The following is a 144179-nucleotide window of genomic DNA, read 5'->3' as shown; positions in this document are numbered from 1 at the left end:
AGCGTCACTGGCACAGGGGGGGTGTGACATGTGTAAGCGTCACTGGTTCAGGGGGCATTACATGTGTAAGTGTCTCTACTACAGGGGTCATTATGTGCGCTGTGCGTTTGTAAAGTATGCAAGGGTGCAGATTTATAGTTTGCAGGGGGGGCGGCGAACACTCTAGCACCGGCCCTGACTGCACACCCACTGCACAGCACTGTCACCTTTTACATTGATTCAGCGTCCAGACATTACCCTCTGCGATATCACCCTCTCTATCCGCTACATTAGCCATCTCGGGGCTTCCAGGCCGGCATCCCAGGTGCTGTGTTGCGGAATCAGGGCCTCTGGGAATCTGGGCGCGGCTGTGGTGGGGAGGCACTTCTGTGACATCACACGCAGAGCAGGCTCCGGGGCTCAGAGAGTATGCGACGCAGGGAGGCCTATGAAAGGCTTCTGCTGCGCCGCTTTCATACACATCTATGCCGGTGGCCGCAGCAGCTTTTGTTCTACCTGCGCCGCGGCTAAGGAGTGGGGATTGTTGATGCCGGAGGGGGCAGGTGGACTGGCAGCAAGACATTGGTGGTCATTCTGAGTTGATCGCTCGCTAGCAGTTTTTAGCAGCCGTGCAAACGCTATGCCGCCTCCCACTGGGAGTGTATTTTAGCTTAGCAGAAGTGGAAAAAAAATTGTGCAGTTTCAGAGTAGCTTCAGACCTACTCGGTGCTTGCGATCACTTCAGACCATTCAGTTCCTGATTTGACTTCATGAACACGCCCTGCGTTCGGACGGGTTTTTCCGAACACTCCCTGAAACGGTCAGTTGACACCCAGAAACGCCCTCTTCCTGTCAATCACTCTGCGGCTGCCTGTGCGACTGAAAAGCATCGCTAGACCCTGTGTAAAACTACATCGCTCGTTGTAATAGTACGCCGCACGTGCGCATTGCACTGCATACGCATGTGCTGCATACGTATGCGCAGAAGTGCAGAGTTTTTGTCTGATCGCTGCACAGCGAACGAATGCAGCTAGCGAACAACTTGGAATGACCCCCGTAGAACGCTGTAGTAAAAGGTTTTTTTCCTCCTATCTACAGCGCAGAGACTTGCTGCAGATGCAGTGGTGGCATACCCTCCAGCTGCACCTTTTTGGTAGGTACAGGACCTTATTTTTATGGTCTGTACCGTTTTTTGACTCTCCAAGCTTCCATTGAAAGTATAGGAAAAGGGGCGTGGCCACGGCGATGCACCCGTGGCCACGCCCCCTTTTGGAATTTGTATCAATGTTTATGTGTAAAGTGTTGGAGGGTGTGTTCCTGCAGATGCAGTGGGCCTATTTTGGGGTGTGGACCTGGAGCTGCAGCTCCATCAGTCCCATTGCTAATCCTGCTCTGTGAAAACACAGCAGGCAAAGGGCAGAGCCTCCCATTGGATGTAACCTGTGTGGGAGGGAGTTTCTCGCCCAATCAGCTGTGGACTGGGTGTGATAGACCTGCCACTAACCCAATGAGAGCTCCTAGCCACGCCCAGCGTTAGAGACCCAGGCACAGAATCACAGGGCTATTATATAGGAGATAATGAAAATTTAGTACCGTGCAACTTTAGACTATTGTCCTCCTTTTTAGGTCATAGATTGGGGATTTTTTATAAAGTTCTATGAACCACAGGCCAAATGTGGATGCAGTCATGGTCATGGACCAATGGTGGGGGTCCCAAACATTTGTAATAGTTACCGGTCCTAAGGTAATTGTGAAGGGATGAATCCTGTTAGCGATGATCCTTTTCATACGATGTTTCACTGAAATGGCAATGGATTTCAGCGCATTTGATGGAGTCCCTCTAACCTTTAGTGCTAGGACCGTATATGACCAGAATCGTCCAGTAGATGACCAATAGATGAAAGTCCACAGAGTCCCTTAGACCAAGGAGGAGCAAGGGAAATGGTTCTAAATTGCACACCCTCCAGTAATGAAAGGTGCTATGCTGCTGAGAATAAAGTAGTACACACAGACAAAAGGGGTGCAGATGCACTAAGCGATCATTACAGTATAATATAGTAAATCATAAGAGGTTGTTAGTATATCGTTGGCCAATGATATTGGCCTACCCACCAATCGTCCAGGTCACCTCTTGTCGGGCAGGTTCCTAACACTATGGGGCCAACATCCGGAATGCAGGAAACCCCCAAACATGATCCAGCAAAGGACCCCCCAGGGGAAATGTTGGTCAGTCAGCCAAAGAAGGAACATGGGAAATGTTGGGCAGTCAGCTGCAGAAACGCATACACTGCCAGCTGCAGCTGACCAATTATAGGTTGTGTTTTTAAATGTACTGCTGATTTTATATTTCTTGTATTTTATTGTGTGGAATTAAGAAACTCAAGTTAAAATAAATAAATATATTTTATATATACATATATACAGAGTGTCAGCGCTTTCAAATCTTTCTGTGTTTTATTAGCTGACCAATTATAGGTTCAGTCAGGCATGATGGAAGATATATTTCATGCTCTAATGCCTGATAATCGAAAATTGCTCATGGTCATACATTATGCATTTATCATCCTAATCTGCCAATAATCTGCAGACCAGGATGATCAATTTAACGGTGCAACTCACTCTGAGGGATACATATGCTAATAGTTTGCTGTGACATAATTATCTGACATATACCAATCATACCAGGTTCTGTGATATAGACATTTATGCAATAATTAATTGGAATTGGTGATTGATATTATGGTGGAACACAAGTATAGATAAACAGACCCTATAATAAATACAAGAGATCCAATTGGGAGACAGTATTTATTTTAGTCAATATTTACAAACAAATGTCTTTCTTTATCTTTCCACTCTTCATACTATACTTCAATGGCTTTTAAATTATTTTAATCAGACAAAAATATGTCACGTTTTAATTCTTTTACCCAGACCTCTACTATTCAAAACATATACACACTTACAGATTGAATCGATCCAGTAAGTGCCCTATATAGGAATACTTTGTCTTCTTGTTGATTTTATATACTTGAAGTAATCCAGATGCATATGTCATTGGTGCCGACTTGCACCCATACTGACTGGTGCCGACGTGCATCCATACTGACTGGTGCCGACCTGCATACAGTAGTTCCAAAATTTTAATACAACCGAAATTCCACTGAACACATTTTACACCATTAGATTAGGACAGTGATTGTCAGGTTCCTGTAAAAGTAATGAAGACAGCGGTGTCAGAAACATCTCTACACAATTCAACGTATATACATCCAACAGGTTCCAGCTGTGCTGCTAGCAGATGGTGATGAGTCTAATGGGAGATGGTTCTTCACAAAGGATCCCCACAAGGAATTCATTGGTTTTATTACTAGTCACTCACAGGTCGCATCCCCCAAGCTAACCCCACTAGGCTGCAGCTGCTAGTGCACAAACAGATGACAATAGGTACTGTGGTTGAGAATACGTCAGGGAGGTACGAAGTCACATATGGTAATATGATTGCAAGGGAATCATTACAAAATATGTAATGACGCTAGGACAAAATCAGTGAAGTGTTTATGCAGAGATGTGTTTACATGCAAACAACACATGATCTATCGGCCTACCCACATTCCATGTGTAAACTAATCCTAATGTAATTTCCACATTTAAGAAAGTGACAGTTGCTGAGTACTGCAGGCCGCAGGTCAAACTACTGTATGTGGGTTATTTTTACCTGATTTGGACTAACACTGACTCCCGATTTGGTCTTGTTGCTTCAGTTAAGGAAATTTGAAGACCCAACCTTACGGGTAGAGAGCTGAGTAGGCATAGGGGTCCTTCTATATAAGCTTGCCAAAGGTCAGGGCATGGTTACATGGTTACTGGTTTCTGGTGAGTACGGACTACTACTGTGTGTGTGTGTAGTGTAAGGCTGTAAAGACTTGGAAAGCTAGGCATAGTGAATTAAAGCAAATATACACACACATAATTTTTATAAAACAAAAATTTGGTTTATTTTAACGTGACCATTTTTAAAACAGTTGGCATTATTGATAATGTTGGGAAAATATACTTAATGTATGAATATATTGTAAACATTATTTTGATGTTCAATATTATCTACATATTATAATAGCGCAGCCTAATGTAGACGGATTGAATTTGGAACCCAGAATTTTGATTTGTGTAGAACAGTATATTTTAAGGATTTCACAAAAAATTTTCCACGCCTGAAATTTACCATCATTATTTCTTACATTTTTTTTACTATAGGGAAACCTTCATATTTTTTCATCACTTTGTGTAATAAAAGGTGAGTATTTATTTTCGTCTGTATTTGCTACTACTTTGTTGTGTGACCGTTTTAGACAATGAGAGAGCAGGAAAAGCAATGGCCACATTCTGTGGATTGTATAGCGAAACCTATCTTAGTAGAGGGAAGGGATCTGTGATATGGGAAATGTACAATACAGTGCTAGACAAATCAAAAAGTTACATAGAAACTTTGGTACGTATACCATGCTACATTGCCTTTGGTGCGTCTCCAATGACCAGACCTGATTCCAGTTGGTCACACAAGTGGATGGGCCATATTGGAGAGATTCTACTATTATATGCAATGGCCCCTATTGCCCAGGAATCACACATACATAGCAAGGTGTGTGCCACAGGGCCCATTAAAAAAAAAAAAAAAAAACACTTAAATTCAATTAGAATAGTCCAGTATCTTTTGATACATATGCAGACACTTAGTGATATACAGGTTGAGTATCCCTTATCCAAAATGCTTGGGACCAGAAGTATTTTGGATATCGGATTTTTCCGTATTTTGGAATAATTGCATACCATAATGAGATATCATGGCGATGGGACCCAAGTCTAAGCACAGAATAAATTTCTGTTTCATATACACCTTATACACACAGCCTGAATGTCATTTTAACCAATATTTTTTATAACTTTGAGCATTAAACAAAGTGTGTGTACATTCACACAAATCATTTATGTTTCATATACACCTTATACACACAGCCTGAAGGTCATTTAATACAATATTTTTAATAACTTTGTGTATTTAACAAAGTTTGTGTACATTGAGCCATCAAAAAACAAAGATTTCACTATCTCACTCTCACTAAAAAAAGTCAGTATTTCGGAATATTCCGTATTTCGGAATATTTGGATATGGGATACTCAACCTGTATTTATTATTTACTAAAGCTTCTAAAGCGTAAAAATGGTGATGTTGCTCATAGCAACCAATTAGATTCTGTCTATCATTTTCTAGGCTGCAGTAGAGAAATGGCAGAATCTGATTGGTTGCTATTGGCAACATCACCACTTTTAATTTTTAGAAGCTTTAGTAAAATAATCCCATAATCAGTATATTGAAAAAAAGTTTTCGGGGTCTATAAAAATGCCCGATAAGTAATTTTGCTTTCGAAATTTGCAAAAAAATATTCATATTGATAAATTGTTGCTTAAATTTGGAAGCATTTTATGGTAACTGAACGATCAATAGGATTGACTCAACACCAGAGAACAAACTACTATGGATTTATGTCATTTTCTTGGAGATTTATCAATCCATCTAAAAAGAACAAGTGGAGATTTGGGGGGGATCCAAATACACCCCCCATTTTCCCAAGCAACCAATCAAATTCTAGATATTATTTTATAGAAACTATTACACACATGATAGCTAGAATCTGATGTGATAAGAACGAAATAGCATAGGACCCTATACAGCAAGGATTGCAAATTCCTTTCACTCGCATGCTGGGGACCGCCCATCGCAGGGCAAGGCCATCCAGCATGCTGTCCACCGCCCACCCACTGCGATCATGGTGAAATTGCTGTGCGATCGCAATTTCAGAGTGATCGCAGAAATTATGGAAGCCTCCTGCAGGCGCAGCCTGGCTGTGACAGCAGGAGGATCGGCGCTATTTTTAAGATTTTAGCGGCTGCATGTGACAACACGCAGCCGCCCCAATAACACCACTGACACGCCCCCTGTTTATGCCGACATGCCCCTGTTTCCCTGTTGCCGCTCCTGCAACACTCTGCCTCCACCTTGGAAATGGAGCCTTGCGAACGCCTCTGCCCGTCAATCAGGCAGAGGCATTCGTAATTACTGCAGGTCACCTGCAGTAATTGCAGGTGCATGTGCAGGAAGGCCTTGCGCATGCGCCCAAGGGCGATTGCAAAACTTCCGGTTGGATCGCGGAATGCGATCCAACCTGAATGACCTCCCATAGGTTACTGCACTCATTTATCAAAATATCTGATATATACACAGTTCCATTACAGGTTGAGTCTCCCTTATCCAAAATGCTTGGGACCAGAGGTATTTTGGATATTGGATTTTTCCGTATTTTAGAATAATGGCATACTATAATGAGATATCATGGTGATGGGACCTAAATCTAAGCACAGAATGCATTTATGTTTCATAGACACCTTATTCACACAGCTTGAAGGTCATTTTAGCCAATATTTTTTTCTAACTTTGTGCATTAAACAAAGTGTGTGTACATTCACACAATTCATTTATGTTTCATATACACCTTATACACACAGCCTGCAGGTCATTTAATACAATATTTTTAATAACTTTGTGTATTAAACAAAGTTTGTGTACATTGAGCCATCAAAAACAAAGGTTTCACTATCTCAGTCTCACTCAAAAAATTCCGTATTTCGGAATATTCCGTATTTCGGAATATTTGGATATGGGATACTCAACATGTACCCATAAGGAGAATGTTCCATAAAGGAGAATATTCACACCAGCATTTACTGTATAAGAAATCAGTGTGTGTTGTGTATGTGTTGTGTGTGTTTTTTTATTGTCAAAGCATAAAATCATACCAAATAATCTCTTCCAGAAACCAGCAACCATGGGGGACGGTGAGATGGCAGTTTTTGGGGATGCTGCCCAGTTTCTCCGTAAGGGTGATAAAGAGAGACTGGAGGCCCAAAACAAGCCTTTTGATGCCAAGAACACCTGCTACGTGGATGACCAGAAGGAACTCTACGTGAAAGGTCTCGTCACCGCTCGGGAAGATGGAAAAATTACTGTCAAGACCGACGATGGGAGGGTAAGGGTGATATTATATCTTGCACATCAGATTGCAATATGAAAATTGTTGTTGGAATTATCTAAAACTGCATTGTTATCTTTTCAGTCTGTAACAGTAAAAGAGAGTCAAGTTTACCCCCAAAATCCTCCCAAGTATGACAAAATTGAAGACATGGCCATGATGACTCACCTGAATGAGGCCTCTGTGCTGTATAACCTCAAAGAACGTTATGCAGCCTGGATGATCTACGTAAGTCCTGACTCTTACTCTGGGGTTATGTAGGCATAAATGCCATAGAGATTGTAGCCAAACTTATTATTATAACTCTAGAACCGAAGACTAATGTTAAAATTTGTGTTCTTCCTGCATTAAAACTAAACATTTTGAGGACAATCAAGATGTTCATTATGGAGCCTCCATTGCCCCAGGGGTCCACGTGCCCAGCACACCATGAACTCATTATAGGCCACTAGAATGGCAACAGCTTAACCGCTTGTTATTTGGTTAAATGGAAGCATAGAGCCACCTTAGCTTATAAAATGCTATAGGACAGCTACTCAATCTAATGTACTTTGCAGACCTACTCTGGGCTCTTCTGTGTGACTGTCAACCCCTACAAGTGGTTGCCAGTGTACGACCCTAGGGTTGTTGCTGGCTACAGAGGCAAGAAGCGTATGGAAGCCCCACCACACATCTTCTCCATCTCTGATAACGCCTATCAGGCCATGTCAACAGGTACGAAGATCTTATTTCTCTGAACTGATACTTGTTAGACATTCTGTTCAGGAGATACATATTAATAATGTGACTTCATTTGGCAGATCGTGAAAATCAGTCTGTCCTAATTACGTAAGTAAAACTTCCTATATTTTGGTTAATCTTTGTTCATTATCATTATTTATGTGCTTTATCTCTCCTTTACCTCCAGTGGAGAATCCGGTGCTGGGAAGACTGTAAACACCAAGCGTGTCATCCAGTACTTTGCAACAATTGCAGCCATTGGAGATCCCAAGAAGAAGGAACAACTCAGCAACAGCATGCAGGTAACTTCTCACTTCTAGGCTGACAATAACATCTACATAATCTGTTTAATGACTAATCAAATGAATATATAATACATCTACATGACTCCAACACTATGTGAAAAACAAGATGTCATATTTATCTGCCCAAGATAAGGCATATTTGAGAATAGGGCCAGTAGATAAATGCCCATCAAACCAGGGGTAAGGGAAGGGGAAGATGAGAAGATATTGGGAAGGGTGGCAGCTAAATCCAGGGGTTTAGCGCATGCCCCCTCTGAAAAAATACTACAAATGGGGACATTTGTTGACTGGGCCCATCCAACAACCATAGAACCATGTAATCAGTACCCATCTCTCAGCACACATGAATAAGGGTAACTACAGGCTGAATGTCGAGTTCGGCAGCTGTACTTCTACGTTTTTTTAAAGGGGCAATTACTTACAAGGCAAAACCATGCCTTATAAGTGATTGCCCCTTTAAAAAAAATAACAAAAAAAACAACAACAACTTGGGCGTCATTACATCCTGCCATATATCTTGGATATAGGAACTTTTTCTTCAGTACTCATAGCTATATTTCCGTTAGGTCCATTCTTTTTAGCCTTCCCATTAATGATCTGTAGAGTGCATCTTCATACTACCTTAAAATCTGCAGAACATTGCTTTTGTCCTACTTACAAATGACACCTTACTTGTACCCCATTACTTATATCACTGCATTAAACCTCATATTCCACTACAGTTTCATGATCTCAGTTACAGCAAAAGAAAAAAATATGTCCGAATTAGCATTGTACACTTATTATGTGTAATTGAACAACATCAGCAAATGTATCTTATTTCATTCTGTGGGAATTCAAACATGTAATGGGAGCACTGTACAGTTGTAGAGAATATCTCATCCTTTGCATTCTCCCGGATCCTATTACACAGTGTTAGCACAGTTATAGGCCCTAGACACTGGCCGATTTTCTGAAAGATATGAACGATCTCGTTCATAAATGAACGAGAACTCGTTCATATCTTTCAGTGTGGAGACTCCAGCGATGAACGATGCGCGGCCCCGCGCTCGTTCATCGCTGGTCTCCCGTCGGCTGTGCATGCAGGCCAATATGGACGATCTCGTCCATATTTGCCTGCACTTCAATGCAGCCGCGTGACGGGGGGAGTGAAGAAACTTCACTCCCCCCGTCACTGCCCCCCCCGCCGCCGGGTCGCTCGTCGGCCGTTTCGGCCGTCGGGCACCTCGGCGGCGCATCGTCAAATGAGTAGGGCCCCTTAGGTAATAAGGAAATCTTGAAATTGAAACAATCAATATAATAGGTTAAACATTCTGATAGATTAATGCCAATGGGGAAGGGACTGATATACATGAATATATGTTCTCTATATACATTGCATAATACGATTGGTGTTATATAAGAAATCCAATAGCTGGAATTTAGTGATTAGAAACATCTTCTTTCCACTCAATTCACTAAATGTGTTTTTACATTACAAAATTAAAAAGTCATTGGGAGAACATCTTGCTCTCTTCCTATACATATTCACACTAACAGCTTCCGCCCACTTACATAACTGATTTTACTGCAGAATGAATTATAATTGATTAAACAAACAGATATGAGTATTGCCTTAAATTAACAACCTGCTAAAGAATTTCTTTTATTATTTACAAAAAGTTAAAGTGACCATTTAGACTGATTTTGAATCTTTAGATCCCATATTCACCATTTATGCATTTTATTATATTCTATTAAACCAATATATAAATATATCTTTCATCTTAGGGTACTCTGGAGGATCAAATTATCCAGGCTAACCCTCTGCTGGAAGCCTTCGGTAATGCCAAGACCGTGAGAAATGACAACTCCTCCCGTTTTGTACGTATCCTTTAGAAATGTGTTCTGTTTTTCTGGAATCAGTTTTATAATGTAGTAATGTGACCAGATTTTCTAAATTAATTCTGTTTTGTTTAGGGTAAATTCATTAGAATTCACTTTGGAGCAACTGGAAAACTGTCTTCAGCTGATATTGAAACTTGTAAGTATGAATGTGTCCCTTTTAGTAATTACTAATGTAGACTGTTATATGTGTTTATGTGTACCCTAAATTTTAATTCTAAAGATCTGCTGGAAAAGTCCAGAGTAACCTTCCAGCTCTCAGCTGAGAGAAGCTACCACATCTTCTACCAGATCATGACCAACAAGAAACCAGAGATTGTTGGTAAGTTCGCCGTTGTTTAAACACAGCCCTGCCCCACTCACAAAATATATGGCTGTAACAGGATGTAGTTATGTGATACTCTCTTCATTCTACACTCTTCATAATTCAATAATTCCTGGATCGCTGAGATGTGAAAATGGTGATCCACAGTTCCAGATCCAGTTACTGTAATAATACTGACACCTATACATAAAAATGTCATGTGTCAAGTTGCCTGATAATATTATGTTTTTGTTTAGAGATGCTTCTTATCACCACCAACCCCTACGACTACCCCGCTATCAGTCAGGGTGAGATTGTTGTGAAGAGTATTGATGATGTGGAGGAGTTCATAGCCACCGATGTAAGTAGATGAGGACATTAGAACAATGAGCTGCTACTTTAAGTCATTTATGTCTGCTGGATATGTTGTACACTCATAATTATAATTCAATTATACTGTATTATTATCCCACAGACCGCCATTGATGTCCTGGGATTCAATGCAGATGAGAAGATCGGCATCTACAAAATGACCGGCGCTGTCATGCACCACGGCAACTTGAAGTTCAAGCAGAAGCAGAGGGAGGAGCAGGCCGAGCCAGAGAGCACAGATGGTTTGTTCTTGTTTTCATTGATCACCAAGGACAATTAGAAATATTTTTCATCCATGATTTTGTAAAATAAATTTCATGCTGCATGTTCTGTCTCCAGTTGCTGATAAGATCGCCTACCTCATGGGTCTAAACTCTGCTGATGTACTGAAAGCTTTGTGCTACCCAAGAGTGAAGGTCGGCAATGAGTTTGTCACCAAGGGACAGACTGTGCCACAGGTACATTAAGACCAGAAACAAAACAACTACATATTGGAAAAGTTTACTTCCACCAGTAAGTTCAAAATGTTTTGTTCTTCTCCAGGTCTACAACTCTGTAGGTGCCCTCTGCAAGTCAGTATTTGAGAAACTCTTCTTGTGGATGGTCACCCGTATCAACCAACAGCTGGACACCAAGCAGGCCAGGCAGTTCTACATTGGTGTGCTGGATATTGCTGGTTTTGAAATCTTTGATGTAAGCTATTAACCTGTTCTAGCCTTGTGACTTCTTCAAGCTGGTCGCACTGCAGTTCCTCATCTCCTTTCTGTCACTTACAGTACAACAGCTTGGAACAGCTCTGCATCAACTTCACCAATGAGAAACTGCAGCAGTTCTTCAACCACCACATGTTTGTCCTGGAACAGGAAGAATACAAGAAGGAAGGTATTGACTGGGAGTTCATTGACTTTGGTATGGATCTGGCTGCCTGCATTGAGCTCATTGAGAAGGTAAGTTCACATAGATTAATCCAGTCCTTCAAAAAGCAATGGTATTCTGGAGCTCACTAACTTTATATTTGTATATTCAGCCCATGGGTATCTTCTCCATCCTTGAAGAGGAGTGCATGTTCCCCAAATCCACTGACACATCCTTCAAGAACAAACTGTATGAGCAGCATCTTGGCAAGTGCAAGAACTTTGAGAAGCCCAAGCCTGGCAAAGGAAAGGCTGAAGCTCACTTCTCCCTGGTGCATTATGCTGGTACTGTGGATTACAACATCACTGGCTGGCTTGAAAAGAATAAGGACCCACTGAATGAATCTGTTATCCAGCTCTACCAGAAGTCTTCAGTCAAACTGCTGGCCTACCTCTACTCCGCCCACAATAATCCTGATGGTGAGTTGTTTTCTGTTCATGGTTAGGAGTATTTTCAATTCTGAATAATGAATATTGATGTGATGACTGTTTTTTTTTATTTTTTAACAGAGGGTGCTGCTGCTGGTGGCAAAGGAGGAAAGAAGAAGAAGGGTTCCTCTTTCCAGACTGTGTCTTGTCTGTTCAGGGTCAGTATAAGCTGCTTATAGTGTAAGATGTATATAGCTGGTAAAGCTTCAAGTGATAATAGTATACAGTAGTCTGTAGCAGTGGCAGATTCTACCTATGGGCTGCAGGACTGCAGCCACCCCCAGGTAAAATCCGCCACCCAGCTCAGTGAGCCAGATGTAGTCCGTGAGACTTCAGTGGCTTCACTGGGACTGGAAGTGACTTCCTATTGGAAGTCCTACCTGTCAGTCACCAGTAGGACAGGCAGTCCCATTGGGAGGTATTTCCTCCCTCCGGGACTGCCAAACTGGGCTGCAATTGGCAGAGAGCTGGCTTCCTGTAGGAAGCCACTCCCTGCCTTGCCAGCTTCTAAGTACTGCAGCTGATGCAATCCATAGAAGCCGGGGTTTGCGCATATGGACTGAAGCCACTGCTTGTGCGCATGCGCCGGGTCTGGCGTCTGTCGGCTCTATTGCAAAGGTGCTGGGACCCAGGAGTCAGACTGTCCTCGTGGCAGCCCCTCTACCTTAAAAAGGTAGGAGCAGCCGCTGATCTGTAGTATTTTGTAATTATATGTGTTCATAGTTTAGTGTGTGTGCGTTATCAGATACATCCGGTATAATGTTCAATATATTGTATTTTATTTTCTGTCTGTTGCAGGAAAACTTGAACAAGCTGATGACCAACTTGAGAGGCACTCACCCTCACTTTGTACGTTGTCTGATCCCCAATGAAACCAAGACTCCAGGTATAGTCTTCATTATTTATTTTTCTTTCCTAATGAAAAGAACATTCAGACTGTTGTTCTATGTTATAAAATAATGAATTCCTTGCTGACAGGTATCATGGATAACCACTTGATCATCCACCAGCTGAGATGTAACGGTGTATTGGAAGGCATCAGAATCTGCAGAAAGGGATTCCCAAGCAGAATCCTCTATGCTGACTTTAAGCAACGGTAATTTATTAAATTAATTTTAGAACATTTCATAAAAGTCTTGCATATAATCTTTCATTCATTATCAGAAGTACTGAAAATTTTATGGAGCATCAAACCTCAAATATCATCTTGATGTTTACACCCATGCAAGAAAATTCCAGAAAATAGAAAATTGTCAAAACATGTTTAACTCCTTTATTGAAATATTTAGCAGCCATTACATTTGAAAATGTACTTTTACATTTTTTTAAACCGGTCTTTAATTTTCTCCTGCTTTATTTGGTTACACAGTTACAAGGTACTGAATGCCAGTGCAATTCCAGATGGGCAGTTTATAGACAGCAAGAAGGCATCTGAGAAACTTTTGGGCTCAATTGATGTAGATCACACTCAATACAAATTTGGACATACCAAGGTACACAATGAATAGCTCTCCGGCATGTTGGGGAATCCAGCCTTTGTCTTCTCTGGTCTTTATGTAATATTTTTTTCCATAAGGTGTTCTTTAAAGCTGGTCTCCTGGGTACCCTGGAAGAGTTGAGAGATGAAAAGTTGGCACAACTTATTACTCGTACTCAGGCTCTTTGCAGAGGCTTCTTAATGAGAGTTGAGTTTACAAAAATGATGGAGAGAAGGTAATAATAATTTTGTGTTGAAAAACCACTACAAAAATACTAGTTTTATAAACAAAAACCTTACATTATGTCCATTTCTCAAACAGGGAGGCACTATATGTCATCCAGTACAATGTCAGATCTTTCATGAATGTCAAACACTGGCCATGGATGAAGTTGTATTTCAAGATTAAGCCACTGCTGCAGAGTGCTGAAAATGAGAAGGAGATGGCAAACATCAAAGAGGAGTTTGAGAAGACCAAAGAAGCTCTGGTCAAGGCAGAAGCCAAAAAGAAAGAACTTGAGGAGAAATTAATTTCCCTGGTGCAAGAGAAGAATGAATTGCTTCTCCAATCCCAGTCGGTAGGAACACATTATATACAAGTTTAAATGAAAAAGATCTTTATTGCATTAAGAAAACATAGCTGATGTGCATCTAATATTCTGTAGGAATCTGAAACTCTTGCCGATGCTGAGGAGAGATGTGAAGGTCTTATCAAGAACAAGATCCAACTGGAATCAAAGTTGAAGGAGATAACTGAGAGGCTTGAAGATGAGGAAGAAAGCAATGCTGAGCTTACAGCAAAGAAGAGGAAATTGGAGGATGAATGCTCTGAGCTGAAGAAAGATATTGATGACTTGGAACTTACTCTTGCTAAAGTAGAAAAGGAAAAACATGCCACAGAAAACAAGGTATAGTCAACAATAGGGGCATATATATATTAGCTGTTCTAACCTTTCTTCGCACAGGAGTTTCTGATTTTCACGGTTGTAAATATAAATGAGTGTTGAAAATTTGGTACATCTATAGATATGTAAATTTGAGACGTCTTAATGTAAATATATATTAATCCATGGTTCTTGGCGTTACCCAAGGAGCACCTGTAGCATATATGGTAACAAGTGACAGGACCATTTTTGTAGTTTATTAAATTATATCCACTGGAGGTACAATCCAAATTTTGAGCCAATTGTCTGTTTGGGTGTTATCGTTCATGCAACGCAAGCCATGCATCGGTAATGATGTCATTATGTCAACCCCCTCTACACACTGGAGGTGCAATCCACATTTTTATTTGATTGTTTGTGTGAGTGTTATCATTCATGCAACACAAGCCACGTGTCGGTGATGATGTCATTATGTCAACCCCCTCTTCATTCCCTTAGGGGACGGTTATAAAAATTAGAATTATGTAGTTTTCCTATTTCCCACCTGAAGAATACCTATGTTAAATTTCAGCCTCCTAACATATCGGGAAGTAAGAGAATTAGTAATGAGTCAGTCAGTCAGTCAGTCAGTCAGTGAGAGAGGGCTTTCGCATATATATATATATATATATATATATATATATGTATTAGAGATGAGCGGGTTCGGTTCCTCGGAATCCGAACCCGCCCGAACTTCATGTTTTTTTACACGGGTCCGAGCGACTCGGATCTTCCCGCCTTGCTCGGTTAACCCGAGCGCGCCCGAACGTCATCATCACGCTGTCGGATTCTCGCGAGGCTCGGATTCTATCGCGAGACTCGGATTCTATATAAGGAGCCGCGCGTCGCCGCCATTTTTCACACGTGCATTGAGATTCATAGGGAGAGGACGTGGCTGGCGTCCTCTCCGTTTATAGAGATTCGAGAAGAGAGTGAGACAGAGAGAGACACAGTAGTAATTTGGGGAGCATTAGGAGGAGTACTACTACTACTAGTACTTGCTGAAGTGATAGAGAGAGATAGTGTGACTGTATTATCTGACTTGTGGGGGAGACACTGACAGTGGGGAGCAGTTAGAGTCTGAGAGCAGGACTCAGGACTCAGGAGTACATAATATAACGTACAGTGCACACTTTTGCTGCCAGAGTGCCAGCCACACTGCCATTGTTTGTGACCACACTGACCACCAGTATAATATATATTGTGATTGTCTGCTTAGGACTCAGGAGTACTACTTGCAAGTTGCTGATAGTGTGACCAGTGACCTGACCACCAGTTTAATAATCACCACCAGTTTATGAGTTTAATATATATTATATATATATATATAATTGTATATAATATATATATAATATTGTATACCACCTAGCACCTACCCGTGTTTTTTTTTTTTTTTCTTTCTTCTTTATACATAATACTATAGTAGCTTACTGTAGCAGTCTGCGGTGCTGCTGAGCTGACAGTGTCCAGCAGGTCCGTCATCAGTCATTACATAATAAATATATAATATATATACCTGTCCGGCTGCAGTACTAGTGATATTATATATACATATATATTGATTTCATCTCATTATCATCCAGTCTATATTATCAGCAGACACAGTACGTTAGTCCACGGCTGTAGCTACCTCTGTGTCGGCACTCGGCAGTCCATCCATAATTGTATACCACCTACCCGTGGTTGTTTTTTTTTTCTTTCTTCTTTATACATACTACTATAGTAGCTTACTGTAGCAGTCTGCGGTGCTGCTGAGCTGACAGTGTCCAGCAGGTCCGTCATCAGTCATTACATAATAAATATATAATATATATACCTGTCCGGCTGCAGTACTAGTGATATTATATATACATATATATTGATTTCATCTCATTATCATCCAGTCTATATTATCAGCAGACACAGTACGTTAGTCCACGGCTGTAGCTACCTCTGTGTCGGCACTCGGCAGTCCATCCATAATTGTATACCACCTACCCGTGGTTGTTTTTTCTTTCTTTCTTCTTTATACATACTACTATAGTAGCTTACTGTAGCAGTCTGCGGTGCTGCTGAGCTGACAGTGTCCAGCAGGTCCGTCATCAGTCATTACATAATAAATATATATACCTGTCCGGCTGCAGTACTAGTGATATTATATATACATATATATTGATTTCATCTCATTATCATCCAGTCTATATTATCAGCAGACACAGTACGTTAGTCCACGGCTGTAGCTACCTCTGTGTCGGCACTCGGCAGTCCATCCATAATTGTATACCACCTACCCGTGGTTGTTTTTTTTTTCTTTCTTCTTTATACATACTACTATAGTAGCTTACTGTAGCAGTCTGCGGTGCTGCTGAGCTGACAGTGTCCAGCAGGTCCATCATCAGTCATTACATAATAAATATATAATATATACCTGTCCGGCTGCAGTACTAGTGATATTATATATACATATATATTGATTTCATCTCATTATCATCCAGTCTATATTATCAGCAGACACAGTACGTTAGTCCACGGCTGTAGCTACCTCTGTGTCGGCACTCGGCAGTCCATCCATAATTGTATACCACCTACCCGTGGTTGTTGTTTTTTTCTTTCTTCTTTATACATACTACTATAGTACCTTACTGTAGCAGTCTGCGGTGCTGCTGAGCTGACAGTGTCCAGCAGGTCCGTCATCAGTCATTACATAATAAATATATATACCTGTCCGGCTGCAGTACTAGTGATATTATATATACATATATATATTGATTTCATCTCATTATCATCCAGTCTATATTATCAGCAGACACAGTACGTTAGTCCACGGCTGTAGCTACCTCTGTGTCGGCACTCGGCAGTCCATCCATAATTGTATACCACCTACCCGTGGTTGTTTTTTTTTTCTTTCTTCTTTATACATACTACTATAGTAGCTTACTGTAGCAGTCTGCGGGGCTGCTGAGCTGACAGTGTCCAGCAGGTCCGTCATCAGTCATTACATAATAAATATATAATATATATACCTGTCCGGCTGCAGTACTAGTGATATTATATATACATATATATTGATTTCATCTCATTATCATCCAGTCTATATTATCAGCAGACACAGTACGTTAGTCCACGGCTGTAGCTACCTCTGTGTCGGCACTCGGCAGTCCATCCATAATTGTATACCACCTACCCGTGGTTGTTTTTTTTTTCTTTCTTCTTTATACATACTACTATAGTAGCTTACTGTAGCAGTCTGCGGTGCTGCTGAGCTGACAGTGTCCAGCAGGTCCGTCATCAGTCATTACATAATAAATATATATACCTGTCCGGCTGCAGTACTAGTGATATTATATATACATATATATTGATTTCATCTCATTATCATCCAGTCTATATTAGCAGCAGACACAGTACGGTAGTCCACGGCTGTAGCTACCTCTGTGTCGGCACTCGGCAGTCCATCCATAAGTATACTAGTATCCATCCATCTCCATTGTTTACCTGAGGTGCCTTTTAGTTGTGCCTATTAAAATATGGAGAACAAAAATGTTGAGGTTCCAAAATTAGGGAAAGATCAAGATCCACTTCCACCTCGTGCTGAAGCTGCTGCCACTAGTCATGGCCGAGACGATGAAATGCCAGCAACGTCGTCTGCCAAGGCCGATGCCCAATGTCATAGTACAGAGCATGTAAAATCCAAAACACCAAATATCAGTAAAAAAAGGACTCCAAAACCTAAAATAAAATTGTCGGAGGAGAAGCGTAAACTTGCCAATATGCCATTTACCACACGGAGTGGCAAGGAACGGCTGAGGCCCTGGCCTATGTTCATGGCTAGTGGTTCAGCTTCACATGAGGATGGAAGCACTCAGCCTCTCGCTAGAAAAATGAAAAGACTCAAGCTGGCAAAAGCACCGCAAAGAACTGTGCGTTCTTCGAAATCCCAAATCCACAAGGAGAGTCCAATTGTGTCGGTTGCGATGCCTGACCTTCCCAACACTGGACGTGAAGAGCATGCGCCTTCCACCATTTGCACGCCCCCTGCAAGTGCTGGAAGGAGCACCCGCAGTCCAGTTCCTGATAGTCAGATTGAAGATGTCAGTGTTGAAGTACACCAGGATGAGGAGGATATGGGTGTTGCTGGCGCTGGGGAGGAAATTGACCAGGAGGATTCTGATGGTGAGGTGGTTTGTTTAAGTCAGGCACCCGGGGAGACACCTGTTGTCCGTGGGAGGAATAGGGCCGTTGACATGCCTGGTGAAAATACCCAAAAAATCAGCTCTTCGGTGTGGAAGTATTTCACCAGAAATGCGGACAACATTTGTCAAGCCGTGTGTTGCCTTTGTCAAGCTGTAATAAGTAGGGGTAAGGACGTTAACCACCTCGGAACATCCTCCCTTATACGTCACCTGCAGCGCATTCATAATAAGTCAGTGACAAGTTCAAAAACTTTGGGCGACAGCGGAAGCAGTCCACTGACCAGTAAATCCCTTCCTCTTGTAACCAAGCTCACGTAAACCACCCCACCAACTCCCTCAGTGTCAATTTCCTCCTTCCCCAGGAATGCCAATAGTCCTGCAGGCCATGTCACTGGCAATTCTGACGAGTCCTCTCCTGCCTGGGATTCCTCCGATGCATCCTTGAGTGTAATGCCTACTGCTGCTGGCGCTGCTGTTGTTGCTGCTGGGAGTCGATCGTCATCCCAGAGGGGAAGTCGTAAGCCCACTTGTACTACTTCCAGTAAGCAATTGACTGTCCAACAGTCCTTTGCGAGGAAGATGAAATATCACAGCAGTCATCCTGCTGCAAAGCGGATAACTGAGGCCTTGACAACTATGTTGGTGTTAGACGTGCGTCCGGTATCCGCCGTTAGTTCACAGGGAACTAGACAATTTATTGAGGCAGTGTGCCCCCGTTACCAAATACCATCTAGGTTCCACTTCTCTAGGCAGGCGATACCGAGAATGTACACGGACGTCAGAAAAAGACTCACCAGTGTCCTAAAAAATGCAGTTGTACCCAATGTCCACTTAACCACGGACATGTGGACAAGTGGAGCAGGGCAGGGTCAGGACTATATGACTGTGACAGCCCACTGGGTAGATGTATGGACTCCCGCCGCAAGAACAGCAGCGGCGGCACCAGTAGCAGCATCTCGCAAACGCCAACTCTTTCCTAGGCAGGCTACGCTTTGTATCACCGCTTTCCAGAATACGCACACAGCTGAAAACCTCTTACGGCAACTGAGGAAGATCATCGCGGAATGGCTTACCCCAATTGGACTCTCCTGTGGATTTGTGGCATCGGACAACGCCAGCAATATTGTGTGTGCATTAAATATGGGCAAATTCCAGCACGTCCCATGTTTTGCACATACCTTGAATTTGGTGGTGCAGAATTTTTTTAAAAACGACAGGGGTGTGCAAGAGATGCTGTCGGTGGCCAGAAGAATTGCGGGACACTTTCAGCATACAGGCACCACGTACAGAAGACTGGAGCACCACCAAAAACAACTGAACCTGCCCTGCCATCATCTGAAGCAAGAAGTGGTAACGAGGTGGAATTCAACCCTCTATATGCTTCAGAGGTTGGAGGAGCAGAAAAAGGCCATTCAAGCCTATACAATTCAGCACGATATAGGAGGTGGAATGCACCTGTCTCAAGCGCAGTGGAGAATGATTTCAACATTGTGCAAGGTTCTGATGCCCTTTGAACTTGCCACACGTGAAGTCAGTTCAGACACTGCCAGCCTGAGTCAGGTCATTCCCCTCATCAGGCTTTTGCAGAAGAAGCTGGAGACATTGAAGGAGGAGCTAACACAGAGCGATTCTGCTAGGCATGTGGGACTTGTGGATGGAGCCCTTAATTCGCTTAACAAGGATTCACGGGTGGTCAATCTGTTGAAATCAGAGCACTACATTTTGGCCACCATGCTCGATCCTAGATTTAAAGCCTACCTTGGATCTCTCTTTCCGGCAGACACAAGTCTGCTGGGGTTCAAAGACCTGCTGGTGAGAAAATTGTCAAGTCAAGCGGAACGCGACCTGTCAACATCTCCTCCTTCACATTCTCCCGCAACTGGGGGTGCGAGGAAAAGGCTCAGAATTCCGAGCCCACCCGCTGGCGGTGATGCAGGGCAGTCTGGAGCGACTGCTGATGCTGACATCTGGTCCGGACTGAAGAACCTGACAACGATTACTGACATGTCGTCTACTGTCACTGCATATGATTCTCTCACCATTGAAAGAATGGTGGAGGATTATATGAGTGACCGCATCCAAGTAGGCACGTCACACAGTCCGTACTTATACTGGCAGGAAAAAGAGGCAATTTGGAGGCCCTTGCACAAACTGGCTTTATTCTACCTAAGTTGCCCTCCCACAAGTGTGTACTCCGAAAGAGTGTTTAGTGCCGCCGCTCACCTTGTCAGCAATCGGCGTACGAGGTTACATCCAGAAAATGTGGAGAAGATGATGTTCATTAAAATGAATTATAATCAATTCCTCCGTGGAGACATTGACCAGCAGCAATTGCCTCCACAAAGTACACAGGGAGCTGAGATGGTGGATTCCAGTGGGGACGAATTGATAATCTGTGAGGAGGGGGATGTACACGGTGATATATCGGAGGATGATGATGAGGTGGACATCTTGCCTCTGTAGAGCCAGTTTGTGCAAGGAGAGATTAATTGCTTCTTTTTAGGTGGGGGTCCAAACCAACCCGTCATTTCAGTCACAGTCGTGTGGCAGACCCTGTCACTGAAATGATGGGTTGGTTAAAGTGTGCATGTCCTGTTTATACAACATAAGGGTGGGTGGGAGGGCCCAAGGACAATTCCATCTTGCACCTCTTTTTTCTTTCATTTTTATTTGCGTCATGTGCTGTTTGGGGAGTGTTTTTTGGAAGGGCCATCCTGCGTGACACTGCAGTGCCACTCCTAGATGGGCCCGGTGTTTGTGTCGGCCACTAGGGTCGCTTATTTTACTCACACAGCTACCTCATTGCGCCTCTTTTTTTCTTTGCGTCATGTGCTGTTTGGGGAGGGTTTTTTGGAAGGGACATCCTGCGTGACACTGCAGTGCCACTCCTAGATGGGCCAGGTGTTTGTGTCGGCCACTAGGGTCGCTTATCTTACTCACACAGCTACCTCATTGCGCCTCTTTTTTTCTTTGCGTCATGTGCTGTTTGGGGAGGGTTTTTTGGAAGGGACATCCTGCGTGACACTGCTGTGCCACTCCTAGATGGGCCCGGTGTTTGTGTCGGCCACTAGGGTCGCTTATCTTACTCACACAGCTACCTCATTGCGCCTCTTTTTTTCTTTGCGTCATGTGCTGTTTGGGGAGGGTTTTTTGGAAGGGACATCCTGCGTGACACTGCAGTGCCACTCCTAGATGGGCCCGGTGTTTGTGTCGGCCACTAGGGTCGCTTATCTTACTCACACAGCTACCTCATTGCGCCTCTTTTTTTCTTTGCGTCATGTGCTGTTTGGGGAGGGTTTTTTGGAAGGGACATCCTGCGTGACACTGCAGTGCCACTCCTAGATGGGCCCGGTTTTTGTGTCGGCCACTAGGGTCGCTTATCTTACTCACACAGCTACCTCATTGCGCCTCTTTTTTTCTTTGCGTCATGTGCTGTTTGGGGAGGGTTTTTTGGAAGGGACATCCTGCGTGACACTGCAGTGCCACTCCTAGATGGGCCAGGTGTTTGTGTCGGCCACTAGGGTCGCTTAGCTTAGTCATCCAGCGACCTCGGTGCAAATTTTAGGACTAAAAATAATATTGTGAGGTGTGAGGTATTCAGAATAGACTGAAAATGAGTGGAAATTATGGTTTTTGAGGTTAATAATACTTTGGGATCAAAATGACCCCCAAATTCTATGATTTAAGCTGTTTTTTAGTGTTTTTTGAAAAAAACACCCGAATCCAAAACACACCCGAATCCGACAAAAAAGATTCGGTGAGGTTTTGCCAAAACGCGGTCGAACCCAAAACACGGCCGCGGAACCGAACCCAAAACCAAAACACAAAACCCGAAAAATTTCAAGTGCACATCTCTAATATGTATATATATACAGTATATATAAAACATAGAATTCTAAGCAGTTTACAACAAGCATTTAAGTCATTCACATCAAGTCTTTGTCCATTATGAGAAGCCGATTATCCTGCCTGTATGCTTTGGATTGTGGGATGACACCCATGCAAATACATGAGAACGTATAAACTCCACATATATTTTGCCTGATCTTTCTCATTTTAATTTTAGGTTAAAAACCTTACTGAAGAACTTGCAACTCTTGATGAAAATGTATCTAAAGTCTCAAAGGAGAAGAAGGCTCTGCAGGAAGCTCACCAGCAGACACTTGATGACCTTCAAGCTGAAGAAGACAAAGTCAATTCCTTGACCAAAGCAAAGACAAAACTGGAACAGCAAGTAGATGATGTAAGTAATTGTAAAACTATTTTTATATTAATAATTTTAAACAATGAAGAACCTCCTTATATAATAATGAAATTATACATTTAGCTGGAAGGTTCCCTGGAACAAGAGAAGAAACTTCGCCTTGACCTTGAGAGAGCAAAGAGGAAGCTTGAAGGTGACCTCAAACTGTCCCAGGAAACAGTCATGGATCTTGAAAATGAGAAACAACAGACTGATGAAAAACTGAAAAAGTGTGTATTTACTATCAGATTTTCTATTGATTAAACATGAAATAAAATTGATTGGCACATTATGTAACTTTTATTTTCTGCATCTGCAGGAAGGACTTTGAAATTAGCCAGCTTCAAGGAAAGATAGAGGATGAACAATCACTGGGATCACAACTACAGAAGAAGATCAAGGAACTGCAGGTATGGCAGAGGTTGAAAGAATCATATCTTATACTGTGTATTACATATTTTTTACAATGTATTCATAAACTTCTCTTTTCTAGGCTCGTATTGAAGAGCTTGAGGAGGAAATTGAAGCTGAACGGGCAGCTCGTGCCAAGGTTGAAAAACAGAGGGCCGATCTCTCCAGAGAACTTGAGGAAATTAGTGAAAGACTTGAAGAAGCTGGAGGTGCATCATCTGCCCAGATTGAGGTGAATAAAAAGCGAGAAGCTGAGTTCCAGAAAGTGAGACGTGACCTGGAAGAAGCCACCCTCCAACATGAAGCTGTAGCTGCTGCCCTGCGCAAGAAGCATGCCGACAGTGTTGCTGAGCTTGGAGAACAGATTGACAACCTACAGCGTGTCAAACAGAAGCTAGAAAAAGAGAAGAGCGAGCTGAAGATGGAGGTTGATGACCTTGCCAGCAACCTAGAGAGCATCTCTAAGTCTAAGGTAATATAATTAAAATGTTTGTTGTTGCAATTTTATTATATGTATGAAGATAGTAACATGGCTATCTGTTGCTGAAGGCTAACCTGGAGAAAGTAAACCGTGTAGTTGAGGACCAACTCAGTGAAGTGAAGGCCAAGGATGATCAGCACCAACGATTGATTAATGACCTCTCTACACAAAGGGCTCGTTTCCAGACTGAGAATGGTACATCAATATATTATTCTAATAATAATTCTTCTTCTTCTTCTTCTTAGTAGTAGTAGTAGTAGTAGTAGTAGTAGTAGTAGTAGTACTACTACTAAGTTAATTTGCACTTTGAAAGCAATGTAGCAAAAAAAAAAAAAAATCCCAAACAACAAACCTCAAAACAGTGAAGTATTGAATATAAATCACCAATGGACAGTCATCATTCTCATAATTTATACTGTAGAATGAATATTACTATTATAGCAATAAACAAAGGCTACATCCTAACAGTTTATTTTAAAAATAAAATAAATAAATAAATCTATTTTGATTTATACATAGTGCATTTTAATGACATGACATTGAGATTTGCTTAATTCCAGGTGAACTCTCTCGTCAGCTTGAAGAGAAGGAATCTCTGATTTCACAGCTTTCCAGAGGAAAGCAGGGATTCACCCAACAGGTTGAGGAACTCAAGAGACAACTTGAAGAGGAATCAAAGGTAATAAGTCAGAGTTGTTTAATTAAGGTTTGATAGCAAATGTTTAACATGACACCATCCATATTTCAACAAACTAAATGTTTCTGTAAATTCCAGGCTAAGAATGCCCTTGCCCATGCCCTGCAATCTTCCCGCCATGACAATGACTTGCTGCGTGAGCAATATGAAGAAGAACAAGAAGCCAAGGCTGAGCTCCAGCGAACATTGTCTAAAGCTAATGGTGAAGTTGCCCAATGGAGGACCAAATACGAAACTGATGCCATTCAGCGCACAGAAGAGCTGGAAGAGGCCAAGTATGTCCTAGTGAAGAACACTTCACTAATGCTCAAATTATAAATAATTGCCCAACAATAATGTTTAAACTGTTTTTATAATACAGGAAGAAGCTGGCTCAGCGCTTGCAGGATGCTGAGGAACAAGTGGAGGCTGTGAACTCCAAATCTGCCTCCTTGGAAAAGACCAAGCAGAGGCTGCAGGCTGAGGTGGAGGACCTTATGGTTGATGTGGAGAGAGCAAACAGTGCCGCAGCTGCCCTTGATAAGAAGCAGAGGAATTTTGATAAGGTAAATAGGCAAATAGACAACTGTGGTAATATTATAATTTAGATTTACACTGTGCAGATTGTATATTATTATTATTCTTAAAAGGTTCTTGTAGAATGGAAGCAGAAATATGAAGAGGGTCAGGCTGAACTTGAGGCTGCTCAGAAAGAGGCCCGCAGCCTCAGCACTGAGATCTTCAAGATGAAGAATGCTTATGAAGAGGCTCTGGAACATGTAGAAACCCTGAAGCGTGAAAACAAAAATTTGCAACGTATGTTTGTAAAAATTTTTACTTTTTAAACTGTTAATTTCCTACAACTTTCATCTATTTTTATTGTAAAGGTATTTATGGATTGAAGACTTAGTTTGTAGTTGAAAATTAATAAATGTTTATTTTTGTGATGTCAGCTTTGATTTGGTTATCTCTTTTTTCCAGAGGAGATTTCAGATCTTACTGAACAGATTGGCGAGACCGGGAAATCTATCAATGAACTGGACAAGGCCAAGAAGCAGATTGAGCAGGAGAAGAGCGACCTACAAGCTGCCCTGGAGGAAGCTGAGGTAAGTGACTAGAACTGACTTTTGCAGACTCTTTAGATTTACTCATAATAGTACTGTAGTATTGTTTCTTTAAATATTATTTAACCTTATTTCTATTTTCAAAGGGATCACTGGAACATGAAGAAGCCAAGATCCTGCGTGTCCAGCTTGAGCTGAACCAGATCAAATCAGAGGTGGACAGGAAGATTGCAGAGAAGGACGAGGAGATTGATCAGCTGAAGAGAAACAGCCAGAGATCCATTGACACCATTCAGAGCACACTGGACTCTGAAATCAGGAGCAGAAACGATGCTCTGAGGCTGAAGAAGAAGATGGAAGGAGACTTGAATGAAATTGAGATCCAGCTCAGCCATGCCAACCGCCAGGCTGCAGAGTCACAGAAACAGCTCAGAAACGTGCAGGCACAACTGAAGGTATGTATTAAATAAAGCAATCTTTTGCTTGTAGCTTAGTGTTCCCAATGTACAAGTTATTGATCAGTCTGTTCAACATATTTAGATTAGAGTTTTCAAAACTTTCTATCCTAATGTTAATCTATTGCACTTACTTGTATATTAGTCTTTTCTGATTGGTAATATAAACTATACATTGTATGCTTAAGCATCTACATGGTCTCAGTGCAAGTGAAATGTAACAAATAAGTGAAACAGTGAATTAAATTTTACACACTTTGTCCATCAGGATGCCCTGCTGCAATTGGATGATTCCCTGAGGGGACAGGAGGATCTGAAGGAACAGGTTGCTGTGATAGAACGTAGAACTAATCTACAACAGACTGAAATTGAGGAGAACAGGGCTGCCCTGGAACAAACTGAGAGATCTCGCAAGATCGCAGAACAGGAACTTCTGGATTCCAGCGAACGTGTGCAGCTTTTGCATTCACAGGTAAGGTCTGCTGCTGAGCTGCTGATCATCACTGGAGGAGTATTATCTAAATCTCTCCAGATCATATAGTAAATGACATATTTTCTCCCTCAGAACACCAGCCTTATCAACAGCAAGAAGAAGATGGAAAATGACATTGCTCAGCTCCAGAACGAAGCTGAGGAATCTATTCAGGAATCTAGAAATGCTGAAGATAAAGCCAAGAAGGCCATCACAGATGTATGTGTTTTCTTTATCATGCTAGCTTTAAGCTACAATAATTATAAGTTGTTATTGGACGATTCAACATGTTACTTCTTTGCTTTAGGCTGCACTCATGGCAGAGGAGCTGAAGAAGGAGCAGGACACCAGTGCTCACCTGGAAAGAATGAAGAAGAACCTTGAACAGACAGTGAAGGACCTGCAGCATCGTCTGGATGAGGCTGAACAGCTGGCATTGAAGGGTGGCAAGAAGCAGCTCCAGAAACTGGAGACCAGAGTAAGTGCATTTTATACTGTGTTAGGTATAATGCTAATGATTGTATAAGTTGCTAATGTTACACTTTCAATATGTTACCCCCAGGTGCGTGAACTGGAGAATGAGCTGGAGAATGAGCAGAAACGCGGAGTTGAGGCAATTAAAGGCGTTCGTAAATATGAGAGGAGAGTAAAGGAACTCACCTACCAGGTAAATAACACGTTTCTATTTAAACAAAGTGATCTGAGTCATTCTGTACAGTAACAGAAGAGCTGACAATCTGTGTGACCAGTCATTTTATGAAACAGAATGCTAAAATCTGTATATTTTCCTTGTATAGACTGAGGAAGACAGGAAGAACGGTCTGAGACTGCAGGATCTGGTTGACAAACTGCAGCTGAAAGTAAAGGCCTACAAGAGACAGGCTGAGGAATCTGTGAGTAACCTTTTTGATATTTACAGAAAGGAATTACAGTTCAGGTTATTTGGTCATGAGTTTATACCTTTTAAAGGTGACTTGACCATTAACCACTTTGCAAGGTAGAACTGTTCTTTGATTCTTCTCTTTTGTAATGTTTAGGAGGAACAGGCCAATTCCCACCTGAGCCGCTTCAGGAAGGTGCAGCATGAGCTGGAAGAGGCTGAGGAGAGAGCTGACATTGCAGAGTCCCAAGTGAACAAGCTGAGGGTGAAGAGCCGTGATGTTGGTGGCAAGGTATGACGTTCTACATGTATAACCGTAAATGACTTTCATTTTTAACCAGTTACATAAAATTAACAAATGTATTGTCTCATTTATGTACAGAAGGAAAGCGAAGAGTAAAGAGTGAATGACTGAAGCTTGAGGTACTCTCAAAATGGGAATTTCTCAGTCTGCTACCTGTCTACGCTCATCCCTCCCCAGCGTTTTATTCATCTCCTAATAAATTTCATTTTTGAAATTTGTGAAGTTGTGTCATGCTGCATTTATATAGCACTGTGTAATATTAATGGCATTTTTTTTATAAGCTACACAAAATGGTCTTGATACCTTGGTGTACCTGGTCTGTACTGGTTGAGTATGCTTTCTACACACATAAATTGGTATTGTCTGGACGAATGGATCAAGTGTTTAACCAACTAAAATAAAATTCTTTGCCATAACTGTATAGGCAAGATAGAAATGGAAATCATAAGGTTATCATAAGGGGACATTTACAGAAATATAATTCAATGTTGCCTCTATCTGGCATTAAAAGAAGATAGAGCTGATGGATAAAATGAATCATTAATTGAATGGATACAATAGATTGTGTGGTATCTAGAACAAATTAAGGCTCCCATTTACCAAGCCTTGTAGAGTGCTACATTGCATGGTGATAAAGTACCAGCCAATCAGCTCCTAACTTCTATGTTACAGGCTGTGTTTGAAAAATGACAGTTAGGAGCTGATTGGTTGGTACTTTATCACTGTGCTATTTATTACTCTTCAAGGCTTGATAAATCTGGGCCAAAATGAAATAGATTAGTTAACGTGTAGAGAAACACATAGCTAAGACCAAACTAAGAACCTTCTGTTATAACTCCTGTAACTTCTAAAAATATGGTGTTACATGAAAGATGGAGTCCATTGGAAAGAGCTGGAGGACTTCAGTTGGTCTGCTCTGCTTTAGTTAATTAAATCCCAATCACGTTAAAGGTTAATATTTTTCTAGGTGATGCTTTATATAGAAAACTCTGCACCACCTCGGGTGGTCATATAAAAAAAAAAAAAACAACTACATCACAATTTGCAAACACACATAAATAAAAACTAAATTTCAAACAATTGGTTTAAGCGATATCACTGATTAAACCCAGTAGGTAATATGGTCTCCTGCTCCGGAGACTCTGATGTTGTAGATGCAATGCAGCAGGGCACCTCCACAAGGGAGAATATAAGTCATGATTAATGACTTGGATATGCTCTGGGGATGCTGGCTTGCATCAAACATTCTGCAATGTGTGGCTCAGCAGGGCCTGTAAAATTATGAATTTTTAGAAATTGAGATAGTGACCGCAGCAACCAATCAGATTCTACTTAGCATTTATCTAGCACCTACTAGAAGATAATAGCTAGAATCGGATTGGTTGCTATGCGTAATATCTCCACTTCTAAAAATCTGCACTTTAGTAAATATACTCTTCGGAGTGAGAGAGTGGAGTGGTACCCTATGGCACCTACCTTGGCTTATAGAGTTTCTGGAACAGCACCCTGCAGCCAGTAAAGAGTCACTTGGAGTGCCCTACTTCTTAAAGTCTGTGGGCCCTCCCACTATGTGGGATGTTATGACATCACGGGTTTAGGGGGTGGGACAGGGATAGAGTCCAGTTCCAGCCTGGTGTCTCAATAGAGAAAGAATGATTGAACATATGGATTATTTATAAATGACTCCACATGATTTGACATCTAGACACATATCAATTGATTCAAATTTGGTCTGAAATCCAACCCAAAGTAATTATTAGTGCTTATTTACTGTATATGTGAACAAGACATGTATCTTATATGAAGGTGCAACTTTGTGTGGTTTGTACTACATGCTAGGCATTATAGATGGTCATCAGTTCAGTGTTTTGCTTGTGCTGGTATGGACTTGATCCTTAGTGTAATGGGCCCACCAGATGAGGTCACCTGGTCATGGCTGGTGGGCCCATATTTCAAAATGATGCTAAGCACCTCAAATTTACTCTATTGCAGAATTTATTATAATTATTCTGATAAGCAGTGTTTAGCATTAGAGTGTGCAGCTGCATTTTCTTTTTTCTCTGTATTGCCTCACAAGATGAGTTGTAGTCTTTAGTAAGTGAGGCCAGTATTATTATATTATAAATAAGAGTGTTAACAAAACTTAAAATCTTGTAGAAAGGTCTGATAAGATGGTAATGAACATCTAAATTCTGCACCCTGACTTAGTGGTGTGTGCCCCCTTTACCCGACCACAAGGGTATGAACAAGGTTTCTGATGATGTATGATTGAAAATGTTATGTTAATATTTCCAATGCATCTGGAAGGCACCTGAAAATGATGTGCCTCAAAGACAGGGCCGGTGCTAGGGTGTTCAGCGTCCCCCGGCAAACTTTAAATTTACGCCCTCCCATACTTCACAAAGGGTCAGCACAGGCATTTGGCCAGGAAAGTGAAAATGGGTGTGGTCTCACAAGGAAGGGGCGTGCCCACAGAAGTGCCGCATATACATTATGACCCTAATAGTAGCGTCTTTATACATAATGCCCCCCAGTAGTAGCGTCCTTACACGTAATGCCCACAGAGGTGCCACAGTGCCGCTTATACATAATGCCCACAGTAGTAGCATCCTTATACATAATGCACACAGATGTGCCGCTTATATATAATGCCCCCCTGTAGAAGCATTCTCATACATAATGCCCCCCAGTGTACTTATACATAATGGCCCCCAGTAGTAGCATCCATAATGCGCGCACATACACACCCCCACCATGCACACACACAACACACACATACACACCCCACACACACATACACCCCTACCAGACACAACACACACACCCCCACCATACACAACACACACACACACACACACCCACACACACACACACACACACACACACACACACACACACACACACACATATTTCTATCTCATACTCCACTTACCTAAGTCTGACTGGCACCAATGTTTACTCTCCCTGTATAGCAGCCTGGTCCCGTGTAGCTCCGCCCCTCCATTCTGTATAGCTCTGCCCCTCCATCCCGTGTACCTCCGCCCCCTTTTCAGGACCCGCACACAGCCGCTATCACAGGTGAGGGGGGAGTAGACTTTTCATGCTGCCGACTCCGCTGCCTGCCATACAGTGTGACAGGCACAGCAGCCGGCAGCAGCAGGGGAGACAGGGCAGCGCAGCAGCAGGGATGCAGAGCAGGGAGAGCACTTCTCCAGCCTGGCGCCTACCTGCTTTGCATCCCTTCGCTGAGCGAGTAGCGCCGGGCCTGCTCAAAGGTTTACAACACCAACACATGCTTCACCGTCAATACAGTAAAATTGATTGTCATTTTTTAATTATTATTTGCAGAAATATAAGGGTAATATAATAAAAAGATACATATAGGTAGCCTGTGTGAAGCTGAAGGTCTCTAAGGGACTCATTCTGATTTGGGAGCAAAGCAAAAAATATTGTACCTAGAACAAACCAAGTTGCGATGTAAGGGGAGCAAACACATTCATCTTATTTTGCATGCAGGGTAAATGCTGGCTGCTTTTGCATGTACCATCCAAATGCACGTCAGCTTTATTAAAAGCAAGTAAGATATGAGTTTGGACACGCCTCTCTTATAGCTAAATATCTCTGCACATTTGAAATCTGCTCCACCTGCAGCATAATTGCCTACTCCTCTGGAATGGCTGGGAGGCTTCTGAAAATCCTGCGGCACTCCCGACCACCTGGAAAGGTGGGCAAGTCTCCCGCACACCCCAATCCAGCTGCTCACATTTTTATATATATATATATATATGCAGGGGCGGATCCAGAAGAAAATGATAGGGGGGGCACCATGGAAGGGGCAAGTACATTTGCGTGCGGCTTCGGTGCATGTGAGGTGGCGCTTCTTATACAATGCCCACAGTTGTAGCGCTCATTATGCAATGTCCACTGTACTGGTAGTGCCCCTTATATAGACCCCATAGTAGTGGTGCCCCTTATGCAATGCCCGTATTGCCCCCAGTAGTAATGTTGCCTGTAGTAATGCCCCCAGTCATTATGCCGCCAGTCATTATGCCCCCAGTGGTAATTCCCCTGCAGTCATGACCCCAGTAGTTTACCCCCCCCCCTTTAGTTTAGCCCCCAAGTAGTAATGCCCCTGTAGTTAAGCCGCCAGTAGTAATGCCCCTGTAGTTACACCGCCAGTAGTTAGCACCTTTGTAGTTGGCCCCCAGTAATAGTCCCCCAGTAGTTTGCCCCCAGTAGTTGCCCCCCCAGTAATAATGTCCCCCAGCAGTTTGCCCCCAGTAGATGCCCCCTAGTAATAATGTCCTCCAGTAGTTTGCCCCCAGTAGTAATGCCCCTTAGGAGTTTGCCCCCAATAGACGACCCGCCAGTAGTAATGCCCCCAGTAGATGCCCCCCAGTAATAATGCCCCCAGTAGATGCCCCCCAGGAAAAATGTCCCCCAGTAGCTGCCCCCAATAGATGACCCCCCAGTAGTAATGCCCCCAGTAGATGCCCCCCAGTAATAATGCCCCAGTAGCTGCCCCCAATAGATAATCCCCCCAGTAGTAATGCCCCCAGTAGATGCCCCCCAGTAATAATGCCCCAGTAGCTGCCCCCAATAGATGACCCCCCAGTAATAATGCCCCCCTACGAGTTTGCCCCAATAGATGACCACCCTGTAGTAATGCCCCCAGTAGATGGCCCCCAGTAAATATGGCCCCCAGTAGCTGCCCCCAATAGATGACCCCTCAGTAGTGATGCCCCCAGTAGATGCCCCAGTTATAATGCCCCCAGTAGTTTGACCCCCCAGTAGTAATGCCCCTTGTTGATGCCCCCCAGTAGTAATGTCCCCCATAGTTAGCCCCCAGTAGATGCATTAAGGAAGAAAAATACATTCTTACTGAGCCCCGTTCCCGCGCCGCTGCAGTCCTCCTCCTCCTGGCGTCCGCTCCTCAGTCACTCAGCACTATGAGAGAGACGTCATGACTGACGTCTCTCTCATAGTGCACAGTGACAGCGCAGTACTGAGCTCCTGCCTCCGGCTGCCGCTGTGCAGGGAGATGGGCGCCCGCTGGTAACACAATCTCAGCGGGCGCCCGTCATTTCCCTATGCGGCGGCGGCGGCACCGGGGGGGTCACAAATGACAGGGGGGGCACGGGCCCGAGTGCCCCCCCCCTAAATCCGCCACTGTGTATATATATATATATATATATATATATAGTGCTCCAATAGGACTTACGGCACTTACAGATAGAATGAACATAGGGCCTAATTCAGACCTGATCGCTAGGGTTCATTTTTTGCATCCCTGCGATCAGGTAGTCGCCGCCTACAGGGGGAGGGGGAATTCAGTGTGCAGGGGTGCAATCGCATGTGCAGGAGAGCTACACAAACAGAAGTTTGTGCAGTCTCTGCACAGCCCAGGACTTACTCTTCCAGTGCGATGATCGGGGCCGGAGCTGACGTCATAATCCCTCCCTCCACACACCTGGTCCCTCCTGCGTTTCTCTGGATACGCCTTAAAAATGGTCAGTTGCCACCCACAAACGGCCTCTTCCTGTCAGTCACCTTGCGATCGCCCGTGCAATCGCTTTTCTTGCTCATCCTGTCGCTGCCCGCCGATCCCCCTCGATGCAGACCGATGCGCCTGCGCATTGCGGTACATACGCATGCACAGTTCAGACCTGATCGCAGGCTGTACAAAAATGCAGCTTAGCGACCAGGTCTGAATTAGGCCCATAATACAGTACAGAAACAATGCAGTACAGAAAAGCTTTTCATAAAATACAGAGAGCATGAAGATACTAAGGAGACATTACAGAAATGCTTGAATAAACAGGAAAGTCTTGAGCCTGTTCATCATACATCATATATTACATTTCATTAGCAGTGGCAAACGCAGGATTTGCATGGGGGGGGTTTCCAGAACTGGGTGGAGCCAATCACGGGGTGGGGACTGAGGTGACCCAGTATATGCTGGGTCCGTAAAACTAGTGTGTGTGTGTGTGTGTGTGTGTGTGTATATATATATATATATATATATATACATATCTACTAGAGATGAGCGGGTTCGGTTTCTCTGAATCCGAACCCGCCAGAACTTCATGTTTTTTTTCACGGGTCCGAGCGACTCGGATCTTCCCGCCTTGCTCGGTTAACCCGAGCGCGCCCGAACGTCATCATGACGCTGTCGGATTCTCGCGAGGCTCGGATTCTATCGCGAGACTCGGATTCTATATAAGGAGCCGCGCGTCGCCGCCATTTTCACACGTGCATTGAGATTGATAGGGAGAGGACGTGGCTGGCGTCCTCTCCGTTTAGAATAGATTAGAGAGACACTTGATTTACTAATTTTGGGGAGCATTAGGAGTACTCAGTACAGTGCAGAGTTTTGCTGATAGTGACCAGTGACCACCAGTTTTATTTATAATCCGTTCTCTGCCTGAAAAAAGCGATACACAGCACACAGTGACTCAGTCACATACCATATCTGTGTGCACTGCTCAGGCTCAGGCCAGTGTGCTGCATCATCTATTATCTATATATAAATAATATTATATATATCTGTCTGACTGCTCAGCTCACACAGCTTATAATTGTGGGGGAGACTGGGGAGCACTACTGCAGTGCCAGTTATAGGTTATAGCAGGAGCCAGGAGTACATAATATATTATATAGTGAGTGACCACCAGACACACAGTGCAGTTTATTTAATATATCCGTTCTCTGCCTGAAAAAAGCGATACACACAGTGACTCAGTCAGTCACATACCATATCTGTGTGCACTGCTCAGGCTCAGGCCAGTGTGCTGCATCATCTATATATATTATATATCTGTCTGACTGCTCAGCTCACACAGCTTATAATTGTGGGGGAGACTGGGGAGCACTACTGCAGTGCCAGTTATAGGTTATAGCAGGAGCCAGGAGTACATAATATTATATTAAAATTAAACAGTGCACACTTTTGCTGCAGGAGTGCCACTGCCAGTGTGACTAGTGACCAGTGACCTGACCACCAGTATATATAATATTAGTAGTATACTATCTCTTTATCAACCAGTCTATATTAGCAGCAGACACAGTACAGTGCGGTAGTTCACGGCTGTGGCTACCTCTGTGTCGGCACTCGGCAGCCCGTCCATAATTGTATATACCACCTAACCGTGGTTTTTTTTTCTTTCTTTATACATACATACTAGTTACGAGTATACTATCTCTTTATCAACCAGTCTATATATTAGCAGCAGACACAGTACAGTGCGGTAGTTCACGGCTGTGGCTACCTCTGTGTCGGCACTCGGCAGCCCGTCCATAATTGTATATACCACCTAACCGTGGTTTTTTTTTCTTTCTTTATACATACATACTAGTTACGAGTATACTATCTCTTTATCAACCAGTCTATATATTAGCAGCAGACACAGTACAGTGCGGTAGTTCACGGCTGTGGCTACCTCTGTGTCGGCACTCGGCAGCCCGTCCATAATTGTATATACCACCTAACCGTGGTTTTTTTTTCTTTCTTTATACATACATACTAGTTACGAGTATACTATCTCTTTATCAACCAGTCTATATATTAGCAGCAGACACAGTACAGTGCGGTAGTTCACGGCTGTGGCTACCTCTGTGTCGGCACTCGGCAGCCCGTCCATAATTGTATATACCACCTAACCGTGGTTTTTTTTTCTTTCTTTATACATACATACTAGTTACGAGTATACTATCTCTTTATCAACCAGTCTATATATTAGCAGCAGACACAGTACAGTGCGGTAGTTCACGGCTGTGGCTACCTCTGTGTCGGCACTCGGCAGCCCGTCCATAATTGTATATACCACCTAACCGTGGTTTTTTTTTCTTTCTTTATACATACATACTAGTTACGAGTATACTATCTCTTTATCAACCAGTCTATATATTAGCAGCAGACACAGTACAGTGCGGTAGTTCACGGCTGTGGCTACCTCTGTGTCGGCACTCGGCAGCCCGTCCATAATTGTATATACCACCTAACCGTGGTTTTTTTTTCTTTCTTTATACATACATACTAGTTACGAGTATACTATCTCTTTATCAACCAGTCTATATATTAGCAGCAGACACAGTACAGTGCGGTAGTTCACGGCTGTGGCTACCTCTGTGTCGGCACTCGGCAGCCCGTCCATAATTGTATACTAGTATCCAATCCATCCATCTCCATTGTTTACCTGAGGTGCCTTTTAGTTGTGCCTATTAAAATATGGAGAACAAAAATGTTGAGGTTCCAAAATTAGGGAAAGATCAAGATCCACTTCCACCTCGTGCTGAAGCTGCTGCCACTAGTCATGGCCGAGACGATGAAATGCCAGCAACGTCGTCTGCCAAGGCCGATGCCCAATGTCATAGTACAGAGCATGTCAAATCCAAAACACCAAATATCAGTAAAAAAAGGACTCCAAAACCTAAAATAAAATTGTTGGAGGAGAAGCGTAAACTTGCCAATATGCCATTTACCACACGGAGTGGCAAGGAACGGCTGAGGCCCTGGCCTATGTTCATGGCTAGTGGTTCAGCTTCACATGAGGATGGAAGCACTCAGCCTCTCGCTAGAAAAATGAAAAGACTCAAGCTGGCAAAAGCAGCACAGCAAAGAACTGTGCATTCTTCGAAATCCCAAATCCACAAGGAGAGTCCAATTGTGTCGGTTGCGATGCCTGACCTTCCCAACACTGGACGTGAAGAGCATGCGCCTTCCACCATTTGCACGCCCCCTGCAAGTGCTGGAAGGAGCACCCGCAGTCCAGTTCCTGATAGTCAGATTGAAGATGTCAGTGTTGAAGTACACCAGGATGAGGAGGATATGGGTGTTGCTGGCGCGGGGGAGGAAATTGACCAGGAGGATTCTGATGGTGAGGTGGTTTGTTTAAGTCAGGCACCCGGGGAGACACCTGTTGTCCGTGGGAGGAATATGGCCGTTGACATGCCAGGTGAAAATACCAAAAAAATCAGCTCTTCGGTGTGGAGGTATTTCACCAGAAATGCGGACAACAGGTGTCAAGCCGTGTGTTCCCTTTGTCAAGCTGTAATAAGTAGGGGTAAGGACGTTAACCACCTCGGAACATCCTCCCTTATACGTCACCTGCAGCGCATTCATAATAAGTCAGTGACAAGTTCAAAAACTTTGGGTGACAGCGGAAGCAGTCCACTGACCAGTAAATCCCTTCCTCTTGTAACCAAGCTCACGCAAACCACCCCACCAACTCCCTCAGTGTCAATTTCCTCCTTCCCCAGGAATGCCAATAGTCCTGCAGGCCATGTCACTGGCAATTCTGACGAGTCCTCTCCTGCCTGGGATTCCTCCGATGCATCCTTGCGTGTAACGCCTACTGCTGCTGGCGCTGCTGTTGTTGCCGCTGGGAGTCGATGGTCATCCCAGAGGGGAAGTCGTAAGCCCACTTGTACTACTTCCAGTAAGCAATTGACTGTTCAACAGTCCTTTGCGAGGAAGATGAAATATCACAGCAGTCATCCTACTGCAAAGCGGATAACTGAGTCCTTGACAACTATGTTGGTGTTAGACGTGCGTCCGGTATCCGCCGTTAGTTCACAGGGAACTAGACAATTTATTGAGGCAGTGTACCCCCGTTACCAAATACCATCTAGGTTCCACTTCTCTAGGCAGGCGATACCGAGAATGTACACGGACGTCAGAAAAAGACTCACCAGTGTCCTAAAAAATGCAGTTGTACCCAATGTCCACTTAACCACGGACATGTGGACAAGTGGAGCAGGGCAGGGTCAGGACTATATGACTGTGACAGCCCACTGGGTAGATGTATGGACTCCCGCCGCAAGAACAGCAGCGGCGGCACCAGTAGCAGCATCTCGCAAACGCCAACTCTTTCCTAGGCAGGCTACGCTTTGTATCACCGCTTTCCAGAATACGCACACAGCTGAAAACCTCTTACGGCAACTGAGGAAGATCATCGCGGAATGGCTTACCCCAATTGGACTCTCCTGTGGATTTGTGGCATCGGACAACGCCAGCAATATTGTGTGTGCATTAAATATGGGCAAATTCCAGCACGTCCCATGTTTTGCACATACCTTGAATTTGGTGGTGCAGAATTTTTTAAAAAACGACAGGGGCGTGCAAGAGATGCTGTCGGTGGCCAGAAAAATTGCGGGACACTTTCGGCGTACAGGCACCACGTACAGAAGACTGGAGCACCACCAAAAACTACTGAACCTGCCCTGCCATCATCTGAAGCAAGAAGTGGTAACGAGGTGGAATTCAACCCTCTATATGCTTCAGAGGTTGGAGGAGCAGCAAAAGGCCATTCAAGCCTATACAATTGAGCACGATATAGTAGGTGGAATGCACCTGTCTCAAGTGCAGTGGAGAATGATTTCAACGTTGTGCAAGGTTCTGATGCCCTTTGAACTTGCCACACGTGAAGTCAGTTCAGACACTGCCAGCCTGAGTCAGGTCATTCCCCTCATCAGGCTTTTGCAGAAGAAGCTGGAGGCATTGAAGAAGGAGCTAAAAGGGAGCGATTCCGCTAGGCATGTGGGACTTGTGGATGCAGCCCTTAATTCGCTTAACAAGGATTCACGGGTGGTCAATCTGTTGAAATCAGAGCACTACATTTTGGCCACCGTGCTCGATCCTAGATTTAAAGCCTACCTTGGATCTCTCTTTCCGGCAGACACAGGTCTGCTGGGGTTGAAAGACCTGCTGGTGACAAAATTGTCAAGTCAAGCGGAACGCGACCTGTCAACATCTCCTCCTTCACATTCTCCCGCAACTGGGGGTGCGAGGAAAAGGCTCAGAATTCCGAGCCCACCCGCTGGCGGTGATGCAGGGCAGTCTGGAGCGACTGCTGATGCTGACATCTGGTCCGGACTGAAGGACCTGACAACGATTACGGACATGTCGTCTACTGTCACTGCATATGATTCTCTCAACATTGATAGAATGGTGGAGGATTATATGAGTGACCGCATCCAAGTAGGCACGTCACACAGTCCGTACTTATACTGGCAGGAAAAAGAGGCAATTTGGAGGCCCTTGCACAAACTGGCTTTATTCTACCTAAGTTGCCCTCCCACAAGTGTGTACTCCGAAAGAGTGTTTAGTGCCGCCGCTCACCTTGTCAGCAATCGGCGTACGAGGTTACATCCAGAAAATGTGGAGAAGATGATGTTCATTAAAATGAATTATAATCAATTCCTCCGCGGAGACATTGACCAGCAGCAATTGCCTCCACAAAGTACACAGGGAGCTGAGATGGTGGATTCCAGTGGGGACGAATTGATAATCTGTGAGGAGGGGGATGTACACGGTGATATATCGGAGGGTGAAGATGAGGTGGACATCTTGCCTCTGTAGAGCCAGTTTGTGCAAGGAGAGATTAATTGCTTCTTTTTTGGGGGGGGTCCAAACCAACCCGTCATATCAGTCACAGTCGTGTGGCAGACCCTGTCACTGAAATGATGGGTTGGTTAAAGTGTGCATGTCCTGTTTTGTTTATACAACATAAGGGTGGGTGGGAGGGCCCAAGGACAATTCCATCTTGCACCTCTTTTTTCTTTTCTTTTTCTTTGCATCATGTGCTGATTGGGGAGGGTTTTTTGGAAGGGACATCCTGCGTGACACTGCAGTGCCACTCCTAGATGGGCCCGGTGTTTGTGTCGGCCACTAGGGTCGCTAATTTTACTCACACAGTCAGCTACCTCATTGCGCCTCTTTTTTTCTTTGCGTCATGTGCTGTTTGGGGAGGGTTTTTTGGAAGGGACATCCTGCGTGACACTGCAGTGCCACTCCTAGATGGGCCCGGTGTTTGTGTCGGCCACTAGGGTCGCTAATCTTACTCACACAGCTACCTCATTGCGCCTCTTTTTTTCTTTGCGTCATGTGCTGTTTGGGGAGGTTTTTTTGGAAGGGACATCCTGCGTGACACTGCAGTGCCACTCCTAGATGGGCCCGGTGTTTGTGTCGGCCACTAGGGTCGCTAATCTTACTCACACAGCTACCTCATTGCGCCTCTTTTTTTCTTTGCGTCATGTGCTGTTTGGGGAGGGTTTTTTGGAAGGGCCATCCTGCGTGACACTGCAGTGCCACTCCTAGATGGGCCCGGTGTTTGTGTCGGCCACTAGGGTCGCTAATCTTACTCACACAGCTACCTCATTGCGCCTCTTTTTTTCTTTGCGTCATGTGCTGTTTGGGGAGGGTTTTTTGGAAGGGACATCCTGCGTGACACTGCAGTGCCACTCCTAGATGGGCCCGGTGTTTGTGTCGGCCACTAGGGTCGCTTATCTTACTCACACAGCGACCTCGGTGCAAATTTTAGGACTAAAAATAATATTGTGAGGTGTGAGGTATTCAGAATAGACTGAAAATGAGTGTAAATTATGGTTTTTGAGGTTAATAATACTTTGGGATCAAAATGACCCCCAAATTCTATGATTTAAGCTGTTTTTTAGTGTTTTTTGAAAAAAACACCCGAATCCAAAACACACCCGAATCCGACAAAAAAAATTCGGTGAGGTTTTGCCAAAACGCGTTCGAACCCAAAACACGGCCGCGGAACCGAACCCAAAACCAAAACACAAAACCCGAAAAATTTCAGGCGCTCATCTCTAATATCTACACATATATATACCGTGTGTATATATATATATATATATATATATACACACACACATACACACATATACATAGCATATTAAACATGCATATATATATATATATTTATATATATATATATATATATATATATATATACACATACAGTACACGTATATATACACATGTATATATATCATATGTGTGTGTGTGTTTATATGTATGTATATATATACGTGTATATATGTATGCACATGGATATATATGTACTATAATTAAAATAAAGTAAACTTTTATTGCACTTCCAAGTGCCACCAGGAAGACAGCAGGCTGCAGAGGACGCTAGACAGCCATTAATAATACTCATGCAGCTTAAAAAAAAAAATATATATATTTTTTTTAAGTGGAAGGGGGTTTCTGGGTGCTCGGAACCCCCCCCCCCCCCCCCTGGGTGCGCCACTGATTAGGTATCTGTGCACGGACAGTGCTGTGTCAGAAGTCATGGGAAACGCTATAAGACAGGCATAAAAATGGTTTCATGAGTGAACAACAAAAAAGACCACACATTCAAATGCAGGATAGTGGTGCATTAAAATGGTCTAGAGCCCATGGCTATACGTACAGCAGCATCTGATTTACTAGTAAATGTTATGCACACATTATGTGCCAATGCAAAATGTATATGAAGTTGAAACTTGTGTGGTCCTGGGTCACATTACATCTCCCCATCTTCACTGATCACATATTGATGCAGATGCCTTGGAGAGAGATAAAGTACCAACCAATCAGTTCCTGTCCCTGCATCTCCAGTCTCCACATGTTACAAATCTCTTCCCCCCCAACTATCCCCTTATAATAAATTTCCCCCCATGCCTTTCTCATATACGGTGACAGCCCTCCCTACTTCCGTGACATATACCATGTGATGATAAGGAGAGTTTGTGGCCTATACATGACACTTATGAGGTGTGTAATTGAGTAAGGCCTTGGCAGGGGCGTAGCCAAAACTTTGTGGGCCCCATAGCAAAATTCTGAAGGGGCCCTTGTCCCAATGGTTCTCGAGTGACCCCTTTCCGCAGCAGATGTTAATTTTAAGCCACATAATAGTTCCCTAGTTCATTTAATGATCCATAGTAGTGTCTTAGTTAATGTTATGCCCCATAGTAGTGCCCTAGTTCATTTTTTTTATCCCAATACTGTGCAGGGATGCCCGTACACAGTATGCAAGTAGCTCCCTATTTTATTTGCATGGTTTATGGCATTGTCACTGGTTTGTTATTGCAATTTCCTTATTGACTCAATGAAACACCTCACAATGTGCTATTAATCAAAAGGAAGCCTGTAAACATTAAGGTATCAGCAGAGGCACTTTAAGAGAGGAGGGGGTCCGTGTGCAGGGTCTGATTGAGCCCCCCCTCTCTGGCGCGCAGTCTACATTGCATGCGCATGTCTCTGGGAACATGGCGCCCACATCGCGTTCCCAGGAACATCTCTATTGCGCATGCACGAGTCACCAGAAAAAAGCTGAAGCGTCCATTTTCCGAGTGATTTTTGCAGCTGTGCAGCTAGCAGTGGGCCAACAGAGAGGTGAGTATAAGTAAAAGGGGGCAGGGTGTGTGGTCTGTGGGCCCTCCTGGACCCAGGGGCCCATGAAAAGGTTGAACTCGATGGACAACTTGTCTTTTTTTCAACCTCACTAGCTATGTTACTACGTTACTATGTATGCACAGCACACCCTGCACCCATTATATATACTCCAGTGAGTATCGGTATCTCACTACTTTGAAGGACCGTTCTTGATGATACTAAATGTCAATGTATTTGAGTATGTAATGATTAATGTTTTTGTTTTTTTTAGCAGTTGGGTAGAGTAAGCCTCCATATGCTAGATCTGATGCCACCATAGCAAAGACACTACAGACAGTGTTTGTAAGTAGATGTGGGACACATGATAGTGTCCATAGTCATCACCACATTCTGTGGGACAGGTAATCAAAAGGATTTGCAAAACCATTATAAATCAAACATCAATTTCACATGCCCTTTCACCTTCAGTCAAGTGGAAGTATGTAGAACAATAGACGCCAAATTAAAGAACAAAATGGCTGACACTATGATAAAGTGGATGGATGTTTTACCTTTCTCCCTAATGACCATGAGGAACACACCTTCTAGAGTTACAAGACTGTCCCCACATTAGACTAACGCACATGGCTTCCTATTAGCCAAACAGGTGAGGTCTGCTCAGCCACGAGGCACTGCAAAAACGGCGTCACAAGCTGCATCCTGGAGATTGCATCCTCATCAACAAACACTAGAGAAAGTGTTTGCTGGGGCCCAAATGGAAGGGACCAAACCAGGTATTGTAGACTACGGATACTTCAGTAACATCAGAGGAAGCCTAAATGGATGCACACTTTGCACTGCAAATGAACAGACAAGCAGGACTCTGAAGACCCACTTCCTGGTCAAAGTTTTGATTTTGCATGAACAGGAGACAATGAGCTTCCCCCTGTGCCATGGATCAGTGAGTATAAGTGATACAAACTTGTTATAAACGTTATAGGTAAAGATGCAGTTTTGATTGTTGCTCCTTTATCAGTGAGAACAGGAATTCATGGTACAAAGTTAGGTTCTCGATTGACTTCTGCCAATGAAATGATTGAGAATTATTCTTTAGCTGTTTTCTGTCATATCTGATTTTGATTAGGCTGGCAGGAAAGGCACTTAAATGTATAAGCCGCTCATAACTTTATTGTGATTACATAAACCTTTTACTTAAGCTAGCTTATCACTAAATAAAACCACACCACACACTGAAATAAAGACACGGACACAGTAGCTGGAGTTAAAGGTCAGACGATGTTTATTAATCGCTGACCAACTCTTTAAACTAATTATTGAGGCCGAATTAGAATTGAATTGAATATATATTAACTTTAGTTTGGAGGATGGCAAACAGAAAACCGCTGCCAAACACCAGCACCCGTCACCTAGATGACAAACCACCAAAGCAAGGAGGGGAGTACACATACCCCGCCTCCTTCCCGCATAACCCGCATTGTGCTGGCCTTACCCCTCTTTCTCTGGCAAACGTTCGGTTCCCGCAGGGGAACGTCTAAATGTCCAACCGCAAGAAAAGGACACACCTGCCGTCCATTTAAAGAGGGAGCCCCACAATGACCACTTATGCCTGTGTGACAGCTGGTTGGCAGCGATTTCCCGCCAATCTGGCTTTCAATAGCCCACAGCAAGAACAAAAAACGTAGACGCATTCTGGGAGGGCGGGCGGGCATAAACTGAAAGGCAAGAGGGAGTCTAGCAAGATGGCCACCCCCTATATACTAACCTAAGACCCTCCTCTTCATCCTGATGCACAACCCCTTAAACCAATAGGAAAAAACCAACCGGGAAAACTGATCTGCCTAGCAACTGCTTAGTCATTTAACAACCAATCACAAAAAGTTGATCGCTTATATGGCCTCAGGCTTATGCAGCCTTCAGCTTATCTAAGCCGCTCATAACTTTATTGTGATTACATAAACCTTTTACTTAAGCTAGCTTATCACTAAATAAAACCCCACCACACACTGAAATAAAGACACGGACACAGTAGCTGGAGTTAAAGGTCAGACGATGTTTATTAATCGCTGACCAACTCTTTAAACTAATAATTGAGGCCGAATTAGAATTGAATTGAATATATATTAACTTTAGTTTGGAGGATGGCAAACAGAAAACCGCTGCCAAACACCAGCACCCGTCACCTAGATGACAAACCACCAAAGCAAGGAGGGGAGTACACATACCCCGCCTCCTTCCCGCATAACCCGCATTGTGCTGGCCTTACCCCTCTTTCTCTGGCAAACGTTCGGTTCCCGCAGGGGAACGTCTAAATGTCCAACCGCAAGAAAAGGACACACCTGCCGTCCATTTAAAGAGGGAGCCCCACAATGACCACTTATGCCTGTGTGACAGCTGGTTGGCAGCGATTTCCCGCCACCAAGGTTTTCCAAACCGCCACCGCCATCCGCAAACAGAACCTTAACCAACCAGAAACTAACTAGCTCTAACGAAAAAGACCGAAAATATCTTCCAGAAAAAACTGCACTCCTTCCGGAGAAAGGTGAACCCCATCGTCTCTATAGAACTGCCTGTTCCGCAGCACCAGCAGAGGATGCTTAATTGCCACTCCGCCTATGGCCTTGACAAACAGAGACACCGTCGAGTTCACCTTTTTGCGTGCTTTCTCCAGCGCCGAGAAACGCACCGCACCACGCCAATGGAAACGGGGCACCATTTCCGACCAGACAATGCATACCCCAGGCCAGTGACAACGTATCGCCACCACATCCGCCTTTATAGACAAAATCAAGTCTATGCCTTTAACTCGGCCCAGATCATTACCACCCAGATGAATGATAATACAACTGGGGCGACCCCAGCGGCGCTCCCTAGAAAAAAGGACGCGCAACAAATCACCCCATAACATGCCCCTAACACCTAACCATCTAAATTGCCGGGACCCAAAAATCTCAGTCGCCCTAGATGCCATGGGATGTTTCTCCGCCCAAAAAACATATGAATGACCAACCATCCATATGTGGTCTCCAAAATTGCTGACAGCTGTAAAAGAAAATATCCTAATGTCAGATTATGCACATAATCTGTAATTTAAACACAACGTAACCAATAAAACCCAAGTGAAGGAGAAAACTCAAAAAACCTCCCGTGGACCTTGGTAGAACAGCCAATTGAAATTAGGCCCCCTCGGAGGAAAAATTTTAAAAATTCGCTTCACACCCTCGATTCCTGAACGGTAAGCGTTCAAAAACCGACGAGTAAACACGTTTTTGGGTTAGCGCAACAGGCGCACTTATAACTTATCTATACGGACATAGGACTTATAGGAGGCCGACTTCCAGCGACCCAACTCCCGAATAGCCGCTGGTGATGAACCAGCGGCCGCCGCATGGGTAGCCGCCCCAATCCGAAAGGAATGAGTACCGAAGTCCGCCTCCTGCAAGCCCAACGCCGTCAAACATTTCTTGAACACCGATGAGAACTGAAACTTTGTCAGAGGGTCCAACTGCGCGTGCACCAGCAACTGGTTGCCCCCCGGAGGTCTTAACCGCACATACTCTTGCGTCAACCGCAGCGGGCAAACGCCCATACCTCCCTGAGCCTCCAAGGACAACCAGCGACCCCGACCTGTTTGATCTGTCTTGGACCGCACAATCCTACAGAGCAACAGGCCCTCCTGCAAGCGCACATTCTCGTAGAGCAGACCCGATTCCCGGGACGCCTTGCTGCTCGCCACTAGCTCGCTCACCCGAAAAGCCCCGAAAAAGGCCAGGGCATACGCGCTACTAAACAATGCCACCTCAAATTCCGAGGACGCAATCCGAGGTAGCACACGCAGCAATTCCGCTAGCAGCTGCAACGTTATAGGCCTACGTGAATCCGCAGGCGCCGGGTGCAACCTAGCCCAACCTTTCAGCGCTCTGGAAAGGACAAACGACCCCGTGGGGTCCGTTGTCCCGTAGAGTCGCGAGTGAAAGGCGATGCCCGCAAGGGCAGTAGCCATGGCCGCTTTTGACCTACCGTTTTGGTAATGCTCCCAAACAAAGGTCAACAGGGCGTCGGCCGAGGACTCACCTGCTACCCCGTACCTACTCTGAAAGGCTGACCAATCCCGCCATGCAGCATCATACGCTCGTAGCGTAGAGGGAGCCAGTGCACACCTGGCCAACGCCGTTAAACCGCTTCGACCATCTGCCAGACAGAAGGTGGGCACTGTAACCCCTCCGCCTCCGCTCCCGGAACCAACGTCCTGAATTTGTCAAACTGGAACCGGGACAATGCATCCGCAATTCCATTGTCAACTCCAGGTACGTGGCGAGCCCTAAAATTAATATTGCGCTGCAAACAAACCAACACTAAATGCCTTAGCAATCGCAGCGCCTGCGGAGATGAGGAACGCTGGTTATTAATCGCATGCACTACCCCTAAGTTGTCGCAAAGAAACAAAATGTCCCTATTTGCGAACCGTCCGGCCCATAACTCAAGCGCCACTAAGATCGGGAACAATTCCAGCAGAAGCAGGTTCTTGGTAAACCCACGCGTTACCCAAGATGCCGGCCAGGCCGCAGCGCACCATGAGCCAGCGAAGAACGCGCCGAAACCTCGACTGCCTGAAGCATCCGTGAACAACTGCAGCTGCTTACTGGAACAACAAGGAGCGGGCCACAACACTTCCCTGTTGAAGGACACCAGGAACGAGACCCAAATCCGCAAATCATCCTTGATCTCGCGGGAAAGGTACACGGAGTGATTCTGTCGAACCGTCCCCGCGGTGGCCCGCTCAAGTTTGCGACAGAAAATCCTACCCATGGGGATATTCCGACACGCAAAATTGAGAGAACCAAGCAAGGACTGCACCTGTTTAAGCCGAACCCTGCGTTTTCCTAAACAGTCTGTAATCAAACCCAATAGTTTCCGCACCTTATCCTCGGGCAAGCGACAGCACCCCCCTACCGTGTCAATCTCGATACCTAAATAGCTAAGACAAGTGCAAGGACCCTCGCACTTATCCTGCGCAACCGGTACCCCTAAAGCGCAGAATAACGACCTGGCCACCGAGAGAATGTCCCCACAGACCGAACTGTCTCCGGGGCCTACAAAAAGAAAGTCATCCAGGTAGTGAGCCACCCCCATCTGCCCGGAGGCGGTCTGGACGCACCAGTGCAAAAACGTGCTAAAGCACTCAAAGTAGGCGCAGGAGACAGAGCAACCCATGGGGAGACACCGATCGACGTAGAATTCGCCCCCTATTTTGAAACCCAGAAACCGCAGGGAATCTGGGTGTAGCGGGAGTAGCCGAAAGGCCGACTCCACGTCCAATTTTGCCAACAGACTCCCCGGACCACAATCCCGCACTAATCGCAGCGCGTCGTCAAACGACTGATATCGAACTCTGCATTGGGCTTCCGGGATAGCGTCGTTGACCGACAGCCCCGGCGGGTGCGACAAGTGCTGTATCAAACGAAACTTACCTATGGCCTTCTTGGGCACTACCCCTACTGGGGAAATGCACAAGGAGGGCAACGGGGAAAGGGCGTAGGGCCCAGCCATGCGCCCCAGCCCAATCTCCCCGTCAACCTTCCGCCGGACTTCCTGCGGGAATTCCCGAGCCGATCTCAAATTCTGGCGTGCAACCACATACACCGAATCCGGGATTGGCAAACGAAAACCGTGCTGAAAGCCCTGCAAGAGAAACGATGCCGCCGACTCATCGGGGTACAAGGTAAGCCAGCGCTGCAACTCGGGAACTATAATCGGGGAGAAGGCCTTACTTGCCAATTCCACCGGCCTCGGTGGAAGCGGCAGGCTTACCGCCTGTCGCCGCGGTGCATTCCTTGGCCGGGTGACTGGCTCCGCACAACCTGCATGAGTGGCGAAAACGACAGCCCGTTCCTTTGCCGCATTTGCCGTCGTTGTAGGCAAAGCACTTGCCTTTTCCCGTCAATCGAGAAGCCACCGCCCCGGCCGCCCCGGGCTTCTTGGCCGTGACGTCCGGGGTGGGTTTGACCTGCTGCGTGACCTCCAACCACACCTCAACATCCTTAAAACCCGCGGGCAGGATGGGGTTGCCATCCTGATTGCGACGAAACTTCTCGTCGTAATCCCGCCACGCGGAACCCTTGGATTTTAAGTACATATCGTGTACTAAAAACAAATATTTCACCAAGTTGGCATACTCCGCGGGACGCGATTCCGTGTAGCAAGCCATGAACACCAAAAACCCACGCAGCCACTGGTGAAAATTGCGAAACGCATTTTCCCCAATACCACCCGGTTTCTTGGCCGCGTCAAAACCCTGCCGCATTTCCTCTGTAAGGGTGAATATGTCTACATACTTCCCCTTACGTATTTTTTCCCGCATGCGCTTACGAACCCCTCTTGTCACTGCCGTGTTGGCGCAATGTACCATCTCGCCGTAACGGGGAGGGTCGGAGGGGACCACCTGCGCAGGAGCGGCCACCTTGTGCGCCTCCTTGGCCATTCGCCGCGCGATGAGCCTAGCTAATTTACGCGGGCGCCGCGGAGAGCCGGATGATACGCTGCTAGAAGACGAGGAACTACAAGTTGAAACGTGTAAAGGAATATTTAGCTCACCGGAGTTTGAAGGACCCGGAACCGCGTCGTCCGCTGCACCCGCCTCCGCTGATGGCCGTACCTCCACGTTCGCAGTCGCGCTTGTCCGTGACCTTCGCCTCGTGACGGGCGTAGCCCCTGAATTAGACGGAACCTGCAAGGGAGAAAAAGAGGGGACAACCGGCACCGGGGGAACCAGAACATCATTAACACTTGTCCGCAAATGCGGAGGCGGAGAGCCCGTCCCCCCGTTCCGTGGCGGATGGCCGCCCGGCAGCTGCAGGGAGGGGGCCCCCGCCGAGGTGTACCCGATCGACTGCGTAAAGGCTGACCCGCTCACTGCACCGAAACTCGCGGGGTAAGACGGCCGCCACGCCGTATGCGGCGGGCAGCCGCCCGCCCCCGCCCATCCGTATGACGCCGGAAGGAACTGAGGGGGCGCCGCGAGAGGGGGCCAACTCTGTGCCACCTGATACCCACCGCCCGGTGCCTGCCCTGACTGCAGGCCCGCAAAGGCCGGCAAGGGCACCGCGACTCGGGGGCCACCGACCGACCACGTGGACTGCACGCCGGCGCCCGCGCTGGCCCCGTGCGGGGAAAACTGTGTGCCGGACACAGTCATGAAGCCCATGGAAGGCATGCTGGCGGCTAAGGGGAATGCTGGAGCCGGAGGCCACGCAAAACCCCCGGGGAAGGACTGGCTCCCCGCGAAGCCTTGCTGCGCTGCTACCGAAAGCGCCCCGCCGGGCGTCATATAAGCCGCCGAGACAGATGTCTGTGTGGACCCAAACTGAAAAGGACCGGGAAGGGCGTGGAGAGGGGTTTGAAAACCGACGAGCGGGGGCGCCGTTAATGGCGTCGGGGCGTCTGACACCCAGGAGGAGCCCGAGCAGGCCACCGAGGCCGGGGGAAAACCCTGCCATGTGACTGCCGCCGGGGCGGGTGTGGCGGCCGCCGCTGCCACGTCCCCCGCCCCGGCGACACTAGGCCCAAACGGCCCAATATTATTTAAATTGAGGTGCGGTGTGCTAAACCCCCCGCTGGAGGGGGGTAGTATGGGGCCCTGTATTGTCCCGGGGACAGCGGGAGCCGCTACCCGCTGCCCTGGGCTCATATCCCCCAGCTGCATATTGACCCCCCCCTCGCCCCCCGCAGCTCTGCCGCGGCCGTCCGGCACAGCTTGTGCCCCCAGGACGCCGCCGAGAGCCGACCGCGGGGATGGAGGAGGAGGGCCGGAGGCACTTATGGAAGGAGGGAGGGAAGTCGTTTTGCCCGCGGGAGGCGCCGGGGAGCGCGGCCCAGCCGGACCGCGCGCACCCGCGCCACGTGCAGAGCGGCCGCCGGCCGCCGGAGGGGAAGTGCTGCAGACGCCCGAGGCAGGAGGGAGAGGAGAGGCCCGTCCCGCTGCGAGCGCCGGGACGCGCGGCCCGGCCGAGCCGCGCGCATCGGCACCACGTGACGAGCGGCCGCTGGCCGCCCGTCTCCGTGCGGCAGGGGAGCGGGCTGTAACTGCCCGTCCCCGCCGCCTGTCTGAAACAGGGGGAAGTCCTCTCTGTGGCGCAACGCTCGGGGAGCGGGAGCGGAAGGCGCTCCCCGCATCCACGAGGCGCCGGGGGGGGGGAGCTGCACGTTTTGGACGAGGCATGGCAGAGGGGGGAGAATCTGCAAAAGTAGACAATGACACGCAGAGAGGGGGCACAGCACTGTATAATGCCCTAGAGAAGGCAAATGAAATTCAAAAAAAAAAAAAAAAAACAATTTACAGGCAGTGAAAATAAGCAATAGTACTTATCCTTCCTGGGGCATAAACTGAAAGGCAAGAGGGAGTCTAGCAAGATGGCCACCCCCTATATACTAACCTAAGACCCTCCTCTTCATCCTGATGCACAACCCCTTAAACCAATAGGAAAAAACCAACCGGGAAAACTGATCTGCCTAGCAACTGCTTAGTCATTTAACAACCAATCACAAAAAGTTGATCGCTTATATGGCCTCAGGCTTATGCAGCCTTCAGCTTATCTAATGCACCAGCTTGTTATAAGAAAGCCCAAATTGTACCTTGATCTGTGTCTTCACCTCCTGCATTTCCTTTTTTTAACAACTCTGCCTGTGGTTCATACAACCTATAAAGAGGTTTCTTTCTCTCTCCATGCCGATCATTTTGTAGCAGGACATATGTCTGCAATGTCATTAATCTTTCAGCACCCTGTTATCATTTTTGCCCCAATGTTAATACTACAGTGCCTGACATATATTAATGCATTGTCTATTTGGCAGGTTCCCAATTTAGAGCTACTAATTGAACTTGTACCAACAGTATCTGAGGCTCAGTTCAAAATATCTGTAATATACAAGAGTATTGTTCCACCATGATATGTAAGAAGAATGTTGTGGATGTATTGTGCTTATAGGAATTAATCTGTGTCCATTGGAAGCAATGCAGATAGTACTACAGCTCCACATAGTCTTCACGTCCTTTGAGTCTGGGTCAAGTTTTCCTGCAGAACCCGAGAATTTTGCTTTGACAAATTCTTCCTCTATTTCACCTAGTGATGAGCGGATTCGGTTTTACTCGGTTCTCAAAACCGAATCTTATTGGCTCACTGATGTCACGTGTTTTGGATAGCCAATAAGATTCGGTTTTGAGAACCGAGTAAAACCGAATCCGCTCATTTCACCTCTAGCAATCTACAGCAGCCCTAATTAACTGTAACATTGTCTGTGTACAGTAGCTCCATAATTATAACAATGCCTTATCATTACAAGCTGTCCCTGCCAAGTTATGGGGTCCAGCCTCAGTTTGGAAAGCCCTCTTATAATTTTGAAAAGATCATTAGCAGACCAAAGAATGCTGACCATCTGGGGGTAATCTCTCACACTATAGGGGGTCATTCCGACCCGATCGCTCGCTGCAGTTCCTCGCAGCGCAGCGATCGGGTCGGAACTGCACATGCGCCAGCGCCGCAGTGCGCCAGCGCATAGCAACCGTCATTGCCTAGTGATCGCCTCTGAGGCAGAGGCGGTCGCTGGGCGGGAGGGGGCTGGACGGCAGCATTAACCCGCCGTTTAGGGGGCGCGGTCCGGCCAACACAGGCGTGGCCGGACCGTTGGAGGGGCGGGCCGCGGCGGCTGCGTGATGTCACATGCAGCTGCTGCGGCCCGGGGAGCGACGACTAGCTCCCGGCCAGCACTCTAAAGCTGCGCTGGTCGGGAGCTACTCTTGAAGTGCAAAGGCATCGCCGCTGTGCGATGCCTTTGCACTTCTGCGGGGGAAGGGGGGCACTGACATGCGGGGCGGACCTGTGCTAGGCGTCCACTCGCATGTCAGTGTGAATGATCGTAGCTGTGCTAAATTTAGCACAGCTACGAACAACTTGGAATGACCCCCATAGTCAGAGAGGAAATAATTTACAATTAGGAACCCTCATACCTGTTACTTCTATATACTGTCTTATATTAGTGGGCTAGTCCCATTTTTAAATTTTATTTTTACCTTAATGGTGTTTTATATATATATATATATATATATATACTGTATATATACATATATATATATATACTGTATATATATGTATATATATATACTGTATGTATATATATAATTAAGAAACAGTCCTTTGTACTACTGCCTTTGCTTTTTATCCCCACATAGTAAATTACTTTCTGCCTTGCAGCTTTTTGTGAAGGCTCCATAAAGTGGAGGCCAGGATAGATTAAGGGCCACATGGGTCTTGAGCAAAAATTAATCAAGGACCTATTGTCAGAAGCTATAAGCACCAATGTTTGCCTAAGTATTTATAAGTATAAAATTCATCATTTTGGGAAGAAATAACAATACAATTTGATACTTAGGATTTATGGCTGACCTGCAGGGCTGGATTAACAATGGGGCGGATGGAGCTGCAGCTCCAGGCCCCCCCATCAAAATAGGCCCACTGCATCTAGTGTGCTGCGGCTGTAGACAGGAAGCATTTTTCCTGCTACAGCAGCCTGCAATTGCCACCCTCCGACCTCCTGCCCGCCGATAGTGGGCTGTAACCTCCCCTCCTCCTGTGGCACCCACGCACAAAGGCCACCGCAGGCACAAACTTCATACTAGAGATGGATACTGACTCACTGTCTCAACACAGTGACTCGAATCATCAGGAAGTATGAATGATTTGAGTCACTCACTGTTTAATGAGTGGAGACAGCTGCAGCAGTAGCCTCTCTCAGCCAGAGGGAGGAAACTCAGTGTGTCCTTCAGTGTCTTCTGCTGAGTGTCTTTAGCTGTGATTGGCCAGAGGCTATACCAGGTGACACGCAGTGGGAGGGAGCAGTCACGACTCACAAGTCAGTGAGTGCTGTGCTGCTCTGCCTGATCCATTTCATGAATCATGATTCATCCTGAGTCTGCCAGTGAGTTGAGAGTGACAGTTGTACACTGTGTAGAGTCAGTGACTCAGTGGATGGATCTGATTCATGCAGCATAAGCCTGCAGGAGGTGGAGCCCCTGTGGTACAGTGTTCTCAACTCACTGTTCCTGCTCAATGTGATTGTGGGTGGCAAACTCCCTGGAGGCTAGATAGTGGATAATATAATAAATCCAAGCCCACCCACAGGCGTGCGCAGAGACTGACTGGCGGGTGCCGCTCCGGACTCCCCCCCCTCCACGGCATTATAGTGTTCTTTCACCTCCCCTGTCCTGGATATAGACAGCTCACCTGGGCCGCTCACCTGGGCCGCCCAGGTGAGCAGTTTATATCCAGGACAGGGGAGGTGAGAGAACACTATAATGCCGTGAAGGGGGGGAAGTACGGAGCGGCACCCGCCAGTCAGTCTCTGCGCACGCCTGTGAGCCCACCTAAAATCATCCAATTAGCAAAATATGCAAAGTAAAAAAAAATGTTTTTATTTGGTTTAGTTACAGACTGAATGATGTGTTGCATGGCTGTTAAGCTTTCTCTCCTCAGCCAGAAGTAATGTGCATATTCTGTAACTAGTATGCAATAAGTGGTTATTAATAATATATCAACATAACACTGAATCTGTGTTAATATATTATTAACAATCAGTGCATAAGCAGCTGCCTCCCCCAGATACACTGCACACAATCACTGCAGCTGAATAACTCCCTCCATGAGTCCAGCACTGATCCTCCAGCACTGGCAACTCACTGATTCATGTGCAGTCTCTGCAACACATTCCAGTACAAATGAGTCATGACTCATGTGCCGAGACACTGACTCGAGACACTTCACTGAACTGAGTCATGTGTCTCAACTCAGTTCAGTGAATCACTTTATACCATGACTACTTCATACACAGGGCGGCGGAGTGGAAGGGGTCACTAACCTTCCCTGCGCCGCACAGGCAATGACGTGACACCAGTCAGTGTTTCTTCCTCTCTTCCGGAGTCCCGCGTAGCTCCGCCTCCAGCCAGGTGCTGTAATGCTGCATGCTAGGATTTTCTTCATAAAAATGGGCGTGGCCACGGGGGTCCGATGTTAGGCCACCCCCCCCCCCCCGAATTTGCTTGGTTCCTGGCAGTAGTCTGTGTGTGGCCTGCCCCTCACTGCTTCCTCTGTGGGGACTTGGAGGTCACAGGTACAGAATACATGTGTGTTTGTGTGTGGGGGGAGGGGACAGGCTGAGTGTATGTGTGGTGACTGGGGGTAACAGGCTGTGTGTGTGTGGGGGGGTGACTGGGGGTAACAGGGTGTGTGTGTGGGGGGGGGGTGACTGGGGATAACTGGTTGTGTGTGGGGGAGGGGGGTGACTGGGGGTAACAGGCTGTGTGTGGGGGGGGGTGACTGGGGGTAACAGGCTGTGCGTGTGTGTGGGGGTGACTGAGGGTAACAGGCTGTGTGTGTGGGGGGTGACTGGGGGTAACAGGCTGTGTGTGTGGGGGGGTGACTGGGGGTAACAGGCTGTGTGTGTGGGGGGTGACTGGGGGTAACAGGCTGTGTGTGTGGGGGGGTGACTGGGGGTAACAGGCTGTGTGTGTGTTGGGGGGGTGACTGTGTGTGTGTGTGGGGGTGTGACTGGGCGTAACAGGCTGCGTGTGTGGGGCGGGTGACTGGGGTAACAGGCTGTGTGTGGGGGGGGGTGACTGGGGGTAACAGGCTGTGTGTGGGGGTGACTGGGGGTAACAGGCTGTGTGTGTGTGTGTGTGTGTGGGGGGGGGTGACTGGGGGTAACAGGCCGTGTGAGTGTGAGGGGAGGAGGGACGACTTGGCTGGGGGGTGGCTGTGTGTGTGTGTGTGTGTGTGTGTGTGTGTGTGTGTGTGTGTGTGTGTGTGTGTGTGTGTGACTAGGGGGAACAGGCTGTGTATGTGCTGGGAGGGGGGTGTGTGGCTGGGGGGAACAGGCTGTGGGCTGTGTGTGTGGGGAGGGGGGTGACTGGGGTAACAGGCTGTGTGGGGTGACTGGAGGCACTGTCGGAGCCACCCCATGTTGTTTCTGCCACTTTTTTTTTTCAAGCGGCAGTGTGGTGCCATGAAGGGGCATGCAGCAGTACTAGCAGGAGGAGGTGGTCCAGCCAATCCAGCCGCACTCACCTTTTTTACCCCTCTCTGACGCTGTTGCCTGACGTCATGATCCAACAAAAAACAGAAGAAGGGACCCACTGCTGCCGGAGAAGAAAGGGGACCCGCTTTTACCGTCACTGATGAGAGGGGTGACCCACTACTGCCCGAGGTACACAGTGCCGTTTCACTGAAGGGAGGGACGCACAGTGTCACATGTACTGGGGGCAGGGGGACAGAGCTAAGTACACAGGGCCACCTGTACCCCCTCTCTCTCAACCCTCCATCCGTCTCACCTCTCTCTTTTTCTTTCTTTCCCCTCTCTCAACCCTGGTCTCTCTCACTCCCACTGTTTCCCTCTTTCTTTTTCTTTCATTCTATATCCCCCCCCCCTCTTTGACACCCCCTTCTCTCTCTCTTTCTCTCTTTTTACCTCTCTCTCTCTCGTTCTCTTTTCTGTAATTTCTCTGTCTTGCGCTTTCTTTCTCTCTCACTTTCCCTGTCCCCCCTCTCTCTCTATACCCTGCTCCTTCTTCTCCGACCCTCTCTCTTGTTCTGTCCCCTGTCTCACTCAACTTTATCTCTCATCCTCCCTGTCTCTCTCCCCTGCTCTCCACCCCATCCCACTCTCTCTTAGACTACCTCTCTGTCTCACCTTTTTCTCCCTCATACTTTCTCTCTCTAACCCTCTCTCCCTCGCTTTCTTTTGCTCTCTTTCCCTCTCTCTTACACCCTGCTCCCCCACTCTAACAACCGTCTGTCTCTTTCTTTCTCTGTCTTTTTTTCTTTCTCCTCCTCTCGACTCTCTCGCGCTGCTTTCTCTACCCTGCTGTCTGTCTCACCTCTCTTTCTCTCCCCTTTCTCTCTCCTCTCTCTCTCTCTCTCTCTCTCTCTCTCACACCCACAGTCTGTCACCTCTTTCCTCTCCCCCTCCCCTGTTCTCTCACCCCCTCCTTTGTCTCACCTCTCTCTCTCTCTCTCTATCTCTCTCTCTCTCTTTCATTCTTTTCTCTCCCTCTCATTCTCTCTCCCCTGCCCCCTCTCCCTCTTTCAAACCTCTCACCCACCTATCTCAACCTTCTTTCTTTCTTTCTTTCTTTCTTTCTTTCTTTCTTTCTTTCTTTCTTTCTTTCTTTCTTTTTTCTCTTATATCTCATCCTTCCTCTCTGTCTCCACTCTTTCATTCTCTTTATTTCTATGTCTCTCTCTCTCTCCCCCCTGCTCTCTCCTTTCACCCCGTCCTCTGTCTCATCTCTCTCTCTTTTTCTCTCTCTCTCCCTATTTTTCTTTCTCTCTAACCTTCTTTCTACCTATCTCTCTCTTTCTTTTGTTCTCTTCTCCCTCCCCTCTCTTACACCCTGCTCCCCCTCTCTCTCAACCCTCTCCCACTCCCCCTCTCTCTTTCTCCCCCTCACCTCTCTCTTCTCTCTCACCCTGCTTTCTCTATCCTGCTGTCTGTGTCCCTTTCTCTCTCCTCTCTCTTTCTCTCTCTCTCACCTCGTTGTCTCTCTATCCCTCTCTTCCCCTTTATGAGGGGTGATGGGTGTTGCTGGCTGCTGCTGTGATCTGTACTGTTGGGTGATGGGTGCGATGCTGGGAGAAGGGTGCTGGTCAGAGGCGGAACTAGCGGGTGATGCCAGGGGCCACCAGCTAGAATCTTGCCTTGGGCATCAAACTGGTTAGGGCCGGCTCTGAGTATGCCGCCTTGCCACCACTGCACCAGGAAGCACTGGCAGCATTGACAGCAGGATTCTCCATGAAGGTGGCCCGGCCCTGGCAGGCTGACTCATCCTCCTGAGGTGAGGTGAGGCGTTCTTTTTCGGTATGGCACTCCCAGTAACAGGTTAAGCTTCACAGATGCCCTCACAGCATAGTATATATGTGTGTATATAATATATATATTAAAACATTAAGGTGAATGAAGCTGCTTAGGAGAGTGCTGGGTTTTCTGTTTGGTATATATATATATATATATATATACATACATACATACATAGACACACACACACTTACATATCTATTTTTATTAGACATACTGTGTCCTTTGACATAGGGGATCATTCCGAGTTGATCGCTCGCTAGCTACTTTTTGCAGCACTGCGATCAGATAGTCGCCGCCCATAGGGGAGTGTATTTTCACTTTGCAAGTGTGTGATCGCATGTGCAGCCGAGCTGCACAAAAACGTTTAGTGCAGTTTCTGAGTGGCCCAGGACTTACTCAGCCCTTGCGATCACTTCAGCCTGTCTGGTCCCGGAATTGACGTCAGACACCCGCCCTGCAAACGCTTGGACACGCCTGCGTTTTTCCTACCACTCCCAGAAAATGGTCAGTTGCCACCCACAAACACCTTCTTTCTGTCAATCTCCTTGTGATCGGCTCTGCGAATGGATTCTTCATACAATCCATCACTCAGCAACAATCCGCTTTGTAACCGTATGACGCGCCTGCGCATTGCGGTGCATACGCATTCGCCGTTCTGACCTGATCACAGCGCAGCAAAAAATCCTAGCGTGCGATCAGGTCTGAATGACCCCCTTAGTGAGTTGAATCCAATTGTTTCTTGCATGCCCATAATTAATGGCAGCTCGACAGAGCTATTCAATTGTAATGCAAATGAAAGTGAAGTCCGTGGGCACCTATTGCTTATCACTTAAAAGCACTTGGTAAAACTGCGTAAAGTGGCTAAACCAGTCTAAACTATTGGGCATGCTGCCAAAACAGCAGTTTGGGCGCTCCAACAGCCAATTTTTCACAGATTTCTGCTCACCACCTCAAGAGACTGTGAGCAGCAATCATGCAGTCATGGCAATACAATTGAATAGTTCCATTGGGCACCCATTACTTATAGGCACCCAAAAAATAAATTCCCCCCAGTGACTCTCTCCTCTCTCTAGATAGGGGATCCGGTCTGAAGATCGACAATATCTAGGTCGACAATGTTTAGGTCGACCACTATAGGTCGACAGTCACTAGGTCGGCATGGATGGAAGGTCGACAGGGTTTCTAGGTCGACATGTGCTAGGTCGACAGGTCTAAAGGTCAACATGAGTTTTTCACATTTTTTTCTTTTTTTCATACTTAACGATCCACGTGGACTACGATTGGAACGGTAATCTGTGCCGAGCGAAGCGAAGGCACCATGCCCGAAGCATGGCGAGCGAAGCGAGCCATGCGAGGGGACGCGGTGCACTAATTTGGGATCCCGGTCACTCTACGCAGAAAACGAGACAAAAAAAATAAAAACTCCTCATGTCGACCTTTAGACCTGTCGACCTAGCACATGTCGACCTAGAAACCCTGTCGACCTTCCATCCATGTCGACCTAGTGACTGTCGACCTGTAGTGGTCGACCTAAACATTGTCGACCTAGATACTGTCGATTTGATGAACCACACCCCTAGATAGATAGATAGATAGATAGATAGATTAGATAGATAGATAGATAGATAGATAGATAGATAGATAGATAGATAGATTTTTAATTTTATTTTCAAACACGCATACACACACGCATATATATATTTAAATACAGCACTGGTCACGCACCCATATCCGTAGCCCCCATCACAGCCCTGAGGAAGCACAAAACAGGCCCTTCAAAAATTTCAGCTCCAGGCCCATTAAGACCTTAATCTGGCACTGCTGACCTGCATGGTGGATGACCCTCATTAAGCTACCATGATGATGGACTTATTTTTATGTGGAAGCTTTGGACTGTAGTCCCATCTGCCAAGTTGTTAGAATGTCTCTGAGTGGAAGTAGAAAATGAAATAGTAAAATCAATAGCTAAGCTGCTGGAGAGAGCAGAAGTAAGGATGCGGTCAATCAATCAATCAATCAATCAATCAGCATCAACATTAGTATCTGCATCATGTGGAAAATGATATATTTATATATTGGATATATAATACACAGAACAGCTTCTCTGTCCCCAGTATCCTCATTACATTGACACCTTTGTCAGACTTAATAATCTGCACACACAGTGAATGAATGGTGAGTGCAAAGCAGGAAAAGTTTCTCATATTTTCTGAAGTTTTTTTTCTGTCCTACTTCAATTGTTTCATTGTTCTTCCAGGTGAAGTAAAACTATCAGTTGTTTGAGCTGCTGTTCTTGCACCAATTTAGTAGTCTCTGTCAGTGTCTATTATCATATGTCAGATGATAGCCCATATATGCAGCTTTGTGTATCTCTCAGTCAGTTAGGATGGTAATTAGGAAGGATACTGGTGAGACTAGCAACTTGTGAATGGCTGCTTGCATATTGGGGGTGATTCAGAGTCTGATTGCCTACCTGACCCTCTCCATGAGGGAGAAAATGCTCTGTTCCTGGACTTTCCTGGTAATGTATGATTGCCATCACCTGTGGTGAGCTAGTTAATTGATAAGAAAGGTGTTTCACCACAGGTGATGGCAATCATACATTACCAGGAAAGTCCAGGAACAGAGCATTTTCTCCCTCATGGAGAGGGTCAGGTAGGCAAGTATGATTCAGACCCAGGGTTGGACTGGCCCACAGGGGTACAGGGGAAACCACTGGTGGGCCCTACTGCCGGGGGGGCCCACCGCGTCCTCTAGGGATCAGGTTCCAGACTGTGCTATTACTAATCTAGTAAATTGTCTTGCATGCACTAGTATTTACTGTATATATTTATCTAGGGGACCAACACTTGCAAAATGGTTAGTCAAACCAATGTGGTGGCTGGGCACACCCCCTCTGGAGACTGGCCGCACCCCTAAACATGGGCCCCTACAACTGCATTCCTCCGGTGGGTCCTACATGCCCCAGTCCGACACTGTTCAGACCTGATTGCTAGGCTGCTAAAATTGTAGCCCTGCGATGAGATTGTCGCCGCCCAAGGGGAGTTTATATTCGCTGTGCAAGTGTGTGATCGCATGTGTACGCCAAGCTGCTAAAAAAACCTCGGTTAGTGGACAGCTGCAAATCCATTCGCACCTCACTCACCAGTGAATGTGCTTTCTCCTGCGCAGCCCAGGACTTACTCCTACAGTGCAATCAGAATGGGCTGATCGGCGCCGGAGCTGATGTCACTCTCTGAAAATGCTTGGGCACGCCTGCGTTTTCCCTGACACACCCAAAAAATGATCAGTTACCACCCACAAACGGCCTCCTCCTGTCAATCAGCATGCGAATGGCTGTGCGATTAGAATTTTCGCACCAGCCTGTCGCGGACTGGTGACGCCTGTTTGCCGACGCGTGTGCGCAGTAAATAGCTGATCGCCTGCTGTGCACAGCATCGATCAGGTCTGAATCAGGCCCATTGTTCTTTCTTGCTGATGTTAATTTTTACAAACGTGTTGCAGCTACATTGTATCCAGACGCAGCTGTCTATTTGGATCATGCTTGTCGCGGCTTCCTGGTCGGATTATACCATACTGCCCCATTTCATTTCCTGCGGAGGTTTGACAACAAGACTTCTAACAATACCTAAAAATTATTTCATATATTACCTACAGCATGGCTGGCCAAACCAGTCCTCGAGATCTACCAACAGTTCACATTTTCCAGACCACCTAGCTGGTGACAGGTGTAGTCATTACTAATTAAGACGTGCTGCATTCATTCCTAACTGACAATTCCACAGATCTCCAGGAGGCCTGGAAAACATGAACTGTTGGTAGATCTCAAGGACCGGTTTGGCCAGCCCTGACCTATAGGAACACTTAACTCATTGGATAATGATTTGAGTTGAAAAGTCCTGCTGCTATTGTCCCGCTAATTGTGGCCTGCACTCTTCCATCCCTAGTTGCCGTTCCTCTAGCTGTTGTCACCATTCCACGTGTTCCTCTTGGTATCCTCTGACTTTCTAGGCTCATATTTGCAGCCATCCTTAAGGACTTTATCTTTTGCAGCAATCAATCTTGCAGATTTATTTAAATCCTAACGTTTAACTGTCTTTGGCATCTACTTGGTGCTCTACATTACAGGGACTATCATGCAGTGGTTAAAGTGGGCCGGAACGGGGCGGAACTGCGTTCCGTCACCTCTAATTGCAGGCGGAACCAGTTCCGCCTCCGTCCGGCCACAGCATCAGGTCCCTGCTCCACTGTAAAGGTGGCAGCGGCCGCCAGCCAATCACGGCTCGCGGACCGGCTGCAGCACCAATCAAACGAAGGGGAGGCTTTTTTAAAATCTAGCGTGAGCCAATCACGGCTCCCGGACCGCCAGCCAATGAGAAGCTGCCAAGTGGCAGCTTCTCATTAGCTGGCGGCCCGGGAGCCGTGAGTGGCGCACAATCGGCGCTATTCAAAGTGCCCTCTCCCCCCCTGCCAGGGATGTTACAGTGCCTGATCTCCCCCGCTGCCGCAGCCGCCGGAGTGTGAGCCGCGGGCTGTAACGTCCGATCCCCCCGCAGCCGCCGGAGTTTACTGTGAGGCCAGTAATGCACGTGCCCACTCCCCATCTCCCTGCCAGCGCAGCACCTTAAAGTCCACCCCACTCCTAAGCCAGGCTTGCTAACCCTCCCGCGTTCAGCTCAGGTAAAAAAATGTGAGCCTCCCGCTGCTCCACAAATGCTCTGGGTCCTCCCGAAAAAGAAAAAAAAATGCGGACTGTGCATGCATCAGTCTGTAGAGACAGGGGAAGGGTTGCTCGGGGTATGTAATGAGGGGTGACATTGTAAGCAGAGCCGCATAGCGGAAGTGTCAGCACCGGTGGCTAGTTTAAAGTGTCTGCGACGGCTGGTGTGGCAGCAGCATAGCAGTGGTGGTTTTTTTAGTTCCGCTGCCCCACCTCCCGGAGGCATGTTTAAAATGTAAGTATTGCTGGAAATTGGCACCAAGTAGATGCTGTAGGTGTGTTAGCAATATGAGACCACTATGTGTTTCTGTGATGATTACAGGTCACTGCTCCTGCATAATGACTTGCAAGCACATGTGTTTATGTAACCCTCATCCTTTATCCTAACACTAATTCTATGCCCTATCCCTCACCCTTAGTCCAAACACCCTAATACTCTTACCTTGACCCTCACCCTTAAGTGCTTTGAGTCCTATTGGAGAAAGTGCGATGATAGATAAAATTATTATTACTGTAACATTACACCAACATCCTGTCACAATGAAGGAGCCGACATTGCAAACAGGCAGTCTCTGGGGGGCAGCCCACATCTCCAGGACCCCAGAGTGACAAAAACAGGTTCGTGCAACGAGGCCATGAACCTTCCCTGAAGTCACGCCCTCTTTACACAGCGTAGCGCCGCGCATTCTGCTTACACCCACAATCTCCCTGAACCTAGTTTTCAAAAGTAGGCAAGTATGCCCTAAGCTTAGTGACCCGCGAACTGTAATGCCCTCCCCACCTCCACTGGATCGCTGTCTGCAAGTGAGTGAGGGTCCGCGGCCCTATCCTAACCGTGGCACACCCCTGGGCGGCGTCTGGCAGGAGAGACAACTCACCCTCCACATGAAGACCTCCAGGTAACTGCTGCTACATTTCACAGCTCTGGGAGCCCAGTCTTTCTCCCCCTCATCTCTCTCTCTTTTGCAATGTCTCTCTCTCTCTTTTGCCACGTGTCTCTCTCTCTCTCGCAATGTCTCTATCTCCATGTCTCTCACCCTCTCTTGCCATGTCACTCTTTTTGTCTTCCTTCTCATGTATCTCTCTCCCTCCCTTCCCATGTCTCTCTCTGGCCATGTCCCCAAGTCCCCAAGTCTCTCTCTCTTTATAGAAATATCCAGCACCTGCCGTGCTCCTAAGCAGTATATGCTTGTAACATGACGGCACCCGGAGACTTGATAAAGTGCAAAAAGCTGCTGTTTATTTCAATAAACAGAACCTTTTTGCACTTTATCAAAACTGAGTGCCTATATATATATATGGTGAGTGCTGAATTTTCTATTTGTATGTATTTGGGTAGGTGGCCATGGGCTGCATGTACCCCACCCTATGAGTGTTGAGTGCAGACACTGCACCCCACTTCTGGGGTGGTGAGTGCAGTGGTTTTCTATATTTGTTTGTATCTATCTATCTATCTATCTATCTATCTGGAAAAAACCCTCATAAAATCCTGCATTTGCCCCTGGAGGGGGCTCTACCTGCCGTACTGTGTAAAATGGGACTCTACCTGCCGTACTGTGTAAAAGGGTACTCTACCTGGCGTAATGCGTGATAGGGGCTCTACCTGGTGTAATGTATGTAAGTGGTGCTACTGTGCAACGTGATTTGAATAATATAGATTACTGTGCAGCGTAATATGAATTGGTATTATTTTGTGGTATTGGTATTTCCCCCCTATATTTTTGTCACTGGTCCTATTTTAAATATGGGGTGCCGATGCTGTTTCTTGCACAAAGTGCTAAAATGTATGGGCTCATGAGGAGAGTGACAGACAAAGGAAACAAGAAAGCAGAAGGGACAGATAGAAGACATAAGAGGTGAGCAAAGGTTGTTCAACATATACTGCTATATAGTAAATCAAATCTAAAATTAGGAGGGGGAGGGCACTGCTGTGGGCATTGTGTGTGTAAGAGGCTCTGCTATTGTGGGCATTGTGTGTGTAAAGGGCACTAGCATGTGGGGCGGGCAATGTGAATAAGATTGTGCTACTGTGAAGCATTATACTGAATTGGTGGTACTTTGGTGTGGCCACGCCCCTTCCTTGTGAGGCCACACCCCTTTCCGCGCTAAGCAGGAGGAGTTGCTGGCGAGGTGAGTTCCCCCACCTCTCCAGGACCACTTTAAGCCCTGCTATCATGGCTGATGTTATTTCCTGGGGCAAGCTCCAATTCACTGCACCAATACACTGAGCCTCAGATCAATGATCTGATCCGTCCGCATTCTTCTCCACTACCTTCTCCTTCCTTCTCCCATTCATTTCATCCCCACTGCACTCCTCAACTCCGCATAAGTCCAGAGGGGTTTCTTCATGGAAAAGTAAGTGTCTTGAGGGGTGTGTTATCTGAGGGAGGTAAAGTAATGTATTATGTGGGGGGATGTTTGGTTTTGTATATGGTGTAACCGTACTGTGTAAGTGTGTGCATGTACAGGGGAAGACTAGATGGGCCGAGTGGTTCTCATCTGCCGTCAAATTCTGTAATCAGTGAGCCTGCTCCATCCATTTATTTTGTCAATTGTGATGTGAACTGTCTCTTACACCTGTGTCACTTGACAGCTAACCAAATGCTTGTGTACCGTATTGCGGGTTAATAAAATGTGGTGCTGCTCTGGCAGTAGTCCATGGGGATGCAGTTAAAATACTGGCTGTCGGTATCCCGGGGATCAGGTGACTGACGCCAGAATCCCGACAGCTGGTGAAATGCAGCTGAACGGAACCCTGACCACCACAGGTCAGAGTTGTCACCAACGCCTTGTACACCCGGTGTGGCGCCGCCATAAAAGGGGCGTGGCTTTGCGGCAGGGGCGTAGCTTTGCGGGAGGGGGCGAGGATTCGATTCCCGACCCGCGTTTTTCGTCACTTGGGGGGTTCGGGAGGTGCGTGCTGCCTCTCGTGGAGTGCTTTATGTGCAGTGCCGGCTCCTGCTCAGTGACAGGAGCCGAGTGCTGCACATAATGTAACAGTGCAGCACTCTGCTCCTGTCACTGAGCAGGAGCAGGCATTTTGGTGTCACCCCTCGGCGGGTGACATCCGGTTGCGGGCCGCACACCCCTTGTGACGCCACTGCCACAGATTATTCCCACCAACTGAGTGGGAATATAACCTGTGGTGAGCGAAGCAACCCACCGGGCCCAAAGCATGGCGAGCTTGCGGGATTCTGACAGACTGGATGCCGCTGTCGGTATACTGACAGCCGGCATCCCGTCTGCCAGTAAGACCTATGTATTCCAGCAGGGGCATTTTAAGAGAGGAGGGGACCCACGTGCAGCCTCCATTGTGGGCCCCCACCTCTCTGGCAGCTAGTAGACTCTGGCTCAAACCCAGAGTCTACTGCGCATGCGCAGGTCTCTGGGAACATGGAGCCGGTGCCTTGTTCCCAGGGACATCTCCAGTGCACATGCACAGGCCGCACAGCATGCTACCCACCCTCCGCCAACTGCGACCACGCTCTAATTGCGATCACACCGCAATTAGTGCGTGGTCGCATAAACTAGGGAAGCCTCCTGCCGAAGCAGCCTGCAATATTTGCTCATGCACGCACAGGAGGTGACGGCGGAAGACCCGATGGAGGAATTGCGGTGGCATTGCATTTGTGCTGCAAATAGAATCAGGCCCATAGTCTGTTATCAAGTTGTACTTAGTTTTTCTTAAATGTTGGGAGAGTTCACTCATTCGAGGCTCGCTGGTCCTGAGCTCGGCAAAAACCAATCCAGCTTTAATTGTCAGATTGTTTGTAAATGCCGCTTCCAGCATCTGAGTATAAAAGTCTCCTGCTGAATAATGCAGACATGGTGATGGATGCACACATAGGGTGATACAAGACACTTTTCCTAACTGGAGTGAGTGGAGTAGGCAGAGGTGCTATATTATATAGGACGCGGGCAGAGGTATCCAACTCATCGGGTCTTTCTGTTTATGGTGAGTAATATTCATTCTGGGTATGAGAAAAAATATATATATTATAGGCAGCATGGTTATATATTATTGGAAGTTACTAATTTGTCTTCTTATTTCTCCTTTTCAGAGAGACACCATGGGGGTCATTCCGAGTTGATCGCAGCCAGCAACTTTTTGCTGCTGCTGTGATCACCTAATCCCCACCTACGGGGGAGTGTATTTTAGCATAGCAGGGCTGCGATCGCTTGTGCAGCGATGAAGGTCCCGGTCCTGATGTCAGACATCCGCCCTCCGTTCACCTGGACACGCCTGCGTTCTTCTTACCACTCCCCGAAAACTGCCTCCAATGGTGAGTATCCGCCCCGGACCGCCTCTCCGCTGTCAATCTTCTTTCTGTTCAGCGCTGCGTCTTTTCTTCACGCTAGGCGCTCCGTTGCCTGGCGACGTCTGTCGCCGGGCAACGGCGCGCGTGCGCAATGCGCCCGCCGCGCGTGCCCAGTTCTGACCCGATCGCACCGCAGTGAGCAACCGCTGCGTGCGAACGGGTCAGACTGACCCCCCATATTCCATCCTTGGCAGTGCTAAACAGAATTAAGTGGCAACACATTAAAAATACAGAGAGAGCAATGTATCAAGCCTTCAACTCCTATCATTTATCTGGCACAGCCTATAGTGGGTGTGGTTCATTCGGTCGACCCTAACTAGGTCGACAGTCATTAGGTCGACCACAATTGGTCGACAATGACTAGGTCGACACCTGAAATAGATCATCATGGTCATGAGGTCAACACGGAAAAGGTTGACATGGAAAAAGTTTGACATGAACTGTTTTTTTGTTTGCGTGTCGTTTTCTTCGTAGAGTGACCGGGTACCCCAATTAGTGCACCGTGTCCCCTCGCATGGCTCGCAGCTTCGGGTAAGGTGCCTCGCTCTGCTACTGCTAACCTTTTCATGTGTCCACCTTTGCCAAGTCGACCTACTGATCATGTCAACCTAAAGACCATGTTGATCTAATGTATGTCGACCAATAGAGGTCGACCTAAGTGTTGTTGACCTAAAGACCGGATACCGCCTATAGTATGTATTGGCAGTCACAAGCTGAATGGCTGCTTTAGGCAACTTCTCCAACTTACAGTGACGAATCTGTTCACATTATACTAATTTGAAATGCAGCAGAGAAATAACAGTACGTGTTATTATTTAAATACATTTTAACCCACACACTTAATAAAATAATGTAATAAAGGTATAGTAGGAAGGAAGTGCAATCACAAAATTGATTGACTTATTAGATGTGTCTTGCAGTGCTTACCATTGTAGCACGAGGCATAGACCACTGTAGCACGAGGCATAGACCATTGTAGCACGAGGCATAGACCACTGTAGCACGAGGCATAGACCACTGTAGCACGAGGCACGTAGACCACTGTAGCACGAGGCATAGACCACTGTAGCACGAGGCATAGACCACTGAAGCACGAGGCATAGACCACTGAAGCACGAGGCATAGACCACTGTAGCACGAGGCATAGACCACTGTAGCACGAGGCACGTAGACCACTGTAGCACGAGGCATAGACCACTGTAGCACGAGACACGTAGACCACTGTAGCACGAGGCATAGACCACTGTAGCACGAGGCATAGACCAGACCCAAACTTTCTTGAATCACGACGCCCTAGAGTGTCAGCATTTTTTTTCATGGCACGCAAAGGATAAACATTTTTTATTGATAAATTTAGAAAAAAATATATTAAATTAAGTAAATTGTGCCTACCTGTCTTCCTTAGGTCCAGTCATGTGGTGGGGTACAGTTGTGTTTTTGATTGTCCACATGTTTTATAACTGGCAGCCACCAGCACTGGTTTTGCCTACCACTCTGACCATAAATAATTTCACTTTGCCCAGGACCACCAACCCGAGGAACCCCTGCAAGACCCTCGCGGCCAGTGCCAGATTAAACCCTGTGGAGGCCCCTAGGCAGTTGAGATCTCGGAGCCCCCCTCGTAAGTTATCTCAATACATTTTACATTTTACCAACTAACAGTCTACGATCTGGAAACTGTAATGTGAATCTGATGTCTATGGTTTATGTACTTTAAGTTGTTAATAGGTACATTACATTATTGCAGTATTTTCTCTAAAGTCTTTAATGTAAGGTTTTTGTTTCTTTGAGTTGATTTATTTTTTCTATCTTTTGGAAACAATCTCATACCCCTTTTCCACTAGCTCAAAAAACACGGGTAGATGCACGGGGGCGCGCATTTACCCGTGTTTTTTGCAAGTGGAAAAGGCCCCCCCGCAAAAACCCGGATCAAGTGCAATCCTACCCGGGTAAATACCTCGGTAGGACACGGGAATGATCCAGGTAGAGTTGTAATGTAAACGGGAGCCATGTTAATGCAACACAGCTCCCGTTTGCACTGTATGGAAGGGCGGCGCTGGGAGATCATGTGATCTCCCAGCGCCGCCCCTGCCACGTCACTAGCAGCGTCACCAACCCGGCAATATGGTGGGTTGGTGACTGCTGATGGGAAAGGGGGGCTGAGCATGGGCCGCAGCCGGGTAGCACCCGTGTCAGGCTCCCGGCTGCGACCCGTGCTCATAGATGGAAAAGGGGTATAAGAAAGCTTGATTGTAATTTTATTTCAAGATCAAATCAATATTATTTTGATCTATTGTTGCGGAGCACCTAAAAGACCCGGGGCCCATAGGCCAGGGCCTACTCTGCCTATTTGGTAGAGTAGCTAAACAGAATAACAGTCACAGACAGCATTACCTGTATGTATGTACATATATATATATAATTTTTTTTATTATTATTATTTATTGAATTACTTAAATAACGTGAAAACTACTCCAAGCCCTTTAATTTGCATGTTTTTTAATAAGAAGATCGAATTTCCCATACTTCTTTTACTAAAAATAAATTGAGAAAAATACAGGAGGGAGCCCTGTGATAATAGCGCCACCTTGAGGTGGCATTGTCCACGGGTTCCCTCTGGTTCCCCGGCTCCTTCTCCACTCTGACAGGCAGAGCAGAGTTGGGAGCTGGCACCTGTGATCAGCCATGTGTGTCTAATAAAACCACAGGCTGATCACCATGAAAAAAAAAAAAAAATTTAAGTAACTTTGCAGGCTGGAGCACCAAGGTCTGGTGATCAGTGACTTGGTGAGCTCCGGTCATCTGATCACCAGCTTGGTATGTCAGGTTACAGCAGCCTGGTATGACAGGTTGCAGCAGACATCAGATGACGGAGCCACAGTGCTAGAAGCAGGCGATCAGATGACCGGTGGTCTAAAGGCTAAATCATATATTTACTAACATTTCAAAATATATATGAAAAAGCATCTTTTAGTAAACGTGCAATTTAGCCCCTAGAAGACAACATCGATGTTGACTGATTTTGTCCGATTTGAAATTGCCTTTAAGCCCCATACACACTAGACGAGAAAGTAAAAGATATCGCTCAGAAGGGGTGATCTGAGCGATATCTTTTACTATCTCGTCTAGTGTGTACACTCAACATCGTTAACGATGCGTGCTCCTGTGCATAGTTAACGCCCCCCTCCCTCATCTGAACAGTTCAGACGAAGGAAGACCTCGTTAACGTGGGCTCCACCCATCGTGCCCCCCGCCATCCTCCCCACAGGCATTGAGAAGTGTGTATTCACTTGCCGATGCCGGCACCCTAGTAAATTTGCCCCCTACAATTGTTTATTTAATTTGATGGGTGACGTTGCAAAAAAATGTGTAAAGTGTCACATGATACGTATCTAGTTATAGCAATTACTAAAATAAAATGTTTTATAACAGATGTTGTCAGTTATGGCAGAGGGGGTAATTCAGACCTGATCGATCGCTAGCGTTTTTTGCAGCGCTTCGATCAGGTCAGAACTGCGCATGCGTATGCACCACAAAAGGCAGGCGCGTCATACGGGTACAAAGTGGATCGTTGCTGAGCGATGGGTTTTACAAAGAATCCATTCGCACAGCCGATCGCAAGGAGATTGACAGGAAGAAGGCGTTTGTAGGTGTCAACTGACCGTTTTCTGGGAGTGTTTGGAAAAACACAGGCGTGTCCAAGCATTTGCAGGGCGGGTGTCTGACGTCAATTCCGGTCCCGGACAGGCTGAAGGAGAGAGTATTGACTGTATAGGAGAGGAAAGAGTTAAACATCTGGGGAGGGGTGGACCTAGCTGTGAGGAAAGTACAGCCTTCTTTAGGGGGAGGGTTTGATATATATAGGGAAGGTGAGGCCATCTTAGTTCTCTTGGTGATTTGCTTCCCACCCTCCCGCCCTGGTAGTAGGAAATTTTGGCACGTGGTGCTTTGGCGTTAAGTTGTTGGCTGTTTTCGTTGGCTATTTATTGGCGGAAAAGAACGGCAGTTTTGTATTGTAGGGAAAACTGTAGTGTTTTACAGTTTGTTGTGGTTTAGGTGCACTCACCTCCATCGACTTATGGCCGCTTGACCACCCATCCGGGAAGGCAGCGGCAGGGCACCCAGGAGCGGTGGGTAGTCACTGTGGGGGTTGAGTTGTCACCTATTACCGGTTTATGGTAAGTTTTAGTAAATTTATAGGGTTAGTTATTTAAGGTTAATTTAGGTTAATTGAGCCGTTCTTTTGGGCCTCCACCATATGCCGGCTGGAGCGGCATATTAAATTAATTTCTTTATTACAGGTTTCCTAATGGATAGGGACAAATAAATAGCTAGCAATTTTCTGCCAAAATTCAAGTCTCAGTGTCATTATTTCTGGTTCTAGGTTATGAATGCTTTACTTTCAAAGAAAGGGGTCCACCAAATTTCACTAAGATGTTTAGTGATCGCAGCGACTGAGTTTGTTCTGGGCAACTCAGAAACTGCACAAAGTTTTTTTTTTTTTGTACCGCTCGGCTGCACATGCGTTCACACACTTGCAAAGTGAAAATACACTCCCCTATAAGCGGCGACTATCTGCTCACAGCAATGCAAAAAAACCCTAGCGAGCGATCAGGTCTGAATTAGGCCCATAGTGCAAAATTTTGGCCAATTTTCTACATGATTTAAATAAGCGACTTTTTCAAAAGCCAACCCAGTATGATATTTTTTTTTTAATTAGTGCTTTAAGGGGATCATTCCGAGTTGATTGCTCGCTAGCAGTTTTTAGCAGTCGTGCAAACGCTAAGCCACCGCACTCTGGGAGTGTATTTTAGCTTAGCAGAAGTGCGAATGAAAGGATCGCAGAGCGGCTACAAAAAAATACTGTGCAGTTTCAGAGTAGCTCCAGACCTACTCCTAGCTTGTGATCACTTCAGACTGTTCAGTTCCTGTTTTGACGTCACGAACACGCCCTGCGTTCGCCCAGCCACGCCTGCGTTTTTCCTGGCACGCCTGCATTTTTTCGAACACTCCCTGAAATCAGTCAGTTGCCACCCAGAAACGCTCACTTCCTATCACTCACACTGTGGCCAGCAATGCGACTGAAAAGCTTTGCTAGACCTTGTGTGAAACTGCATCAGCCATTGTGAAAGTACGTCGCGCGTGTGCATTGCGCCGCATGCGCAAAAGTGCCGCTTTTTCACTTAATCGCTGAGCTGCAAACCTTTTTAACTAGCGATCAACTTGGAATGACCCCCTAAATTCAACTGCACAATTGCAGAATAAAAATCACTGTAGCCAAATCACACACAAGTCGAACCGGGCTCCACCTTCCTCTATGTACATGGGGCCTACCTAATTAATGTTTGCACGCTAATGCATTAGCCCAGGCTACGGAATTGCTAACGTAAGTAAGTGAAGCTGCGGCCCAGGAATGAAAAGAGACGCCCACCGGAGCCATCGTAAACTCATTCTCGATAGCATATACATTCGCAGCCCATGCGCAAAAACGAGAAACATCGGAGCCAAGTGTTGGTCTATGGCTATGCAGACAGGACACAGCAGTAGCGACTCAGACGCCATGTTTTTTCACGTACCAGCTCATAGTTGTCAGCAGATGCACGCCCCAAAAATAGAAATGACACCCTTGCGTTTTTCCAGCCGTTACCCATAAACACTCTATTTACACCTCTAAATGGTCACTTCCTGGCAATAACGTTCCCATGAAATCCTCATTGCAGGCGATAGATATCACGATGGCCCTTTCACTTATGCGCATTGTGATTGCAGCACATGCCTAGTCTGCCAATAATCTCTCCGTTGCGTGATATTGCGTACAAACATAATTTAGGTTCCAACGCATGTTATTTGAGCTACTTGCATAGATGATGGGATGATCATAGGATGATGCTGCAGACAGTGTAACTCCGGTTAGCTATTGAAAAATAGATACTTCTGCTGGGACATTATACTGTATTAAGGGTTACATGTACTAAGCAGTGATAAAAGTGGAGAAGTGAGCCAGTGGAGGAGTTAGCCCATGGCAACCAATCAGCTGCTGTATATACGGTTATAGTATGCAAATTATAAATGTTATGTCAATGCTGATTGGTTGCCATGGGCTACTTCTCCACTGGCTCACTTCTCCTCTTTTATCACTGCTTAGTACATGTCCCCCTAAATAGTTAAAATTTGGGACTGTGTCAGAATTAGGTACAGTTGAGCAGTATGCATTACTCTGAAGAATGATTTACTTTTGTCTGTTCTTTCCTTATAAATGTATACAGTATGTAAGAAATTCAATAGGGTAGTGTGCTTTCTTGGGTGTACTACATTATACCGGCGCCCAAGATACCGGTGCCGGGAACCCCGCCGCCGGCATGCCGGCAGCAGGGCAATCGCAAAAGTGCACCTTGCAGACTTGCTGCGCTCGTCACGATGCGGGCACGGTGGCGCGCTACGTGCGCCACGCTACTTATTCTCCCTCCAGGGGTGTCGTGGACACCCCAAGAGGGAGAATAGTTATCGGTATCCCGGCGGTCGGGATCCCGGCGCCAGTATGCAGAGTGCCGGGATCCCGACAGCCGGGATATCAAGTGCCTTCCGCTTTCTTACAGTATGTGCTCATGCCCTTATTTATCAATGAGTGATACATTTCACTGTGAGTGATAATTTGCACCAGCCAATCAGCTTTAAACTGTCATTTCTCTAACGTCCTAAGTGGATGCTGGGGACTCCGTCAGGACCATGGGGAATAGCGGCTCCGCAGGAGACAGGGCACAAAAATAAAGCTTTAGGATTAGGTGGTGTGTACTGGCTCCTCCCCCTATGACCCTCCTCCAAGCCTCAGTTAGGTTTTTGTGCCCGTCCGAGCAGGGTGCAATCTAGGTGGCTCTCCTAAAGAGCTGCTTAGAAAAAGTTTTTAGGTTTTTTATTTTCAGTGAGTCCTGCTGGCAACAGGCTCACTGCATCGAGGGACTTAGGGGAGAGAATTTCAACTCACTTGCGTGCAGGATGGATTGGATTCTTAGGCTACTGGACACCATTAGCTCCAGAGGGAGTCGGAACACAGGTCTCACCCTGGGGTTCGTCCCGGAGCCGCGCCGCCGACCCCCCTTACAGATGCTGAAGATTGAAGGTCCGGAAACAGGCGGCAGAAGGCTCTTCAGTCTTCATGAAGGTAGCGCACAGCACTGCAGCTGTGCGCCATTGTTGTCACACACTTCACACCAAGCGGTCACGGAGGGTGCAGGGCGCTGCTGGGGGCGCCCTGGGCAGCAATATTTAATACCTTTATGGCAAAAGAATACATCACATATAGCCATTGAGGCTATATGTATGTATTTAACCCATGCCAGATATCTAAAACTCCTGGAGAAAAGCCCGCCGAAATAGGGGGCGGGGCTTATTCTCCTCAGCACACAGCGCCATTTTCCTGCTCAGCTCCGCTGTGAGGAAGGCTCCCAGGACTCTCCCCTGCACTGCACTACAGAAACAGGGTAAAACAGAGAGGGGGGGCATTTTTTGGCGATATTTTGATATATTTAAGCTGCTATAAGGAACAACACTTATATAAGGTTGTTCCCATATATATTATAGCGCTTGGGTGTGTGCTGGCAAACTCTCCCTCTGTCTCCCCAAAGGGCTAGTGGGGTCCTGTCTTCGATAAGAGCATTCCCTGTGTGTCTGCTGTGTGTCGGTACGTGTGTGTCGACATGTATGAGGACGATGTTGGTGTGGAGGCAGAGCAATTGCCGATAATGGTGATGTCACTCCCCAGGGAGTCGACACCGGAATGGATGGCTTTGTTTATGGAATTACGTGATAATGTCAGCACATTACAAAAATCAGTTGACGACATGAGACGGCCGGAAAACCAGTTAGTACCTGCCCAGGCGTCTCAGACACCGTCAGGGGCTGTAAAGCGCCCTTTACCTCAGTCGGTCGACACAGACCCAGACACAGACACTGAATCTAGTGTCGACGGTGATGAAACAAACGTATTTTCAAGTAGGGCCACACGTTATATGATCACGGCAATGAAGGAGGCTTTGCATATCTCTGATACTGCAAGTACCACAAAAAGGGGTATTATGTGGGGGGTGAAAAAACTACCTGTAGTTTTTCCTGAATCAGAGGAATTAAATGATGTATGTGATGAAGCGTGGGTTAACCCAGATAGAAAAGTGCTAATTTCAAAAAAGTTATTAGCATTATACCCTTTCCCGCCAGAGGTTAGGGCGCGCTGGGAAACACCCCCTAGGGTGGATAAGGCGCTCACACGCTTATCAAAACAAGTGGCGTTACCGTCTCCTGATATGGCCGCCCTCAGGGATCCAGCTGATAGGAGACTGGAAACTACCCTAAAAAGTATATACACACATACTGGTGTTATACTGCGACCAGCCATCGCCTCAGCCTGGATGTGCAGTGCTGGGGTCGTCTGGTTGGATTCCCTGACTGAAAATATTGATACCCTGGATAGGGACAGTATTTTATTGACTATAGAGCAATTAAAGGATGCTTTCCTTTATATGCGAGATGCTCAGAGAGATATTTGCACTCTGGCATCGAGAGTAAATGCGATGTCCATATCTGCCAGAAGGAGTTTATGGACGCGACAGTGGTCAGGTGATGCGGATTCCAAACGACATATGGAAGTATTGCCGTATAAAGGGGAGGAATTATTTGGCGTCGGTCTATCGGATCTGGTGGCCACGGCAACTGCCGGAAAATCCACCTTTTTACCTCAGACCCCGTCCCAACAGAAAAAGACACCGTCTTTTCAGCCGCAGTCCTTTCGGTCCTATAAGAACAAGCGGACAAAAGGACAGTCATATCTGCCTCGGGGCAGAGGAAGGGGTAAGAGAGGGCAGCAAGCAGCCCCTGCCCAGGAACAGAAGCCCTCTCAGGGTTCTGCAAAGCCCTCAGCATGACGCTGGGGCCTTACAAGCGGACTCAGGAGCGGTGGGGGGTCGACTCAAGAATTTCAGCGCACAGTGGGCTTGCTCACAGGTGGACCCCTGGATCCTGCAGGTAGTATCTCAGGGTTACAGGTTGGAATTCGAGAAGTCTCCCCCTCGCAGGTTCCTAAAGTCTGCTTTGCCAACGTCTCCCTCAGACAGGGCGACGGTATTGGAAGCCATTCACAAGCTGTTTTCTCAGCAGGTGATAGTCAAGGTACCCCTCCTACAACAGGGAAAGGGGTATTACTCCACGCTATTTGTGGTACCGAAGCCGGACGGCTCGGTAAGACCTATTCTAAATCTGAAATCTTTGAACCTGTACATACAAAAATTCAAGTTCAAGATGGAGTCACTCAGAGCAGTGATAGCGAATCTGGAAGAAGGGGACTTTATGGTGTCCCTGGACATAAAGGATGCTTACCTGCATGTCCCAATTTGCCCTTCACATCAAGGGTACCTCAGGTTCGTGGTGCAAAACTGTCATTATCAGTTTCAGACGCTGCCGTTTGGATTGTCCACGGCACCTCGGGTCTTTACCAAGGTAATGGCCGAAATGATGATTCTTCTGCGAAGAAGAGGCGTATTAATTATCCCTTACTTGGACGATCTCCTGATAAGGGCAAGGTCCAGAGAACAGCTGGAGGACGGAGTAGCACTAACCCGACTAGTGCTGCAACAACACGGGTGGATTCTGAATTTTCCAAAATCTCAGTTGACCCCGACGACACGTCTGCTGTTCCTGGGAATGATTCTGGACACGGTTCAGAAAAAGGTGTTTCTTCCGGAGGAGAAAGCCAGGGAGTTATCCGAACTTGTCAGGAACCTCCTAAAACCAGGGAAAGTGTCTGTGCATCAATGCACAAGAGTCCTGGGAAAGATGGTGGCTTCTTACGAAGCGATTCCATTCGGCAGATTCCACGCACGAACTTTTCAGTGGGATCTGCTGGACAAATGGTCCGGATCACATCTGCAGATGCATCAGCGGATAACCTTATCGCCACGGACAAGGGTGTCTCTTCTGTGGTGGTTGCAGAGTGCTCATCTGTTAGAGGGCCGCAGATTCGGCATACAGGACTGGGTCCTGGTGACCACGGATGCCAGTCTGAGAGGCTGGGGAGCGGTCACACAGGGAAGAAACTTCCAGGGAGTATGGTCAAGCCTGGAGATGTCTCTTCACATAAATATACTGGAGCTAAGAGCGATTTACAATGCTCTAAGTCTGGCAAAACCCCTGCTTCAGGGTCAGCCGGTGTTGATCCAGTCGGACAACATCACGGCAGTCGCCCACGTAAACAGACAGGGCGGCACAAGAAGCAGGACAGCAATGGCAGAAGCTGCAAGGATTCTTCGCTGGGCGGAAGATCATGTGATAGCACTGTCAGCAGTATTCATTCCGGGAGTGGACAACTGGGAAGCAGACTTCCTCAGCAGACACGATCTACACCCGGGAGAGTGGGGACTTCATCCAGAAGTCTTCCACATGATTGTGAACCGTTGGGAAAAACCAATGGTGGATATGATGGCGTCCCGCCTCAACAAGAAACTGGACAGGTATTGCGCCAGGTCAAGAGACCCTCGGGCAATAGCTGTGGACGCTCTGGTAACACCGTGGGTGTTCCAGTCAGTGTATGTGTTCCCTCCTCTGCCTCTCATACCAAAAGTACTGAGAATTATACGGCAAAAGGGAGTAAGAACGATACTAGTGGCTCCGGATTGGCCAAGAAGAACTTGGTACCCGGAACTTCAAGAGATGCTCACGGAGGATCCGTGGCCTCTACCTCTAAGACGGGACCTGCTTCAGCAGGGACCGTGTCTACTCCAAGACTTACCGCGGCTGCGTTTGACGGCATGGCGGTTGAACGCCGAATTCTAAGGGAAAAAGGCATTCCGGAAGAGGTCATTCCTACACTGGTAAAAGCCAGGAAGGAGGTGACTGCACAACATTATCACCGCATTTGGAGGAAATATGTTGCGTGGTGTGAGGCCAGGAAGGCCCCCACGGAGGAATTTCAACTGGGTCGATTCCTACATTTCCTGCAAACAGGATTGTCTATGGGCCTCAAATTGGGGTCCATTAAGGTTCAAATTTCGGCCCTGTCGATTTTCTTCCAGAAAGAATTGGCTTCAGTTCCTGAAGTCCAGACTTTTGTAAAAGGAGTACTACATATACAGCCCCCGGTTGTGCCCCCAGTGGCACCGTGGGATCTTAATGTAGTCTTGGATTTTCTCAAATCCCATTGGTTTGAGCCGCTCAAATCGGTGGAGTTGAAGTATCTTACATGGAAAGTAACCATGCTACTGGCCCTGGCTTCAGCCAGGAGAGTATCAGAATTGGCGGCTTTATCATATAAGAGCCCATATCTGATTTTCCATACGGACAGGGCAGAACTGCGGACGCGTCCTCATTTTCTGCCTAAGGTGGTGTCAGCGTTTCACCTGAACCAGCCTATTGTGGTGCCTGCGGCTACTAACGATTTGGAGGATTCCAAGTTGTTGGACGTGGTCCGGGCATTGAAAATATATATTTCAAGAACGGCGGGAGTCAGAAAGTCTGACTCACTGTTTATATTGTATGCACCCAACAAGATGGGTGCTCCTGCTTCTAAGCAGACGATTGCTCGTTGGATTTGTAGCACAATTCAACTTGCACATTCTGTGGCAGGCTTGCCACAACCTAAATCTGTCAAGGCCCATTCCACAAGGAAAGTGGGCTCATCCTGGGCGGCTGCCCGGGGGGTCTCGGCATTACAACTCTGCCGAGCTGCTACTTGGTCAGGGGCAAACACGTTTGCAAAATTCTACAAATTTGATACACTGGCTGAGGAGGACCTTGAGTTCTCTCATTCGGTGCTGCAGAGTCATCCGCACTCTCCCGCCCGTTTGGGAGCTTTGGTATAATCCCCATGGTCCTGACGGAGTCCCCAGCATCCACTTAGGACGTTAGAGAAAATAAGAATTTACTTACCGATAATTCTATTTCTCGTAGTCCGTAGTGGATGCTGGGCGCCCATCCCAAGTGCGGATTGTCTGCAATACTTGTACATAGTTATTGTTACAAACAAATTCGGGTTGTTATTGTTGTGAGCCGTCTGTTCAGAGGCTCCTACGTTTGTCATACTGTTAACTGGGTTCAGATCACAAGTTATACGGTGTGATTGGTGTGGCTGGTATGAGTCTTACCCGGGATTCAATATCCTTCCTTATTGTGTACGCTCGTCCGGGCACAGTATCCTAACTGAGGCTTGGAGGAGGGTCATAGGGGGAGGAGCCAGTACACACCACCTAATCCTAAAGCTTTATTTTTGTGCCCTGTCTCCTGCGGAGCCGCTATTCCCCATGGTCCTGACGGAGTCCCCAGCATCCACTACGGACTACGAGAAATAGAATTATCGGTAAGTAAATTCTTATTTTTTCAAATGCAGCCTGTGACATGGAAGTTAGGAGCTGATTGGCTGGTGCAATGTATCACTCACAGTGAAATTTATCACTCATTGATAAATGAGAATTCAATTAGCTGCAGGCTTTACCCTCCAAAATGAAACAGCGTCAAACTGTCAATCAATGACAGTCTAATGCCGGCCTGCTTCCTATGCCGCAGGACCCGTTTGCGCACGCGCAGAATGGGTCCTGAGCATGGACAAAGTACAAACAATCAGTACTTTGCACCGTTGGTCTCCGGAGCTCCTGAATGACCAACATAGAACAGATGTGCTATGCTTTGGAGAGTGATAAAGTGGAGAGAGGTAAAGTATTAGCCTATCAGCTCCTAAATGTCATTTTTCAAGCAGCCTGTAACATGGCACTTAAGAGATAATTGGCTCATACTTTATCTCTCTCCACCTTTATCACTCTCCAATGCTTAGTACGTCTTCCCCGTTACATTATAGAATCGAAAAGACGAGTGGATGAAGGTGAATATTTAAAGATAAATGATCAGGAATCGCACGTAGGATGAGCTGAGGCACTGTGTAGTTTAGCCTGATAGCGGGACTGCACCTGATTAGACCCACAGCAGCAGCAGCAGCAGCAGCCAGCGCAGTGTAACAGGAGGAGGATGCATACAGAGATATTCTTCTGGTTTTTTTGCTAGATGAGTTCAGTGGCGCCCTCCAGGGGCCGGTGCCTCTACGCAGCCGCTTAAAGCTGCCTAATGGTAGTGCTGGCCCTGCCCCATTCGCATACTGCACATTAATACCACCACCCCTGCATATACATAAATGATATTAATACTGTTACACACACATTTCATTAAAACCCACTTTAGCTGCTATAGAGCAGAAGGGGGGTTGGGTTAAAACAGGGAATAGGAGCAAAAGAGGGGGAAAAAGACACAAGATAAAGGGGGTCATTCTGACCCGATCGATTGCTGCAGTTTGTCGGAACTGCGCATGCGCCGGCGCCGCAGTGCGCCGGCGCATGGCAGCCGTCGTTGCCTAGTGATCGCCTCTGAGTTAGAGGCGGTTTCTGGTCGGGAGGGGGCGCGGTCCGGCCACCGCAGGCGTGGCCGGACTGTTGGGGGGGGGGCGGGCCGCGGTGGCTGCGTGACGCCACACGCAGCCGCTGCGGGCCAGAGAGCGACGAGTAGCTCCCGGCCAGCACGCTAAAGCTGCGCTGGTCGGGAGCTACTCTTGAAATACAAAGGCACCGCCGCTGTGTGATGCCTTTTTCACTTCTGCGGGGGGGGGGGGGGGGCGCACTGACATGTGGGGCGGACTAGCCCTGTGCTGGGCGTCCCCCCGCATGTCAGTGTGAATGATCAACTCGGAATGATCCCCAAAGAAAGAGACACTGGAGAGGATGGTGAGGGTCAGATGTGAATGAGTGAACTTACTCCTGTACCTCCCCCTCCTCTACCTTGTGTAGATGTCTCTACAGGTGACCAATCCCAGTATAGGTCAGTAGCTCAGAAAAGATTTGGGAACAGTCCCGTGAAGCCACTGTGTGTCAAGCGTGAGTCCCGAGAAGAGTCCTAAGATAGTCTGATTGACTGTAGAGTCCTGAGAGAGGCTGCTCTGCAGATAGCTGCACATGTCAGTGAGGGTAGAAGCAGTGAGTCAGTGTGCTCCATGTGGGGGCTAGTTTTATTACGTTTACTGGTGGTATACTCTTGTTGCAGCAAGCACTTTACTATTGAAAATAAAATGCTGGATTAGCACTCATACACTGCATCACTAGCTAAGGCTGCCTCAGGGGTTAATTCCCTCTTTAATACACCGTAGTAAGTGGAACTGTGATTACAAATGCACACATACATTTCTAAAACTAAGAATTCCTAGTAAAGGAAACTACATAATGTATTCTATCATCTATGCCAGTGGTTCCCAAACTTTTTTGAATCACGGCGCCCTAGAGTATCAGAATTTTTTTCATGGCACCCCTAGGCCAAAAATTTCTTATTGAGAAATGTAGAAATTAATATTAAATTAGGTAAATTGTGTTTATATGTCATCCTTATGTTCAGTTGTGTGGTGAGGGACAAGATTTACTTCTGTTTGTCCACATATTTTATGTTTGGCAACCACCAGCGCTGGTTTTGCCTATTACATTAACAATAAATAATTTTAAATGGTCCTGGACCACCAATCCAAGGCACCCCCGCAAGGGTCCCGCGACACCCCCAGGGTGTCACGGCACACAGTGTGAGAACCACTGATCTATGCTTGCTAAGCTATTTTATATTATATATGTAGCATTAACATTGAAACGTCTGCTAAAGAACGTATAATACATTAAATTAAGTTCCACAACAGAACGCGTGTAATCTTTCCTGATATAAGCCTCATTGTCCTTGTCACGCAACCCGGCCGCCGCAAGTCCTACACAGAGGCCAGAAAGTCTCCGTTCTCTGATGGAGATCCCGCCTATTCTCTATCCGGCAGCGGCGGTGAAATGCCTCCGTTTGGAGAAATGGAGCCCATCGCTGCCCCCTCCCTGCCCCCAAAATGGCATCAGAGTGCCAATCACTGACAGTATGATGCTGGGCTGAGTGCTACCATGCTGGACCCATTTGCAGACATGCAGGTCCTTCGCATGCGCAACGTACCGATAATCAGTACTTTGCGCATCCCGCTGTAATAGCTTCAGGATCTGAATAACCCCCAATGTGAATAGTATATAGTGATACATGCGTCTAACACTAGAATCACTTCTAGAACAGAATCTAAACTATTTCTGAGCAGACTGGGAACTGCCCAGTTGTACATACCACTCAGAAAGGGATTCTTCCTCCATTCAGTCTCATCATTTTGTAGCAGGACGTATGTCTGCAATGTACTGAATCCCTCAGCATTCTGCTCTCAGTACTCTGCTCTTAGTACTCTGCTGTCAGCACCATGCTCTCAGCACCCTGCTCTCAGCACCCTGCTCTTAGTACCCTGCTCTCAGCACCCTGCTCTCAGCACCCTGCTCTCAGCACCCTGCTCTCAGTACCCTGCTCTCAGCTCTCAGCACCCTGCTGTCTGCACCCTGCTGTCAGCACCCTGCTCTTAGTACCCTGCTCTCAGCACCCTGCTCTTAGTACCCTGCTCTCAGCTCTCAGCACCCTGCTGTCTGCACCCTGCTGTCAGCACCCTGCTCTTAGTACCCTGCTCTCAGCACCCTGCTCTTAGTACCCTGCTCTCAGCACCCTGCTGTCTGCACCCTGCTGTCAGCACCCTGCTCTTAGTACCCTGCTCTCAGCTCTCAGCACCCTGCTCTCAGCACCCTGCTCTTAGTACCCTGCTCTCAGCACCCTGCTCTTAGTACCCTGCTCTCAGCTCTCAGCACCCTGCTCTTAGTACCCTGCTCTTAGTACCCTGCTCTTAGTACCCTGCTCTCAGCTCTCAGCACCCTGCTGTCTGCACCCTGCTGTCAGCACCCTGCTCTTAGTACCCTGCTCTCAGCACCCTGCTCTTAGTACCCTGCTCTCAGCTCTCAGCACCCTGCTGTCAGCACCCTGCTCTTAGTACCCTGCTCTCAGCTCTCAGCACCCTGCTCTCAGCACCCTGCTCTTAGTACCCTGCTCTCAGCTCTCAGCACCCTGCTCTCAGCACCCTGCTCTCAGCACCCTGCTCTTAGTACCCTGCTCTTAGTACCCTGCTCTTAGTACCCTGCTCTCAGCACCCTGCTCTTAGTACCCTGCTCTTAGTACCCTGCTCTCAGCACCCTGCTCTCAGCACCTTGCTCTCAGTATCCTGCTCCTGTCTCCCCCCCCCCCCCCCCCCCCAATGCAAGTTCCGATGCTCCTGTCTTTTTTAGGGAGTCCTCTTACCCTTTCCCCTAACACAAAATGCAATCTACGCCTTGGAGAGTGATAAAGTGAAGAGAGATAAACTATCAACTAATCAGCTCCTGTCATTTTTCAAGCACAGCCTGTAACATGGCAGTTAGGAGCTGATTGGCTGGTACTTTATCTCTCTCCAAGATTTAGTACATCTCCTCTTCAGGAACTTTACCAGCTGGGGTTGATCTATTACTACTATAGGTGGTCATTCCGAGTTGTTCGCTCGCAAGCTGCTTTTAGCAGCATTGCACACGCTAAGCCGCCGCCTACTGGGAGTGAATCTTAGCATAGTAAAATTGCAAACGAAAGATTAGCAGAATTGCGAACAGACACTTCTTAGCAGTTTCTGAGTAGCTCCAGACTTACTCGGCATCTGCGATCAGTTCAGTCAGTTTCGTTCCTGGTTTGACGTCACAAACACTCCCAGCGTTCGCCCAGACACTCCCCCGTTTCTCCTGCCACTCCCGCGTTTTTCCCAGAAACAGCAGCATTTTTTTCACACACACACCCATAAAACGGCCTGTTCCGCCCAGAAAACCCACTTCCTGTCAATCACACTACGATCACCAGAACGAAGAAAAAACCTCGTAATGCCGTGAGTAAAATACCTAACTGCATAGCAAATTTACTTGGCGCAGTCGCAGTGCGAACATTGCGCATGCGCAATTAGCGGAAAATCGCTGCGATGCGAAGAAAATTACAGAGCGAACAACTCGGAATGAGGGCCTTAATACGGATTACAGTTAGGGACTGCTTTACCTGCTTCCTCTCTGTCTGATTGCTAGTGGACTGTATTCTTATTTCTGGTGGATCACCTTGAAAGTCTATACATTCTCACTTCCACCCTCAGCCACCATTATTGGTTTTACTTATGCCACATTCTATATAAAACTTACCTGGAGACAATGGGGCTCATTCCGACCCGATCGATTGCTGCAGTTTGTCGCAGCGCAGCGATCGGGTCGGAACTGCGCATGCACCAGCACCGCAGTGCGCCGGCGCATGGCAGCTTTCGTTACCTAGAGATCGCCTATGAGACAGAGGCGGTCGCTAGGCGGGAGGGGGCCAGGATTTACTCCTCAAATACAAAGGAATCGCCTATGTGCGATGCTTTTGTATTTGTGCGGGGGGGCGGCACTGACATGCGGGGCGGACTAGCCCTGTGCTGGACGTCCCCCCGCATGTCTGAGTTAACGATCGTAGCTGTGCTAAACTTAGCACAGCTACGATCAACTCGGAATGACCCCCAATAATGGATCTCAGTTCCATTAGGTAAATGTCCTTTGTACTGCCTGTGCTTTTTATCACCACTCTCCAATTTGCTTCCTGCCTTGCAGCTTTCTGTGAAGGCTCCGTAATGGTTTAACAGTGGAGTGTAAAGATAAAATAGCAAAACAGGTGCCCATTTGCCAGCACTGGATGTAGACCCACAGTAAGGAGGTAAATGTGAACTCCGCATCAACACTAGAATTTGCATGAACAAAATAATTACATTACACATTAGAAATATAATATCCAGAATATCTTCACTGTCTTCATCTTCATTTTATGCACTGGCGCTTTTATCTCGCATCAACCTTTGGAACAGATACCCTTAAATGATTTTGGTTTTGAATGATTTTGCTTTGTTCCATTAACATTGTTATAGACAGTATCCAGCCTTTGTAGCAATGTCCAGTATACCAGGTGTACGCTGCAAAATACAAGAAATAGAGGAGGGGGTTAGTAATCTAGACTGTTATCAGGCACATACAGAAGTATGGGGTTTATTCAGAGTTATTAACAAACCAAAAATGTTAGCAATTGGGCAAAACCAAAACTGCAGGTGCGGCAGATGTAAGAAGGGCAGAGAGAATTAGATTTGGGTGGGTCATTGTTCAAACTGAAATCTAAATTGCAGTGTAAAAATAAAGCAGCCAGTATTTGCCATGCACAGAAACAATATAACCCACCCAAATTTAACTCTCTCTGCACATGTTACTTCTGTTCCACATGCAGTGCAACATGGTTTTCGCTAACTTTTTTGGTTTGCGAACTTTGAATCCCCCACCCCCCAACCCCCTATACTGTATCTCTCAATTTGTGACACAAAAAGCAAGGAAATTAACCCCTGGCATACCACAGGTTTGTAGCTGCAACGCTGCTATGTCTCAGACCACATATCTCAGCTTAGCAATTATGTTACCAAATAACACTCTAATTTCATGCATCATTCTTTCCTCCTAATCAAATCCTGATTCTGATGTTGTTGTAATAGCAAAGGATCTAATTTACTTCCACATCCGTACAAAGCAACTAATCTGTAAGATAGTAAAACAGTCTTACCTTTTACCTTTTAGTACGGTTGTCCAGTTGTGTAGCAAATTGCTAATTGTCCATGGATGTGTTTGCTGCGGTATCCCACTTCTGAACACCAATACAGATCTATAAACCAGAGCATCACAGACAGGCCTTAGATGTAGCCCAAGACTGTGTCTTTCGTACATATGTCGATTTTAAACTGCAACAGGCTCAGTGGCATGTTAAACAAGATCCCTCTTTTACAGCTCAGAACATACCTTTGAATTAAGCATTTCAGTGGATTTTCCTGATGAAGCATTAAAGGAATGAAGAACAGTTTAATTTTTTCAAGCTCCACATCATTCTATACTAATCTTTAATAAGTTTCTAAAGTACCTGCAAGAAAAACAGCCCTTCGGCTCCTCAGCGAATTAATGAGGAGACCACTCAGTCAGCATTCTTTTGTAGCGTCTTACCGGATTTACTGGAAGCCCAAGTTTAAAATACCTGCCAATAAATTCCAAAGTGGAATGGTCATACGGACAGTGTGACCGTGATTACCAGCTGTGGGAAATGTGACACCAGTTTTGCAGTCACACTTCTTCACTAGGAAGCTGTGAACAGATATGTTTTATAGCCATGAGTCCTATTGGAGAAAGCGCGCTATATAAATAAAATTATTATTATTATGAATTATTATTATATCAGGAGTGGCCAGACTTTTGGAGTTGGCTATCTACTTTGAAAGCTGAAAAGCTTTTGTGATCTACCTAGGTGGGACAAAAGCGAGTACAACAGACGCATGGCCAAAAAGGGGGTACTGACACAGTTTCTCCTGTAGCTCTCTCTGCAGGGGATCTCATATTCCCCTGCAGCACCCCTGGCATGCCCTCCAAATTCCTTGACAACTTTGCTTCCTGGCTTCCTCACTTCCTCTCTTCTGACATTCCCTCCATTATCCCAGGTGATTTCAACATTCCTATTCATCATAACCCCACAAGATCACCTGCCTCTAAACTTCTTAACCTCACCTCTTCTCTTGGTCTATCCCAGTGAACCACCTCCCCATCCCATGTGAGTGGAAGCTCACTGGATCTGGCCTTCACTTACCGCTGTGATCTTTCTGATTTCTCCAACTCCCTGTTCCCCCTCTCTGACCATCACCTGCTCACTTTTAACCTATCTCTATCTGCTTCTCCATCTTTACCACCTAAGACTACCATCACTAAGTGTAACATTGAAGCTATTGACACCACTTCCCTATCTTCCCTGTTTGACTCACTGCTCTCTCCTATTCTCTCTCTTTCCTGCCCTGAACAAGCTACTTCCCTATACAATGCATCCCTTACCTCTGCTCTTGACTCTGTCGCCCCACCAACCACTATTCACCCTCGCAGATCGACACCTCAACCCCGGCACACCAAATGCACCAGATATCTGCAAAAATGCTCATGTACCACTGAGCGACATTGGAGGAAATAAGGCCAACTTCCTCCACTACAAATTTCTGCTCTCATCCTACTTTGCTGCCCTTACCCTCTCTAAACAATCTTACTTCAAAAACCTCATCTCCTCCCAATCCTCAAACCCCGGTGCCTCTTTGCCACTGTCCACTCGCTCCTCTGCCCACCCCCGCCTCAAAGCCCCTCTTCACTTTCTGCTCTTTACTTTGCCACCTACTTCACATCCAAAATCGACCCCATTCGCAGGCCATAACATCCCACCAGAACCTGAGCAACCCCCCTCCTCCATTTCTCGACCCCCCCCCCCCCTCTCCTTCCCTCCTACCAACTCTGACATCTTTCTTCCCTGTATCTGGAGAGGAAGTCATGGTCCTCATCCGGTCCTCACCCCCTCCACCTCCACACTTGACCCTACTCCCTCCCGCCTTATCCGCTTCCTCTCTTCTGCCTGTTCCCATCTTGCCCATCTACTCAATCTCTCACTATCATCATTTACTGTCCCTTCTGCCTTCAAGCATGCACTTGTCTTCCCTATTCTTAAAAAAACCTACCCTTTCCTACCAACTGATTACCTCCTCCCACTCCTACCTACAAGATTTTGCACGTTCTGCTCCCTATCTTTGGAATGCTCTACCTCTCCCCATCCGACTCTCCACCTCTCTACAAAACTTCAAACGGGCTCTCAAGACCCACTTCTTCACCAAACCCAGCCAACTCTCCTCCTAACCCTCTTGTCTATGCTCACTGTCTACTCCTTCTGTGTCACTCTGGTCTGTTAGCCCCTCACGTTTTAGATTGTAAGCTCGCAAGAGCATGGGCTTCTTTCCTCATTTCTTACTTACACTATCTTATACTCCTTACTCCCTTTGATGGCACCTAAGCCCGATTTTCTATACCTGTCCTATTTTGTCTTGAACTGTAAGTGCTGTATTCTTGTTTGCTCATTTGATTATGTACTGTGTAATGGGCGCTGCGGATCCCTTGTGGCACCATATAAATAAAGGACAATAATAATAATAATAATAATAAGGCATAACAAAAAGGGGGCGTGACCTCCTCGCTGTACAGGGTGTAGTGATTGTCTCACCCGAAATCACAAATTGGTTCCCCACAAGTAAAAACCTCAAACACATTGGCCCCCACACAGGAGTAAAAACACATTGGCCCCCCCACACAGGAGTAAAAACACATTGGCCCCCCCCCCACACAGGAGTAAAAACACTGATCCCCACACAGGAGTAAAAACACATTGGCCCCCCACACAGGAGTAATCCTTACTGCATTTTCCTGATGGTCAAGAACTGCGCAGGACCCATTCTGCGCATGTGCAGAACAGTTCCTGCTGTCGCATCACAGGGACGCGAAGGCCTCTGTCTGATTGAAAGGCAGAGGAGTTCATGGGGAGGGGGGGGAGGCATCGTTGGCGGAAACGGGGGCATGTCGTCCCCATTTTCCGGGAGAAGCGAGGCCAAGAACTGTGTCATGGATGCAGTTTCCTTGGCCTCGCAAGGCCACCTGCGACAGCAAGCCTGAGTAAGTTGGTCATGATGTTCATCTGCAACGGCAGGCTGAGTAAACTCATAGAAACATAGAAACACAGAATTTGACGGCAGATAAGAACCACTTGGCCGATCTAGTCTGCCCCTTTGTTTTTAACTAGATTTTATCACTAACCTTATTTGATCCTTATTTCTTTGTAAGGATATACTTATGTCTATCCCATACATGTTTAAATTGCTCTACTGTCTTAGCCTCTACCACCTCTGATGGTAGGCTATTCCACTTGTCCACCACCCTTTCTGTGAAGTAATTTTTGCTTATATTTCTCCTGACTCCTAACCCCCCCACCCCTTCCAGTCTCAGTGCATGTCCTCGTGTCCTATTGCTTCTCTTCATTTGGAGAATGTTTCCCACCTGGACTTTGTTAAAATCCTTGATATATTTGAAAGTTTCTATCATGTCCCCCCTTTCCCTTCTCTGAAAAAAAACTATACATATTGAGATTTTTTAGCCTTCCTGTGTATGTTTTGTGATGTAGGCCATGCACCATTTTAGTTGCCCTTCTTTGTACAGTCTTGCTCAGGCTTAAGGCCCATACACACTGGGCGATGTTGAGCTGAGAGCAGGTCACTTTTGGTGTGTTGTGCTGCTTTCAGCTCAAAGCCGCCCAGTGTGTATGGTCAAGCGATGAGCGCTGATGCGCGCTCCCGCTTCATCGCTGGCGGCCGCCGTTCATCTACTGGTATTACCAGTAGATGAACGGCGGTGTGAGCGGCTTTCCATAGCGTCCTGCTATGGAAAGCTGCTCACCCCCGCTGACATCGTTGGGCAGGGGGGAAAAGAGCTCAGTGTGTATGCACTGAGCGTTTTTCAGCCCAGCGATGTCAGCGATCATCGCTGTGCATACACGCTGGACAAAAACGCCCAGTGTGTATGGACCTTTACTCTGCCTGCCGTTGCAGATGAACAGATGAACTAGATGAGTAAGCTCAGGCTTACTCTTCCTGCCGTTGCAGATGAACATCATGACCAACTGTCGCAATGTTCATCACAGATGCGATCGCAAATGCAGGAAGGAGGTGATATGCACTACCTCCTGCATTAGCATTGCAAAGGATTACAATTGCAAAGCTGCCGCATTTGCATTGAAATTGCAATCCTTACTGAATTAGGCCCAGAGTTACCTTTGCAAAATAACAAATTACCATTATAAATTTAGGATTGCAAAAATCACCTCCATAACTGGACTGGATGTTCTGACACAGAATTTATGGACAATATATCAGAATCACTGAAACTTGAGTCTCTACCCGATATTGGCCCTCATTCCGAGTTGATCGCTCGCTGGCTGCTTTTAGCAGCAGTGCAAACGCTAAGCCGCCGCCCTCTGGGAGTGTATCTTAGCTTAGCAGAAGTGCGAACGAAAGGATAGCAGTTCTGCTACTAAAAAATTTCATGCAGTTTCAGAGTTGCTCGATACTTACTCCTACCTTGCGATGACTGCAGAATGTTTAGTTCCTGGTTTGACGTCACAAACACGCCCTGCATTCGGCCAGCCACTCCCCCGTTACCCCAGCCACTCCTGCGTTTTTATCAGGCATGCCTGCGTTTTTCAGCACACTCCCTGAAAACGCTGAGTTGCCGCCCAGAAACACCCACTTCCTGTCAATCATACTACGAACACTCGAGGGACTGAAAAGCATCGCTCAAGCTTGTGTAAAACTGCATAGTTTTGTGTGAAAGTACTTCGCGCGTGCGCGCTGCGTACCATATGCATGCGCAGAACAGACGATTTTTAGCCTGATCGCTACGCTGTGAAAAACGACAGCGAGCGATCAACTCGGAATGAGGGCCCTTCTAATAATAATAATAATTATTATTATTATTATTATTATTATTATCATTTATTCTGTTTTACATTACTCAACATGTCTGGTTTTCACCCATCTTGGTGAATGGATAAACAAAATTAAAACTCTTAGGTGGGGGGATTCAATTGTTTTATGGGCGCATGAGGCGGCATGTTGAACAGTGTGAAAAGTTCACGCTTTGGGTGCACAGATGGCAGTTTAGGTGCCCTAAGCAGTACTTTAGACAGGCTTAGTCACTTTATGTGAATAAACCAGGTGCTTTTCGGGGCAGCAATCGTGATAATTAACGGGCACCCAAAGCAATTGACTTGCCCCATCAGATGTCCATTAATTATCATGTCGCTTAAATAATGGAATTTCCTTTGGTAATCTACCCATAGTTAAGTTTTATGTTTAGCTCTGTTTGGTGCAGCTATTTACTTTATGAATCTTATTTAGAAATAGATGTACTAGTTACTAGAGGAGGATTAACTCGTGATAGGGGAGCAGTGCCGGCCCTGACCAATTTTGCACCTAGGCAAGATTTAGCTGGTCCCTGTACAGACAAAGGCACAGGCATAGTGACTGATTACATGTGTCTCAGAACTAGCGCCCATACTACATGTGCCCCAAGCCTAGATCCTGCATCAGTGTTGCCAATACCCTGAGAGATAGTTTTAAAGACAGACTGTCCCACTTATACCTTACCACTCTACCAACCTGACTATCCCTGACTATCATACTCTCTGTATTGTATGGCAGTCAGAAGGATGCTTTCTGTATTGCATAGTGCTCACTAGGATACTCTCTGTATTGATTGGGGTCAGGTCACCCAGATATGCTCTCTGTATTGTATGATACTAAGATGTTGTCAGTATTGTATGCTCATCAGTAGGATGCGTTTTTATAGTATGGCAGTCACAGTGATTCTATCTGCATGATCTGGTGCTCACTTTCTATATTTTATGGTGTTCAGTTGTATGCTTTGTGTATTGTATTGCTGTTCTATTATGCTTTTTATTGTGTGGTAGCTACTAGTATGCTCTCTGTATTGAATGTTTGCCACTAGAATTATTTCTATATTGGTTATATCGGATGCTCTGTATAGTATGGCTGCCACATGAATGCTCTCTGAATTGTATGGATACCACTTAGATGCTCTGTATACCATATGGTGGTCACTAGAATGTTCTCTTTATAGTATTGTGGCCACTGTATTGTATTAGGGTGCTCTCTTTATTGTATGGCGATCACTAGAATGCTCTCTGTAATTGCATGTTAGACTCAAGGATTTTATCTGTATTGTATAAGTATCACTAGAATGCCCCCTGCATTGTATGCCACTTGGATGCTATGAAGTTTTTGGTACAAGTAAACAAAACTGATATATTATTTACTTTTACACAGCTGAGGAAAATGTATTTGATCCTTCCTACATGAAGCCATAATATTTTTTCCAGGGCCCCTTTAAGTTTTCAATCCACACCTGGGTGAGCTGATATGCCACATGTTGGGACTAAAGTGAGCCTGATTGCACACAAGGCAGATAAATAGGTATAGTGGGCAAAATGAAAAGCACTTTACATCCACATATACTACAGTTAGTAAATGGGCCATATTACTATTCTAGCTCTGCCTTTTTCCAGTCCTCTGTAAATGGTGCCTGAGACGGTATCCGTTCAGATGGGCGACAATGTTAAGGTCGACACTCATTAGGTTGACCACTATTGGTCGACATGGACAAATGGTCGCCACATGAAAAGGGTCGACGCGTGAAAAGGTCGACATGAGTTTTTAAAAAAAATTGGAATTTTTCATACTTTACGATCCACGTGGACTACGATTGGGAGCGGTAACCTGTGTCGAGCGCAGTGGTAACGGAGCGAGGCACCTTGCCCGAAGCATGGCGAGCAAAGCGAGCCATGCGAGGGGACGCGGTGCACTAATTGGGGTTCCCCATCACTTTATGCAGAAAACGACACCCAAAAAAGTAAAAAAAAGCATGTTGACCTTTTCATGTGTCGACCTTTCATGTGTCGAACTTTCATGTATCGTCCATTTTCATGTGTCAACCATTAGTCCATGTCGACCATGTCAATGTCGACCAATAGTGGTCAACCTAATGAGTGTCGACCTTAACATTGTCGACCATTCATACCGGAACCGCCTGAGACTCATGATACTTGCACCTGTTGGTTGGACACTAGGGGTTTGAAATTAGGTGTCAGCTATAGGGTGTAACATTTCCATCTGGAAGGAAAGGAAACTCTAAAATGCATAAACTGGATTTGCTTAATGAAGAGGGGTGCAGTCTAACCTAAACCTAAAGTGCAGTGTAAAAACAAAGCTAGAGTTGTATTTGCGTTTCTCGCTGTGCAACATGCTGTACAAAACTATGGGTGGTATTCAAATGATATATCACGCCCATTTTTTTTTATAAAGTGATCCCCGTTATAGCGCATATTGGGGGAAATGTAATAGGGCGTGAGAATCAGAAAGTGAGTGATTTTGGTAAAATTCTCCTGTTTTTTTTTTAAAGGGGCAATCAATCACATGGGAAAATCAACCTGGTTTTGCTATTTAAATGATTGCCACTTTAAAAAACAGGAGAACTTTACCAAAATCACTCACTTTCTAATTCTCACAACCTATTACATTTCCCCCATTGTGCCCATAGTAATCAGGTTTAGATGCGTTAAGGGTTGGTCACCTTCGCTACCCCTGGGGTAGCAAGCTAAAATGATTATACTACGCTCGTCTGCAGAAACAGAGCGGGTGTGGAAGGGGGTGAAAAGAATAGAATACCACCCTTTATATTCTTCAAGTTAGGGCCTAATTGACAGTTGTACGCATGGCTGATGTTTTCACAATAGAGCGATTATCGGTAAACTATGCAAGTGTCACTGCTGTAATGCGCATGCGCAGCTATTGAGTTGCGATTACGCTCTCACTGGGGATTCATTAGCAAGTGATTGACAGGGAGCAGCCATTTTGTGAGAATTAATGGGGAGTGGTGGCAAAAACACAGGTGTTTTTGGGGCGTGTATCAACCACCAATTGCAATCCTGTATGCAGGAATCACGTTTCACCGTCTTAGTTACAACGCTTATTCTGAGTGACCATAGACTTACTTGATGTGTCGAGGTTGCAAATGCGTACGCAGTTGTGGGCAGCTGCGAGGGCTCCGTTGGGCGTAGAAATCCCAGCAGCTCTTCAGTTAGCCTATTTTTGCACATCATCTGAGTTAAAAAATCTGCAGCAGCATTAACCTACAACTACACATTAGGCCCTAAGGGGGACATTTACTAAGCAGTGATAAGAGTGGAGAAGTGAGCCGGTGGAGAAGTTGCCCATGGCAACCAATCAGCCCTGAAGTAACATCTATAATTTGCATACTATAAAATGATACAGAGCTGCTGATTGGTTGATGGGGCAACTTTTCCACTGGCTCACTTCTCCGCTCTTATCACTGCTTAGTAAATATCCCCCTTAGTCAAAATTTGCACCAAACTTCATATAATCTCTAAGAAGTACGGTGTACAATTCGCTGGGGTAAAGGAGTCACGACAACACATGGGATCAGGGTCTTATCCTGATCCCATGACCAACAGTCATTAATCACGATATCCAGTCCTTTTGATTGGACGAAATCGCATCAGGGCTAATAGGATACAAACCTTTGTCAACCTCAATGTACTATGCTAATTACCACCATATTGTTCATTAAGCAATTTTTTTGTATATCTGTGTATTCTATACGGTGCAGTAAAATACTGTACATACAGCTCCCCAACATGGAAGTGCATCATTTATTGCATCTAAAGTTCTATATAGTTTTCCAAAACTAGGACACTAGTTTGTAGTGCACAGTCAGGGCCATATTATCCATAAGGCTGACTAGGCTGTAGGGGCCACACAGGGACTAGGGGTCCATCAATTATTTTCCTGAGGCACTGTTACCTGTATCCTAGGGCTCCAATGGTTAAAGTAATACCCCTTATCCACCTGTAGCACGGGTCGCAGCCGTGTGACCCGTGCTACAGCCCCTTTTCCCACAGCGCTCACCAACCCGACATATTGCCGGGTTGGTGACGCTGCTAGTGACGCGGCAGGGACGGCCCAGCACCGCCCTCCCCATTCACACTACACAGCTTACGGTTGATTCCCAGATCACTTGATCCGGGAATTTGCAGGGGCACCCTTTTCCACTAGGAAAAAACACGGGTAAATGTGCGCCCCCGCGCACTTACCCGTGTTTTAAAAGCTAGTGGAAAAGGGGTATTACTTTCAGCGCCACTTTGACTCTGTGCCGTAGTAAGTTGCACTCGTAGTCAGGTGAGGTTTGTTTTGAGACAATAAGGGGGGGGGGGGGGCGACGACAGTGGATAAATTATGCACTAGCGCTATTTTAAAAGAGAAAAGGAAGAATGATTGCGCTATGAAAAACGGTCAGCAGACTTTATTTCAACTGTACATCGGTGTCCGTGTGATTACTGAAAGTGTAAATGAGAGTATAAGCTCTGCTTCCCAAACGTCAGCTTTAGTGGGGTATAAGACTGAAGTGTTGGAGGGGTCCTGAAATACCTGAAGGCCTATGGCCCGGCATGGGTTAATACGGCCTTGTGTACACTACAGTGGCTTCTATTAATGGACCCCTGGTCTCTGAGCTAGGTTTTCCAAGCTTGGAAAAGACTTGCTACTTACTCATAAATCGGTACGTGATCTTTGTGACCTACTGTCAGAGACTGATGCATACAGTCAGCTGTCTTCTTACCAGCTGTAAAACAGAACATAAACAAAACCAGTGGCAATTATATAGGGGATCATTTACATGTCTTCATTACCAGTTCATTAAACAGGATTAAATACAATTACTTTTTGTTTTCTTCAGCAATTCGTTTATAGAAGAGACATGTAAATACCTTCTATTTTAAGAAGACAACTGTCGTGATTGATAAAATAAAGGAAATCTATGGGAGCTATAAATAACACAGCAGTTTCCACTTACTTGCATGTTAGTGAATGAATTCTTATTGTCTTGAATATACTTCAGTGCATGTGGGTGCTGAGAAACTAGAGATGAGCGCCGGAAATTTTTCGAGTTTTGTGTTTTGGTTTTGGGTTCGGTTCCGCGGCCGTGTTTTGGGTTCGACCGCGTTTTGGCAAAACCTCACCGAATTTTTTTTGTCGGATTCGGGTGTGTTTTGGATTCGGGTGTTTTTTTCAAAAAACCCTAAAAAACAGCTTAAATCATAGAATTTGGGGGTCATTTTGATCCCAAAGTATTATTAACCTCAAAAACCATAATTTCCACTCATTTTCAGTCTATTCTGAATACCTCACACCTCACAATATTATTTTTAGTCCTAAAATTTGCACCGAGGTCGCTGTGTGAGTAAGATAAGCGACCCTAGTGGCCGACACAAACACCGGGCCCATCTAGGAGTGGCACTGCAGTGTCACGCAGGATGTCCCTTCCAAAAAACCCTCCCCAAACAGCACATGACGCAAAGAAAAAAAGAGGCGCAATGAGGTAGCTGACTGTGTGAGTAAGATAAGCGACCCTAGTGGCCGACACAAACACCGGGCCCATCTAGGAGTGGCACTGCAGTGTCACGCAGGATGTCCCTTCCAAAAAACCCTCCCCAAACAGCACATGACGCAAAGAAAAAAAGAGGCGCAATGAGGTAGCTGACTGTGTGAGTAAGATAAGCGACCCTAGTGGCCGACACAAACACCGGGCCCATCTAGGAGTGGCACTGCAGTGTCACGCAGGATGTCCCTTCCAAAAAACCCTCCCCAAACAGCACATGACTCAAAGAAAAAAAGAGGCGCAATGAGGTAGCTGACTGTGTGAGTAAGATAAGCGACCCTAGTGGCCGACACAAACACCGGGCCCATCTAGGAGTGGCACTGCAGTGTCACGCAGGATGTCCCTTCCAAAAAACCCTCCCCAAACAGCACATGACGCAAAGAAAAAAAGAGGCGCAATGAGGTAGCTGACTGTGTGAGTAAGATAAGCGACCCTAGTGGCCGACACAAACACCGGGCCCATCTAGGAGTGGCACTGCAGTGTCACGCAGGATGTCCCTTACAAAAAACCCTCCCCAAACAGCACATGACGCAAAGAAAAAAAAAGGCGCAATGAGGTAGCTGACTGTGTGAGTAAGATAAGCGACCCTAGTGGCCGACACAAACACCGGGCCCATCTAGGAGTGGCACTGCAGTGTCACGCAGGATGTCCCTTCCAAAAAACCCTCCCCAAACAGCACATGACGCAAAGAAAAATAAAAGAAAAAAGAGGTGCAAGATGGAATTGTCCTTGGGCCCTCCCACCCACCCTTATGTTGTATAAACAAAACAGGACATGCACACTTTAACCAACCCATCATTTCAGTGACAGGGTCTGCCACACGACTGTGACTGATATGACGGGTTGGTTTGGACCCCCCCCCAAAAAGAAGCAATTAATCTCTCCTTGCACAAACTGGCTCTACAGAGGCAAGATGTCCACCTCATCATCATCCTCCGATATATCACCGTGTACATCCCCCTCCTCACAGATTATCAATTCGTCCCCACTGGAATCCACCATCTCAGCTCCCTGTGTACTTTGTGGAGGCAATTGCTGCTGGTCAATGTCTCCGCGGAGGAATTGATTATAATTCATTTTAATGAACATCATCTTCTCCACATTTTCTGGATGTAACCTCGTACGCCGATTGCTGACAAGGTGAGCGGCGGCACTAAACACTCTTTCGGAGTACACACTTGTGGGAGGGCAACTTAGGTAGAATAAAGCCAGTTTGTGCAAGGGCCTCCAAATTGCCTCTTTTTCCTGCCAGTATAAGTACGGACTGTGTGACGTGCCTACTTGGATGCGGTCACTCATATAATCCTCCACCATTCTTTCAATGTTGAGAGAATCATATGCAGTGACAGTAGACGACATGTCCGTAATCGTTGTCAGGTCCTTCAGTCCGGACCAGATGTCAGCATCAGCAGTCGCTCCAGACTGCCCTGCATCACCGCCAGCGGGTGGGCTCGGAATTCTGAGCCTTTTCCTCGCACCCCCAGTTGCGGGAGAATGTGAAGGAGGAGATGTTGACAGGTCGCGTTCCGCTTGACTTGACAATTTTCTCACCAGCAGGTCTTTCAACCCCAGCAGACTTGTGTCTGCCGGAAAGAGAGATCCAAGGTAGGTTTTAAATCTAGGATCGAGCACGGTGGCCAAAATGCAGTGCTCTGATTTCAACAGATTGACCACCCGTGAATCCTTGTTAAGCGAATTAAGGGCTCCATCCACAAGTCCCACATGCCTAGCGGAATCGCTCCGTGTTAGCTCCTCCTTCAATGTCTCCAGCTTCTTCTGCAAAAGCCTGATGAGGGGAATGACCTGACTCAGGCTGGCAGTGTCTGAACTGACTTCACGTGTGGCAAGTTCAAAGGGCATCAGAACCTTGCACAACGTTGAAATCATTCTCCACTGCACTTGAGACAGGTGCATTCCACCTCCTATATCGTGCTCAATTGTATAGGCTTGAATGGCCTTTTGCTGCTCCTCCAACCTCTGAAGCATATAGAGGGTTGAATTCCACCTCGTTACCACTTCTTGCTTCAGATGATGGCAGGGCAGGTTCAGTAGTTTTTGGTGTTGCTCCAGTCTTCTGTACGTGGTGCCTGTACGCCGAAAGTGTCCCGCAATTCTTCTGGCCACCGACAGCATCTCTTGCACGCCCCTGTCGTTTTTTAAAAAATTCTGCACCACCAAATTCAAGGTATGTGCAAAACATGGGACGTGCTGGAATTTGCCCATATTTAATGCACACACAATATTGCTGGCGTTGTCCGATGCCACAAATCCACAGGAGAGTCCAATTGGGGTAAGCCATTCCGCGATGATCTTCCTCAGTTGCCGTAAGAGGTTTTCAGCTGTGTGCGTATTCTGGAAAGCGGTGATACAAAGCGTAGCCTGCCTAGGAAAGAGTTGGCGTTTGCGAGATGCTGCTACTGGTGCCGCCGCTGCTGTTCTTGCGGCGGGAGTCCATACATCTACCCAGTGGGCTGTCACAGTCATATAGTCCTGACCCTGCCCTGCTCCACTTGTCCACATGTCCGTGGTTAAGTGGACATTGGGTACAACTGCATTTTTTAGGACACTGGTGAGTCTTTTTCTGACGTCCGTGTACATTCTCGGTATCGCCTGCCTAGAGAAGTGGAACCTAGATGGTATTTGGTAACGGGGGCACACTGCCTCAATAAATTGTCTAGTTCCCTGTGAACTAACGGCGGATACCGGACGCACGTCTAACACCAACATAGTTGTCAAGGCCTCAGTTATCCGCTTTGCAGCAGGATGACTGCTGTGATATTTCATCTTCCTCGCAAAGGACTGTTGGACAGTCAATTGCTTACTGGAAGTAGTACAAGTGGGCTTACGACTTCCCCTCTGGGATGACCATCGACTCCCAGCAGCAACAACAGCAGCGCCAGCAGCAGTAGGCGTTACACGCAAGGATGCATCGGAGGAATCCCAGGCAGGAGAGGACTCGTCAGAATTGCCAGTGACATGGCCTGCAGGACTATTGGCATTCCTGGGGAAGGAGGAAATTGACACTGAGGGAGTTGGTGGGGTGGTTTGCGTGAGCTTGGTTACAAGAGGAAGGGATTTACTGGTCAGTGGACTGCTTCCGCTGTCGGCCAAAGTTTTTGAACTTGTCACTGACTTATTATGAATGCGCTGCAGGTGACGTATAAGGGAGGATGTTCCGAGGTGGTTAACGTCCTTACCCCTACTTATTACAGCTTGACAAAGGGAACACACGGCTTGACAAATGTTGTCCGCATTTCTGGTGAAATACTTCCACACCGAAGAGCTGATTTTTTTTGTATTTTCACCAGGCATGTCAACGGCCATATTCCTCCCACGGACAACAGGTGTCTCCCCGGGTGCCTGACTTAAACAAACCACCTCACCATCAGAATCCTCCTTGTCAATTTCCTCCCCAGCGCCAGCAACACCCATATCCTCCTCATCCTGGTGTACTTCAACACTGACATCTTCAATCTGACTATCAGGAACTGGACTGCGGGTGCTCCTTCCAGCACTTGCAGGGGGCGTGCAAATGGTGGAAGGCGCATGCTCTTCACGTCCAGTGTTGGGAAGGTCAGGCATCGCAACCGACACAATTGGACTCTCCTTGTGGATTTGGGATTTCGAAGAACGCACAGTTCTTTGCGGTGCTTTTGCCAGCTTGAGTCTTTTCAGTTTTCTAGCGAGAGGCTGAGTGCTTCCATCCTCATGTGAAGCTGAACCACTAGCCATGAACATAGGCCAGGGCCTCAGCCGTTCCTTGCCACTCCGTGTGGTAAATGGCATATTGGCAAGTTTACGCTTCTCCTCCGACAATTTTATTTTAGGTTTTGGAGTCCTTTTTTTACTGATATTTGGTGTTTTGGATTTGACATGCTCTGTACTATGACATTGGGCATCGGCCTTGGCAGACGACGTTGCTGGCATTTCATCGTCTCGGCCATGACTAGTGGCAGCAGCTTCAGCACGAGGTGGAAGTGGATCTTGATCTTTCCCTAATTTTGGAACCTCAACATTTTTGTTCTCCATATTTTAATAGGCACAACTAAAAGGCACCTCAGGTAAACAATGGAGATGGATGGATACTAGTATACAATTATGGATGGACTGCCGAGTGCCGACACAGAGGTAGCTACAGCCGTGGACTACCGTACTGTACTGTGTCTGCTGCTAATATAGACTGGTTGATAATGAGATGTAGTATGTATAAAGAAGAAAGAAAAAAAAACCACGGGTAGGTGGTATACAATTATGGATGGACTGCCGAGTGCCGACACAGAGGTAGCTACAGCCGTGGACTACCGTACTGTACTGTGTCTGCTGCTAATATAGACTGGATGATAATGAGATGTAGTATGTATAAAGAAGAAAGAAAAAAAACCACGGGTAGGTGGTATACAATTATGGACGGACTGCCGAGTGCCGACACAGAGGTAGCTACAGCCGTGGACTACCGTACTGTACTGTGTCTGCTGCTAATATAGACTGGTTGATAATGCGATGTAGTATGTATAAAGAAGAAAGAAAAAAAAAACACGGGTAGGTGGTATACAATTATGGATGGACTGCCGAGTGCCGACACAGAGGTAGCTACAGCCGTGGACTACCGTACTGTACTGTGTCTGCTGCTAATATAGACTGGATGATAATGAGATGTAGTATGTATAAAGTAGAAAAAAAAAACCACGGGTAGGTGGTATACAATTATGGATGGACTGCCGAGTGCTGACACAGAGGTAGCTACAGCCGTGGACTACCGTACTGTACTGTGTCTGCTGCTAATATAGACTGGATGATAATGAGATGTAGTATGTATAAAGAAGAAAGAAAAAAAAAACCACGGGTAGGTGGTATACAATTATGGACGGACTGCCGAGTGCCGACATAGAGGTAGCTACAGCCGTGGACTACCGTACTGTACTGTGTCTGCTGCTAATATAGACTGGTTGATAATGAGATGTAGTATGTATAAAGAAGAAAGAAAAAAAAACCACGGGTAGGTGGTATACAATTATGGATGGACTGCTGAGTGCCGACACAGAGGTAGCTACAGCCGTGGACTACCGTACTGTACTGTGTCTGCTGCTAATATAGACTGGATGATAATGAGATGTAGTATGTATAAAGAAGAAAGAAAAAAAAAACCACGGGTAGGTGGTATACAATTATGGATGGACTGCCGAGTGCCGACACAGAGGTAGCTACAGCCGTGGACTACCGTACTGTACTGTGTCTGCTGCTAATATAGACTGGATGATAATGAGATGTAGTATGTATAAAGAAGAAAGAAAAAAAAACCACGGGTAGGTGGTATACAATTATGGACGGACTGCCGAGTGCCGACACAGAGGTAGCTACAGCCGTGGACTACCGTACTGTACTGTGTCTGCTGCTAATATAGACTGGTTGATAATGAGATGTAGTATGTATAAAGAAGAAAGAAAAAAAAAACACGGGTAGGTGGTATACAATTATGGATGGACTGCCGAGTGCCGACACAGAGGTAGCTACAGCCGTGGACTACCGTACTGTACTGTGTCTGCTGCTAATATAGACTGGATGATAATGAGATGTAGTATGTATAAAGAAGAAAGAAAAAAAAACCACGGGTAGGTGGTATACAATTATGGATGGACTGCCGAGTGCCGACACAGAGGTAGCTACAGCCGTGGACTACCGTACTGTACTGTGTCTGCTGCTAATATAGACTGGATGATAATGAGATGTAGTATGTATAAAGAAGAAAGAAAAAAAAACCACGGGTAGGTGGTATACAATTATGGATGGACTGCCGAGTGCCGACACAGAGGTAGCTACAGCCGTGGACTACCGTACTGTACTGTGTCTGCTGCTAATATAGACTGGATGATAATGAGATGTAGTATGTATAAAGAAGAAAGAAAAAAAAAAACACGGGTAGGTGGTATACAATTATGGATGGACTGCCGAGTGCCGACACAGAGGTAGCTACAGCCGTGAACTACCGTACTGTGTCTGCTGCGACTGGATGATAAATAATGATATAAAAAATATATATATATCACTACTGCAGCCGGACAGGTATATATTATATAATGACGGACCTGCTGGACACTGTCTGTCAGCAGAATGAGTTTTTTATAGAATAAAAAAACACCACACAAGTCACACGACGAGTGTTTAACTTTTTCAGGCAATCACAATATAGTATACTATACTGGTGGTCAGTGTGGTCAGGTCACTGGTCAGTCACACTGGCAGTGGCACTCCTGCAGCAAAAGTGTGCACTGTTTAATTTTAATAATATGTATGTACTCCTGGCTCCTGCTATAACCTATAACTGCTCCCCAGTCTCCCCCACAATTAAGCTGTGTGAGCACAGTCAGATATTATACATAGATGATGCAGCACACTGGGCTGAGCACAGATATGGTATGTGACTGAGTCACTGTGTATCGTTTTTTTCAGGCAGAGAACGGATTATATTAAATAAAACTGCACTGGTGGTCACTGGTCAGTCACTAGTAAACTCTGCACTCTCTCTCTAGTACTCCTAAACTCCAGTAAATCAAGTGTCTCTGTCTCAATCTCACTCTCTCTCTTCTAATCTAAATGGAGAGGACGCCAGCCACGTCCTCTCCCTATCAATCTCAATGCACGTGTGAAAATGGCGGCGACGCGCGGCTCCTTATATAGAATCCGAGTCTCGCGATAGAATCCGAGCCTCGCGAGAATCCGACAGCGTCATGATGACGTTCGGGCGCGCTCGGGTTAACCGAGCAAGGCGGGAAGATCCGAGTCGCTCGGATCCGTGTAAAAAAAGCTGAAGTTCGGGCGGGTTCGGATTCCGAGGAGCCGAACCCGCTCATCTCTATGAGAAACTGGCCCCAGGCCCGCTCAAAACTGCCCCTCAATGACAGTAAGAGACTTCTGACTGGGAAAACTTACTTCTTGGGTGTTTCTGGGTGGCAACTGGGCAGTTATCGTGTGAGCTCACTGGACAAGTGCACCTTATGGGAATGTCATGGAAAATGCTGACATTAATAATGATAATGGCTGTGACACCCAGTGGTTGGAGTGATGCATATGCATTAAGGTTTAAGGATATAGGGGGTAATTCAAACCTGATCTTAGGCCCTCATTCCGAGTTGTTCGCTCGCTAGCTGCTTTTAGCAGCATTGCACACGCTAAGCTGCCGCCCTCTGGGAGTGTATCTTAGCTTAGCAGAATTGCGAACGAAAGATTAGCAGAATTGCGAATAGAAATTTCTTAGCAGTTTCTGAGTAGCTCGAGACTTACTCCTACATTGCGATCAGTTCAGTCAGTTTCGTTCCTGGTTTGACGTCACAAACACACCCAGCGTTCGCCCAGCCACTCCCCCGTTTCTACAGACACTCCCGCGTTTTTCCCAGAAACGCCAGCGTTTTTTCGCACACGCCCAGAAAACGTCAAGTTTCCGCCCAGAAACACCCACTTCCTGTCAATCACATTACGATCACCAGAACGATTAAAAAACCTTGATATGCCGTGAGTAAAATACCTAACTTTTGTGTAAAATAACTAACCGCGTGCGCTCTGCGAACCTTGCGCATGCGCAGTAAGCGACTAATCGCAATATAGCAAAAATCGGCAGCGAGCGAACAACTCGGAATGACCCCCTTAGTAGCAAATTTGTTAGCAGTTGGGCAAAACTATCGGGGTCATTCAGACCTGATTGCACGCTAGTTTTTTTCGCTGTGCTGCGGTCAGGTCACAACTGCGCACGCGTATGCACCACAATGCGCACGCGCGTCCCACGGGTACAAAGCGGATCGTTGCTGTGTGATGGATTTAACAAAGAATCCATTCGCACAGCCAATCGCAAGGAGATTGACAGGAAGAAGTCGTTTGCGGGTGTCAACTGACCGTTTTCTGGGAATGTTTGGAAAAACGCAGGCGTGTCCAAGCGTTTGCTGGGCGGGTGTCTGACGTCAATTCCGGCCCCGGACAGGCTGAAGTGATCGCAGAGGCTGAGTAAGTTCTAGGCAACTCAGAAACTGCACAAATCTTTTTTGCACCGCTCGGCTGCACATGCGATCGCACACTTGCAAAGCGAAAATACACTCCCCTATAGGCGGCGACTATCTGATTGCAGCGCTGCAAAAAATAGCTAGCGAGCGATCAGGTCTGAATTAGGCCCTATGGCCCTCATTCCGAGTTGTTCGCTCGCAAGCTGCTTTTAGCAGCTTTGCACACGCTAAGCCGCCGCCTACTGGGAGTGAATCTTAGCTTATCAAAATTGCGAACGAAAGATTAGCAGAATTTCGAATAGACACTTCTTAGCAGTTTCTGAGTAGCTCCAGACTTACTCGGCATCTGCGATCAGTTCAGTGCTTGTCGTTCCTGGTTTGACGTCACAAACACACCCAGCGTTCGCCCAGACACTCCTCCGTTTCTTCAGCCACTCCCGCGTTTTTCCCAGAAACGGTAGCGTTTTTTCGCACACACCCATAAAACGGCCTGTTTCCGCCCAGAAACACCCACTTCCTGTCAATCACATTACGATCACCAGAACGAAGAAAAAACCTCGTAATGGCGTGAGTAAAATACCTAACTGCATAGCAAATTTACTTGGCGCAGTCGCAGTGCGAACATTGCACATGTGCATTAGTGACTAATCGCTCCGTTGCGAGAAAAAAATACCGAGCGAACAACTCTGAATGACCACCATTGTGCACTGCAGGGGGGCAGATGTAACATGTGCTGGGAGAGTTAGATTTGGGTGGGTTATATTGTTTCTGTGCAGGGTAAATACTGGCTGCTTTATTTCTACACTGCAATTAAGATTTCAGTTTGAACACCCCCCACCCAAATCTAACTCTCTCTGCACATGTTATATCTGCCCACAGGGCTGCCGAGAGAAATCATGGGCCCCGGTACAACAACTTCCTGGGCCCCGCCCACCGCCCCGCGAGGGTGTGTCACCACAGCATGATGGGTGCATGGCCACACCTCTTTGGAGGCATGTCTAGCACATGAGAAGCACCCACTCTCAGGAGCATGCCCCTGGCTGGGCCCAGGTACTTTTCAAGGGGCACGGCCTAATCAGAGAAGGCATGACCATGCACCTTTGAAAAAAATACTGAAAAATTGTATTTTAAGTGCCTCCCTGGCCACACTGCACAACTCAGCACACAGCAGCGTGTGCTTGGCTGAGAAGAAAAGCTGCAGCTGCTGCTTCCAGGTAAGGGGGAAGGGGACCTGGGCCCAGGTAATTTGTACCCTCCCCCCCCCCCCCCTCTCTCTGCGCCACTGTCTGCCCACCCTGCAGTGCACATGGGGGGGGTAATTCAGACCTGATCGCTGTTGCCAATCCATTAGTAGTTGGGTAAAACCATGTGCACTGTAGGGGAGGCAGATATAACATGTGCAGAGAGAGTTAGATTTGGGTGCGGTGTGTTCAATCTGAAATCTAAATTGCAGAGTAAAAATAAAGCAGCCAGTATTTACCTTGCACAGAAACAAAATAACCCACCCAAATCTAACTCTCTCTGCACATGTTACATCTGCCCCTCCTGCAGTACACATGGGGGGTCATTCCGACCCGTTCGCACGCAGCGGTTCTTCGCTGCGGTGCAAGTGGGTTGGAAATGCGCATGCGCGGCTAGAACAAGTAAGAAAGTGATCGCTAGCGCGATTGCAAGAAGATTGACAGCAGGGAGGCGTTCCGGGCCATCTAATCACCGTTTTCCGGGCGTGGAGATCCGAACGCTGGCGTGTCCAGGCGTTTGGAGGGCGGATGTCAATCCCGGGATCTGCCGCACAGGGTAAGTATGTCTGACCCTGGTCTTGTTTTGCCGGAAACTTTTTTAGCATAGCAGGGTTCCACAAGCGATCGCAGCCCTGCTATGCTAAAATACACTCCCCCATAGGCGGCGTCAAGTTGATCGCATGAGCAGCAAAAAGTTGCTACGTGCGATCAACTCGGAATGACCCCCCATGGTTTTGGCCAACTGCTAACAAATTTGCAGCACCGATCAGGTCTGAATTACCCCCATAGGCGGATGGACACCTGTATAAGCTTTTAACAAATTCAATTTGGATGCACCAATAATACAATGTATAATTGGTAATATATATATATATATATATATATATATATATATATATAGTGTGTGTGTGTGTGTGTGTGTGTGTGTGTGTATGTATGTATGTATGTGTGTGTATATATATATATATACACACACACATATATATTTATATTTTATGTGTGTGTGTGTGTGTGTGTGTGTGTGTGTGTGTGTGTGTGTGTGTGTGTGTGTGTGTGTGTGTGTGTATATATATATATTTTTTTTTATACACCTGCTTAATTATGGGCAGCCTTTTTTAACTTCATAATTGGCAGAAGATCATTTTAATAATAACTGTGTTATTGTGATTGGGTTTTATGAGGGTACAGGAATTAATGCTTTTAAACCAAATTAATTAGGGTGAAATGCTTCTTTTGGATGAGAAAGTTAATAGTTAAGGATCATTTTTTTTTATTTTATTTTGTTGTATTGGGTTGCTATGATGCTGCAGGAGTAAATGATCTTCGAGGAGGATAATACTGCATGGTGGTCACAAAAAAAAGTAAACAACCTCATTTTGCCCATGTTGCTCCTTACCTCTGGAATTCTCTCCATCTCCCTATCAGACTCTCCACCTCTCTACAACACTTCAAGACCCACTTCTTCATTAAAGCCATCCTGCTCTCATTCTAACCATCTGCTCCATGCTGTGTCTACCCCATCTGTGTCACCCATTTGTCTGCCCCTCCCCTTTAGAATGTAAGCTCTCATGAGCAGGGCCCTCTTTCCTCATGTCCTTTTCCTGCCTTTACTTATACTATCATCTGCTCCATATTCCCTACATTCATACATTGGCACCTAACCCTTGGCTTCTACCACCCTGCTGCTAATTTTAGTGTTATGACCACTGAGGCAGCAACATTTATAAACTATGTCTTGTCCTGCATTGTCTTGTACTGTAAGTCACTGTTTTCTTGTTTTGCTCATTTGTTTATGTACTTTGTTAGGCGCTGAGGATCCCTTGTGGCACCATATAAAGGATAATTATGATAATAATAATAATAATAATAATTGTATTGTATTCACAGGTATACTTACTGTATTATGTGGCAATAACTAAGATGATATCTGTATTGTATGGTGATCACAAAGATGCTTTCTATTGTCTGGTGCTCACTGGGATGCCCTCTGTATTAACTGTCAGTCACTGGAATAGTGTCTGTATTGTATGGTGGTCACTAGGATGGTCTCTGTATTTCATGGTTGTCACCATAATTGTTTCTGTATTGTATAGGGGACACTAGGGTGATCTCTGTATTATACATTTGTGTACTGCTACAGCCTTGCTGCGTATAGCAGTGTGCTATAACAGGACCGCGATGTGAACACAGCGTGGCATACCGTGTCCATTCAAATTGCTGCTGGATCCCATAGGAATCAATAGGAGGCATGCGCACACGGCTCCCATTGAACTACTGGCATAGCGGGGCATATGCAGAGCGTGCAGCCCGCTATGCTATGAACAGTATTCTGAGATGCATACGCATCACAGCAGCACTGAAAGAGTAAACATCTGTACTGAGGCCACTGGGGTGGTGTCTGTATTTGCTTTCCGTATTATATATCAGTGCAAGGAATTTTCCTTATATTGGATATCTGTCTCTGGGATACTCTCTGCATTGTGTATAAGTCTATTGGGTGTTCTCTATGTTGTAGCTTGATAAATAGTATGCTCTTTGTGCTTTAAGGCAGTCAAAAGGATGCTCCCTGTAATGTGTGACAAATCTTTAGCATTCTCTGTATATTGTACATTGCTCTCTGTATTACATATCAGTCTGTGGAATACTCTCTGTATAATATATCAGTCTCTGGAATGCTTTCTGCAGTGATGGCACCAAGGGTGGATACACCTGGTGTGGAAGGGCGCATGGCCTCGTGGGAAGGGGGCATAGACTTGTAGGAACCCCTCATTTACATCACTCTGGGCCCTTGGACAGCCTGTCATCTACGGGAATGCTGGACACGCCCCTGGACTCTGCCTGCACTGCCAGCTCCTCCTCTGTGACTTGAGCAGAACACTGCACCATGGCCCTCATTCCAAGTTGATCGCTCGCTAGCTGCTTTTAGCAGCAGTGCACACGCTAGGCCGCCGCCCTCTGGGAGTGTATCTTAGCTTAGCAGAAGTGCGACCGAAAGTATTGCAACATTGCTACAAAAAAAGATTGTGCAGTTTCAGAGTAGCTCGAGACTTACTCCTAGCTAGCGATCACTTCAGACTGTTTAGTTCCAGGTTTGACGTCACAAACACGCCCTGCGTTCGGCCAGCCACGCCTATGTTTCCCCAGCCACTCCTGCGTTTGTATCTGACACGCCTGCGTTTTTACACACACTCCCCGAAAACGGTCAGTTACCACCCAGAAACACCCACTTCCTGTCAATCACTCTGCGCCCAGCAGTGTGACTGAAAAGCGTCGCTAGACCTTGTGTGAACCTACATCGGCTTTTGTGAAAGTACGACGCGTGTGTGCACTGCGCACCATACGCATGCGCAGAAGTGCCGCTTTTTCACCTAATCGCTGCACTGCGAACGAAAGCAGCTAGCGATCAACTCGGAATGAGGGCCAATAATGTCACAGTGCAGCACTCGGCTCCCTGTCACTGAGGAGGAGCTGACATTTTGCTGTCACCCGCTGGAAAGGTGACACCAGGGTGCAGTCATGCCCCTAGTGACACTTTTGGCTCTCTGTATTGTAGATTGGTCCCTGTGTTGTTTATAGGTCCCTAAAATGATTGATATAATATATTGACCAGACCTAGAGGTATATATCCAGGCAGCGAATACAATATTTTTCTTAAAGTGACAGTTGTTTTTTTGTTTTTTTTTGCTGGGGTTAAGAGTGAAAGTATTCTGTATAAAACTATATTGGCCATATTAGATCCCGTTTAAGCCATCCAGCATTTTTATTGCTATATTTTTTTTTATTGATGTGTTTCAATATATTATGTGTTTTATAATCTGTAGGAGATGATGAAATAGTCTTCTGTTTTTAAGCAAATCCTAGTCTCCAGCGCTTCCATATTTATGTATTTGCTTAAGAAAGAGTACCCACTTATATTGACAGAAGGTTGCATCTCTGAGAGTTTGAGAGCTGCAAGATGGGTGGTCTTCAGTATGCCGACTGACGGGATCCCGGCGCACAGTATACCAGCGCCGGGATCCCGACAGCCGGCATACCGACAATTGTTCTCCCTCGTGGGGGTCCACGACCCCCCTGGAGGGAGAATAAAATAGCGTAATGCGCGTAGCGCGCCACCGTGCCCGTAGCGTGGCGAGTGCATCGAGCCCGCAAGGGGCTCATTTGCGCTCGCCACACTGTCTGTAAGCCGGCGGTCGGGCTCCCGGCGCCGGTATGCTGGTCGCCGGGAGCCCGTCCGCCAGCATACCATAGTGAACCCTGGAAGATACCTGATACTTTGAGTAACAATGTGGAGCTACATTCCCATTAAAGCCAAGCTCTGTATATTCCAAAAGGGAAATGTATCTGTATTGCATTCTATTAATTCTAATTAGTATGCGACTGTTTTATAATGAGCAGTAACAAAATTCTGTGACTAATGCAGGCTTCTTTTTCTCCTGTCTACCCACAGAAACCAGAGATAAAGACAGAATGAGCTAGATAGATGCAAAGGTGACAGAACCTACCTTACACACATACTAGCAACAAAGGATCTACAATATGATGCTCAATGGGGGAACACCTCTTCAGGGATGTTTGGACTCAACAAAGCGGGATTATTGCTCAAGAACAACAAAATTCTTGGCTACTTGGTCTGACTACCTCTGAATGAGCCACCTTCAACAAAAGTCTGCACAAGGCGATGGCCCACCAACCATCAAGTGAGGACTGAAACAAGATGGATTACAAAATAGTTTCTACACTTTAAATCTAGGGCAAGTCCAAAATGACATGTGGGAACCCTAGAAAAACTTGACTTGAACAGAACAAGCAGCAGAGTGTCATGATGGATTATAGTTCTGAGGTACAAGAGGACAGTGTTCGGGGGAACCACAGAAAGATTCATGTCTGGACTCTATCTTGCTCCCAGCAAGTCAAAAGCAGGGCAGAGAGAGGTGGTCCAAACAAGAGAAAGAACTGTACAGTGCCCTTCACCTGAAATCAAATGGAGACAAACTGTGTAGCATACTCCCTTACACCGAGGCTATGGAGTGAAGCAAGAGGTCATCTCCAGATAATAAAATTCCCCCAACTGCCTCTGAGCCCAAGAGAGGCCTCATCTGAGATAAGACTATTTCCCACCTTTGTAAAAGGCAGCAAAGAGCCCAAGAACAATCCATGATGCTAAGGGGAGTAAAGTGACAGTCAACCCAATCAAATTCAAAGCATAAGTAGCCTCTTCATTAGGTACACATTTATTGTACTGGGTAGGATTATCCCTTTTCTCCCAGACCCACCTGATTTCTTCACAGCATGGATGCGGCATGGTGTTGGAAACATTCCATGGTGACATGACAGAATCACACAGTTGCTGGAGATTTGTCAGCTGCAAATTCATACTGCAAAGCTCCCATTACATCATATCCAAAATGTGCTCGCCATTAGAAGATGGATACACTGTGTGTGAGGACCACATGAGATCCGTAGCTTCTGAGATACTCAAACCAAGGCACAAACAATCATTTATAGGACAAAGTGTTTATATCAGATATTTATGCTAATGCCATCACCTGAGTCTCTGTACACAGATACTGTGTGATAATATGCAAAATGTCGCTAGTATTTGTATTGAGACGCCCACCAGCACATTTGCAAGTCCAAAGACGCAGAATCGGATGATTACTGGCCTTCTCAGTACCCCAATGGGCACTCAGAATGGCCAGTGGAACTAAGACACTGGTGCCAGTGAGGCTGCATACAACGCAGTCACTGGCTCTAACATGCCTATAAAATGGTTGCAACACACCATCGTTTTTCTAATAACCCCCTCCCCCGTTACCTCTCGGACTTGCTTCAGTCACCATGCTTCGGGCAAGGTGCCCTGCTTTGCTACCGACGTGCTTGCCACAGGTTATTATTCCCAATCGCAGTCTATGTGGATGGCACTGTCTACCTTTTACCTGTTGACCTTTGACTATGTCGTCCTAATGCATGTTGACCATATGGTGTCGACCTATTAACTGTCAACCTACAAATTGGAACCCTCTCGGAATCAGGATGTAGCAGGAGATTTATCAAAGATTAAAGATAAAGCAGAGCGAGAGATAAAGAACCATCAAATCAATTTTTAACTGTCAATTTAAAAGGCTGTGTTTAAAAAAATGACAGGCGTTGATTGGTTGATACTTTGGGGGAGATGTAATAAGCAGTGAAAAGAGTGGACAAGTGAGCCAATGTAGAAGTTGTCCATCGCAACCAATTAGCTGCTCTGTATAATTTTATAGTACACAAATTATAAATGTTACTTCAATGCTGATTGGTTGCCATGGGCAACTTCTCCACTGGTTCACTTCTTCACTCTTATCACTGCTTAGTACATCTCTGTCTTTATCTCTCTCCACGCATTGATAAATCTCCCCCATAGTCACTTAGAACGTATTTCTTCTCCATTTCTCAGTGTTTGATCTGAGCAACAATGGAACCTCTTGGCCATATCTGTGTGTTTTTATACTTTGCATTGCTGTTATGTAAATATACTGTATATACCTTCTTCCGCTCTGGTTCTTAAAGGTATCATCTCAGGTTCTTCTTAGATAAGCTGGTTTTTATTATATTAAATGTATGCATTTTTAATTTATGTTTATGGAAATAAAATTGTCCATACGTATTAAAATATTTTGTGGTGAACTTCTCCTTTCATATATATGGAAACTTAGCGCACTTTACCATAAAGAGCATCATAAAGATACACAGAAAAGCCTATTAATGCTTAGCTCTGGTACGAGTGCACTTTACTGAATTTGCCACATTGAGGGCCTGAAGCAGAGATTGACGCTACTGCGTCCACTGTAGCATTTGTCGACGGTGTCATAGGTGCAATAATATGCAAATACCTAGTTTCAGTCTTTCCCTTGTGTTCCCTTCAGGCCACCTCCCAGACCCCGCCCATCACTGTATCTCTCCAGTTGAATGACCAACTCTCCTGATCGCAACAGCACCTTTGTCTTGGGGTAACAAATGCGCTGTAGAGGTTTTCAGAATAATTTGTGCATGCGCAGTAGCAAAAAAAGCACTCAACTGCACCAACACCATCAATGCTTTCAGTTACCGTCCACCTTTGTATCAAACCTTTGTATCAGGCCTTAATAATACACCTAGTAGGTTATTAAATCCATATTTGATCATTCCTAAACAGCAGAGTTCACATTTTTTTTCTTTAGAAATTTGGACCTGATTCATGCTGTAAGTAAAGCAAAAAAGCTAGCACCTGGGCAAAACCATGTTGCACTGCAGATGTAACATGTGCAGAGAGATTTAGATGTGGGTGGGGTGTGTTCAAACTGAAATCTAAATTGCAGTGTAAAAATAAAGCTGTCTAACATTTGTGGGCTACAAGCAAAAAATCCTGTAATGAATATACTCCCTTTGTATGGAAACATGGGCCCTAATTCCGAGTTGATCGCTCTCATTCCGAGTTGATCGCCCTCATTCCGAGTTGTACGCTAGGCCGCCGCCCTCTGTGAGTGTATCTTAGCTTAGCAGAAGTGCGACCGAAAGAGTAGCAGAATTGCTACTAAAAAATGTCATGCCGTTCCTGAGTAGCTCCAGATCTACTCCTAGATTGCGATCACTGCAGTCCGTTTAGTTCCTGGTTTGACGTCACAAACACGCCCTGCATTCAACCAGCCACTCCCCCGTTTCTCCAGCCACTCCTGCGTTTTTGCCTGGCACACCTGCGTTTTTTAGCACACTCCCTGAAAATGCTCAGTTACCACCCAGAAACACCCACTTCCTGTCAATCACTCACTATCAGCAGTGCGACTGAAAAGCGTCGCTCGGACCTGTGTAAAATTGCATAGTTTTAAGTAAAAGTATTTTGCACGTGCGCACTGGGGCCCATGCGCATGCGCAGAAATGCTGATTTTTGCCTGATCGCTGTATAGCGAAAAACTGCAACAAGCGATCAACTCGGAATGACCACCATGGTGCGTTCCAGACACAATGTTACTTGCTTTTTTTTTTTGCTTTACTTACATATATGAATCAGGCCCTTTATCACATGCAGCATTGGCTTGCAAAATGACTTGTGCATCAGCTGTCTTCTACTGACATTGGGCCTGATTAAGAGATGGAACCCAATACAATTGCCAGCCAACTGTGCATGCATCTGAATCGCATTGCACATGAGCAGTGATGGTCTTGTACTTGTGGCCGCAGTGGAATTTATTTGCAAAGTGATTGACAGTCAAGGACCGTTTGGGGGCGGTTACGGGGAGTGATGGCAAACACGCAGGCATGTCATGTCTCAGCCTGCAACTGCGTTCCCATACGCAGCTGCAGTGGCTCCAGCATCATACTTCTGATGACCATGCTGCATGACCATAGGGATTGCTCAGAAGTTCAATAATCAACTGATTTGCAACTGACACTGCGCCTTTGTATGCAGCCGATGGGATTCGCAAAGTTGCCAGCGGTCATCTCAATGCAAATACAGGGGAGTGCGACAATTTGCATATTTTCTCACGTTCGCTGCATACACATTGTCACCTGTGGCAGCATCAGGGTACATTTCTGAACCAGGCCCTTTGTACAGAGAAGAAGTAATTTGCAGAAATAAGGTAGCATGCACTGAGAAACTGCTATACCTACTGAGAAGTCAAAGCAGTTCCTGACATTGAAGGAAAGCCAATGCAGCTTGCCCTACTAATCTCTTTTGAGGTCACATCTGTTGCCTTATTCAATAAAATTATACTGCTACAAAGCGTAAACATGTAAATGATACGTCTACTTTCAAAGTCTATGTTAAAAGATCTGAAGTGATTCTCTCTAGGACATCTCACCATCACACTATTCATTCTGCAATCCAGTTCTAGATTAGTAGTTTTCTTTATTACAGTCAATAAACAAATCTAATTTGCAGTCAAATTGTAAGGAGTTCTATTTTAAAGTTGTGAGTTTTCATTCATTCAGAGGTCAGTGAAAAACAATCCTGCCTTTACAGATAGACGGATTGCAAATGTTGCTTTCAACATCTGAGTATTCAGACTATCCTGCTCAATTATGTGGGTTATTTTTACTTGTGATGAAGAGACAGCGTTGGGAATGGTTGCACCAATAAGGCAATTCGAAGACATCTTCCTTAAGTAGTGCGAGCTGAGTAGGCGGAATAGACCCTATATAAGCATCGTTAGGAGACTCCAGTAAGTCACATCTCGGTGGGTGGTGAGTAATACTTGTGTGTTCTTGCTGAGGGTGATAAAAATCTAAATGCTTATAGTCCTACACAGATATATATATATCTTGCATGAGGAGGCACTCAGACGACTTGAAGAAATACAAAGACTCCCAAAATGTAAATCAACGTTTCTGAATTTTTACTTGAACTATTTTGTCATCCTCATAAAGTTCAAGTAAAAACTCTGTAACGTTGACTAACGTTTTGTGAGTCCTTGGGGGGGTAATTCAATTTGCTCCAATCATTTCGGAGCTATTGAATTCACCCCCCTGCATATTCAATTGTGTGCCATTTTCACCCATTTTTAAGGCATTTTCCCCAATGCCTTTTCACTTTTTTTTTTTGTGAAAAGGCATTGTCAAAAAATGCCTCAAAATTGGGGAAAATAGCCCACGTTTTTCACTGGCGCGAAAACACATGGATTCACCAATCCACATGCTTTTCGCTCCTGACAATTTTTCGACTAGGCAAAAAAACTGCCCTGCTATTGAATAGGGCGAATCCCTATTCACCATAAAAAATAGAGAAAAGGGCAGTTTTACACCTATGCAAAAAAACGACCCTAATTGAATACCCCTATTTGTATTTCTTCAATTTTTCTGACTTCTGCCCCATGCAAGCTATACATTTGTTTTGTTCCTAAGGGTCTGATAACGGGAAGGCACTGGCGCAAGTTACAGTCACAAACATGGAGTGCCAGCCATTTCTACCTTTATATAATATATATATATATATATATATATATATATATATATATTAGACTAACAGATGCAACATGCTTAGAAATTTGTTGACTGTTATTAATTTTTGTTTGCTTTTCAGAGAGAGTCGTCATATTCTTCCGTCCTTGTCGTACTAAAAGGTAAGTGATAATACATTAAAAATGCACAGTAAGAAAGCTATTATTAAACTAATTTGCAATGCAACAGCAAAATGAAAAGTGCTTTATTACAGGTTGAGTATCCCATATCCAAATATTCCGAAATACGGAATATTCCGAAATACGGACTTTTTTGAGTGAGAGTGAGATAGGGAAACCTTTGTTTTTTGATGGCTCAATGTACACAAACTTTGTTTAATACACAAAGTTGTTACAAATATTGTATTAAATTACCTTCAGGCTGTGTGTATAAGGTGTATATGAAACATAAATGAATTGTATGAATGTACACACACTTTGTTTAATGCACAAAGTTATAAAAAATATTAGCTAAAATTACCTTCAGGCTGTGTGTATAAGGTGTATATGTAACATAAATGAATTTAGTGCTTAGATCTAGGTCCCATCACCATGGTATCTCATTATGGTATGCAATTATTCCAAAATACGGAAAAATCCGATATCCAAAATACCTCTGGTCCCAAGCATTTTGGATAAGGGATACCCAACCTGTATTAATTGTTACATATTAATAAACGATAATATTTAAACTGTACACTAAAACATTATATGGTTGAGATGTGTCAAGCTTTGCAGAGTGAAAAATTGGAGACCGATAAAGTACCAACCAACCAACCAACCAACCAACCAACCAACCAACCAACCAGCTTCTGTCTTTTTTCTAGCACAATCAGTAAAATCCCAGTTGGAAGCTGATTGGTTGGTACTTTATCTCTCTCCATGGCTTGATACATCTTCTCCTATGTGTTTTACGGTGCATACCACTGTGGTACTGTACAACACACAACATGAAATAACTTTACAGCTTAATAAACTGAATAAGAAAAGTACAATGGGGTCTATTTATCATTATGCAGCAATAGGAAGATTTTCTATTGCTACTTATCACATCATTAGAAAAATCTGCTATCTCCCCAATGTAAAATGAATAGTTCACAGCGGTTTTAGTTTAGAGCATTGCTACGCTACATAGCGTTACTGGCTTTGTCAACAAATTTAGAGAACTTCTGCACGTACTCTAGCCAGCGCCCCGACTCACACAGTGAAACAGGAAACCAGTGCAGTAGTTGGATCTCCTGGTCCACTTTCATCAGAAATTAATGACCAGATTAAAGGTTTTCTTCGTGGCCTTCCAGAGAGGAAGTACACACGTCTCATCTCTGAGCATGTAGGATTTACACGCCAGGTTACTGGTAAATGCACTCGGCAGTATGGGAAGTCAAACTGGGTGATGATTAGAAGCAGTTTTCTGCTACTGATCTCACTGACACTGTGTAATGTCCTCTCAAAGTCAGACAGGACTGCAATAAAATTGCTGCAACCAGATTAGCCTGGTAATTTAAGGTAAATCTGTGTAGTAGGGAGGTTGCTGGGCAACAGGAATCCCCTATGTGTGTCTGATTTCTTTTTATATATATATATATATATATATATATATATACACACATTTATTTTTATAGCATGCACTTATTTAAGTCATTGACATCAGTCCCTGTCCCCAGTGAAGTTTACAGTCTATATTCCCTATCACATGGACACACGTAAATGCCAGTGTAAATATTTCTGTCAGAAGCCAATTAACCTACCACTATGTTTCTGAAGTGTGTGTGTGGGGTGGACTGGAGTACCTGGAGGAAACCCAGACAAACATGGGGAGAACATACAAACTCCACACTGATAGTGCGTTGACTAGGGGTTCAGCTCATGTACTCAGGGCTGTGAGGCATTAATGCTAACCACTACATCAACTATATTGGTTAGCATTAATATTAATATAGACACAGAACCTCACTTCTCTTTATTTCATTATCATTACATTTACATGAAATACGAGCTGCACTACAAGTGTACTACATGCAGAGGGGACACCAATCTTGTTGACTGAAACAATATTTATGAGGATGTTTCCTATGAATTTTTCAGCAACAGCTGGCATCACTGATATCTATGAATATACTGGCCACCTTAGTTTGTCTGACCATCAGCACTACATAAATAATTACATTTGGACCTCTTTTTCACCTTCACACTAAGGTGTCTATTCATGAAGCAGTGAAAAGTGTGGAGAAGTGAGCCTGTGGAGAAGTTTCCCATGGCAACCAATCAGCTGCTCCGTACAGTTGTATAGTATGCAAATTATAAATGTTACTTCGATGCTGATTGGTTGTCATGGGCAACTTCTCCACTGGCTCACTTCTCAACACTTTTCACTGCTTCATGAATAGACCCTTTAAGTATTATAGAACTGTTTAAGAACATATTAGAAGTCCATGTGTTCTGTTTTATTTCAGTTGTAAATAAATTCTCTCAAAATAATCTCTTCCAGAAACCAGCAACCATGGGGGACGGTGAGATGGCAGTTTTCGGCGACGCCGCCCCGTTTCTCCGTAAGGGTGATAAAGAGAGACTGGAGGCCCAAAACAAGCCTTTTGATGCCAAGAACACCTGCTTCGTGGAGGACCCAAAGGAACTCTACGTGAAAGGTCTCGTCACCGCTCGGGAAGATGGGAAACTCACTGTCAAGACTGACGATGGGAAGGTAAGGATGATATTATATCTACAAGTTATATTCCAAATTGAAAATAGTTTTGCCATAATTTAAGTTTCATTGTTTCCTTTTCAGACTGTAACAGTAAAAGAGGGTCAAGTTTACCCCCAAAATCCCCCCAAGTATGACAAAATTGAAGACATGGCCATGATGACTCACTTGAATGAGGCCTCTGTGCTGTATAACCTCAAAGAACGTTATGCAGCCTGGATGATCTACGTAAGTCCTGACCCTTTATTTAGGCAGAAACGCAGTATAATTTGTAGCCAAACTTATAATAACTCTAGAACTGAAGACCAATGTTAAAATGTGTATTCTTCCTGCATTAAAACTAAACATTTTGAGGACCATCAAGATGTTCATTATGGAGCCTCCATTGCCCCAGGGGTCCATGTGCCCAGCACACCATGTACTCATTATAGATATTCCACTAGAATGGCAACAGCTTAACTTCTTGTTATTGGTTAAATAGAGCCACCTTATCTTATAAGATGCTGTAGGGTATCTACTCAATCTAATGTACTTTGCAACCTTGCAGACCTACTCCGGGCTCTTCTGTGTCACTGTCAACCCCTACAAGTGGCTGCCAGTGTACGACCCTAGGGTTGTTAATGCCTACAGAGGCAAAAAGCGTATGGAAGCCCCACCACACATCTTTTCCATCTCTGATAATGCCTATCAGTTCATGTTAACAGGTACATACATTTGATTGTTTTTAAATGATGATGGTTAGACATTTAATCCATGGGCCATATTTTAATAATTCATCATTAATGCACACCTTCTTTTGACAGATCGTGAAAATCAGTCTGTCCTAATTACGTAAGTAAAATTCCATATATGTTGGTTCATATAGATTTTTTTATTTATCTCTGTATGGTTGCTTTTAATCTCCTTTATTAATGGTGTGCTTTATCTCTCCTTTACCTCCAGTGGAGAATCTGGTGCCGGGAAGACTGTAAACACCAAGCGTGTCATCCAGTACTTTGCAACAATTGCAGCCATTGGAGATCCCAAGAAGAAGGAACAACTCAGCAACAGCCTGCAGGTAACTTCTCATTTCTAGGCCAACCTTGACAATGTACACAATGTAATTAACAGCTAATTAAATGAAAGTACAGAACATCACATGTAGACGAAGCTAACACATTCTAAATATGCCATTCCTGCTTTAAACCACAAATATAAGTCACCTTTATAGAAAGTATAGCTTTTTTTTTTTTTTTGTATTTACAGGGTTAAACTGAATGCATGTAATTTAATTTGTCTTTTCCCCCCACATTTACCAAACTAATGCTAAAAAAATTCAATCAAATGATTGTTTGTAAAGATTCTAATCAACCTTATATATCTGTCATCTTAGGGTACTCTGGAGGATCAAATTATCCAGGCTAATCCTCTGCTGGAAGCCTTCGGCAACGCCAAGACCGTGAGAAATGACAACTCCTCCCGTTTTGTACGTATCATTCAAAAATGTTATTTTCTGTTTGTATTTGTATAGTTTTGCAATGTGACCCTGTTTTTTAATTATTTGCAATGTTTAGGGTAAATTCATTAGAATCCACTTCGGAACAACTGGAAAACTGTCTTCAGCTGATATTGAAACATGTAAGTACGAATGTGTCCCTTTTAGTAATTACTAATGTAGACTGTTATATGTGTTTATGTGTACCCTAAATTTTAATTCTACAGATCTGCTGGAAAAGTCCAGAGTAACCTTCCAGCTCTCAGCTGAGAGAAGCTACCACATCTTCTACCAGATCATGACCAACAAGAAACCTGAGATTGTTGGTAAGTTCCCTTTTATTTACCCCAAATATGAGGAAGTCATGCATATTTATGCTATAAAGAACATTCAAATTATAACGTTAAGCATTAATTTATTTTTGTATGAACTTCTTACCCTCTGGACTTGCCTTAATTTTGTACCCTTTGTGATTCAATAACACTTGGATTACTAACATGTAAAAACTATGATCCAGGGTTCTAGACTCAGTCATTATAATACTGACACATTTACATTAAAAATGTCAAGCCTCAAGTTGCCTGTTGCCTGATTATATATATATATTTTTTTTTGCTTAGAGATGCTTCTTATCACCACCAACCCCTACGACTACCCCGCTATCAGTCAGGGTGAGATTGTTGTGAAGAGTATTGATGATGTGGAGGAGTTCATAGCCACCGATGTAAGTAGTTGAGGTCTTTAGAATAAAGAGATGCTCTTTAAATCACTAATTGTTACTGTATATGTTCTCAAGATATAATCATAATATTAAATTAATATTAATGCATTATTACCCAACAGACTGCCATTGATGTCCTGGGATTCAATCCAGATGAGAAGAACGGCATCTACAAGATGACTGGTGCTGTCATGCACCACGGCAACTTGAAGTTCAAGCAGAAGCAGAGAGAGGAGCAGGCAGAGCCAGACAGCACAGAAGGTTTGTACTTGTTTTCATTGACCACCAAGAACAATTATGAATATTTAGCATGTATGATTTTGTAAGATTAATTTAATGCTTTATATTCTATCATAGTTGCTGATAAGATTGCTTACTTGATGGGTCTGAACTCAGCTGATGTACTGAAAGCTTTGTGCTACCCAAGAGTGAAGGTCGGCAATGAGTTTGTTACCAAAGGACAGACTGTGCCACAGGTACATTAAGACAAGAAGCAAAACCAGAGAACATTGGACAAGTGTTTATTTCCAACAGTCTGTTAATAAATGCTATGATCTCTTCTCCAGGTCTACAATGCTGTAGGTGCCCTCTGCAAGTCAGTATTTGAGAAACTCTTCTTGTGGATGGTCACCCGTATCAACCAACAGTTGGACACCAGGCAAGCCAGGCAGTTCTACATTGGTGTGCTGGATATTGCTGGATTTGAAATCTTTGATGTAGGCTATTATTCTGTTCTAGCCTTGTGAGTCTTTCAAGCCGGTCGCACTGCAGTTCCTCATCTCCTTTCTGTCACTTACAGTACAACAGCTTGGAACAGCTCTGCATCAACTTCACCAATGAGAAACTGCAGCAGTTCTTCAACCACCACATGTTCGTCCTGGAACAGGAAGAATACAAGAAGGAAGGTATTGACTGGGAGTTCATTGACTTTGGTATGGATCTGGCTGCCTGCATTGAGCTCATTGAGAAGGTGAGTTCACATAGATTAATCCAGTCCTTCAAAAAGCAATGGTATTCTGGAGCTCACTAACTTTATATTTGTATATTCAGCCCATGGGTATCTTCTCCATCCTTGAAGAGGAGTGCATGTTCCCCAAATCCACTGACACATCCTTCAAGAACAAACTGTATGAGCAGCATCTTGGCAAGTGCAAGAACTTTGAGAAGCCCAAGCCTGGCAAAGGAAAGGCTGAAGCTCACTTCTCCCTGGTGCATTATGCTGGTACTGTGGATTACAACATCACTGGCTGGCTTGAAAAGAATAAGGATCCACTGAATGAATCTGTTATCCAGCTCTACCAGAAGTCTTCAGTCAAACTGCTGGCCTACCTCTACTCCGCCCACAATAATCCTGATGGTGAGTTGTTTTCTGTTTTGGTTAAAGGTCTTTTCAACTCTAAATAATGAATAATCCTCTAACAACTGTTACAATATTTTTAATAAACAGAGCCATCTGCTAGTGGTAAAGGCGCAAAGAAGAAGAAGGGATCCTCTTTCCAGACTGTGTCTTGTTTGTTCAGGGTCAGTATTAACTGTATAAAGGATAACATATGTATGTATAATACAGTTTTAAGTGATTACAGCCTAATTTGTAGTATTTTGTATCTCAATGTCAAAACATTTTATTTTATTTGAATCTGCTACAGGAAAACTTGAACAAGCTTATGACCAACTTGAGAAGCACCCACCCTCACTTTGTACGTTGTCTGATCCCCAATGAAACTAAGACTCCAGGTACAGTTTTGATCAACTGCATTTTTTCTGCTCCCAATGTAAGGAACCTTTAGACCTAATTAAAACTGTTGTCCTCTCTTATAAAATTATTTAATCTGTACTGCCAGGTACCATGGAAAACCACTTGATCATCCACCAGCTGAGATGTAACGGTGTATTGGAAGGTATCAGAATTTGCAGAAAAGGATTCCCAAGCAGAATCCTCTATGCTGACTTTAAGCAACGGTAAAATTCCTTTAAAATGTTTCAATATGTAGCTCATTTATTGAAATGCTTTGTTACCAAAACATTTATGGATTATACGTTTTGAAACCTTTAAAATGGTCACTATTCTCTCTTACTTTGTTTGTTTACATAGTTACAAGGTACTGAATGCCAGCGCTATTCCAGATGGGCAGTTTATAGACAGCAAGAAGGCATCTGAGAAACTCTTGGGCTCAATTGATGTAGATCACACTCAATACAAATTTGGACATACCAAGGTACACAATGAATAGCTCTCTGGCATTTTGGGGAATCCAGCCTTTGTCTTCTCTGGTCTTCATGCAACAAAAATTTCTTCCATAAGGTGTTCTTTAAAGCTGGTCTCCTGGGTACCCTGGAAGAGATGAGAGATGAAAAGTTGGCACAACTGATCACTCGTACTCAGGCTCTTTGCAGAGGCTTCTTAATGAGAGTTGAGTTTAAGAAAATGATGGAGAGAAGGTAATAATAATTTTGTGTTGCAAAAAAAACCCACTAGAAAATTACCAGTTTTACAAACAAAAACCCTACATTATGTCCATTTCTCAAACAGGGAGGCAGTATTTATCATCCAGTACAATGTCAGATCCTTCATGAATGTCAAACACTGGCCATGGATGAAGTTGTATTTCAAGATTAAGCCACTTCTGCAGAGTGCTGAAAATGAGAAAGAGATGGCAAACATCAAAGAGGAGTTTCAGAAGACCAAAGAAGCTCTGGTCAAGGCAGAAGCCAAGAAGAAGGAGTTAGAGGAGAAACTGATTGCCCTGGTACAAGAGAAGAATGAATTGCTACTCCAATCCCAGTCGGTAGGAATGCATTACAAACATTTACATAAAAGTTTAATTTAAAAATATCTTTATACCATATCAACACAAAAACATAGATGGCTGATGTGCATTTTATAATCTGTAGGAATCTGAAACTCTGGCTGATGCTGAGGAAAGATGTGAAGGTCTTATCAAGAACAAGATCCAACTGGAATCAAAGATCAAGGAGATCACTGAGAGGCTTGAAGATGAGGAAGAAAGCAATGCTGAGCTGACAGCCAAGAAGAGAAAATTGGAAGATGAGTGCTCTGAGCTGAAGAAAGATATTGATGACTTGGAGCTTACTCTTGCTAAAGTAGAAAAGGAAAAACATGCCACAGAAAACAAGGTATAGACACAATAGAACATCTCAACTTCAGGCACAATTTTTTTTTCTTTAATCTAGTTTATTATCAGTTTTCATATATTTCACACCTATTCAGCAGTGCTTTACTGAGAATATTTCAGCCATTAATACCAAGTCCTTGTTCCAGTGAAGCTTACAATCTGTATTAGCAATCGTATGAACACACATACAAACACACTAAGATAAAAAAAAATTGTCAGAAGCCAATTAACCTACCGGTATATTTTTAAATTGTGGGAGGAAATTGGAACCATGCAAGAAACCCATGCAAATATGAGAGAACTTATAAATTCCACACAGATGGTGCCTAATCTTTCTCATTTTTAGGTTAAAAACCTAACTGAAGAATTAGCAAGTCTCGATGAAAATGTATCCAAAGTCACAAAGGAGAAGAAGGCTCTCCAGGAAGCTCATCAACAAACCCTTGATGACCTTCAAGCTGAAGAAGATAAAGTCAATGCGTTGTCCAAAGCCAAGACAAAGCTGGAACAGCAAGTAGATGATGTAAGTAATTGTTGTCCTGTATATTATATTGAAATAAGTTACATGTTTGAAGAATATTCATTTATAAAAAAGTAACTTAAATATTTCTTATACATGTAGCTGGAAGGTTCACTGGAACAAGAGAAGAAACTTCGTCTTGATCTTGAGAGAGCCAAGAGAAAGCTTGAAGGTGACCTCAAACTGACCCAGGAAACAGTTATGGATCTTGAAAATGAGAAACAACAGACTGATGAGAAACTGAAAAAGTGTGTGGTTCTTATATTACAGTATTTTCACTAACAGAATATTTGATAAAGTTGGTGGGAACATTGTGTGACCTGTATTTTTTGGCATCCACAGGAAGGAATTTGAAATGAGCCAACTCCAAGGAAAGATAGAGGATGAGCAGTCTTTGGGATCCCAACTGCAGAAGAAGATCAAGGAACTTCAAGTATGGCTTTGAATGAAAGCATGTCTTAAGACTGCATGTTACATATTTCATTCAGTGTAGTAATAAACTGCTGTTCTATAGGCTCGTATTGAAGAGGTTGAAGAGGAAATTGAAGCTGAAAGGGCAGCTCGTGCAAAGGTCGAAAAGCAGAGGGCCGATCTCTCCAGAGAACTTGAGGAAATTAGTGAAAGACTTGAAGAGGCTGGAGGTGCATCATCTGCCCAGATTGAGGTGAATAAAAAGCGAGAAGCTGAGTTCCAGAAAGTGAGACGTGACCTGGAAGAAGCCACCCTCCAGCATGAAGCTGTAGCTGCTGCCCTGCGCAAGAAGCATGCTGACAGTGTTGCTGAGCTTGGAGAACAGATTGACAACCTACAGCGTGTCAAACAGAAGCTAGAGAAAGAGAAGAGTGAGTTGAAGATGGAGGTGGATGATCTTGCCAGCAACCTGGAGAGCATCTCTAAGTCTAAGGTAATGTAATTTACATTTTTGTTTTTGCTATTTTATTATATGTATGAAGATAGTAACATGACTATCTGTTCCTGAAGGCCAACCTGGAGAAAGTGAACCGTGTGCTTGAGGACCAACTCAGTGAAGTGAAGGCCAAGGATGATCAGAATCAGCGTTTGATTAATGACCTCTCTACACAAAGGGCTCGTTTCCAGACTGAGAATGGTACTTTGAAATATTATCAGTCCTTAATAAATGTAGTATTCTAACATGCCCTTTTCATGTGCCTCCTAAAATTATAGCATAAATTAAAGCCAAGCACTCTGAGTGATATTTTGAATGTAATTCACCAACTGATGTCTTTGTCATCAATTACATACCAGAATATATAAAACTACTAATAAATATTTAGCAGATCAGTAATTTACTATAATATTACTGCAAATAGACTTTTATAAATAATTGTTTTCCAGAATTTACTAAAGCAACTTTTTAACTATTCTAATGGCTGCTATTTTACAGTTTTCACACTGTATGACCCTCATTTTTGTTGAATCCCAGGTGAGCTATCTCGCCAGATAGAAGAGAAGGAATCTCTGATTTCTCAGCTCTCCAGAGGAAAGCAGGGATTCACCCAACAGGTTGAGGAACTCAAGAGACAACTTGAGGAGGAATCAAAGGTAATAAGGGGGTTATTCAGGTTTGTTAGCAAACCAAAAAAGTTAGCAATTGGGCAAAATCATGTTGCACTGCAGGTGGGGCAGATGTAACATGTGCAGAGAGATTTAGATTTGGGTGGGTTATATTGTTTCTGTGCAGGGTAAATTCTTGCTGCTTTATTTCTACACTGAAATGTAGATTTTAGTTTGAACACACCCCACTCAAATCTAATCTCTCTGCACATGTTACATCTGCCCCAACTGCAGTGCAGCATGGTTTTGTCCATTTGCTAACTTTTTTTGGTTTGCTAACAAACCTAAATAAGGCCCTAAGTCAGAGTTGTTTAAGTTTTAATAGCAAATGTTTGACATGACGCCATTCATATTTCAACAAACCAAACTTTTCTGTAAATTCCAGGCTAAGAATGCCCTTGCCCATGCCCTGCAATCTTCCCGCCATGACAATGACTTGCTGCGTGAGCAATATGAAGAGGAACAAGAAGCCAAGGCTGAGCTCCAGCGAACATTGTCTAAAGCTAATGGTGAAGTTGCCCAATGGAGGACCAAATATGAAACTGATGCCATTCAGCGCACAGAGGAGCTGGAAGAGGCCAAGTATGTCCTATTCAAGAAAATGTCACTAATGCTCAAATTATAAATAATTAGCTAATAATAATGTTTAAATTGTTTTTTTTAATACTCTTACAGGAAGAAGCTGGCTCAGCGCTTGCAGGATGCTGAGGAACAAGTGGAGGCTGTGAACTCCAAATCTGCTTCCTTGGAAAAGACCAAGCAGAGGTTACAGGCTGAGGTGGAGGACCTTATGGTTGATGTGGAGAGAGCAAACAGTGCCGCAGCTGCCCTTGATAAGAAGCAGAGGAACTTTGATAAGGTAAATAGGCAAATACACCACTGTGGCAATGTTGTAACTGTAAGGCACACTGTGCAGATTGTATATTTCTTCTTCTTTTTATTATTATTATTATTATTATTATTAACAGGTCCTTGTAGAATGGAAGCAGAAATACGAAGAAGGTCAGGCTGAACTGGAGGCTGTTCAGAAAGAGGCCCGCACCCTGAGCACTGAGATCTTTAAGATGAAGAACGCTTATGAAGAGGCTCTGGAACATGTAGAAACCCTGAAGCGTGAAAACAAGAATTTGCAACGTATGTTTATCTCTTCAAAGATAATGTTGTTGTTTTTTTACTTTCTGAACTGTTTATATCCTACAACTTTCATACATGTTTAGTAAAGACAATATGGTGCAGGTATTTTCTGAGACTTATCTGTGAATGGCTTTAGTTTTCATTAGAGAATTAATAAACATGAATTTTGTAATTTCAATATTTATTTGGCTATTTCTTTTCCAGAGGAGATTTCAGATCTCACCGAACAGATTGGCGAGAGTGGGAAATCTATTAATGAACTGGAGAAGGCCAAGAAGCAGACTGAGCAGGAAAAGAGCGACCTACAGGCTGCCCTGGAGGAAGCTGAGGTAAGTGACTAGAACTGACTTCTGCTGAATATTTAGATTTACTCATAATAGTAATGTTTTGATATAATTTAGTAATTTATTACCTTATTTCTATTGTATTACCTTATTTCTACTTCCAAAGGGATCACTGGAACATGAAGAAGCCAAGATCCTGCGTGTCCAGCTTGAGCTGAACCAAATCAAATCAGAGGTGGACAGGAAGATTGCAGAGAAGGACGAGGAGATTGACCAGCTGAAGAGAAACAGCCAGAGATCCATTGACACCATTCAGAGCACACTGGACGCTGAAATCAGGAGCAGAAATGATGCTCTGAGGTTGAAGAAGAAGATGGAAGGAGACTTGAATGAAATTGAGATCCAGCTTAGTCATGCCAACCGCCAGGCTGCAGAGTCACAGAAACAGCTCCGAAATGTGCAGGCACAACTGAAGGTATTCCTAACATAAAGTGTTCCTTATACATTATTATTTTTTGCTTCATAATACAAACCAGCTCATATATCTACATACACAAATTAAATATTCAATTCAATGTTATAATCTTTGTCCAACAGGATGCCCTGCTGCAATTGGATGATGCCCTGAGGGGACAGGAGGATATGAAGGAACAGGTTGCTGTGATAGAACGCAGAAATAACCTACAACAGGCTGAAATTGAGGAGATGAGGTCTGCCCTAGAACAAACTGAGAGATCTCGCAAGATCGCAGAACAGGAACTTCTGGATTCCAGCGAACGTGTGCAGCTTTTGCACTCACAGGTAAGGTCTGCTGCTGAGCTGCTGATCATCACTGGAGGAGTATTATCTAAATCTCTCCAAATCATGTAATAAATGACATATTTTCTCCCCCAGAACACCAGCCTTATCAACAGCAAGAAGAAGCTGGAAAATGACATTGCTCAGCTCCAGAACGAAGCTGAGGAATCTATTCAGGAATCTAGAAATGCTGAAGATAAAGCCAAGAAGGCCATCACAGATGTATGTATTCTATGTCATGCTACCATTAAGCAACAATATTTTTTTTTATAGAATGATTCAACTTATTGCTTCTTGATTTGCATTTTAGGCTGCACTCATGGCAGAGGAGCTAAAGAAGGAGCAGGACACCAGTGCCCACCTGGAAAGGATGAAGAAGAACCTTGAACAGTCAGTGAAGGACCTGCAGCATCGTCTGGATGAGGCTGAACAGCTGGCATTGAAGGGTGGCAAGAAGCAGCTCCAGAAACTGGAGTCCAGAGTATGTATACATATGTTGGAACAATATTAATGAGTAATAGTTATAGTTTTCATTTTAATAATAAAAACACCTGGCTTCCACAGGTGCGTGAACTTGAGAATGAGCTGGAGAATGAGCAGAAACGCGGAGTTGAGGCAATTAAAGGCGTTCGTAAATATGAGAGGAGAGTAAAGGAACTCAGCTACCAGGTAAAGTACAATTTGCTTCTATTATAGACTCAATTATTAACAGTCAGGTCACCTATACAACATCTGAAAGATTTTGTGGATCTTAATTCTGAACACTTACTCTTATGTATCCTATAATATATATCCAGAATAATTTTAATTTAGTGTAGCTGTTCATAAAACATAGAAACATAGAATGTGACGGCAGACCACTTGGCCAAATTAGTCTGCACCTTTTTCTGTTATCCTTTTGGTAATTTCAACACTATTTGTTCCTTAGGCCTTTGGAAGGATATTCTTATGCCTATCTCAAGTGTGTTTAAATTACTGTCTTAGCCTCTACTACCACTGATGGGAGGCTATTCCACTTATCTACTACCCATTCTGTAAAGTAATTTTTCCTCAATTTTCCCCTAATCTATCTCCTTCAAGTTTCAGTGCATGTCCTCGTGTTCTAATACTCCTCTTCCTTTGAAGAATGTTTTGCTCTTGAATCTTGTTAAAACCCTTCATATATAGTATTAGCTATAACAATTAGTGAGAAAGCTGTAACCTAATTATAATGAGTACAATGAATGTTTATATGGCAGACTGAAGAAGACAAGAAGAACATCCTGAGATTGCAGGACCTGGTTGATAAACTGCAGCTGAAAGTCAAGTCCTACAAGAGACAAGTTGAGGAAACTGTAAGTGCCACCTGATTCATTATTAGGAGCAAAGAGAGTTTTGTAACATTCTTCAATGATTAGACTATCCAATGTTTGTAAGATTTGTCTGCATCCATGGGCCAACAATGCAAATGCCAAATAAGTCCATTGTCTAAACTCATAGATACACCAGCTGAGTGCCAAACAGTGGAGGATTAAATCTAACATCAATGGTGGCCAAAGAGCCACTGTTCCGATCTCCCCTATTACAGATAAAGTTTTGGGTCCCTGGTAAATACGGCTGGTGCTGGAGAGAGATCTCATTCAATGTTTCATTGGGATGGGATTAGATTAAGTAACACTTAAATTGTAAATTTAAAGTGTAAAATACATTATGCAATTTGTATATACCTATACTGTAGATAGTGGGTTTTTCTTCTCCTTGCTAACAATGTAATATAGATCTATAAACACCTATTATATAATAGACATATATGAACTTAACTCTTGTTTGAATTTACATATCCATAATATACTTGTTGGATGAAATAGGAAATTATAGCTGTAGTATTACTTTTTCCTATAATCCCTATAAATTTATTTAAGATCGCTATATGCAGCAAGATGAAGTTTGGCATGATTTTCAATGCCAATGAAGACCGTTATGCTTATTATGTCATTTGACTTGCCTCCTGTAATCTATCTCAGGAGGAACAAGCCAATGCCCACCTGAGCCGCTTCAGGAAGGTGCAGCATGAGCTGGAAGAGGCTGAGGAGAGAGCCGACATTGCAGAGTCCCAAGTGAACAAACTGAGAGTCAAAAGCCGTGATATTGGAGGAAAGGTAAAATAACTGCACTTGTGTTTCTGTGCATTAGTTTATCTTTTATATATTGTTTTTATATTTCTATTAACAATTTATTTTTTGTATTTTTACAGAAAGACAATGAAGAATGAAGACACTTGAATGTTACAAGAGATGCTCACAAAATGTGAACTTCTTATGTAATGCCTTCCATGTACCATTCCCCTTACCCTGTGTACCTAAGTTTAAATAAATAATTAGCATCTTTTACTTTCTTGTCCTCTTATTACCATGCTAAACATGATCAATGGCTTCTGTAATCTGAAGAAATATGTGTATACATACAATATATTGACATTGTAGACATTTTAATATCCAATTCTTAGATGCTAATTTTGACATCGTCCATACGGTATGCCCCTATCCATCGGGTGTCCCTATGCATGCGCACGAGTTGGTTATTGGTCCCACTTACCTACTTACTTATCTACTTACTTACTGTAGGCCTTTGAAACATTTTGAAAGGAAGCTAAGCAGTTAGAGAATGTGATCTGGGACTTTAGTTCTTGAAAGATTTAAAGGGCAATGAAAACTTTCATCCTATACATCTAATTGGTGGACACCGGAATCCTGTGCTATAGAGATGCAGCAGGATCTTGGGTGCTTTGGAAGATCCACACACAAATGTTGACCCCTTTATATTTCCTAGCAGTTTGGACATGAGTTTTGTCAAAGTGTTCATAGGAACAGTACAAGGTGTTCCATAGTGCTACCCATGGCACAATTAAAGTAATAGTTTCATTTACTATTATTTTTTCTTTTCTTTTTTTTTTTTTTATGTTCCATTCCTTTCACCTGCTGCCACAGTGACTACCAACTTTAATGGCAGCATTAACTGCCCACAGAGTGATGGAATGGTCCTAGTTTGAGGGGACTGTCCAACTATGCCAATTTTTAAGTTGTGGGGGGGGGGGGACATAACCGTTGGGAGGCATTTCCTTACTGCAAATGACAAATCTGTGGTTTTCGCCAACTAGGGATGTGGTCAGAGGTGGATTGGCCATAGGGTTTACAGGGAAGATTCCCGGTGGGCCGACGCACCCATGGGGCCTGTTTTGTTTGAGGACATGTGGTCCTTTTTATAGACATAATGAGGATGCAAAATAATTTGCATATATTAAAATTACTTTGCCACTTAGCCTGTGATTGCAGATGATCTAGTGTATGCTCTGTCTGCCTGCTTGGCTGACATATAAGATTGAGTGAATAGTGATTGGGATACGGTTGGTGTAATAAGCAAGAAAATATATCTTTCTAAAGAATGATATAGTTTCCTAAATTCTGATGGTGTATCATATAATGTGCTCATAATATTTAATTTTATTTCTTTTTAACTTCCCCCTTGATGCTGGACATGCCCACTATCTGGAAAGTCTTGGGGGGAGGCTGCTGCTGCCATGGCCTATGGCTAGATCTTACACCTCTGGTGCTGCCCATGTGGGGCCATTAGTACAAATTTTTCCAGGGCCGCTTTTTGTTCCCAACCCGCCCCTAGATGTGGTCATGTGCACTGGTTGCGTGGCCATTTCCTCTATGATGCTGACACACCTCCAACTTGCCACGGCCACACCCTTCCCAAATATTGGGCGGTATGATATGTATGCTCTAATTAGTTTAGAAACATGATGCATGCCTGCTGGCAATATTAAGATTAAAAGCCTTGTCTAATCATTGCAACACTAACTCAGATAAACTGAGTGCAGTTATCACAGTGGCTTTAGTGTTTTGCTGCCTAAGGATGGAGATAAAGTACCAGCCAATCAGCTCCTATCTGCCACGTCACAGGCTGTGTTTGAAATATGACAGTTATGAGCTGATTGGCTGGTACTTTAGCTCCGTCTACTTTACCTCCATCCAAGGCTTAGTAAATAGACCCCTAAATGTGTGCTTAGATGTAACAAGCTGGTCCTTACATGTAAGCCTTTGTGCCAGAATAATATAATGAGGACTATACATAAAAGATATTGCTCCCTTACTATGGAATTTAATAACTATGACCATGCTTGGGATCTGTAAAGAAGATGTCATTGAAATCTGTCAACTTAAAGCCTTTAAAAGCAATATTATCAGTAATGCCCCAAGAAAGTATTGTAAATTGGTGCAGGAGGTGTTTTTATTAGACCACCAAATTGGTGCGCTACACTTAAAATCGGTCACATCATGTCTGCCCACCCACAGGAGCCAGCACCTTTTTTAAGGCTAAGCTGCACCACAGCTGTGACCTAATTGGCTGGTTTTCCCCTGAGCATGAGAGCTCCTTCCTTCTCCATATAAAGCTGATTAGCCCAGGTGCCCTGATTGGTTTGCCTGACTGTAGCCCCTCAGTGCCAACAATGGTAGCTAAAATGCTGTGGTATACTTGTGGTAAATCCCCAGTTTTGCCACAATACCCTTAACCTAAAACATTATACCAGGAGTGTACTCATATCATATCATATTATACGAGCTTTCTGAAATTTGTGAAGCCCGGAAACCACAAATGATATAGTAATTTTCTTATATGAAGAACCACACCAAGGGGTTTATTCGGATCCCGAAGGATCTGCATTGGGATGCACAAATTACAGATTATCGGTACTTTGCGCATGTGCATGACACGTTCTGCGCATGCACGAACGGGTCCTGAGAGGTAGCACACAGTCTAGCATAAAACTGATTGACAGTCTGATGCCGTTTGGGGGCTAGGAAGGGGCTGTGACTGCCTGTGTTTCTCCAAATGGAGGTGTGTCACTGCTGTTTAGGGAGAGGGAAGAGGCCGGGGCTCTCTGTGATTGCAGCAGGAGGGATCTGCTTGTAATAGAAGCATACTTGCCGACATTCTGGCTGCTCTCTGCAGGAGAGAGCAGCCAGGTCGGCTCAGCAGGGGGGCAGGGGAGGGCTGTGACGTGGGGAGGAGGTGGACCGGAGGCGGGGCGGGGGTGGAGCAGGGTCGGGATGGGGGCGGAGTTACCATGGCACATCCTTTAAGCCACGCCCCCACTCTGTAATGCCGCGATCCCCGGCATTACACTGCAGGGGGCATGGCTATGATGACGCGATTCAGCAAGAATCGCGTCATCAACTGCCCGGACCGCCCACTTTACACACTAAGTGGGCGGACGGGCAGGGGGACCCCTGATTCCTGGAGACTTGCCTGCTCTTCTGGGGGGCCGGGAGGGTCACCCGATTTTTGGGAGCCTCCCGGCCATTCCGGGAGAGTAGGCAAGTATGATAGAAGCCTCCTGCTGCGTTACCATACAGAGCTATCACAGCTGCTTCCAAGGATGTAGTAGTGATAACAGCTTCAAGTGCAGACTCATGTAAAACATATGAGATCTATACCTTGAATAAAGATAATCTTCTTGCATGTATATAGGGGGCCATTCTGAGTTGATTGTAGCTGTGCTAAATCTAGCACAGCTACGATCACTCACACTGACATGCGGGGGAAGGCTAGTCCACACTACATGTCAGTGCCGCACACCCCCCCCCGCAGAATTGCAAAGGCATCGCACAGCGGCGATGCCTTTGCACTTCAAGAGTAGCTCCTGACCAGCGCAGCTTTAGCCTCCCCCCAACGGTCCGGCCACGCCTGTCTTGGGCGGACCTCGCCCCCCTAAACGGCGGCTTAACGCCGCCGTTCAGCCCCCTCCCGCCCAGCGACCGCCTCTGTCTCAGAGGCGATCGTTAGGTAACGACAGCTGCAATGCGCCGGCACACTGCGGCGCATGTGCAGTTCTGACCCGATCGCTGCGCTGCGACAAACTGCAGCAAGCGATCGGGTCGGAATGACCCCCTTACCTCCTTGATATTGTCTCAAAAAAACTGAAAGACAGAAATAAGACTGAAATGTTTTTATTTACTTTGATCTCTCCAGCATGCTTTTGTGTATATTCCTTTGTTGACACTTTTCATCTTTAAAAAGCTTTTTACAAGGTTAAATGGTGTTGCTTCTTTACCTTACATCAATATTGAGACAGAGCTGAAAGCTACACCTGGTTTACAGATTTGTCATCAGCTACTTAACAGGATTCCACAGCGCAAGATGAGGGAGTCACCAGTGGCGGATCTTGCCACGGGCAAGCAGGACTTTTGCCCGGGGCGCCACCTTCCGGAGGGTGCTGGCGCCATCCGGAGGGCGCCGCACCGTGGCAAGATCCGCCACTGTTGCCCGCTGTGTCCCTGTCCGCCTCCGTCCCCATCCCCGTCCCCGTCCCCGTCCGCCTCCTGAAGGGAACTAGACGCTATGCGTCTAGTTTCCCTTCCTGGAGAGTAACTTTGCTGAGCGGTGCACGATGACGTCATCGCGCACCGCACAGCAAAGGTCCTCTCTACGAAGGGAACTAGACTCATAGCGTCTAGTTTCCCTTCGTGGAGAGGACCTTTTGCTGTGCGGTGCGCGATGACGTCATCGCGCACCGCTCAGCATTCAAGCGGCGCTTTTAATGTACAGGGGGCGTAATTGACCACGCTCCCTGTATTAGGCCACGCCCCATTTCCTGCCCGGGGCGCAGAGCGCCCTTGAACCGGCCCTGGGAGTCACATACAAGGTGCCGAAAGTGTTGTTGCTTCAAGATCCAAGAAGCTTTGAGGCAGGATGTAATGTCGAGTTCGCCCTGACGTGCGGGATGTCGGACGAACTTAGACATTTTTTTAAAGGGGCAATATTTTACAAGGCATGGTTATGATGGTTATTGATGTGGTATGCTTTGCTATTTTAGCTTTTTGTCCTATAACAGAACTCTTGCCTATGAGCCTTACATGAGAAACCTGTGACTTCCACCAACTTCAGACTTCAATCCGTGAAGTTTACTTTTGTTTTAAACCTATTACCTTCTATATTATACCTGTATTGCTATCACACATTTAACTAACAAATTCTTTCCAGGCACTTTGGGCAAAATTTTGCACGGCTACGATCAGTTTCACAGACATGCGGGGGGATGCCCAGTACAGGGCTAGTCCACCCCGCATGTCTGACTCGCCCCCCCCTCCCCCTGCACAGGTACAAAAGCATTGCACGGCGGCGACTCTTTTGCACCTGAGGAGTAGCTCCCTACCACCGCAGCTCCTGCTCATTGGCAGGGAGCTACTCGCCGCTTCCTGGATTGCAGCGGCTGTGTGTGATGTCACGCAGCCGTCGCAGCCCAACCCCCACACGGTCCGGGCACACCTGCGTTGCCTGGACCAAACGCCGCCGGCTTGCCCCCTCCCGCCCAGCGAACGCCTCTGACTGTCAATCAGGCAGAGGCGATAGCAGGGCTGGGATGACCATCGGCTATCGGGCATGCACATGCGCAGTTCAGACCTGATCGCCCACTGTGCGAAAACGCACAGCAGCGGTCAGCTCTGAATTAGCCCCTTTATATGCAGTGGCCATATTTTATACTATAGCGGGTAAATTTACTAAACTGCAACATCTCCACTTTTGTGAACCCTCACTTTAGTAAATTTACCCCTACAGTTGGTGTCATCCAGCTGTTGTAAGAGGAGTGTGCTTAACACTTTATAAGTATTACGTTTTAAAATGTTCCTGCCTTCATCAACTCTCCTATCTATAGTCCCCTTTTTATGGTGTGATCATCACTCTACACCAGTGACGTGACTTAACTACAACCAGCAATCCAATGCACTTTTGAAGAATTTGCTTAATATTAATGCTATGCTCCTGCCCTGCTATGTGCAGTGTATTTTCCAGAACAGCCACTAGGTCATGCTCAAGAGTTCACTGAGAGTGATAACAAAGCAGTGCATTGTGGGAGTCTTATGGGATTACTGCAGACGTGTCATTCAACAATCGCTCACAGTGGAGGCCACACAGAGAATCTGCACCTTCTGTAGCATGGGGGTGGAGCAAGATTCGATGGTGCGACCAATGGTTGCAGGTAATGTTGCACCAGTCAGGATTTCAGCATCTAAAGTGGACGCTCAGATGCGCGGTTGTACACCTGGCCAAGGGCTGATACTAGCATTAGCTCATAGTGGAAGACGCGACTACGCCAAAAAAGGGCTAAAGTGGTTGCCGCAGAGTGCGACTCAGAATCAAACCCTTAATTTACTGGCGCACGCATGCCCTCATTCAATGATGGGGAACCTTTGGCACTCCAGCTGTTGTTGAACTACACATCCCAGCATGCCCAGCTACAGTTTTGCTATATGGCCATGCTAAAACTGTAGCAGGGCATGCTGGGATGTGTAGTTCAACAACAGCTGGAGTGCCAAAGGTTCCCCATCAATGCGGACTAATTGCACTTTGCATGTACATACTATTACTGATTTCTTACTGAATGTGTTTCATGCAAGCAGCAGTTTGGGTGGCACAGTTGCTATCCGCTCTGCATTAACCCCTAAATGTCTTGGAGATACACATATGACCTTGCGTCACACAAACTGACGATCATTGTTAGGCCCCTTTCACACATGCAGATTTGTCCGGGCTGGCTAAAGCTGGCCGTCCCGGCCCTTTCACACACAACGGCTTTGAGTCGTGTTTAATGCTGTGTGGATGCGCAGCAGCAAAAGCAAAAAAAGCCGTTGTGTGTGAAAGAGGCGATTCACACACTAAGGTGGTCATTCCGAGTTGATCGCTATCTGCATTCGTTCGCTGTGCAGCGATGAGGCAAAAAAAGGCACTTCTGCGCATGCGTATGCGGCGCAATGCGCACGCACGATGTACTATTACAACGAACTATGTAGTTTCACACAGGGTCTAGCGAAGCTTTTCAATCGCACTGGTGGCCGCAGAGTGATTGACATGAAGTGGGCGTTTCTGGGTGTCAACTGACCGTTTTTAGGGAGTGTTCGGAAAAATGCAGGCGTGGCAGAAAAACCGCAGGCGTGGCTGGGCGAACGCAGGGCGTGTTTGTGATGTCAAAACAGGAACTGAACAGTCTGAAGTGATCGCAAGCGCTGAGTAGGTTTTGAGCTACCCTGAAACTGCACCAAAAAAAATTGTAGCCGCTCTGCGATCCTTTCGTTCGCACTTCTGCTAAGCTAAAATACACTCCCAGTGGGCGGCAGCATAGCGTTTGCACGGTTGCTAAAAACTGCTAGCGAGCAATCAACTCAGAATGACCACCTAAATCCACTGCCTTCAGGGATGGCCTGGCCACGGCCCAGCAGTCGTCCTATTCAGTGGATAGATCCGGCTGCAACATGGCGACCGCGCCGTGTCCGTGCCGTGTGAAAGGACTCATTGGGGCTAAGTATTCATTACAATCCCGGCACGGCAAAAAGATGTCGGGAGTTTGCCTTGTCAGTCCGTGCCGGCTAGTGTGAAAGAGGCCTTAGTCTGAAAATGTTTATTATTGTTATTAAAATAAAGATTCATTTGACTTATGTATCCCTGCACACTATGAAGTCGATTCAATTATCCGCAAGTAAGTGCGTACATACTGTATGTGGCTCTTACGGTAGCCCCGTATTAGCATATTTCTGCTGGTTGGCCAGCGTGTAGTCTCTCCAGCCAGCGGACAGTCAGGCCTCAGTAGTAGTCCATAAGACCACTCATCATTAATTACTGTATAGGCTCAGAGTCTCAGGGGGGAATTCAGTTGTTTAATCGCTCCTGATCTCTCATCTAAAGTGACAGGAGATCGCAGGGCCATATTCAGTTGTTCCTCATTTTCGCTCCATATCAGTCGGGTTTAGCCACATAAAGATGCAAAAGCCGACGAAACGAATGGACACAATGTGGAAAGTCACATTTGTGTGAGAGGTGCGGCTGCGGTGTGGTGGTGCCTGCTGCCGTGCAGGTGTAGACTCGGTACTCACCAGGCGCCGCTCTCTCTCACCTTCAGGTACCGGAACCTCCAACGGACCTGGAAATCTTCAGTCGGATCCGGACACGGCGATTCCCTCTCGGAGCTGACCGACGACCGAGCTGAGGAGAGAATAATTTACCTTAAAGGGGGTATCGACCCTTCTTCCACTGGAACAGGGGATACCCCAGGGGTGACCGCGACCTTCACCGGTTGGGTGAATGGTCATCACCAGCACAAAGCCTCAGCCACCCAGATTTCACACACTCGCGCTCTCGCACGTAGTGTGATGAAAAGGATTCTCACGTCCGTGAGCAATCCCGATTCCGGCGCTCGGGGACAGACAAGGGACAAACGCACACAGATGTTACTCACCGTCAGTTTCGCACTGCGAACGTCTTCTTCTCTTACAGGTCCCTGTAAGGAGGTAAACAAACAAGCAAACAGCCGTGCGGGGCCTAACTCTAACCTAGTGTCACACCCTATACTAACTACAACGGCAGAGCCCTCGAACTAGCTCTGTGGGTGTGGTGCAACAAAACTAAACACACTTAACGAGCTCACACTTTGCCCCGCACGGTAACATACATCACGATACACAATGCAAGCGACGGCACGGTCCCTTTAAATCCCTACCTGCCGCTGGAAGGGGGTGGGCGCCGCACGGCCTACCCACCTAAATACCTCAGGGTGGCCTGGGCCTAGCGCCCAGGGCCACCTGTACTCACCTCGAGGAAACACTGATTCACTGGGCCTAGCGCCCCCTAACTGCACACAGGCCGGAGGCCTGACTTCGCCCACGGGCCTAGCGCCCGCCTAACTTGCTGCCCGTTGGGTGACCTGGGCCTTGTGCCCAAGGTCACCTTATCGTATCCCTAATCGGCCAAAATACACCCCCGGGCCTAATGCCCGCCTAACTGTGCCACAGGGAGGGTGGCTTGGGCCTAATGCCCAAACCACCTAATAAAATAGTGACCCCAAACTCCTATCTGCGCCCCAGGCCTAGTGCCTGAATTGTGCCCTCGGGCCTAATGCCCGTCCCTGGTGGTCGAGGGAGGAAAAGGGGAGGGGGAAGTATAGCTTCACTGAGGCCTCACCTAATCCGGGGGCCTCCGGCACCGTCTTCTGCCGCTGACCCGTCCTGGCCAGCGGCGTCGCCTCCGCTGCTCCGCGTCCAGCCGCCGCTGGACATCTTCTTCCCGGAGCCCGACCGCTGGCCTTCTCCTCGCGCTCTTCCGCGTGCGCGCTGACCTCCGCTCCCGCCTGTCTTCTTCGCCGCTCTTCGGCGCGGCCTTTTCGTCAGGCTCCCGCCCGGCGTCTGGCGTCAGACGCCGGGGGCGGGGCCTATGACGCGGCGAGCGCCGATTGGCTCGCCGCGTCCCTCTCTGATTGGCTGCCGCTCCGGGAGCCGCGATTGGCTCCCGGAGGGCGCCAAGATTCGAATGCCTCTGGTCCGGTGCAGGGAAAAGGGTAATCCCTGCACCGGACACCCGCGGCCACGCACCCAGCGCTGGGGACAGACAAGCTGCCCCAGCTAGGGACAACACCACAGATGTGCCCACAGGGCACATCTCTACATTTCCCCCCCCTTTTTCCTTTGTAGTCCCTACAAAGTTCCTCACGACTTCCATTGTCCGCGGGTCAGGGAATTCCGAGGTCCCTCCGGCGAGGTTGTGTTCGAGGGCCCAGCCTGGACAGGCCGTGACCCCACACCCCTCCTCCTCCAGCTCCGGGTTCCTCTTACGTCCTGACCTCCATCTGCGGATCCTCTGGGGGAGTGGCATCTCCTCACGGTCGCTCGACGTTGGCCACCAAGGGGAATCTTCCTCCACGGGGACAACAGTCACCCACTCTTGACCTCCTATATCGTCTGTGGCTTCGTCCCTGTCTTCCGGGTGTGGTATCGACCACCACCCAACAGCGGAATCCTCCGGGGCATCCGTTCCCTCCCGGGCAACAGCCACCATATGTCGCATTTCCTCGTGGGGCATCTCCAAAGGTCCTATGTCTTCCTCTGGAACGGGTCCTCCCACGGCATCACAATCCTCTCCCCGTACGTACGTCCATTTCGCACTTCCGGCAGGTCTTCTTGCCCCAGGACTATCTCCTCCTCTTCACAGAGGGCATTCAACTGGGAGCACGACTCCACCCGATCCTGCCAGTCACTCTCGTCGGCGCTTCCGATGCCAGAGTCGTCCTCCATCTGTTCTTGGAGGGATTCGTCGGCGGACAGCTCACCGTAGTCCGAGTCTTCTTCCGATATCTGGGCTGGGGTATCATTTTCCTCCTCAGCGTACTTAGTCTTTTCCGCTGGCACCTCTGTTTCCTCAGCGTACTCCTTCGTTTCCGCTGGCATCTCTTGGTACCCAGGACACTCCTGTTCCGCACGTCCTGGTCGTGGACGGTTCCATCGTGGAGAGATTCCGGACGTCTCAGTCACTGGGTCTTCACGCTTTTCTTGGCAGCGTGGTCTCTTCACCTCCCAGTCGTCCACCTCCGCCTCATGCGGGAAAGGATTCTGCCTTACTGGGGTCACTTTCTTGGGACAAAGTAGGTCCGCGGCATCTTCCCAGGGGCACTCACTGGCCGCATGTCCTGGTCGCCGACACTTCCAACAAGGGAGGGCCACTGCCACCTTCTCCAAGACGGGTTCCTGGTCCACCTCCTTCACTGGGGAATCTTCACCCGTTGGTTCCGGCTCAGAGGAAATGGGCACCTGCGAACTAACTTCAAGCAGGGTCTTCCGCTCCATTTCCCTGGTTTCCTCCTCCCATCTCTGGGCGCGACCATCCGCAATCATCCGGTCTTCATTCCACGGACAATCGGGAAGCGCATGTCCTCTCGCCTCGCAGAGCGCACACACAGGCTCTGCAGCCACCCGGTCCCAAAGTTGCTGACGAGACTCCGTCATTTGCTTCACCGTGGCCTCGTAGTCCGTCCTGTCTTCCGTCCATGGGCATTCCAGGAGCCGATGTCGGGGATCTCCACAGCTTTCACACCGGGGATCAACCTCGTCTTCGCTCAACTCTTCGTCCCAGGGACAACTGTTATGCTCATGCCCGTAGTTTCCGCAGAGCAAACACCAGGACTCCTTCTTCGCTTGGCACTTCTGACGTCTTCGGTCTGCTTCCTGGACCACCTTCTTTGGGGACGTCTCTCGCCAAGTACACTCGCTGGCAAAGTGCCCTGTTTGCCGACATTTCTTGCAGGGCGTCACAGCGGCCTTCTTGCGCCCCTTCTCCCGGTGCTCTTCTTTTCCACGCTGGATCGACCGCTGCACCATCTTCAGGATGTCTGCCCCAGACACCGTCACCCAGTCGCTCTGGTCCGCACACATCCGGGGGTGAGTCTTCTCCGGAGCCGTCCGCAGGGAGGTCTTCTTGGTGGCGTTCCACATCGTGTCCGTGATCCGGTCTCTTTGATCCTGACGACTACGCCAAGTGTGAGAGGTGCGGCTGCGGTGTGGTGGTGCCTGCTGCCGTGCAGGTGTAGACTCGGTACTCACCAGGCGCCGCTCTCTCTCACCTTCAGGAACCGGAACCTCCAACGGACCTGGAAATCTTCAGTCGGATCCGGACACGGCGATTCCCTCTCGGAGCTGACCGGCGACCGAGCTGAGGAGAGAATAATTTACCTTAAAGGGGGTATCGACCCTTCTTCCACTGGAACAGGGGATACCCCAGGGGTGACCGCGACCTTCACCGGTTGGGTGAATGGTCATCACCGGCACAAAGCCTCAGCCACCCAGATTTCACACACTCGCGCTCTCGCACGTTGTCACAACTGAGGGTTTAGGCTGACGGGAGGAAGCCTCAGTTGTAGGGGCTGGAATGAAGTTAAACTTAAATGGTTTAATCAGACCCCTGGACATGTAAGTGTGGAAAGAAACCCGAAGGTGTGACCATGACAAGCAGGTTAAAAGTCAAATGAAAGTTTATTAAACAGACTCCGTATAATCACAACAGCGTTCACAGTCAGTATTAGCAGTGGCAGATAATACAGTTCCTGGATCACTAAACCATAAAAAGGTATAACAGGGCACTGGTAGGTTGCAGAACAGATGTTATAGTCCTTGGGTAGAATAACCTTACCAGGCCAGGCTGTAGTAGTGGAGACAACCGAGGAACACGCCAGTAGGTGTATGAGATGATGCTGGTAACTGGAATGCACTGTAGGAGTCACTGGACGGAACCAGCCAGATGGTGGAGACACGGAGTTAAAACTAAAAGATGCTAGGGTGCGTGGAAACAGATGAAATGAAGAGTGGTTACCGGTGGTAGTGGATACTGCTGGTAAGTAGAAATCCGCTGGGAGAACACCGGCTCTTTAAGGAGGCTGAATTCTGTTGGAAGCAGGTTGCTGGAAACAGATGGGTTAATAGCTGCAAGCTTGGAAGCTGGAAGCAAACGAGGTAATAGCTGAAAGCTGGATCAGTCACAGAGGATTGCAAAGTCAGGCTGCACCGCAGGATGGAAAGCAGGTGCGGGTCTCTTTGTGGATGCTGGAGACAGGAGCTGGAACCTGGAGAAACAAGCCACAGGAGAGAGAGACTGGAACAAGGTATGACATTCAAAGCACTGACATCTATCTGGCCCAGACACAGGATACTTATACCTGCTGCTATGCAGGCATTGGCTGGGCAATTATGCAGATTCCAGAGACGGTGGATTGGAGGAATTGGAGCATGTGATCAAATCCAACATGGCTGCGCCCATGCTGGAACCTGGAGGGAAAACTGGTTTGAAATGAAATGTGCAAACACAATGACAATGGCGGCGCCGGCCGCGGAGGACAGGAGACGCCAGACGACAGCTACATGCTGAGACACCTGGAGGGCAGCAGAGGCCGCGGCAGGCATGATACATGATTCTGAGAACCTGCAGCAATAACACAGTAATGGCGGCGGAGGCCGCGGAGGACGGGAGACGCCATGTTGGATTCAAACATGGCGCCGCTGTGGTAGTGTCTCAGAATGACAGGAGGGATGTGCAGAGTGTTGACACAGATGAGATCCGGATTTGGAACGCTGGGCCAGTCTCAGAAGACACCTAAACGGCAGGTAATGGCGTCCAGATACCCGGATCGTGACAGCACCCCCCCCCCCCTTTAGGAGTGGCCCCAGGACACTTCTTAGGCTTTAAAGGAAACTTTGAGTGGAAATTTCGGACCAAGGCAGGAGCATGGACGTCTGAGGCATTGGTCCAAGAGCATTCTTCAGGACCATAGCCCTTCCAGTCAATGAGATACTGTAGCTGACCGTAACGAAAACGTGAGTCCAAAATCTTGGCCACCTCGTACTCGACTCCCCGTTGAGTCTGAACTTTGGGAGCTGGAGGAAGTGCGGAATGAAACCGATTTAGGATCAGCGGTTTCAACAAGGAAACATGAAATGTCCTGGGTATTTTCAAGAAGGGTGGTAACTGTAATCTGTAGGCAACAGGATTGATGACTTGTTCAATCTTGAAGGGACCGATGTAGCGAGGTGCAAATTTCATGCTGGGAACTCTCAACCTCAAATTCTTCGTGGACAACCACACACGATCACCCACCTTGAGAGCAGGAACCGCTCTACGCTTCCTATCGGCAAACTTCTTATACCTGGATGAGGCTTTAAGCAGGGCTGCGCGGACGTTCCTCCAGTTATTTGAAAACTGACGCAAGGTGACATCCACTGCTGGAACAGAAGTTGCGGGAAGCGGTTGGAATTCTGGGACTTTAGGGTGGAATCCATAATTAATGAAGAATGGTGTAGAAGAAGATGAGGAATGGTATTGATTGTTGTGGCTGAACTCGGCCCAAGGAAGGAGTTGAACCCAGTCATCTTGAGAGGAAGACACATATATACGGAGGAAGGCCTCCAAGTCCTGATTCACCCTCTCGGTTTGACCATTGGTCTGAGGATGGTAAGCCGTGGAAAACTTTAACTTGACTTGGAGGGCTTGACACAAACTTCGCCAAAATTTGGCTACAAATTGTACTCCACGATCCGAGATGATCTCTTCAGGAAGACCGTGAAGTCGGAAGATCTCTTGTATAAATACTTGAGCCAACTTGGAAGCTGACGGAAGACCGGTGAGAGGGATGAAATGTGCCATCTTGGTGAACCGGTCAACTACCACCCAGATGGTATTAAACTTGTTGCAGATAGGTAGATCGGAAACAAAGTCCATCGACAAATGGGTCCATGGTCGACGGGGAACAGATAATGGAACCAGTTGCCCCGCAGGCGACTGGCGGGAGATTTTGTGTTGGGCACACTTTGGGAAGGAGGCAATAAATTCCATAACATCCTTCTTCAGAGTTGGCCACCAGTAGGACCTAGAAATAAATTCAAGGGTTTTCTGAATGCCTGTATGTCCAGCAAAACGGGAAGCATGGGCCCAATGCATGAGCTTCTTCCTTAGAACTGGCTTAACAAAACTTTTCCCTGGTGGAGGCGTAGAGTCCATCCCTACCGTGGAGAATGCCAACGGATTAATAATAGGATGCTTGTCTGCAGACTCGGACTCATTTTCTTGCTCCCATGAGCGGGAAAGGGCATCGGCCTTACGATTCTGAGAACCCGGACAGAACTGGAGTTTAAAGTCAAACCTAGAGAAGAAAAGTGCCCATCTGGCCTGACGAGGATTCAGACATTGTGCGCCTTTGAGATATAAAAGGTTTTTGTGGTCGGTAAGTATGGTGATTGAGTGGGAAGCTCCCTCCAACAGGTATCTCCACTCCTCCAGAGCGAGCTTGATGGCCAGCAACTCCTGATCGCCAATGGCATAGTTGCGCTCAGCTGGGGAGAACTTCCGGGAGAAGAAACTGCAAGGATGTAGATGTCCATCTTTGGCCCTCTGGGATAACACTGCTCCTACTCCAACGGAGGAGGCATCTACCTCTAAGATAAAAGGAGAGTCAGTGTCGGGCTGTTTCAGAACTGGTGCAGAGATGAACCGTTGCTTCAGAAGGTAAAAGGCCTGCGTAGCTTCCTCGGACCACTTGGACGGATTAGCACCTTTCTTGGTTAATGCAGTGATAGGCGCCACAATGGTGGAAAAGTCTCGTATAAATTTTCTATAATAATTGGCGAACCCTAAGAACCTCTGGACCCCTTTGAGGGTTAAGGGTATAGGCCAATTCTGGATTGCTTGGAGTTTCTCAGGATCCATCTCTAGTCCGGAACCGGACACAATGTAACCTAGAAACGGAATGGTTTTAACTTCAAACACACACTTCTCCAATTTACAATAGAGGTGATTGACACGGAGACGGGAAAGAACCTCTTTTACCCAGAAACGATGATCTTCGAGATTATTAGCAAAGATGAGGATGTCATCTAGATAAACCACGACATGGCGGTACAAGATGTCCCTGAAGATCTCATTCACGAAGTGCTGGAAGACTGCTGGAGCGTTGCTCAATCCGAAGGGCATGACGAGGTACTCATAATGTCCGTCACGGGTGTTAAAGGCGGTCTTCCACTCGTCACCCTTACGGATTCGGATGAGATTGTAGGCACCCCTCAAGTACAGCTTTGTAAAAATGGTTGCACCACTAACTCTATCAAAGAGCTCGGTAATCAGGGGTAAAGGGTATCAGTTCTTGACGGTAATGTCGTTCAGACCTCTGTAGTCGATGCACGGACGCAGACCACCGTCTTTCTTCTTAACGAAGAAGAAGCCTGCGCCGGCTGGAGAAGAAGATGGTCGGATGAAACCCTTCGCCAGGTTCTCTTTGATGTACTCTTCCATGGAGTGTGTCTCAGGCAGAGACAACGGATAAGTTCGGCCTCGCGGTGGAACCTTCCCTGGAATGAGGTCGATTGGGCAGTCCCATTCTCTATGAGGAGGAAGCATATCAGCAGAGGCTTTACTGAACACGTCCGTGAAGTCTTGATATGGAGGAGGCGGAACATCAGATGACCTGGGGAAGGAAGAACAAACAGGAAGAACTTTGGCTAAACAAGTCTCAGCACAGGAGGGACCCCATGCCAGTATTTGCGTAGTCCAGTCAATCGATGGGTTGTGGAGACGGAGCCATGGAAGGCCTAAAACCACTGGATGTGTGGCTCTTGGAATCACTAGAAAAGAAATATACTCAGTATGAAGAACTCCCACTCTCAGACGAACTGGAAGAGTCCTTAAGGAAATGACTGCGTCAAAAATCTTGCTGCCATCCACGGCAGTCAAAGAGATGGACGAGGACAGTCTCT

The 144179-nt window shown here is 45.9% G+C and overlaps 2 protein-coding genes and 2 long non-coding RNA genes across 5 annotated transcripts; 3 read left to right on the top strand and 1 right to left on the bottom strand.

Annotated features, from left to right (window-relative positions):
- The first annotated feature begins 6861 nt into the window (after positions 1 to 6861).
- Positions 6862 to 27725, top strand: LOC134948420 (myosin-4-like). Of its 2 annotated transcripts, XM_063936377.1 has the most exons (39): positions 6862 to 7064; positions 7152 to 7295; positions 7625 to 7781; positions 7868 to 7895; positions 7975 to 8089; positions 9863 to 9955; positions 10052 to 10115; positions 10200 to 10298; positions 10538 to 10641; positions 10756 to 10894; positions 10992 to 11110; positions 11196 to 11345; positions 11429 to 11599; positions 11680 to 11990; positions 12087 to 12153; positions 12794 to 12881; positions 12974 to 13091; positions 13365 to 13488; positions 13572 to 13708; positions 13795 to 14050; positions 14138 to 14380; positions 22634 to 22810; positions 22895 to 23040; positions 23130 to 23220; positions 23304 to 23693; positions 23771 to 23897; positions 24263 to 24381; positions 24478 to 24674; positions 24761 to 24944; positions 25029 to 25194; positions 25360 to 25484; positions 25589 to 25897; positions 26166 to 26369; positions 26463 to 26588; positions 26677 to 26847; positions 26932 to 27036; positions 27167 to 27262; positions 27407 to 27541; positions 27632 to 27725. In XM_063936377.1, the coding sequence occupies exons 1-39, from the start codon at positions 6864 to 6866 to the stop codon at positions 27647 to 27649; spliced, it is 5814 nt and encodes a 1937-aa protein (XP_063792447.1). In that variant the 5' UTR covers positions 6862 to 6863; the 3' UTR covers positions 27650 to 27725. The 2 variants fall into 2 exon arrangements, with proteins under 2 accessions (XP_063792447.1, XP_063792448.1); XM_063936378.1 differs by lacking the exon at positions 27632 to 27725 and having other exon boundaries at positions 11680 to 11986; positions 12077 to 12153; positions 27407 to 27547.
- A 30999-nt stretch (positions 27726 to 58724) lies between these two features.
- On the top strand, positions 58725 to 110446 carry LOC134948421 (uncharacterized). The gene is made up of 4 exons (XR_010182953.1): positions 58725 to 58808; positions 65415 to 65636; positions 67196 to 67293; positions 108241 to 110446. It is a non-coding gene; the product is annotated as an uncharacterized LOC134948421 (long non-coding RNA).
- On the bottom strand, positions 83386 to 84346 carry LOC134948422 (uncharacterized). Its single transcript, XR_010182954.1, has 2 exons — positions 84204 to 84346; positions 83386 to 83571 (listed from the first exon to the last, which is right to left on the bottom strand). It is a non-coding gene; the product is annotated as an uncharacterized LOC134948422 (long non-coding RNA).
- Positions 110447 to 113825: 3379 nt separating the features above from the next.
- Positions 113826 to 128453, top strand: LOC134948419 (myosin-4-like). Its single transcript, XM_063936376.1, has 40 exons — positions 113826 to 113866; positions 116232 to 116444; positions 116529 to 116672; positions 116992 to 117148; positions 117248 to 117275; positions 117387 to 117501; positions 117817 to 117909; positions 117998 to 118061; positions 118146 to 118244; positions 118539 to 118642; positions 118762 to 118900; positions 118997 to 119115; positions 119206 to 119355; positions 119439 to 119609; positions 119690 to 119996; positions 120087 to 120160; positions 120286 to 120373; positions 120481 to 120598; positions 120732 to 120855; positions 120942 to 121078; positions 121170 to 121425; positions 121532 to 121774; positions 122120 to 122296; positions 122396 to 122541; positions 122636 to 122726; positions 122808 to 123197; positions 123275 to 123401; positions 123738 to 123856; positions 124254 to 124450; positions 124544 to 124727; positions 124837 to 125002; positions 125207 to 125331; positions 125453 to 125761; positions 125884 to 126087; positions 126181 to 126306; positions 126395 to 126565; positions 126649 to 126753; positions 127323 to 127418; positions 128088 to 128222; positions 128318 to 128453. Exons 2-40 carry the CDS (start codon positions 116244 to 116246, stop codon positions 128333 to 128335), a joined length of 5817 nt encoding a protein of 1938 aa, XP_063792446.1. The 5' UTR covers positions 113826 to 113866; positions 116232 to 116243; the 3' UTR covers positions 128336 to 128453.
- Positions 128454 to 144179: the final 15726 nt, after the last annotated feature.

Source organism: Pseudophryne corroboree, chromosome 8 (genome assembly GCF_028390025.1).
Source record: "Pseudophryne corroboree isolate aPseCor3 chromosome 8, aPseCor3.hap2, whole genome shotgun sequence".
Classification (NCBI taxonomy): Eukaryota; Metazoa; Chordata; class Amphibia; order Anura; family Myobatrachidae; genus Pseudophryne; species Pseudophryne corroboree.
The sequence above is the reverse complement of the archived record's forward strand: the minus strand, read 5'-3'. Positions and strand labels throughout refer to the sequence as shown.

Coding starts and splice junctions, on each gene's coding strand:
- LOC134948420 (XM_063936377.1), top strand. CDS start 6,864: ATGGGGGACGGTGAGATGGCAGTTTTTGGGGATGCTGCCCAGTTTCTC. Junction 27,037..27,166: donor TAAAGGAACTCACCTACCAG/GTAAATAACACG, acceptor TTCCTTGTATAG/ACTGAGGAAGACAGGAAGAA. Junction 27,263..27,406: donor AGAGACAGGCTGAGGAATCT/GTGAGTAACCTT, acceptor TGTAATGTTTAG/GAGGAACAGGCCAATTCCCA.
- LOC134948419 (XM_063936376.1), top strand. CDS start 116,244: ATGGGGGACGGTGAGATGGCAGTTTTCGGCGACGCCGCCCCGTTTCTC. Junction 117,276..117,386: donor AATCAGTCTGTCCTAATTAC/GTAAGTAAAATT, acceptor CTTTACCTCCAG/TGGAGAATCTGGTGCCGGGA. Junction 123,198..123,274: donor AGAGCATCTCTAAGTCTAAG/GTAATGTAATTT, acceptor CTGTTCCTGAAG/GCCAACCTGGAGAAAGTGAA.